Raw genomic sequence first — 142334 nt, forward strand, 5'->3', positions numbered from 1 at the left:
GCTCAGTAGCCTTTCTCCCCCAAACAGGCTGTGATATTTATAATATTAAATATGTATTTGGTCTCATCCCTATTTCTGGCACAGAGCTCCTAAAATCCTTGGAATTTCCTGTGCTGAGAGGGATGAAGGTGACTTTTGTTATATAAACGAGGTGGCTTTTAGAGCTGCACCTAAGAATGGGGGCTCCTTGCCAGTCAGAACTTTCATTCCCACCTCCGGACCCCTGGGGAGGGGAGAGGGGCTGGAGGTTGAGATCAGTAGCCAAAGTCCGATGATTTCATTAATCGTGACTGTGATTGAAGCCTCCGTAAAAACCCAGAAGGATGGAAGTCAGAGCTTCAGGGTTGGTGAACACGTGCAACTGTGGGGAGGGTGGTGCACTCCCAGAAGGCTCATATGCTCTGAGCTCTACACTCTCCCCTGACCTTGTACTATGCCTCTTGTCCATCTGGCTGTTCCCGAGTGATATTCTTTTATAATAAACCACTGATCTAGTGAGTGAAATGTTTCATGAGTTCTGTGAGCAGCTCTAGCAAATTCGAACACAAGAAGCAAGTCATTGGAACCTTCAGTCTACAACCAGTTGGTCAGAAGCACAGGTGACGTGGACTTGCAACGGCCTCTGAAGGGGGTGGAGGAAGTGCAGACTAAACCTTTCACCTGTGACCTGATGCTACCTTGAGTTGAATTTTAGGCCATCCAACTGGTACCAGAGAATTGTTTGGTGGTTTGAGAGATGGAACCCACCCCTCCCAACACATATCCACAGTTTGGAAACTGGAAAAGGTAGCTCAGACAGCAAAGAATCTGCCTGCAATGCAGGAGACCCAGGTTTCATCCCTGGGTCGGGAAGATTCCCTGGAGAAGGGAATGGCAACCCGCTCCAGTGTTCTCGCCTGGAGAATTCCATGGACAGAGGAGCCTGGCAGGCTGTAGTTCATGGGGTTGCAAAGAGTCGAACACGGCTGAGCGAATAACATTTTCGTACTTTCGAAGAATCTCTAAGGCGTCAAACAGCTTCACTGGTGCATCGCAAGGTAAGATCTTTATTCTTGGTTAATGGCTGAGGAAACTGAGACTTTGAGGGCCTAGGACTTGAAGCAGCTCCCCTGGGGCCAAGGCCAGGCCCCCTGTCTGTAAGAACCTCTCTTGAATTCTAGGATCTCCACTGCTCAGGTTCAGACCTTCCTTACCCCCAGGTTCCTCATGGCATCCTTTCCACATCATGTCTGATTCACCCCTCCAAGGCACTGTCTGGCTTATTCCTTCATTCAGCAAACTTAAATGACATTGAAAACAAACACTTTTTTTAATTATAGAAACTTTTAAAGAAATATAGAACACCCTTCCCCCAACTGCTAACTCCTCACATCCTTTCATCTTCACCCCAACCACTGCTCCCACCCCTCCATATTTTGGAGAGCAAACCTCAAATTTCATATCATTTAATCTGTAAACATTTCTGTATTTGTCTTTAAAAGATAAGGACTTTTAAAAAGTATCTACAATAAACATTATCATCTTTAACAAGATAAAACAATAATTCCTTAAGATGAACAAAAGCCCAGAGTTCAAATTTCCCCCAAAGTCTCTTAAACGTTCATGGAACAACGGACTGGTTCCACATTGAGAAACAGTATGACAAGTCTGTATATTGCCACTCTGCTTATTTAACTTATATGCAGAGTACATTATGAGAAACGCTGGGCTGGATGAAGCACAAGCTGGAATCAAGATTGCCAGGAGAAATATCAACAACCTCAGATAGGCAGATTATACCACTCTAATGGCAGAAAGTGAAGAGGAACTAAAGAGCCTCTTGATGAAGGTGAAAGAGGAGAGTGAAAAAGCTGGCTTAAAACTCAACGTTCAAAAAACTAAGATCATGGCATCCGGTCCCATCACTTCATAGCAGATAGAAGGGGGAAAAGTGGAAGCAGTGACAGATTTTATTTTCACTGTGGATAGTGACTGTAGCCATGAAATCAGAAGGCACTTGCTCCTTGGAAGAAAAGCTATGACAAACCTAGACAGTGTATTAGAAGGCAGAGACATCACTTTGCTGACAAAGGTCCATCAAAGCTATGACTTTTTCAGTATTTATGTATGTGAGAGTTGGACCATAAAGAAGGCCGAGTGCTGAAAAGTGATGCTTTCTAATTGTGGTATTGGAGAAGACTCTTAAGAGTCCCTTGGTCTGTAAGGAAATCAAACCTATCAATCATAAAGAAAATCAACCCTAAATATTTTTTGGAAGGACTGATGCTGAAGCCGAAGCTCCAATACTTTGGCCACCAGATGTGAAGAGACAACTCACTGGAAAAGATCCTGATGTTGGGAAAGATTAAAGGCAGGAGGAGAAGGGGGCGGCATAAGATGAGATAGTTAGATAGCATCAATGACTCAGTGAACATAAATTTGAGCAAACGCCGAGAGATAGTGAAGGACAGTGCTGTAGTTCATGAGGTCGCAAAGAATTGGACACATTAGCAACTGAACAACAAAAACAAAATAATTCATTTGTTTGGATCAGGATCAAAATAATGCCCAATTATTGTAATGGGTTAACCAATCTCTTAAGTTTCTTTAAACCTCTAGATTCCCCTTCTGCTTGTTTTTTCTTTTCCTTGTAATTTATTTGTTTAAAGAAAATTGATCATCATGTCCTGTAGAGTTAGTGTCACGCACTAAATGAATTTTGCTGTTTGTATCCCCTACAGTGTTGTTTAACGTGGTTCTATGTTCTTTATATGTTAAAGAAAAAAAGTCTAATAGGAAAAGTAATGATCTAATGCCATTGCCCTCATAAAACTATTTTTATTCCTGTCTGTTCTCCTTTGGTCCCTGTTTATATGCATATAACCTTTGGTGTATTTTTTTTTTCTGTTTAACACCACACTGTAAATATTTTCCATGTTTCTATGTAAAATTTTCATAATTAACATTCTTACTAGCTACTTACTATTCCAGAGTGGTGTCAAGCCGTAATCATTTTCTTACTGTTGAACTTTAGGTTTTGTGTACTTTTGTTAGTCTGATTGATAATAGTAAATCTTTTATGTCTCTGGTATAATTACTTTAGGGTAGATAGATGCCCAGGAGTGAGACAAGGGCTCAAAATGGATGAATAGTTTCATGTATTATGTACCTACAACAAGGTGCCTTCTCCAAACGTCCCCGTTCACATCATCACCAGCAACGTACACATGAAACTCTGCCCCAGGTCTTTACACTCTGCTTCCCCCTGTGGTTTCCCCCAGATCCATGTGTGTCAAATGAAACTGTCGTACATCAGAGTTGACCACAACTTTTTGCTATTTCTCCCATTTTGAGGTGGAATCTTATTCTACCCCACCTTGAACCTGGGCTAGACTTACTGATTATCTGACCCATAGTATGTGACTGAAGTGATGTTCTAGAATTTCCAGCTAGTGTGCAAGAAGTCTAGGTCTCTGAATGCTTGCTCTGGGCAATGCCAGCTACCATGTTAGAGCTCTAACTTGCTGAGGGGACTGCGGGGCTAGAGAGGCCTGGTGGAGCAGCTGTGGTCAAGAGACCCAACCCAGTCCAGCCTGCCAGCCTCCCCAGGCGTCAAGCATGGGAGGGAACTTCTGAATCCTCTAGACTCATTTGCCAGCTGTGTACCACAGATGCCCTCAGATGCCATGAAGAGCCTTGCCTGAATTCCCGACTCAAAACCGTGAAATACAATAAAGCAGTTCTTATTTTAAGCTGCTAAATGTTAGGGTAGTTTGTTATGCAACAATAGAGACTGGAACAGGTGCCTTTTTGCCCTCCCCAGTATTTTTCTTGTGTTAAGAACTATGTTCCTTAGGTTTAAATTTCCAGTTTGCATTTTCCCAGCGATTTGGATTTGTGGGGTTTTATTCACCTTTGTGGAGAAGGAAATGGCAGCCCACTCCAGTGTTCTTGCCTGGAGAATCCCAGGGATGGGGGAGCTGCCGTCTATGGGGTCCCTGGCGGGCTGCCGTCTATGGGGTCGCACAGAGTCGGACACGACTGATGCGACTTAGCAGCAGCAGCCGCAGCATTCACCTTTGTGGGCTTCCCAGGTGGCTCAGTGGGTAAAGAATCCACCTGCAATGCAGGAAATGCAGGAGTTTGACCCCTGGGTCGGGAAGATCCCCTTGAGGAGGGAATGGCAACCCACTCCAGTATTCTTGCCTGGAGAATCCCATGGACGGAAGAGCCTGGTGGGTAAAAGTCCACAGGGTCGCACAGAGTCAGACACGACTGAAGCGACTGAGCTCACACACACGTTCACTTTTGTAAATTGACCTTGTTTTGCCCCCGAGTAGAACTTTGACTCTGGATTCACATTTATATATTGTGTCTGGGACCCTGCATGTCCCAGCCCCCTGCCCCCCAGCTCACTGGGACATGAGTGGCTCCTGCCAAGGAGATTTCTACCTGAATGACCTGGATGACCCGGAGTTTCCTTCCAATTCTTCCATGATTCTAAGTGTCCTGGATGGTGGAGGGAGAAAATGAGATTTGTTTTCTAAACCCAACACCCATATCCACTGGATCATGGCATATCAAGTGCTGCAGATGACACAAGAACTGTAGTTAGACATACGCATCATTTCAGTGTTCCTTTACAAGAAGGAACTTGTAAGCTTACAAGCTTACAAGAAGCCCCTTGTAAGTGGATCCATAACAACCTGAAAACATAGAAATAGAACTTTTAAACCCTGAACAGTTTCTGCAGTAATGTAATTTGGACTCTTTTGTGTCTTAAACAAGACTATATTTTTACATATGCTTTTTGCATATATTTTATATTTATTTCATAAAACATGAAGCTATTATAACACAGTATTTGGGCAATAAGATGGGTGGTTTCTCAAATTACCCCCCAGTCTCTACTAATGATATTTCTTCCTACTTAAAGCATTAATAATAGCATTGATTGCCTTCTTTTTTTTTTTTTAGGGATTGAACTCCTTTTTTTTTTTTAAAGAAGAGATATAATACTAACAGAGAAATTTGAAAACAAGGTAAAAAAAATCCATTAGGCTACCATACTGACACAGTGACAAGTACATTTTTTATGCTCCCTGCTTGTTTTTATAAATCGTGTGTGCAAGTACTTTCCAGACCATGTTTTAACTTAATACTTTATCATAAGTATTTTCTTTGATCCTTCATAAACTTCATACCATCATATTTAATGGTTATAGAATATTTCTTCAAGGCTTATACCCTAATTTATTTTACCATCCTCTCTCCCCTTTTTGAATATTTGGGCTGCTTCCAGTTTTTCACTAAGCAACTCTTTGATGAGTATTTTTCTGTATATGGCTTTTTCCATATTTCAGGGTATTTTCTTAGGCTAGATTCCCAGAAGGGGATTATGGAGTCAGAGTGTATGAACATTTTTTATGGCTTCAAAGCATCTTTTGAAGAAGGTAGGTGTTCTATTTCATGAGGTTCACAAACATAAAAGAGGAAACTTGGCTTCAAAAAAATCCCTTGTAACACACGTATGTAAAAATTTGGGCAAAGAGCTGTTTTAATAGTTTTTTAAGTTATTAAAGCTTGCCCTTTTAAATTTAAAAAAGTTACTTTTGATTCTATTTGTTTTTGATGACAGTCTTTGCTAAGATGTTTTACACTTCTGAGCTTTTCTGAAAAGACCCCACAGAGCACAATTTAACCTTTTCTTGATGACTCACGTGGTCAGTATCACCATCAGCTGTTTCCCTGGGCTGAACACCCGAGGACTTTCAGGAATTTTTCAGGTGGAGAGGCTACTGCTCTCCTTCACAAAACAGCCAGAGACCAGGAAAGCTTCTGGAAATCTACCCCCATCTCTAGTTTCACAGCTCTGCGTCTGAGCTGCTGGCTACTTGCAGTGAGCTGCCTTCTCAAACACAGACTTGTCTGGCCAAAGATGCCAATGGCTGCTCTGATCTCTCCTCTTCACTCACAGGCCACAGGCAGTCATTGGGATTGGTCTGAAGGATCTGCTCCCATCAGACAGCAAGCTACCCACATCAGCAATTGTCCCTCTTGGCAAATACTATTTATGAAGCGCAAATACTGAGGTGGTGAAAACTGCAGGTTAGGATTTCCCTGGACTCACTGTTGGAAACTTCCATCTCCCACTGAAGTCCCGTGAGACTCCTGCAACTCCCCACGTGAAGGTGAAAAACTGCCAGTTGTCTTTCTGTGTCTCTTCTGGATAACGAGGTAGGTGAGCGGAGTTCTGAATAAAGCCTGGGTGCTTTACTGAGGTGGTAGAGACCGTGAAACGTGAATGGAATATTCATGGGAGGCCACAAGACTCAAGTTCAAGTTCCAGCTCTGCCCTTCACTAGCCTACTGGCCCTGAGAGAGTCAGTTACTTAACCCTTCTGAGCTTCAGTTTTCTCATCTCTGAACGGGATAATAAGATGTGCCCTGTCACCTCCAGGCTTATTGTGATGATAACATGAGATAAGTGGTAAGAAGTTATGAAGGCCCCTACCTATGTGGGTCATCATAACCTTGTTCAGATTGTAAGAATACAGACTACTCAGGCCAATGCAAGCGAACATTTCACTTTGTCAGCTTTCTGGTAGGGAAACGTATGACATTTCATGTGTCATTAAGAATATGGGCCCGGGTGCTCACTTCGGCAGCACATATACTAAAATTGGAAGGATACGGAGAAGATTAGCATGGCCCCTCTGCAAGGATGACACGCAAATTCGTGAAGCGTTCCATATTTTTTACAATATTGTAAAGTAATTAGCCTCCAACTAATAAAAATAAATAAAAAAAAGAAAAGAAGAAAGTTGATCAGTAATTCATGGCTACTTTAGCAATAAAGTCTCCTAAATTAAAAAAATAAATAAATAAAAAGTATTTAAATTAAAAAAAAAAAAAAAGAAGGTAAGCCCGGGCAGTGCTGGCATCCCCAGAGCATGCAGTGGGTGAGGTGAGGGTTTGAGGAGTTGTCTGAATCCTTGCTGGCACTGGGTGCCACAGAGAGACTGTGATACTCTTCTCAAGGTTCTGCACGTGAGAACACCAAGTCGCAAAACCCAGGAAGCAGGAAAAGTATAAACCAATATAGGAAGGGACTGTCCATGGAGAAGAAAGGGGAGGGCCACATTTTCTGAAAATGGTACCATTTAAAGTAATATGTTAATATGATGGTTGTTACGAGTGCAGTAAAATATTAGAGGAAGCAGCTGGAAGAGGTGCTCAGCCTACGATTGACTTCAGTGGTTAGCAGATGTCAACGGGGAGCCGAGGGTCCCACTGTCAGCGTCACAGCCCCACCCCTTGAGCCTGACCTTGCCCTGGGCTGCCCAGGTGGCATCTACGCTTGTACTTTTCCTTCCATTTTAGAGCCTGGCCTTCTTGCACACCGTGGCAGGGCAGGCTGGCATCGAGTTGGAGAACCAGGTTGACCTCTGCCATAGGCGCCAGGTTGTAGTTCAGAGAAGGGGAGAAGAACTGTCTTAAAGCCTTTCAGCTGAATTCAGGGTCCTCAGCCCTACAGCCAACTCCTCCCTCCGTGGCTAGTTCCACTGTCCACTGTGATGCAAGAGCCTTTTCATTGTTGGACCCATTTGCTCCCACTGTGGGAAAATGCAAAACACATGGGCCTCTTAGCTCACAGCAGGGTCCTGTGAAAACCACAGGCCTCAACGATGGACAATTGTCTGTCTCTCTTTAGGCATCTCTTCGGGAGACAAAGCACGACAAGCTGAGCCCATCAGAAGTCACTGGGGATTTCACTTTAGCTCTGAAATTTCCCATGTCAAGTAGTGTGGGTGGAGCAAGCAAATGATTCTTACAGTGAGAGTCATTCCATATTCTACTGCTGCTGCTGATCACAGTTTTGACAGGTCACATCCTAAAATGAGTTTTGGCCCATTTGGAGGTCATGAAATCTATGTGGTAAGGTGTTTTTTGGTTTTTTGGGGGTTTTTTTTTTGGTAGGTTTTGACCAGCCTCTCTCTGTCTTTTTAATTCAATGGAATAGTACAGAACAGAGTAGAAAATACCCAAGTTCATACATGTAATAAGGGCAAATACTGTGCCCTGAAACTTTAGTTTCAGAAGGGTGTGTTTATGGGACTGTGAGACCAAGTGTCTTGATCAAAAAAATTTGGAAGTCACGATCTACTAGCATTTCACAGTCAGTAATTTTGCAGGGCTATTTTTCGCTGGTGTTATATAGATTGTCTCTGGTATTGTAGAACTCAGCATCCCTGGCCCCTGCCTGCCAAATGCCAGCGGCATCCTCATTCAATGACAAAAGAAACTTCCCTATTTGGACGTTTCCAAACACTAGGTGCAACTGACCAAATACTTGAACCTGTAGAGTTGTGGAAAGAGGGAGACACAACCTACTGCTGATTTAAGACCTCTCCTGCAGATCTGCAGTCAAGGCCAGCAGAGCCAGGGTGGGAGGGACATAAAGGAGGAGAGACAGAAGCTGGGGATTTTGGAAGCCGCACCACTTACTGGCCACTCTCAAAAGGAAAGTGTGGTCTTGCCATCTGGGTTCATCAGTCTTCAGTCAGTGATAAAACCCTGTTACTTTCGACGGATTTCAAGTCCTGCCCTCTCTGACTTATCACAGAGACCTATTTATCAACGCTCATCCTCCTTCAGATAAAAATAGCAGGTAACTTGAATGATTCCATATTCATGACACCCTTCTTTACAGATACTGGGGAAAGGACAGTTATTATCTGGTGTTTGGGGTTGGGTGGAAAATAGGTAGCCCCCAGGGGAGAGATGTGCCAACACATCCTCTCCAACAGGTTTCCTTCTCCAGCCAAATGGCAGGCAGGGGACCCCCTGGTTCCATTATTTCTTTAAATTTGCACAGCAGAGATGGATTTGATAGGACTTGGGATCAGGTGCAAGGCCCCTTCCATTCTGGGCTGCTTTGTTTCCAAAGCCTTGGCCTTAACAATGCAGGACCTCTTGCTCTATCAAGGGCGTGGCAAGCGGGGAAACTCTTCCAAGAGAGGCTGTGGCAGCCTGTCTGAGCTGGAAACTGCAAACGCATCATTGTAGGGGGTTATATTCTTGCTTGTCTTAAAGCAAGAAATGTCAAGATAGAGGTCAGAAACCAGGTGTTATAAGAAATAAAAAAAAAAAAAAAGAAATGTAGATGCGAATTTTAGGCCAATGGATATGAAATCTCAGTATGCATAAGATGGACCAGAGGAGCTTCTGAAAATTCAAATCCCTGGTTCTACCTACAGACATTTTGATTTGGTAGGTGTTGAGTAGAGACTCAGAAGCTATACTTTTAATATTTTCTCCACGAAATGATTCTGATGCACGTGGGTCACAGGTTAGGAAACACTGGTCTAGACTGAGGCTGACTGATGCTGATTGGCAGAATGACTAACTTTTATCCTTTAAGGGTCTGCCCTATCTTGATTATCTCATTTGCTCACTTACCATCATTATGGAATGTGGAACCACCAAGAAATCTCCCCCAAATTACCTGAGTTTCTCTCTGTCCCCAATAAGGTAGTCACTGGTAATACTTCTCATGGTAAGCAGGGTTCTTATCCCCACAAATACAGCCACACTTCTCTTTGTCTGCTGGCTCTCTGGCGAGAACAACTTAAAATGGCCAGGTGGTACTCTCAGCTTCAAGTGGCCTTACTATATTTCTTGGAAGAATTCTTCCCCTGAAAATCAGCACCTTTACCTCAAAAGAGTCTAGGGTTTCAGTGGATCACTGGAAGAGGTAAAGGGCTCAATCCTAGTACTATCTCTTGATTCCCAGACCCAAGTATTCTAGCTCCTGGGGACACAGGCCCAATCAGTGACCATGAGTTCCATGTTCTGGAGCAGAGTGCCATAACACTGCACTCTATCACACCTAAGCTGATGCCTTAGCTGAGCTTTAATAGGCCCGTCCACCATTGTGTTAAGTTAGCTGCTTCTTGTGATGTGGTGAAGCTAAAACCAATGGATCCCTTGGTCATTCATCCATTTTCACACCTCTCTTGCCATAAAACGGGTCCCTTAATTTGAGACAGTGTTATATGAGACACCACATTGATATATCAAGCATTCTGCTACTCTGAGTGATGGTGCTGGCAAAGGTACTTGGTCAGGGAAGGCAAACCCATATCCAGAAAGGTATCAAGAAGCTTGCACAAGCCTCTTAGCCTCATCTACCAGAGGACAGAAAGAAGAAGGAAGAAGAATTGCAATTCTGTAGCCCACAGAATGAAAACCACAATCATAAAAGTTAATCAAAGTGAAAAGGCAGAGGATTATATTCCAGATGAAGGAACAAGATAAAACCCCCAGAAAAACAAATAAATGAAGTGGAGACAGGCAACCTTCCAGAAATAGAAGTCAGAAAATGACAGTGAAGATGACCAGGATCTTGGAAAAAGAATGGAGAAGATGCAAGAAATGTTTACTGAAGACTTAGAAGAACCAAAGAACAAACAGAGACGGATGAACAAGACACTGGAAGGAATCAACGGCAGAAAAACTGAGGCAGAGGGATGGATATGTGACAAAACCGTGGAAATCACTGCTGCAAAACAGAATATAGAAAAAAGAATGAAAAGAAATGAAGACAGCCTAAGAGACATCTGAGACAACCATTAAAGACACCAACATTTGCATTATAGGGGTCCCAGAAGGAGAAGCGAGAGAGAGGAAGGACTGAGAGAATATTAGAAGAGATAATAGCTGAAAACTTCCCTAACATGGAAAGGAAATAGTCAACCAAGTCCAAGAAGCTCAGAGAGTCCCAGGCATGATAAACCCAAGGAAGGACACATGGAGACACATGGTCATCAAACTGACAAAAATTAAAGACAAAAATAAAATATTAAAAGCAGCAAGGGAAAATGACAAATAGCATACAAGGGCTCCCATAAGGTTATCAGATTGCTCAACAGAAACTCTACAAACCCGAACGGAATGGCATCATATATTTAAAGTGATGAAAGGAAAGAACCCACAACCAAGAATACTCTACCTAGCAGAAAGGTATTGATTCTGGTGAGGAGGAACTGCTCAGAAGGGGTCTGAAGAAACCCCCCTGTCACCAAGTGGCCAGGCAGTCTCTCTGAGGAACGGTACCATATTGAGGATTCAGCGTCAGTCTCTGTAGCTGGCGGGCTGGCCATCCCACAAAGTCGGGAGGTAGATCAGCTCCAGAAGGATGGGGCCCATGTTGCTGGGTCTTTACCTCCCATCTGCCCCTGCCATCACGTGACTCTTCCCAAGGCCCCACCATGTCAGGCCTGGGACGGCCACGGTGAGAGGCCCGCTGACGCCCACAGGGTGAGTCCCCGTCCACCTGGCCATTGCACGTCTCCTCTGTGCGGGGTGCTCTCTGCTGAGCACCATGAGATCCAAAGACCAACACATTTTGTGCCCATCCCTAGACATATTCGCATAATACTGAGCTTCCAGCAGAACCCTTATATTAGCTACCTGACTTACAAAAAGGTTAAGTGGAAGTCCTTGAAACTATCTCCCTTTTTCCACCTCCAAGAGTAAATCAGAAGCAGTACCACATCCCAGGACGTACTGCAGAATTTAGAGCTACTGCATGAATGCTAAGTCACTTCAGTCGTGTCCAGCTCTTTGCTACCCTGTGGACTGGAGCCCACCAGGCTTCTCTGTCCATGGGATTTCCCAGGCAAGAATACTGGAGTGAGTGGCCATTTCCTTCCTCAGGGGCTCTTCCTGACCCAGGGTTCGAACCCGCATCTCCTCTGTCTCCTGCATTGGCTGGCAGGTTCTTTACCACTAGTGCCGCCTGCGAAGCCCTTAGAGCTATTATTAACACTGAAATGGTATAGGGGCAATAGGTCCCATTATATTTCCACTAATTCACTAGTGTGGTCCTTGCAAAAGCCAAATGGATTATGGTGGATAGTAGTGGATTGCTATAAACTTGGCCAGATGGTAGCCTCAGTTGCAGCTGCCGGGCCAGATGTGGTAGCTACTGGAATATATCAACATTTGACATATGGACGCACCATGATTTGGCAAATGCAGTCACAGTCTCCATGGAGGGGGAAATCAAAAGCAGTCTGCTTTCATATGGTAAGGAGAATAGTCCATATTCACTTTTTGTTCCCAGAAATATGTTAACTCTCCTGTTCTCTGTTATAATATAGTCCATAGGAACCTTGTCATCCTAATGCTCACCCCCTATTTGGTAACATCACGCTAATTGGACCTGGTAAGATGGAAGTGACAACCCGTTTAGAAATGCCATTATTATCATGAATATGAAAGATAAATTCCACCATCTAGCTTATTCTGGCTCACACACTGAGGTGTTACTCAGTCTTAGGTGCCTCTTTGGTATTAGGGAGTAAAATCCTAGGGAGCAGAAGTACAGAAAAGGGAAATGAGTCAGGGAAGAAGAAACTGCTGATGAAAGAGATTATATGATTGATCCCTTAGTCTTGTGAGAGTGTCTCTCAGATGCCTTATAAATGACCATCTCAGGACAGTGCATCTGGGAGAAATAGGGATAGAAAGGTATTTTCTGGCTTCCGTTGGCTAAATATTTGCTTCCCGGGGTGTTATTTCTACTGCACTTCCGGGTTGCTCAGAGTGGACTGTACAGTGGGTCACAGGTCAGCATCCACAGGATGGCCCCGAGTAGGAAGGGACAAGTGCTCCGTGTGGAAAAAGGGCAAGGGGCTAGGACACGGACAGGGACTCTGGGTGCCTAGAAATTCCCACCCACCGGGAAAGGGAGCCGAGGTTTTTATCCACGAGCTCCTGCAGGCCTCTGGGTGAGAGCAGCTGGGAGGTCAGCGTTCGTTCCCCAGCACCTCCAGCCTGCTTCAGCAGCCAGAGAAAGCGCTCAGGTGACGGGCCACAGTCGATGATGGCGGGGTGGCCTTGTCTACGCTGCACGTGAGTGGGGGAAGGCGGAGAGCAGGCACTGGTAGTGGCGCCTGAGGTGTTTTACACACTCGTCCCTTCTTTTGCTTTTGTCCCCTTCCCAGTAAGATTGTCAGATTTTCAAATTCATCTCACTTATGAAGAACAGATCGACTCGTCTCAGCCCATGGTCCCCTCTGGCATATCCAAACACATCAGGGTGCTCTTCAGAACTAAAGCATCCTCCGTGGAAGGCCCTTTGGGGATTTTACTGTCATTGTTTTCTCTTGATTACCCAAAAGGCAGTGCTTTTCTCTGAGTAGTTAATTCTTCTCTGGTCTACTAGCTAGGTCTCTTCTCTTTCTGCTCTTGAAACCAGAGGAGGGTGCAAGCTTTGAGTGTCTCTTGTGAACGTTCTCACCATGACTCCCCAAGAGAGGTGTTATCCCCATGTTCTGAGGAAACAGGTTCAGAAAGAGGTGTGCTGTGTGCTTATATGGGCATGCGTGCAGTCGCTAAGTCATGTCCGACTCTCGGTGACCTCATGGACTGTAGCCTGCCAGGCTCCTCTGTCCGTGGATTTCCAAGGGAAGCATACTGGAGTGGGTTGTCATTTCCTCCTCCAGGGGACCTTCCTGACCCAGGGATCGAACCCGCGTCTCGGGCAGCTCTAGCATTGGCAGGTGGCGTCTTTACCACGGAGCCACCTGGGAAGCCCCACTTTGTCCCAAACCACAACCCAGAATCCTTCTGATTTTTGTACCCTTTCTAACTGCTTGAAACAGTCAGGAGGATGCTTTTGGAGACTGAGTTTACTGGGACACTTGAGTGGCACATAGGAAAATCAACAGCCCGTTAATTTAATTGATTCCTGGAAGAGCTGGGACATAGATCCACCATCTCCACACATCTTGATCTTGTGGATTGTACTGAAGCCACGGTAAACAATTTAGACCAGTTCCAGCATGACACAAAGCTTCCTCTTGGCTATTTCTACAACTTCATATTGAATAGAAGGAAATCGCTTAAACCCTCAAAACACAGTCTGGCAGGAGGCGAATGCCTTGCTTGGCATCCTGCCCTCATGCCTCCCACACCAGCAGCTGGGACCATTTGGTCCCCTTCAACTCCCAGGCCGGACACCCTCTCTGCCCTCCACCATCAGTCAGTTCACGGTTCCCACCTCCAGGCCCAGCTTTAAAATGAGAGCCCTGATTGCTGACAAACATGGTCTGACTTCCCAGGTGAAATAAGTACAAAATTAGAAATATTAACATGCATCTATCTCATCATTTACAGGAAAGAAATGTGCTCTTGGGATGTTTAGATTCTAGTGAACTGGAAATTATCAGATACCAACAAACTATAAAATGTGTACACAGGACTTCGCTGCCACAGTAGTAAAGGAAACTGCTGCCTTATGCATATGTACCTTGGACTGATAAACTGCGCCACAATCAAGCCCACCAATCAAAATGCATCTGTTCATTCATGCATCAGGTAACATGCATAACTGAGGGCAACCAGGTGTGTTTCATCATGGCATTTTAGTTTTCATTCTTTCAATGTAGATATACTTAATCTGTGTATTAAACATGAAGAAATATGTTCTTTCACATCTTTCTTGAAACATGCCCACCTTCTCTATCCACATATCTTTCCCCCCTATTTTTTAATAGAGACATGAGCACTCAATCTATCCCACTTTTCTCTTTCTTATAAAAGGCAGAGTGCATATGTGATGATAAATGGCAAATGATTCTTAGTTTTGGTGTTGGGGAACAATAGGGATGGTAGTGAAACTGAAAGTTACTCAGTCAGGTCTGACTCTGCGACCCCATGAACTATACAGTCCATGGAATTCTCCAGGCCAGAATACTGGAGTGGGTAGCATTTCCCTTCTCCAGGGGATCGTCCCAACCCAGGGATCGAACCCAGGTCTCCCTCATAGAAGGCGGATTCTTTACCAGCTGAGCCACAAGGGAAGCCCAAGAATACTGGAGTGGGTAGGCTATCCCTTCCCAGCAGATCTTCCCAATCCAGGAATCTAACCAGGGTCTCCTGCATTGCAGGTGGATTCTTTGCCAACTGAGCTGTCAGGAAAGCCAGGGATGGTAGGGACCGTGATAAACTGGAGAAATTGGCCTTGACTGAAGGTATGAACCCCTTTCAATGCAAATCAATCACTGGCACAAGGAACACAAGTCCCATGTTACCAGGTTTTCCAAAAATTTAAAAAGAAGCCAGAAATCTGGATTTTAATATAAACCAACTAATTATCAAATATAATGCTAACTAATTTAATTTGGAGATTGACACCAGACACCTGAACAATACCTATCTATGGGCCAAACTGAGCCAACAGTTCACAGCTTTCAGTTTTAAGTGTGAAACAGAACAATAGAACTATTATATAATCATAGTTGATGTGACTCTTTCGAAGCAATATAGAATTATAGTTCTAAGAAAGTCAATTACATTCCCAGTCAATATGGTACTTTATAAACAATAAAAAATATAGAACTAAGAAGGCACATTCCTTATGGTTAGTAAATCATAATAAAATGATATGTCCAGCACATTGTGACTGCAAGTGGGAAAGAATTCATACTCACAGAGAATATGAAGAGCTAAGAAAGAAGCCTGACCCGCACTGGATCTGGTGGATTAGTTTCACATGGGCCACCCTAGCTCCAGCGCTGCCTTGGCTGTTTTACCCCTCGCTCCTGCTTGCACCCGCAGACCCCCAGTCTGGGTTAACTTTACTACTCTGTTGAAGCCTCTGCCGCCTTCTCCTGGCCATGCTGAATTTTCTTTCTGTTTTGAAGACTGTGTGCATCAACCCCAGCCCCGACCCCTCACATCTGCACAGCACTTTACAGCGGACAGAGCGCGGCTGCATGCACGTGATCTCGCCGAGCACAGCAAGATCGTTACATCCATTTTATAGATGATGAAATAAAAAGTCAAGTGAGGACAGGATCTGCCCAATGTGGGCCAGAACTGGACGGGAACCCAGGCTCCTGACTCCAGGCCCGAGCTCCCTGTGGAGCCCTTACTGCTTCGGGTATTAACCCCTTCATGCCCGAGTGCCCCGTAACCCCAGTGCGATTTTGCTCTTGAGGGTGGGAAAGTGGGTCTCATCTTGTTGTTAGGCAGGCAGCGTGACTGGTGAAGAGCATGGGTGTTGGCCAATGTCACGCACTAGCTTGGGTACCTTTTAGACATGAGCTTCCTCATCTATGAATTGAGGACCAATGAAGGACCACCTATCCAGGACTGTTGCATGGATGGACCGTTGTCAGCAAAGCATTTAGCACCGGGCGGGGGACACAGTCAGCATGCAATACCTGTTAGCTACTATGTCCACCATCATCCCATCTCCGCAGGGCCAGCTCATGTTACTGTCTCACTTGGCAGGTGGTGACTTGTCATCTAGAGATGAAAACCAGGAACTGACCACAGAGCCACAGCCCAGTGTGGCTACTTGGCACATGAGGGAGAGAGGACCCTGCGCCTGCCTGGCTTCAGAACTGTCCAAGTCTCAGCTGCCCTCAGCTGCGCCTCCTCTCCCCCAGATATCTCACACTACTGGGCCGGGCGGTAATCACAATAAAGAGCCACCATCTGAGGGTTCAGCCAGGGCCAGGCCCTGCGCTAAGTTCAGTGCAGGTGGAACAGTCTACCCCCGCTCCTCCTCCCCCTGTGAGCTCTCCCGATGGCTTCTGGAGACTGAGACTGGTTTATCTTTCCCCAGTCATCACCCTGCCTGGAGTGGTATCTCACCTAAAAATTGTGTTCCTTCCCCTGTTTATTGGCATCTCCTACCGCCAGGTACTACTTTAGACAGAGAACAGAACAGATGTAAATTCTTGCTCTCCTGGAGCTTATGTTCTGGTGGCGGAGATGGTGGTGCAGGCAAGGCACAAAGAGGAGAAGCTTGGAATATTAGATATATTTACATTTTAAATTAGGATTCTCTTTATTGCATTTATTTATATGGATCACATATTCCCCCTACCCCCACACCCACCAAATGGGCCATTCCTGGGCGTTCAAGGGGGTTGCGAGTCAGGGGTGCAGGGCAGGGTCCAATCCAGCTGTGAAACCTGGGGAGATTCCCTGCATCTCTCTGAGCCTCCAGGTTCTTCGTTGTCATTTAGGGAAATCACAGCGATTCCAGCCTCCCTTGGCTGGTGAGAAGATTCCATTGGCCCTTGAAAAGGGAGTGTTTTGTCGGCCGGGCAGCCCGGACACCGATAGACTAGAGGGCGGGAGGGAGCTGCCCGCTGACCCAGACGAGCGCGGGCGCGGGGCTTTTCTTGGTTACCCAAGGCCGCCCGGGTGGAAGCTGCGGCTGGGGGCGCGCATCCGTCGAGGGGGAAAGGGGCGTGGGCAGGCGGTAGTTGCCAGGAGTCCCGGGGCTTGAGTGCGCCGCTGCAGCACTGCCCGAGGTGGGGCGCGGCTCTGCCCGAGGTGGGGCGCGGCGCGCGCGGGAGCGCTGGGTGCGGCGGAGTCGGGTTTCAGAGCGCGGGTGACTCAGGACGCGGGCAGTGCTGGGATCCTGCCCGCCGCTGCCGCTGCTGCTACCCCTGCCCAGCGCCGCCTTTGTTCCCGGCGGAAGAACGAGCGGCCCGCGCGCAAAGTCCTTTGGAGCTCGGCTGCCCGGTGCCCACGGGGGCCCGCGAAACTGCGGGATGGCGCCCAGGTATGACCCGCTGCCCCGCGCCCCAGCCCCCCGGCCCCTACCGCCCGCCTCACCTTTTCTCCCTCGACCACTTCTTGCAGGAGGGACGCACAGTACTGGCGCCTGCTTCTGCTGCTTTCCACCTCCGCGCTTCTCCCCGGGGTCACTCGGACCCGCTCCGCGACAGGTAAGCAGCCGGGCCCGAGCGCTGCACCGGCAACCTCCGCGCCCCAGAATAGCTGGTCTTGGCGGCGGGAGCGGCTGCGGTGCGCGCCTCATTCCTGGACATAAAAGGGAGTCCTCGCCGCTCGGGGCGCACTGGCCGTTCGGCTGCGGCTTCCCCAGGCGGTGCAGGGGGTTCGAGGGGTGGAAAAGTCCCCGGGCGGCCGAAGAGGGTGGAGCAGCATCCTGGAACCCGAGGTGTCTGAGCTAGGCGCAGCCCTGTCAGTCTTGGGCACAGAGGGACTTTGGAAGCCCAGTAAGAGTGCCAGCGGCCTCCGCTGGAACACTTCGCTCCAGCTCGCCCCGCGCCCGCGCTCAGGTGGTGCGTGCCGGTTGGCTCATTGCAGGGCAGATGTGATGACCCGTCTGAACACAGGTGCGGAAGCAGGCCGCCACCACCTGGCGCTTGGCCGCGCAAGAAATAACGGGACCGAATTGCTCTGATACCTAACTTAGCCCTGAGTTACCTGGAGAGCCCCATCCATCGTGGGCAGTGACTCTGTGGATGATGGGGAGAGCTATAGACTGGGAACCAGGGGATCTGGTACCTTCTGTTCCTGGGCCTCTCTTTCCCCACCAGGACCGGAAGTCGGTTGTATGAAAAGTAAGAGTCTGAGTTAAAATAGTTTTGGCCTAAGGTGTGTGGCTGGGTTAGGTGCCATTGGACAATGAATTTCACTACTCTGTGCCTCACTTTCCACATCTGAAAAAGGGGAGTACTTAGACCACCTTTCCTGCTAGGGATGCTGTGAAGATTAAAAGAGATATTAGAAATAATATGCTTTCCACACCATGGCACGAAATAAGTGATGGAAACTACAAGCTGATCCTTGCAGTAGCTGCGTTGGAAAGCATTGCAGACATTTTGACAGCAGAGGATACTCAGGGTGAGACAGGCTTTCGGAACTGTTCTTGGGCCCAGGTCTCTAGGCTTTTTCTTTCCCTGCTCAGCCCTTTCTCCATGCAGTTTTGCAGGAGACTCCTGCTCTCCAAATAGTAGCCTCTGCCTGCTTTGGGATTTAGGAGATTAGTGCACAGTCTCAACAGGAGTAACTGTGCAGTGTGCAGGGAGACTGTGGGGGGAGACAACCTCTGTCCCTTGAAGGAAACAGAACTGCCTCGCAGGCTGTGGTTAACTCTCTGTGTGCCAGGGGAAAGCTGGGACAGCCCAGGCTGTGTCTCCTTGGGAGCAAGACTCAAAGGCCATGGCAGCTTTTCCTGCCAGAGCGTCCAGCCTGGCATTTCTTACAGGTCAGAGGGCAGCTGGAGCCCAGGTTTGGCTTCTCAGCACTGTGGCCCATGTCAGAACGTTGCAATTTTGCATGTGATGTAGGGTACTGCCAACTCAGTGGCAGAGGGCATCTTCAGATTCTGTAGTCTTTTGTGAACTTTGCTGTAACCCCATCCCCCAAATGGAGAAGGTTCTGGAGAAACTGGTGTTTCTTTCTCCTCCTGCATTTGTAGGCTGGCTCCCTCAATGCCGGGTCAGGGCTGTTTTTCTAACACAGAGGAATTCCCGTAAATATCCATAATGTAAAAAGGGACTGCCAGGAAGCCCTCAGGAGATGAAAAGGGCCTGGAGAGGGCTATTTGTAATTGATGGGTAATTGAGGAATATTCAATGTCCCTCTGGGATTCTGGAGAGAATCTTCCCAGATGTGGAATATCCTCTGCAGGTCAAATCTTGCATGAAGTTTATTGAGGCTAATGCTTGTAAACCACTTCATAGGTGTGTATGATACGTTCATACTTCATTCACCCAGTCCTCACAATCACTCCAGGAGCTGGGTACTGGGACTGTGCTCAGATGAGGAAACAAGGTCCAAAGTCCCAAGGCTTCTCAGCTTCCGAGGGTTTCTTGGCCCACCCTGTTTAAAGAGACCCTTGTCATGGGCCCCTTGTCCCCCACACATGGACCTTTTGTGTCTGATTTCTTTCACTCAGCATGTTTTTGAGGTTCATTGATGTTGTAGCATGTATAGTACTTCATTTTTTTCTGACCAAATAATGTTCCATTGTATGGATATAGTGCAGTTTGTTTATCCATTCTTCCATTGATGGAGCCACTTCTGTTGTTTCAGCCTTTTGGCTGTTATGATTAGTGGTTTTGCGACATTTGGGTACAAGGACTTGAGTACTTGTTTTCAATTATTTTCGTTGTATACCCAACAGTGAGATTGCTGGGTTATATCATAATTCCATGCTTAAATTTTAGGGAACTCTTAAACTGCTGTCCATAGTAGCCGAACCACTTCACATTCCCACCAGCAGTGTACAAGGGTTCCAAGTTTTTCGTATCCTTTCCAACACTTGTTACTTTCTGCTTTTTAGGCTACAGCCATCTTAGTGGTACCTTTCTGTGGTTTTGATTTGCGTTTCCCTAGTGACTGATGATGTTGAGCATCTCTTTGTGTGCTTCTTGGCCATTTGTGGGTCTTTTCTGGGAGAAACTCTGAGTGCTAATCAGGGCAGGTTCAGGATTTCCCGCTAATCCTCTCACTCTTGCTGGTGGCCAGCTGATGTGCTTTCCTGAGTGAGGGACAAGGGGATAAAAGTCGCACCTAGGATTTTACATCCCTGGCCTCCTGGCTTACCTGTGCTCTAGCCTGTAATGAGTTTCTGTTGTCTACATGCCATTAGAAGTTGTGATGAATATGAGTGATTGTCGTATTTTAACTGCTGGCTAAATTTTTGGTTTTCTCTAAAGTGTGGAATGCCTGTGGTGGCATAAGGTCCTCCTTATGTGTTTTACAGCAGATTGAAAACTTTTTTAAAGCAGGTTGAGGCTGCAAACCCCCGGCACCCTGAACCACTCACAGCTCCCCATGTGTATTTGGGATTTTGTAGTCTCCTTGACTGAGCACAAGATGTGAATGAATCTCCCTGTCTAGAGTACACTTCCTGACCCTGTTTCTCTTTAGGGTCTAATTCTACCTCCCAGCTTAAACAGCACGTCTCCCAGGGAGCCTTCCCTGGGTCTCCCCAGCTGATCTTTCTCATCGCTAAGCCACCACAGCCCTCCGTCTGTCTTTCCAGCACCAGCCACTGTCTCACCCTGCTGACAATATATTTATTTCACTCTTTTTTCTATGAGAGCACCTTGAGGGTGTGGATTATGCCTTATTCATCCAGAGTCTGCTACTTGGACTTTGGCCATTTCATCATTATGATAAATAGTGCTATTGGGAACATCTTCAGACAAATGCCCTTTGTTTTCTTTTGGGATTATTTCCTTTAACTAGATTTCCCCAAACAGATTTGCCCATCAAATAACAGACTAGTTGGATAGTTCTTAATGCATATTTCGATGGGTCTTTCTGAGATACAGATTGAATCATGTTGCTCCTTGGTTTAATTGCTCTTGCTGGCTTCTCCGTGCACCGAGGATGGAGTAATGCTTCTTGCCTCCAAGTCCCCCTTGTGTCCCACTTCTGTGTCTTTGCATGGGCCAGTGCCTTTTTGAGAATGCCTTTCCCCTTGTTCACCTAGCACCCCCTCATTCATCCTTTAGGACTCCTCTCTGGGAAGCCCTCCTATTCTACCAGGCGTGTTGAGTCTCTCTGCTCTGGGCTAACACTATGCATCACCACCTCTCAGTCACAGGGCTTCCCAGGCTGGACCATGACCACTGGTTACTCATCTGCCTCCCCTCCTACATGGGGATTCTGTGAGCCAGGGACTGGCCTTGCCCAGATTCTGAATCTCAGAACCTAGCACTGGGCCTGGCACAGAGTAGGTGCTCAGTGACTCAAACAGCGGAGGAATGGGCAGGTCCAGCCTGTGGTCTGGGGAGAATGCACCCGTTTGCCACGTCCTCTAGTGTCTAAGTCCTCCCCATTTTCCCACGGCTCTGCCAACTGTGTGTGGAGTGGCCATGGCCGAGTAATCAGGGCGCGTTATAGGGCTTTTAGTTTAATTTAATGACTTTAACAACTAGTTAGGCTGGAATTTACCCTAATGTTACTTTGCTCTTTATCTTTTTTTCCATTACATATATTTGTGTAAACAATGTATTTTCTAGCTTATCCCTCTCATACCTGAAAGTCTATTTTGTCAAAAGCTGTGCATTTACCTTTCTCTGCTAGCTTAATATATGAGCTTATTTTCAAGTTTTCCTTGAATGGCCACAGCTTGATCCATTTAAAATGGACCATTGATTAAATAGATTACATAGAGTGTATGCTGAGGTTAGTTCTCTTTCAAAGTGGTACCCAGGAGTCCCTGAAATACTAATTAAAATGTAAGCTATTTTTCCATCATAGCATTGCTTCTGGTTGTCTTATAAAATTTTCCTTTACATGATAGAATTTTTTGTGTAATCTTTATACTATTCTTATGCATATGTGTTATTTTTTTTAAAAATTCCACGTGGTCCTGATAATTATTGTTTTGTAATATGTCTTAAAATCTGGCAAGGGAAGTTACCCCTTCCTCCTTCATTAAGTCATAAATCCTTAGCATAGACTGATTTATCACATAATTTGCTCATGATATGATTGGATACTGGGAGTGTTGTAGTGGTGGTGGGTGGGTGAGTGTTATTAAAAGTGAGGTAATCTTACAATAAGATTCAGTTTAAGACCTTAATATGTGGTAAGGAGAACAGATAAGCAACTCAGACTTCACAGTCAGAGGAGCAGGTTGTGGGGCCTGAGTTATTGCTGTTGATATAGCATGCAGTTTGCTGAGACGGGTCAGAGGTGTTGGGAGGGGCCCAGTTTGCTCACTGACCTCCTTCTTCCTCTCCTTTACAAGAGAAAAAAAAAAGTATAGGGTTAGAGCAGACCCTGGAGAAGGCCCAGACCTCTTTCTGGGCAAGATCTAATGAGGCAACACGTGAGGCTTAGGTCACCCAGTGAGTACAACCCACTCCTTACCTCCAATCAGAATCAACTCAACTCAGCCCAACCTGATCCCAGTGCAATCCATCCCAACCCAACTTTATGCAGTCCAGTTCATCTCACACTTGTTACCTGCCTTGTTACATGGATGACTTAAAGAACTGGACAGGGCAGAAAATTGTTCTGAGGGCCTTCACATCTCTCTTGAGTGAGCAGGACTCTTGATTTCAGGTGTTGGGGGAGCCCTTTTTCAGTTCGGAGAGCTTGGCTAGAATCTGGGCTGCAGAAAGCAGTGCTGCCTCGGTCTTTCCCGGAGTCGCCCCTCCTGTCACTGAGTGCCTCACATAGGGCCCAGCTTAAAAGCCTGCTTCACCGCTGGGAGGTCTTTGCAACTAATCTCCTCCCAAAGTAAATGTCTGCTGAGGTCCTCGAAACTGTCACTCTGTTCTGTGTTCAAGCTGCTACTGTCGATTTCTGTCTTTCTCCTGTATTTCCTGGCCGCCTGCCCTCTCCAAGGCCCACTGGGGTGGGTGGCGAGGTGACTAAAGAGCCACGTGGGACCCTGTGCCCTTTCTGGAGGGCTCATAATCTAGTAGGAGAGACCGGGGTGCAGCCGCTGGCTGGAATGCTATGGAGCTTGTCCTGAGTGTCCTAGTGGGGATGCAAGCAAGCCGCTGCACCACTGAAGTGGGGGTGTCCATTTACACCAGAAGGTGGGGGAGGCGGAGGGAGGTAAGCAAGCTTTGAAAGAAGAGATTTGTATTTTTCAATAACATTAAAATATTTTGATAATAAAAATAATAGTCACTGTACAAATCTAGGTTGAAAAAAAAGGAGTTTTAAAAGGTCACATGTTATCTCGTGACTTAGAGATAAACTCTGCTAACATTTGTGGACTGTTTTTCAAGTTTATTTTCCGTGCCTAAATATGCACATATGTTATAACATGAATAGATCATTCTGTACATTGTATTTTGTTGCTTGACGTTTTTTCCCCTTAACTATTATCTAGACACTTCCTCTGGAACATTGAATATTCTTCCCTAAATCCTTTGTAATTGACATAGTATTTCATTATGTGGATTTCCCGTAATTAACCTAGGTCTCTTTTAATCTTTTAGGCTGTTTCCAGTTGTTCTTTCCATAAACATTGTTGTGATAACCCTATTCTTTTTTAAAAATTTCATTTATTTTTTATATTAATTTTTATCCATTTATTTTGGCTGTACTGGGTCATCATTCTGCGTGGGCGTCTCTCTAGCTGTGGAGAGTGGGGGCTACTCTCTAGATGCGGTGCTCAGACTTCTCATTGCAGTGACTTCTCTTGTTGCAAAACACAGGCTCTGGACGCACAGGTTTCAGCCGTTGGGGTTCCTGGGCTCTAGAGCACAGACTCAGTAGCTATGGCACACAGAATTAGTTGCTCCACAGCATGTGGGACCTTCCTGGACCAGAGATCGAACCTGTGTCTCCTGCATTGGCAGGCAGATTCTTTACCACTGAGCCACCAGGAAGCCCAGTGATGACCCTATTCTTTTTTTTTTTTTTTTTTAATATACATTTATTTATTTATTTGACTGCATGAGGTCTTAGTTACAGCACATGGGATCTTGTTCCCTGACCAGGGTTTGAACCCGGGCCCCCTGCATTGGGAGCACAGAGTCTTAGCCACTGAACCACCAGGGAAGTCCCCTGATGACCCTATTCTTGTGTCTCTGTATTTGACCTTTTCTGTAATTATTTCTTAGCACAAACTCCTAAAACTGTTGGGTCTGGTGCTTGCCCAATTTTTTTCAAAGTCTTTCATTGTGTTTTTTTTTTTTTTAAAGGTATAGTGACTTATATTCCCTGCAATGGTGTAGGAGAATACCTGCCTAGCTTACTCCATGTTGCCCACTGCTGCTGTTTTTCTCACTGAAAGGAGAGTATGACAACAGGGCAATGGACAATGCCCAGCATCGCTGCTCCAAGTTGTCCTTAGTTGAACGGTGTTGGGGATTTCCTCCTCCTCCCTACCATTTGTTCATCAGTTTGGCATGGGCCTTCTGGCAGGGCTGGAGGAGAAGAGGGTTATTCAGGAAATTAGAATGTAGGAGCTCAGGTCACAAGGACTTTGGTGGTTCTCAACCCTGGCTGTACCTTGGACCCTGATGCGCAGTCTTCCCCACGTCCAGGGTTCTTAATTTGTCTGGGGTCTGGTCTTCTGCAGGTTTTAAAAGTTGTTGGTGTGATTCTAAAGTGAGGCCAGAGTTGAGAACCAGCAATGCAGTCCAGTGACTTCCTTCCAAAGGTGGCAGTCCTGAGTCCTGGAAAGGAAGGGTCTGACCCGTGGGTGTCACACACCCGAGAGGCAGAGCTGCCCTGGGCTCAGGTCTCGGCTCCCTACCCCCTGCTGAGTGCCCGCCCTTACCCTCATGTTCCGGGTCTGTCCGTTGGGACAGTAATTCCCACTGTGAGGAATGATGAGGGAAGCACGGGGCCTGTGATTGGTTCGGTTCAGTACCCCTTTCCTTCCTGCTCCCACATCGCTGTGAGTCCCTGGAGGGCAGGAAGCATTATTTATCCATGTTTCCTCAGCGTCTGACATGGCACCAAATGGACACAATGAGCATTTGAACACGTTTATGAAAGAATCATTCAAAGCCTGGGACTGTGGAGATCTGAGTGAAAACCCAGCATTAGGAACCCTGGACCATAGCAGAGTCTCTGTGAACCTCCAGCTGGGCTGGAAGACCACCCACAGCCACCCACTGTGATGAGGCTGCTGCTGACGGTGTGGTGCTGGAGGGGCCGACGCGGGGTGGGCTCAAGGGCTGTGTCCAACAGATGCGCCAGGGATGGAGTACCTGCCGTGAAGGAGGATTGGAGGGGTGCTTTTCCAGTCCTAAAAAGTTATAACCGTTGCATTCTGTAGAACAGGGCCCAAGAGCGGGTGACAAACTCAGGCTAAATCCTTGCAGTTGCAGCAGTGCCCCGCACTGTTGGGTCAGCCAGCTGCTTCTCCCCTTCCCCCTGTAGAGTCTTACTGCCAGCTTGTCCCGTCTGTTTTAGGCAAGCAAGTGTGTCTCCTGGCCTCCACGGTCTCCACCTCCCCCCGTATTGCAGCCTTAGGAGTCTTCTAGCTTCTTTCCACTTAGGTGTGACCCACCAGCCCCGCCGTATCTGCATCACCTGGGGACTTTGTCGAGCTGCAGACTCTCCAGTCCCACTCACAGACCCAATGTATTAGAATCTGCATTTTAACAGGATCGCAACCTTTGAGCAGCAGTGTAAAACCAGCTCTTACTATGTCATCCCCTGCTTTAGAACCTTTTGTCATCTTCCCAAGCTAACCAGCTGTGATAGGCAAAGTACTGGCCCTCCAAATATGCTCATGTCTTAATCCCCAGAAACTGTGAATATGTTAGGGTACCAGACAAAGGGGAATTAGAGTGCGTATGGAGTTAATATTGATAATCATCTAACCTTCAAAAAAGGAGCGGACCCTGGGTTACCCAGGTGGGCCCAATGTCATGACAAGTGTCCTTGAAAGTAGAAGAGGGAGGTGATGTGAGAAGGACTTGACCTTCAGCAAATCAGTTGTATTTGCTGATGTTGAAGATGGAGGAAGGGTCCCTGAGCCAAGGAATACATGTAACCTCTAGAACCTGGAAAAATCAAAAGAAAAAAAGAAGATTTTTTTTTTCTTTAAAGCTTCCAGAAAGGAGCATGATCTGCTTAATTTTGATCTAAGATCTGTGTTGGACTTCTGACCTACAAAACAGGAAGGTATTGGTCAATTCCATAACATCGTATGGAAAAATCCAAACAAACTTTTTGGCCAACCCAATAATACATTTATGTTGATTTAAGTCACGTAATTTGCAGTAACTTGTTCCAGCAGCCATAAAAAATGATTTTCACTCTCCCTAGCATGGCCTTTGAGGCCCTCTGAAGTCCTCCCAGTATGCTGTTTTAGCTGCATCTCCTGGAGTGTCCCTCCTCATAGCCTTATCTCAAACTGCGCAGTCCCCAGGGTGGCTGGAATGCTGGGAGGCATCCTGAGAGTCTGGACTAACGTCATTCTCCCTTGTGCCTCCCGCACCTAGCCCCATGCCTGGCTCTGGCAGGTACTTGGTCAATGCTTGTTAAATGAAGACCCCAATGGAAGCCTGCTGTATTCTTCCAGATCGCCACCAGCCACACAGGGTCCCTAGGAGGCTGGAGGCAGATATGGCAACAGAGGGGCTCTGCTCCTTTGTTTTAGGCAAATGGTTGGTCCTCTAAGAGCCTCAGCTTCCATATCCTGGAAATGAAAGAGTTGGACCAGATGAACCCTAAATGCACTGTTAGCTGGAACTTTCTAGGATATCTGAGTTCACTTGGCCCAAACTTTTGCGGTGGCTGGGGGAGGTGATTCAACTCAGCAGCTCTTAGTCCGGTTCCCACCCTTCCCTGACATCCTTTTCCATGGATCACGGTACAGAACAGTGCCCGATGGCTATGTGTATTTGGTACAAAACGGCGACCACAGATTTTCTCCTTCCATCTCGAGTTAAAATGTCAGATTACTCACTCTCTCACAGGATGAAAAAGGGAGGGAAAAAGAAACCATTTCTCACTGCAGAGTTTTTCCATGTGACACATTTTCTAATTTTATTTCAAGTTTAACTGTCTAGAGTAGGTGGTGCCATTTCAGCGCCTCCCCCTCCCCTTTTAGAATATGAGCTTCCAGTTGAAGAAGTGGAATGGTTTTGCTTGTTTAACATTTGCAAGTGTGGGCTGCTATCAAGCTGCAGCTGAATGTCTTCATTTTCTCTGCTGGAGGAAGTGCTCTTAGGCACACAGTGCTAAGCTAATAGTAGGATTCCTGGGGTCTGGACCCTCTGTAGGGAGCTTGACCGAGTCACTTCCACTCCTGGACTCAGACACTTAATCTGCAAAGAGAGGGAAAGGCTGGGTCACCATAGAGAGACTGCATGGCCCATTTGAAGGACTATTTGGTGGGCCCCGTTTCTTTTCTTTTTTTGGTGGGGGGCCTGTTTCTAAGAGTAGTTTTCTTTGAAACTTTGTTGGAATCATGTGCACCTAAGCTCATATTTGCCATCAGCTTTGTCATCTCTGCCCTGTCCCTGGAAGTGCATGGGATGGCTGAGAAGTTCTCAGTGCCTGGGAAGAGTGTTGTGACTTTGTTCCAGAGAAACTGATTCTGCCCCTGCAAGGTCGGTTTCATCCAGTCTCACCCTTTCATTCCTTCACGCCGCTGGGCTCAGGCCTGTGTCATGCTCAGTAAGGGGCTGTCACAGCAGCCCCTGGCCAATGAGACCCCCCATCTCTCTCACCTCTAGTGCATCTTCTCACTGCAACCCGAGTGGCCGGGGCCATCATGTCACATCCCATTAGAACTCTTCCCTGCTTTCCATTACGGCACCTGAAATTCCACCCCAAAGCTCTTCGTAGAGTGCCTGGAACACCATGAACCCTCAGTGAAGGGTGATGGCCATGGTGATGAGGTTCAAGCTCAATGCTAACTGATGCGTGAAACTAACTGACGACCCCCAAGCCTTCCTGTGGCCTCTTTCAGCATAGCTTGTACCTGATTTCTTCCATCAGAATCACTTGCAAGTCCATCTCTCGAAGGACGGGGAGAGCCAGGGCAATGCCATTCATCTTTGGAGTTCAGAGTCATTGACCCTGAAGTGGAGGGAGATAAACAGACACAATCCGATGTGGGAAAAATGAGATATAGTTAAGCAAGGACTTTGCAAGTGTGGTTGAGTGAGTTGGATAGATTTTTATTTTTATTTTTTTGGATAGATTTAATGCCAACATTTCTTGATATGAATGGTCATCCTGCCTGTCGCAGCCTGGTAGGTTTTTTAGCCACTCATGTGTTCCCTCGCTTTTATTTAATAAATATTTATTAGCTGCTTACTGTGTGCAAGGCAGTGTGGTACATCCTGGGTGTAAAATGATGAACAACGTAGGCATGGCTCCCCACCTTGTGGAGCCTAGACTCTAATGCGGGACGTAGACACTAAACAAGGGGTTGTACAAAAAGCCCTAAATACATATGAAGAGTAAAAGGCGTATGGAGAAGTAGGGAGCTACGAGAGGCTTCCCGGGCGGCTCTAGTGGTCAAGAACTCACCTGCCAATGCAGGTTAGACATTAGAGATGCGGGCTCGATCCCTGGGTCAGAAAGATCCCCTGGAGGAGGGTATGGGAACTTTCCAACCCACTCCAGTATTCTTGCCTGGGGAATCCCTTGTTCAGAGGAGCCTGGCAGTCTGCAGTCCATGGGGTTGCAGAGTCGAACGCGACTGACACGACTTAGCACACACGTACGCAGGGAGCTGTGAGTGTGCACTCATGGCCACTCTGATCTGTCTGTGGTGTCAGGAAACGCTCCCCAAGTTATGACAAGTAAGATAAGATCTGAGGTGTGACGAGATTTAGCCCGGAAAGGGGTGGGGCTGGTGGATTCAAAGAGAAGGCGAGTGTTCTAGGTAGAGGCAAATGAATGAGGAGAGGATGGAAGCAGCCTCCTGGTGTGTGGCCTGAGCAGTTAACGCTCCAAGCCTAGTCAGGAGGGAGGCTGGGATGGGATGGGACAGGACGGGATGGGATGGGGCTGGAGTGTGTGTGTCGGGGGGGCGGTCTCCAGTCTCCAGCATGAAAGCAGAACCTCCGTCCAGTAGCCGCTTTCCTGACCCTGGCTCTGGGCGAGCCTCTGGGCTTCCACCATGCCTTGGGTCCCGCCCAGTGCTCATGGCCCTGGGTGAGGGCCTCTGGATGCTCCTTCCTGCCCAGCTCTTGCCTCTACTTACCCAAGAGCTAATGGCTTCAGCGAGGGGCACAGGGTCTCCATCTTTGTGTTGCCCAGGAGACATGTTTGTGAGAGACTTGCAGTAAAGTGATAGGGAAGCAGGGGTGAAAGAGAGCCCAGAGCAGAGTCTCTGGTCCCCCCTCGGCCGCCCAGCGCCTCGTAGGCCGCCCCAGCTGCCCAGCTGAGAGGTCGGGAAGGGCATGGGGAAAGGATTCTAAGAATTGCCCTCTGCAGTTAGTCTTGGCTCTGAAAAGCTTCTTCCTGTCTGAAATGAAGGGTTGGGCCCGCCCTGAGGCTCATCCAGATAGTATCTCTTCCGATTTCTCTCTCTGGGTGTCTGTGTTCAGAATGTGTATCCACAAACACAATGCAGAATTCTCTTGCCAGGGAATGGAGACGTCTCGGGAATAACTCAGGTGGGAAGTTTTTAGATGTTTTCACTTGGGGACCAAGTCCTTTAGAGATGGTGGCAGAAGACCGATGCATTGCCCACTTCTGTCCCGGCCGTTCTCAGACTTGCTTCTCAAACAGGGTGTGCTCGTGGTTCCTGGCTGTGTGACAGTGGTGTGCAAAGCCACACTGTTTATTTCCCGCATCCATTTTACCCAGCGGTTGGTAACCTGGGGAGTCCAGTGACAACTGGGAAGTAATTTAGAACATTTTTATACTAAACAGCCCACAGTTATTATGGAGTGGAGTGCAAAACTTAAGTGCTTTTAACAATAGAGCAGGAGACTTTAATTAAACTTCCAAGCTCTGAACGGGGGTGGGAAGGGTGGTTCTTTGGGTAGACCCAGGCCCCGAGGTATAGGGTCCCCTCTCTCTGCTGGTAGGATGCTTTAGTGGAGATAATGTTATATATAGATTTGAGATTCCCAACTGGTGGGAGGCTTGGAATTTTTGTAGGGGCTGCCAGAATCCATTCTTGTACAAACATTTCCTCCGTCGATAGTTACCTAATGCACTTGTGTGTGGAAAAGGCTATGGAAGTGTTTTTAGCTATTGACAAGATGGAAGTCGCTATTCTCCGTAGCTCTTGTACGAGAACTTTCAGCTCCATGAGGGAAGAAACTTGTCTGTCACTGCTGGATCCCCAGTGGTTGGAAGAGAGCTACCATCCAGTAGGTGCTCAATAAATGCGAGTTGAATGAATAGATGTATGTGTGTTGGTGGCTATAAAAAGCTTCCCTCTCTCAGTCAGGAATTACCTTCCCAGGAATAAGTGTGTAGGGTGCGTGAGCATGGGGAGGTTGGGTGGAATGTGAAAAATGCCGTTCATGCATATGCATGCAGGCGGCTGGCCAGTCCTACTCAAGTTCAAGGTTTCTAAGAATCCTTTTGAAGGCAGCCTCCTACCCAGTGTGGTCCGGGACCGTAGCAGCTCCTCGTGGGAGGAGGCACAGATCTCCATTCGTGCGCCTGGGGTAGCCGGGCCTCCTAAGCTCCCTTCTTAGGGTCCGTGTGTCCCTCAAACACCTCAGTCCCACCAAAACCCACTGGGGACCTTGAGGACCCAGAAAATGTTGGGCTTTCAGGGTCGGCTGTCTGGCTCTCCTAGGTTACAGAGGCGGGCGGAGGCTCAGAGAGAACGGGGACATGGTGAGTCACACAGTTCAGATGTGAGGAGCTGGATCCAGAACTGGCTCTTCTGACGTCCAGGTGGCTGGCGTCTCACCACCCTCAACGTCCCAGGTTTTGCTGCTCTTTCACCATGGACGCGTTGTCCCACCCTCCTCAGGGATGTGGGAGGAAAGCTGGGGACAGGACTTGGCAGATGCTGAGGGTCTCCTCTGTGCCTGGCAACCTGTGGTTACAACGAAGCCTTGGAAACATCATGTGGACTGTAGCCCGCCAGGCTCCTCTGTCCATGGAATTCTCCAGGCAGGAATACTGGGGTGGGTAGCCATTCCCTTCTCCAGGGGGTCTTCCCGACCCAGGAATTGAACCCGGGTCTCCTGCATTGCAGGCAGATACTTTATCACCTGAGCCACCAGGGAAGCCCTTGGAAACATCACATGGATTTCAAATCCCAGTTCTTCCATGGATCAGCTGAGTGACTTGGAAAGATTGCTCAGAAGGAAGGTTGGTTCCCTCATCTGGACAGGGGTTAGTCAAGGTCTTGCCTCCCGGACTGTGTGAGGCACTCAGCGTAGAGCCTGAGATGGCAGGGCCTTGGTGGGTGAGGGCTATCCCTGGAACCATGAACCTCACCCTGTACATATAACAGCGTCACTGGGGAGCTCTTAAGACATACTGAGGCCTGGGCCTTACCCCCAGAGATCCTGACTGGGATGGAGCTGGGTCTCAGTCTCCTAAAGCCCTCGAGTTCTTCTAAAGCCCAGCTAGGAGCTCAGTGCTAGAGCGTACATGCCGTGAGGGCAGGGGACACGTCTGTCCTGTTCACTCGACAGTAGCGGTGCCAGGCATGTGGTGGTTGGTGCTTGAGAATATTTGTTTATGAATGAATGAACAGACAGATCAACAAGGCTAGCTTCCGCCTCTCAATCCACACTTACCTTTTCAGGAATAAGTATGTAGGCCTGTGAGCTCAGCATGTGGCATTACCCTGTCCGCCACCCTGGGAACCGGCACTGGCATCTCTACGTCCAGGAAATGAAACTAAGGCTCAGAGGAGTAAACGAACTGGCCCAAGGTCCCCAGCTAGTAAGCGATGAGTTCTCCCTGGAATGGAATTCCATGTCCTTCCCTGTATGCACTGGGTGAGGCTCAAGGCTCAAACTCCTGGGGTCCTCTGCCCAAGGTCACCCTCAGTTTTGGGTCTCCAGTCAGGGGCGTCTCCTGGGAACCCAGCTTGGAAGGCCTCGTTCCCTCTCCCGTTACTCCAGAAGCGCACAGGCTCTTCCTCCAGCTAACATTTGGAGGCCATCAAGCTGTACTTTCATCTAGATTGAACAAGAGTCAGCCTGTTTCAAAATATGACTTCAGGGTCACCATCTGTTCTGGCTGTTCTCTTAAACTCTAGTCCCATTTCGGAGCCAAACAGGGCTCCGGCCGCCTGCAGGGAGCACGTCCCGGCACGGTGGAGCAGGAGGCCCTGTATGAAGCGGCGGCGTGCTTGCTAACAGCTATAGGACAGAGTCCTCACTTCGTTCATTTCCCCTGCGCAGTGGCATCGAGTCATTACATGTGTGGACCACAAACCCCCGCCACTATGCATCCATCCCCATATTGGGCACCTACTGTGTACCATCACTTCCCCATGCCTCACCTTCTTAGGAAATGGGTGGGAGTAGCCTGGATGGTGGGGACACGATACGCTGGGCAAGGCTCATTGTCAGTCTGGGCCTCAGTTTTCTCATCTCGGGGACACGGGACTGAAGTCCTTCCCAGCTCTGGAGGTCACCCCAACTCTCCAGGCCGCCATCAGCCTCGTCAGTGTAGGCAAGACTGCGCAGTGCCTGCTGATGCCATGAGCTCATTCTGCTGGCTTCCTCCCTGCTCTGGCTAAATTCACACAAGCTCATCTGTGGACGCCCTGGGCCATTCCCAGGGCAGCTTGATTTTGCCCAGGGCGTAACATGCCAAGTGTTGAGAGGCTGGAGGAAAGTATGTCTCCTGCTGTTGCCAGAAGACCGCCTTCGCTCCGCATTCCAAATCGCCCAGTCCACCCTCGCCTTGGCAAGGGAGAGGGAGGGGCCCGACTGCCGGGGGCAGCAGCTCGAGGTGAAGTGGTGATGGCTCCTAAAATGGTCAGCGGCAGCCTTCCTCAGAAACCTTTCAAGGCACCCCGTAGCCTGCAGCATAAATTTTAGTCTCCTCAGCTTGACATTCAAGGCTCTCCCGAATCTGTTTCCAATCTCCCAAGTGAAAAAGCGATTAAGAGTAGAGAGAGCTAGGAAGGACCTCAGATGACCCACACGTGGGCTGCAACCACCCCATCCCAGCTCTGTGGTCTCGATCTCCTTCAGCCTTGATCTGTTCATCTGCAAAATGGGAGAGCAACAGTCCCCACTGCATCAAATTATCCTGAGAGTGAATAAGCTGGTGTTGGCTTCGCACTTCTGAATCTGGCTTCGTAATTCTCTCCTTGCTGCTCTGATGGTGGAGGTTACCCGAGCGTCCCCTTGCTCCCATCCCCCAGGACCACTCACAGACCCCTCAGTTTCCTGACTCCGTGGCTTGGCCTGTGCCCTGCTTGTCCCACTGTGCAGGGTCCTCCGGTTCAGACTCCTGTATCAGGGCTCTGGGTGTTGATGTCTTGCCCCCTTTTCTAGGCTGAGAGCTTTTCGGGACCAGAGTCTGAGTTTTCGTGATCTCTCAAAGTCCAGCCCAGGCCTGAGTCCATAAGAGGGTGGCCACTGGGTCCTGGTTGTGCACAACGCCAGAACCCTCGGCTGGGGCCAGGATAGAGGGAAAGACAGAGAGGTCTGCTCCTGCCTTCCCTCCCAAGACCCATCCTCCCCTGGCAGCTGCACTCTCAGGGCGGCGCAATGTAAGTTGTGACTAAATTGCATGTGGTTAGCAACTCTGTAGGAGAGTTTATGGACCATGTGGTGTCTACCGTGGGAGAAGAACTCAAGTACCTAAGGACATGCCTCACGTAGAGACTTAGAAAGCTCCAGAATTACTCTTTCAAGCTGCTCCCATTCCAGTGATGCCCCTCCCACCCCAGTACCTTACATCAAGAGGCAGGGGTGGGGGGAGGGTGGGACATGGCAGCGAGGAGCAGGAGTCTTACCCTTCTTCCAGGACCACGAGGGCTGGCCTGTCCCATCCCATCTTGCCCAGTGGCCCCAGCTCATGCCCTAGCCCCCAGATAGGCCAGGAGCAGCCTTCCGGAGGTCTCCAGCCAAACCTCAAGAACCTTACGGTATATAACGAAGGGGAAGCATATGTGGTTCACAGTCCCTACCCAGACGCTTGTTTCAGAGAGGGAGGAGGTGGAGGCAGCTGGAATTCAGTCTGAAGTCTGAGAGGCCAGTGTGTTTTAGAGCAGCACTCCCAGCTCAGTCGGTGGGTGAGAGCCAAGGCAGGCATTTTTCAGAAGACTGGTCATTCTGTGCCCTCCTGCTTAAGGGTCAGCCAGAAGGATGGAAAATCGCAACACTCAGAAAAGTTAACATCGGGTCTCTGTGTGGCTATTAAGATTACCTTATACTTCAACAGTGGGATCAGCTGAGAGCTAGACTGTTAGGTGCATATTGAGCTAAATGGTGCTGGTGGGGTGACTGCGACAACAGCTGGTGTTCATTAGAGTTCTTGGTAATTGATGACAAAGACTATTGATTTTATCTATTGGTGAAAATAAATGTGACATGGCAGGACAGATCTATGGTCACTCTGGTCCAGAATCCGCCAAGCTCGTTTATTCACTTACATGTGCATTATTCATTCATTGATTCCTCCATTAGTGCTCAATTCTTGCCTAACTCCGGCAAGCCCTGTGCTTGAGGGGTGGGGGTGAAGTTGGGAGATACAAACATGAAACAGATGATGTCTGCCTGCCCAAGGGTCACAGACTGGTGGGAAACAGAGGCAAATAAACAGATAATAACAGAGTATTGAGGAATCGGACCTTCCTGGGAAATTTACCAAGGGAGGGTTTCTTGGCAAGATTGGGTGATTCATTTGTAGGCATTTAGAAAAAGTCAGCTCTGAGGCCCGACTTCCCGTGTAGCTGGAGAGGAGTTCCCCAGAGTCTTCAGGCCCCTTAAGCCCCGGGCAGGGCAAGGGGACAATGGGGAGGCAAGGGAAACAGCTGTTGCTACCCCTCCTGGAAGGCGTGGGCTCCTCCTGCTTGGGACAGGCTTCCTCTGGGGGAGCAGCCCCCTTGGAGTCGCAAGTTTCCTCTTGGCTGCAGAACCCTCGCCAACACACCCAGGTCCCCTGGGCTGACCTCCCAAGCCTCTCTGCATCCTCAGACCACCAGCCTCCTTCCCCCAGCTGGGTTCTCCTGGCTGCCCCTCTCTTAGTGGGATCTAGTCACTCAGGGGACTCAGCCTCCCGTCAGCCTGTCTGGGAAGCAGTCCATTCGCCGTGGCTGTGCTGGGGTCCGAGGGAAGCCCCGCCCAGCCCCGTGCCCGGGTCTTCGCCCCTACGTGGGCTTCTCTGCTGCTGGCTGCCTGCTCGCGTCTCCTGCTCCGTGGTCCTCCCGCTGCGGGCCTCCGTGCAGGTCTGGGCCTCCAGCTTCTACTCAGCAGCTCAGTGTAGGGCAGTGGGTCTCAAACCCGAGTGTGTGTCGTTACCTGGGGGCTGGGTAAAACCCCGGGTGCTGCTGCCCTCTCCCCTGCAAAAGCTCTGATTCGGTAGGTCTGCAGAAGAGCCAGAGCACTGGGATCTCTAGTACGTTCCCAGGTGAGGCTGAGGCTGCTGGTCCGGGAACCGCACCTTGAGAACCATCGTTGTGGTTAAGCAGGTGGGCTATGGAACACGGACCCAGGCTGGGCCCTCGTCTTGTCTCTGCCACTTTCTAGCTGTGTGACCTCCTCTCTCTGCATCTCGGTCTCTTCATGAAGAATATACAGGTAGTAACACCCTCCTCCCTGACTCAGTCCAGGCCCTGCACTCAGAATAAGACTGGGCATACCGTTCAGTCCAGTGGCTCAGTCATGTCCGACTCTGCGACCCCATGAATCGCAGCACGCCAGGCCTCCCTGTCCATCACCAACTCCCAGAGCTTGCTCAAACTCATGTCCATCGAGTCGGTGATGCCATCCAGCCATCTCATCCTCTGTCGTCCCCTCCTCCTTCAGTCTTTCCCAGCATCAGGGTCTTTTCCAATGAGTCAGTTCTTCGCATCAGGTGGCCAAAGTATTGGAGTTTCAGCTTCAGCATCAGTCCTGCCAATGAACACCCAGGACTGATCTCCTTTAGGATACTTGGCACACAGTAAGTAGTCAATGAATGCTTTAGGTTCCTGGTCTGCTGTAACAAACTACCACAAACTGGTAAAATTCTAGAGGCCAGAAGTCCAAAATCAAGGCATCAGCAGGGCTGCAATGCCTATGAAGGCTCTGGAGAACGTTTCTTTGCCTCTTCCAGCTCTGAGGGCTGTCCACAATCCTTGACTGCATCACTATCACTCCGGTCTCTGCCTCTGTCTTCTCTGTCAGATCTCCCCTTTGTCTTATAAGGACGTGGGTTATTGGATTTAAGGTCCACTTGGGTAATCCAGGATCGTCTCTTCATCTCAGGATCCTTAATTATATCTTCAAAAGACTTTTGTTCCAAATAAAGCCACATTCACATTTCCAGGTACCCATCATTTTGGAGGCCATCATTTCAGTCCTCTGCAGTGAACACAGGCCATTATTATTGTTTAGTTACTATTTCTTCCAGCTGCTGCAGTTAGCCTGCCTTGGGGTCAGGAGGGGATGGGGTGGGAATGTTATACCAATTTCTAAGTTCCAGGTCCCCTTGGTCAGCCCCATTTTATTCAAGCCATCTCCAGGCTGGGGCAGGAAATTCTGTTTTTGAAGTTACACTGGCCACATTATAGCATTTCAGAATGTTCAGATTTCACTAATCTGAGAACAATAGCACTCTCCTCCCCCAGACACCAGTTTAGAGTCGTCTGTCCCTTTTAGTTGCTCCTCACACCGGAGCCGGCTACACTTAACAAAGCATTTTCACATGCAGACCCACATTTGACCCTCACTGCAACTAAGCTGAAGGAGCTCATATCACCCCATATGGCAAGTGAGAAAACTGAGGCCCGGGGGGAAAATTGCACAAAGCTACCTTTCCTGGCAGTTATAGACAATGGTTCAGCGGGGAGAAGAGAAGGCTAATATCACTGACGATGACTGCAGTGACAACAGCCACGGTGCGGTGGAGAACATATGCTTTGCTAGGCCCCCGGCTTGGTGTTTTATGTCTCCTATTGCAAGTCATTCTCAAAACTCTCTGCTGAAGCAGGTGGCATTACTTCTGTGTTACGGGTGTTGGCTCCAAGGCTCAGAGAGATGAAGTGCCATGTCCAAAGATGCACAGCTTTTAAATGATGAACTGGGACTTGAAGCCAGAGCTGGCTGAGACTTTCTCCCCATTACTGTGCTGCTTGGAGGTCCTTTTCCGGTTTGGCCCCATCTCAGAGCGGCCAAGATGGGAGAAGTGTCTCTCCAGGTCCCTCCCTGATCTGCTCAGGAGATGAAGCTCGTGAGAGACCGTCTCCCTCTCGTGGGGAGCGCTGATGCTCAGAGCAGTGGGCGGGGGAGGGGGGCAGCAGGGAAGGGAATAGAGAGGCAGGTGGGCCCAGGGTCCCTGAGCGCTGGGACAGTCAGGGTGTGCTCCCTGGAGTGGGCCACCCTTGGCTTGAAGTGACGTTCCTGGGCAGCAGAGGGAGACTCAGCTCCTTGCCTCAGGCAGATGGGAGTTTAGAATCGCTAGTTCTGGGACCTGATAACTGTGTGCCCTGGGGCAAGTTATGGAACTTCTGTGTGCCTCTGTGACCTCACCTGCTGACTGAGAACGTGAGAGTGGAGTCGTCGTAGAGAACTGGGTGGGGGGTGGGGGTGGGCTGTGAATCAGCCTGGACCAACTGAATCCACACCTCCGGGGGTGGGCCGCTGGCATCCGCGTTTTCAAAAAATCTCCCCACCCAGTGATTCTGTGCAGCCAGGGTTAAGGACCCCCGCTCAGCAGCTGAAGTACACGGCCCCCAAGACACCGTAAGGGCTCTATACACGTGGTCCATCATTTACGTCCCTCAGACAGTCGTGAAATTCACACTTATCGGGGTCCTCCCTGTGCCAGGCTCAACCCGGTACCCTCTCTGACCTGCATTCTTGCTCAGCCGTTTCTAGCCCTAATTCCGAGAGCATGAGTTAATTGGGTTCGATGCTGTAGGAAGACATGGTCCAAATCTAATATTCTAAAAAGAAAGTTTTACTGACAAGGGGGAGAATCTGGAAAATGTGCCCACATCAGAGAAACAGAAACCCAGTGTGTAGGAAGTGCAAAGATCTCCAGCCCTTTACAGAGGCAGCTGGAGAAGAAAGAGTGGGCTGCAGGCTCTCTGTGGGTCCCCTGCTGAATACCTGCCCCTACAGTGCCCTCACCTCAGCATCTATAATGTGGAAAGGTTTCTGTTGGGTGACTCTGTATTGGGGGGTTAGTTTTTAGCTGCAAAATTCTTTCCAAATGAGACCATAATTGGAACCCAGTAAATTAAGCAAGAACTTCCCTGCCACGCAAATCCCCGGGGGCGTGGTAAAGAATCTGCCCGCAGTGTAGGAGCCGCAGGAGATGCGGGTTTGATCCCTGGGTCAGGAAGATCCCCTGGAGGAGGAAATGGCAACCCACTCCATTATTCTTGCCTGGAAAATTCCATGGACAGAGGGGCCTGGTGGCCTATAGTCCATGCGGTTGCAAAGAGTTGGACATGACTTAGCAACTAAACACAGCATATTAAGCAAATCAGATCTGAGTTGCTTTGGTGTGAGTGTGTGGATCAGGGTAGTGAGTGAGCATGTGTGAGAGTCTCCATGAACAACTTGCAGGTGGATGTGTGTGTGAGTGTGTGAAGGCGTCCCATGTGAGCATGGGATGAATGCAGGTGAAGGTTTGTGTCTATGTGAATGTGTGTGTGTGGGTAACTGTAGCAGTGTGTGAGTGTTTTCATGGGACTGTTGTGAACAGGTGAGAATGTGTGTACGAGTGTGATTTTTGAGTGTGAACCTGTATGAGTGTGTGGGATGCATGTATGACTGTCCGCATGTGTTAGGGGGCTGGGGGGCAGGCCTCCTCCTTAGCCTCTCCCTCCTGCTGCTGGCCTCCTCCACATCCTGCCCCGCAGTCCTGCCTCCCGTGCCCCCGGGGAAAAGTTAGGAACCATCTGGTCCACACATCTGCCCTGACCCCGCCACCCCGCCACCCTTGGTGCTAACATAGAACCCCTTGCAGTGCTGAGCCAAGCATTGTCAGGAGCTCCTGAAATTGCCCGCTCCCGCAGGTCCCCACCTGTTCCTCTCTGGTCCCCCTCCTGTGCCCGGGGCAGGCCCCTTCTCCTCCAGGCCAGTGAGGTTTCCTTGCAGAGCCGGGGGCCAAGTCCTCCGGAGCTGCTGCCCGGAGTGATGACTCACCGCAGCTGATGTCATCCTCAGGAGCCCAGGCCTCCATCACACTCAAAGAGGCTTTGTTCCCCACGTGGAAAAGGGCGGGCCATAAACTGAGAGAAGTCACGGCAAGGCTCTCCCCCAATGCCCACGGCCCTCACGCCCGCCCACACCTGCCAGCCTTTGCTGTAACACGTGATGCATGTGGGCCCTGCGGTGGCTCTGAACCCGGTCAGGGAAGGCCTCACTGCAGGAGGAGAGCAGACACACTGCCTGCGCCCTGGGGCTCAAGTGTGGCTCTTACCCTGGGGCCAGTTCCGCCAGGCTCACGGTGCGTGTGTGTGTGTGTGTGTTCATGTGTCTGTGTGTGTGTGTGTAGCGGGACGGGCAGGCCCTGGCCACAGGAGGAGAGCCATCCCACTGTCCAGGCTCAGCTGGTCGGCTCCCTGGTCTCTGGGCCTGCTCATCCGACTCTCTTCTTCATTCTGTGACAGCTGAGAGCTGGGGGCTGGTGTGCGGGGAGCTGCAGAGGCCACAGGGGTGCCTGGCTCAGGGCCAGTCCATGCGCTGGGCCCTGAGGGCTCCTGACGCGCTGCGCTGAGCACGGCCCTCGTCGGGCCGTCCGTTCTCTCCAGTCTCTTCTATTGCTGCCCTGCCCTGCAGATTCGTCCACAGCTCAGAGAAGCCAGTTGGCTTGGCCACCCCAGTTAGTGGTGGACCTAGGGCTCACGCCCAGGTTGTTCTGCTCCCAAAGCCCAGGTGGTTAACCCTTACCTGTGTCTGCCAGCCAGGTGAGGACATCAGACTCACCCAGGCCAGACTCTGGAAGACTCTGATTTGATAGGGCCGGGCAGGAAGGGTAGGCCCCTGTCTTTTCAGAAGCTCCTTGGGTGACTGATGAGTGGTTAGGGCTGGGACCTTCATGCCACGTCACACTACATACATAATCAGATTTGAATTCTGGCTCCAGTTGCTCGTTATCTTCATGGCCTTGGGGGCAGTAGTTGACTTTTCCAAGCCTCAGTTTTCTGTCTTGGAAAATGAGGTTAATAATATTATCTACTTCATAAAGAATCAAGGGTGAAGAAATGATGGAAAGCTCTTTGAATAGTGCCTGTCATGCCGCCCGCCCACAGTAAATCTTAGCCACAGATCTTATTGTTTCTTTTCATCCCTTTATGGGTCACCTTTGCCGGACTGTGCTGGTAATGGGGACCGAGAGATGGGTCTGCATGATCCATGCCCAGGAGCCCATGTCTATGCGTATCAGGGAAGGAAGGGAACCAACCACCAGAATGCAGAGAGGAGTGTGTTGAGGTGGAGGGATGGTCAGGGACTGTGGGGACACAGACGGAGGGCCGTGGGGGAAGCCAGGAGGCCGTGGGCTATAATAGTTGGCTCCTGCTCTGGGGCTTCGGGCGAGTTACTTCCCCTCTTTGGGGCTTGATTCCTTCCTTTGCCAAATGGGAGATTGACCCCCATCTTGCCTTCCTTCTGGCAGAGGGAACAGATGAGAGGATGCTTCAGAAACCACAGGGGATGCTGCTGGGTACAGACTGGCTCCTGCCGGGGCTCCCAGCTGGACCGAGCTCCTTCCAGCTGCCGGGCAGGGCAGCCAGGCTGCAGAGCCCACACCCTGCCAGGCCTCTGACCACCTCCAGGCCCCTTCAAAATCATCCTTTTCTCAGTTGAGGTCAGAGGCCTGAAAGAAAGAGAGACAGAGCGAAAGAGAGAGAAAGGAAAGCTCATACAGTAACTTCATTGAGCAGGAAAATTCTTGCACTATATATGAAAACCGGAAAAGGGAAAGAGGCGTTCTAAGTTTACATGTAGAAAAATGCTCTTCTGTAATTCAGAAAAATGAGGTCTTTGATTGTTGGCAAGCCCAGGTCTCCCTTCTAAGTTGATCCAGGATTTTTTTCCCTGGCAGGGAAACAGTTCTTTTTTCTAAGAAATGCATTGGGTGGTAGGTTTTTCTAAGAACCTCTTGAATCTTTGCTGGGTGCAGAGAGAGCCCCTGCAGCAGGAATTCTGTTGCACTCATTTTCCTTGGGAAGGGAGTCAGGTAGAGCTGGGCGCCTTGGGGACTCCAGGCTGGGTGGGGTGGTGCTTCCTCCCAGGCAGAGCCATGACATTTTCCTGGGCACAGTGCTCATCGCCTCCGGCCAGGTTGCGCTGCCCAAAGGAAAGGACATCTGTGAGGGGAGGGCTGGATTTGTGCTGGTCCCTTTTGGAGTCATTCCTTCCAGGCCTGAAGGCTGTGGGCTGAAGGAACCGGCAGTTAAGAGTGGTTAGAGAAACTGGAAAACAGATGGGAGATGAGGATGCAAAATTGGAGACATTCAGACCTGGCAAGGGCCTTTGGAAGCCATCTGATGCAAGCCTCTCATTTCACAGATGAGGAACCTGAGGCTCAGAGAGAAAGGAGACCGCCACATTGGGCTAGTGGCAGAGTCTGCCTTCCAGGCCAGGGTCCCACCCTGTATAATGTCTGAGAGGCCGTGGTGTGGAAGTCCAGGCTGACTCGTGTGTGGTCCAGAGGGCAGAGTTAGGCCCAGCCAGGCGGGTGGGGGCTACAGGCGGACACGCCTCAGCTTGCTGACTTCGATTTGCCCAGCAGTGGCCAGGGTTGCCCTGGGGTGGGGGATGAGCTCCTGGACAGTGGACATAGGCAAGCAGTAACCAGATGGACTTTCGTTGTGGGAAGGGGATGTGGCGGAGGGAGCTCCTTCTCCAGATGGTGAGCTGCACATTTTCTGCATCACGTCTGTGGCTTGGTGAACTCGCAGCGGGCAGCATAGGAGGCTTCGGGGATCTCCCCTCCGAGTGCAGGGAAACCCAGGAGAGAGATGCCCTGCTGGGGCCCGCAGGGCCCTCACGCGCTCTTTACCTGTACATACTTGGCCTGCCAGCTCCAGTGACCTGGGGCCATCTGGACCCCCGTGCCTGCCCTAGTGGGAGCAGGAGGAGTCAGTGAGTTGCTGTTTAAGCTGACTGAAGAGTTCTGTAGTCTTCTCAGCGGCAGGTGGAAATGGGATGTAGGGAGGGGAACACCCTTTGCCTCCCCAGACGCCCGGGGTAGGAAAGGAGCAGAGGATGGAAGGGAGGCACTGGGTTCTAGTCCTGGCTTGTCCACACTTCCCCACTGACCTCAGGCCTGCTCTCTTGGGGCACTTCCAGACCTGACTCTGAGTCTACCGCTGGGGCCGCATTCTCCCAGATTCCCCGGGCTCAGGCCGCGTCCCTCTCAGCCGCAGCCCAGGAAGCCGTTCTTGCGGTTCATGGGCGCAGTTCTCCATATGGCCACCAGGGGCCGCTGCCGCGCGCGCTCCTGCCGTGTCCTCAGCCTGCCCGTCTGGCTTCTCTGCAGCCCTCTTTGACCCAGAGGCAGAGGAACGCTCCTCGGTCCCTTGGGGCTGACAAGCACGAACTCTGGGCTCAGGTCCCAGATCCTCATCTGTGAGATGAAGATGGAGCTGTGCAAAGCCAGATCCGGTTCCCTAAGGAGGCAAAGCTCCGTAGCCCAGGCTCACCCCAGGCACTGCCTCAGGACCCCACAGATGGAAGGGCGGAACCAGCCCATTACACAGAGGGAGAAACTGAGGCCCGCTGGGGAAGGGCGGTGTTGGCTCTCCTGGGGAGGAGGAGAGGGACGGGCTCCAGCTCTTCACCTCCGCGGGCCTCTGGTCACTGTCGTCTCTGTGGAAAGAAAGCCTGAACCCTGCCCTGTTGGTTTCTTCATCACTAGGATTCTGTCCAGTTTCCATGGAAACCAGCTTTGGGCCCCGGGAGGAGAGTTGCAGCGTGTGGGGACTGTTCAGATTTTCCTCTGCCCAGCCCGCCTCTGAAGCCGTCTGGTTCCTCCTCCCGGTGCCCTCGGGAGGGGCTGCCGCAGAGCTGTGCTCCGGTGCCCAAACCACAGACTTGGGGAGAGTGGGGCCCAGTGGCATCCGTCTGTCCCCTTTCCTCAGGCCTGCTCTCTGCCAAGCTCTCAAGTGGGTATTTGAACGGGGGAGTCATGCCTGTGGCTCTGTGTGTAGGGTAGGAGGGAAGCCCCGGGGTCTTGGGGTGCAGTTGAGCGAGCTTAGAAAGATTCAGCTGTGAGAAGATAGGGGACGGTGTTACCAATAGAAGGAGCAGAGCGAGCCAAGACCAGAACAGGAAAAGGGGCGGAATGAAGAGATGAATCAGAAAGTGTCTTGAGTGGAATTTTGACTTGATTCTGAAGGTGCTGGGGAGCCACTGAAGGCTCTGGAGTTTGTGAGTAGCATCAATGGATGACTGCTAACAGAGACATCTGGATCAGGAGCTCCTTGAGAGCCTGCATTCTGGTTTCAGTTCCACATCCCCAGCTGCACACAAGGCATGATGTGCGGTCTTCACAAATGTTATCAAATTCACGAATGGAAAGGTGGGTTGGAGAACCCCCATTGAAATGAAGCCCTGTGTGCGCGCTAAGTCGCTTCAGTCGTGTCTGACTCTCTGCACCCCTGTGGACCGTTGCCCACCAGGCTCCTCTGTCCATGGGATTCTCCAGCCAAGAACACTGGAGTGGGTTACCATGCCCTCCTCCAGGGCATCTTCCCAACCCAGGGATCGAACCCACATCTCCTGCATCTCCTGCATTGGCGGGTGAGTTCTTCACCACTAGTGCTGCCTGGGAAGCCCAGAAATGAAGCTGTCCCTATGCATTAATGAAGTGAGATTAAGGCTGAGGTCAGATGTCCTGTGAGACAGGCAGTTATCTGTGAAGTGTGGCACCCTCCCACAAAGGGCCCAAGGTTCCCGAGGCTGGAGAGTTCTGTGATCAGTCCCCTGTTAGCACCGCCCCCTCCAGTCTTGCCCCTCAAGGATGGTGGAACATCCCCACCAGCTGTGATCTCCATCCCCCCACTTCCCACCCAGCACAGAGCCATCCCAGGACAAGCCCATGGACCTAGCTGCCGGGCCTGTTTGTCTCAGCTTTCTGGCTTCTCTCCCCTCCCTGGTGGCTGCCTGAGCAGGTGGCCCTCCCGCCAGAGGCCAAGGGGAAGTGAGCCAGCAGGCCCAGGCGCAGCCCTGAGCTTGGGTCACCCCAGGCCAGGGGCCACTCCCTGCCCTATCACAGCGTGCCGTGGGACAGATGTGTGTGGGGGGGTGTTGCTGAGAGCACAGCAGGGGCTGGCTTGGGCTTCCTTTAGGCTGTGGCTTGGCTCCCCCTGCGGCTGACCCGGTGGAAGCAAGGCCTGCTGCCTGCTGCTTGCATGCTGGTTCTGCCTCACAGCTGAGGTCTGGGCAGCAGGGGGCCGGTAGGAGTAGGAGAGGATCTCTTTGCAGACTTTGGTTTTTACTAAGCTCATACCTTTGGATCAAGCAGAAGACCAGTTTCTACTATGTGTTGACACTTGTACTTTTCCTCCATTATCTCATTTGGTCCCCGTGTGTGAGACGGGTGGGACAGTCATACATCACCAGCAAGTTATCCGCCCAAAAGCTGCCCACTTGGTAACTGGCACAGGCTGGATCTGAACCCAGCTCTGCCCAGGGCCAAGGCAGGTCTCTACAGCTGCCTCTTCCGTCCACTCTCAAGCTGGCCCACTGGTGGCCTGTGCCGCGCGTGGCTCGGGCAGCCCAGGGGGTGTGGGGGGCACCAGCTGCAGACACCTGCCGCTCCAGGTCACCCCCAGGCAGAATCACATCTCCCCTCTGCTGTTCTCGCTTCTCTGCTCCATCTGTCACTTCCTGGATGTGAGTCCTGGTCATGAAACTCTCTCCTTGGCCGTTATGTCCCTGTCTATACAATAATGAGGTTGGCTAGATGAGGGATTTTTTAATTTTTTTCCTGAAGCAGAATCCTCCTGGAACTAAGAATTCCCAAAATGGCTGTGTGGAAGCCTGGGCTTTACGGCTTTACATGGCAGCACTGGGCTGGCTTAAGCAGGCTTCTGGGTGAGAAGCTCTCAGCCCCTGTCCCGGAGTCCCCGGAACCCTCACCTGTCCCTTGAGCCCTTGGGACACCACTTAGAAACAAGCCTCTGGATGAGAGGCCTGGGTCAGATGCCCCCTGTGGGACCACACGTTCTGCAAACCACACGTCCCACCGGAAAGGGGCTTCCTCTCCTCTTCTCAGCAGGAGAGAGAGACGAGCTGGAGGGAAAGCGTTCCCTGGATCAGATGGAGAAGAAAGCAAAGCTGTCAGCAGGGTACTCATGCTTTTATTTGGTTTTTATCTTTAAACCGTGGAGGGGAGAAAAGAAGTCTCCATGGGGTGCTTGCTCTTATTTCTATTTCTTTTCTTTTCACTCTTTTCCCCTTTCTATACAGAAATGGGCTCTCTTTGAGTGAGTGAAAACATGAAGAAAAGATTTTGTACTTTCTAAAAGAGGATGTTAATATCTTTAAAAATATGTAAATGTCTATTTTTCACATCTTGTACTTGAGGTAAAATTCAAAAAGTAGAAAAGAGTATCCAGTGAGAAGAAAGTCTCCTGTTGTCAGCCAGCCACCAGCTTCCTTCCCTGGAGACAGTCTCTGGCCTCAGCTTCTCGTGTATCTTTCTAGAGATATTCTAATACATGTTTTATGCCTTTAATATGTGTTCATATAGGTACTTCCAGTGGACAGCAGTTCTGTTCTGCACCTTGTTTTTCTGTTTGTTTCTAGTTAATACATCTTGATGTTGTTCAGTCGCTCAGCTGTGTCCGGCTCTTTGTGACCCGTGGACTGCAGCTTGCCAAGCTTCCCTGTCTTTCTCTGTTTCCCGGAGTTTGCTCAGGTTCATGTCCATTGAGTCAATGATGCCATCTTCCATCACTCCCTACTCCTCCTGCCCTCCATCTTTCCCAGCATCAGAGTCTTTCCCAATGAGTCAGCTCTTCTTGTTTCATATTAATACCTAAGGAATCACACCTTTTTAAGGGCTTCACAAGCGGACTTCCCTGGGGGTCCAGTGGTTAAGGATCTGCCTTGCGGTGCAGGGATTGTGGGTTTGGCCCCTAATTAGGGAACCGAGGTCCCGCATGGCACAGCACCACTAAGCGTGATCAACTAAGACTTGAGGGAGCCGAATAAATAAATATGTTTTAAAAATAAATAAAGGCTGCATTGGATTTCATTGTGGAATATAACAAAAGTGAGGATTTATTTAACCATTCCCCAAGAATTCCAAGATGGAATGGTTTAGATATGTTCAGATACATTTTAAATAACGCTGCAATGGATATTCTTGTAAGTTCTCTATATGTCACATATATAACTTTATCTGTTTTAAAAATTCATAGAAGTATAACCGCTGCGTCAAAGAGTGCATATGCACTTTTAATTTTGATAAATATAGTGAAAGTGCTCCTCCCACAGATGTTATCCACTTTACACTTCTCCCAGCAGTGAATGCACTAGCCTGTTCCCGCAAACCCTTGCTAAACAGAATGTTACGCAACGTTTTGATCTTTGCCAGTCTGATAGGGAAAATGCTGTCTCTTCATAATCTTGCCTTGTATCTTTCTTGTTCTGAATGAGGCTGAGTATCTGTTCATATGTTTAATAGCCATTTTTTTTTCTTTTACTGTGGAAAGCATTTCCTATTCTTTGCCTGTTTTTTCTTTTGGATTATTTTGTTGCTGTTCAGTCGCTCAGTCATGTCCCACTCTTTGCGACGCCATGGACGGCAGCTCACCAGGCTTCCCTGTCCTTCACCGCCTCCTGGAGCTTGCTCAAACTCCTGTCCATTGAATCAGTGATGCTGTCCCACGGGCTCATCCTCTGTCGTCCCCTTCTCCCTCCTTCAGTCTTTCCCGGTATCTTTGGATTATTGACCTCCTGCTTATTCATTTGTTTAGTGTATTAAGGTAATTTATTTGTTGTCTGTGATATATGCAGCAAATGTTTTTGTCCAGGCTGGGATTTTATTTGACACTATGGGAATTTATAATTTGTGTGTCATTAAATTTAACCAAATTTATGAATCTTCTTATTTTTGCCTTCTTGGGTCTGCTATACTTTACTTTCTGTTTTAGTGCAAATTGCAAGGTGGACAGAAAAAGCATTGGATTGAGACTCAGGTCTGTTTATAATTGCCAAACCCCTTCCCTCTTTTAACCTTAGTTTTGCCTTCTTTCTGTAGACTGAAGAGGTTGAATTTCATTTATTTGTTCTTTTTTTTTTTTTTCATTCATTCATTTCTCAGCACTGAGCTGGGTGCGGGAACATAGAGATGAATGGTGTGGTCCAGTGGGGAGAGAGACCAGTGACCCAACGGGGCTGAGAGCGGGGGACCCTGGTGTGTTTCGAAGGAGGAGGATGTAGGTCAGGAGGTGAAACAAGGGATTTCGGGGCGGGGGTGAAGAATGAGGAGTTATTCTGGTAGAAATAGCCAGTGGGATGAGGCGGCGGAGGGGAGGGGCCTGCGATGGCCCGGGGGACTGGAGGGACATCGTCGGGCGTCCCGGCCAGTCACTGCTGCTGGGCCTGGACCGCAGAGGCCTCTCCAGACAGCTGCCCAGGCCGCTGGGGACACAGAGAGCACAAATGACCAGAGAAGCCTTCTCATCAAGGCCTCAGCGTGATCAGACTGGCCCTTTTGCCGAAGATGCAATAATCATTTTCTTCAGTGTTGTGACATATTTACCATGACAGTTTTTAACAGAGAATACTACAAGGAATACTTTCGAATATCACCTAGTTTAAGAAATAACATCATCGCTGTAGTGGAAAAGCCCCACGGCCTGCTCCCCAAATCTCGTCTCTGTACTTCCCCTAGATGTTGGCAGGGACATGCTTCTGGTGGGCGTGTAAAATAGCACAGTTGCATCTTAATGATAATTAAGATGATAATTGCATCAAAAAAGAAATGATAATTATGGCATGTGATGTGGGCGTTAACTAATGCTAGAGTGGTAATCATATTGCAATATATAAGTGTATCAGATCAACACTTTGTTCACCTTAAGCTTATACGATGTTATTTGTTGGCTATATATCAGTTTTTTTAAATGGCACAGTTGCTTAAGAGAGCAATTTAGCCATACTCAGTGAAGTTACAGCTGCAAATGTCCATGTCATTGAATAATTCCACCCCTAAGTGGTGGACTCATTTGCACAGGTGAGTGCGAGGAGATGTGAATAAGAAAGTCCATAGCAGCAGGGGTTAATAGTGATGGGAAGCCTCACTTTCCATCAGCAGAAAGGTGAAGTAATCCACAGCGACTTAGTTATACGTAGAATACTGCTGTCAGTGGATGAACGTATAGACAAAATGTGGCCTATTCATGCGATGGAATATTATTCAGCCATAACAAGGAGCGAAGTGCTGACATGCTCAGGGAAAGAAGCCAGACACGAGAGGCCACATGTTATGTGATTCCTTTCAAACGCAGTATCTGAAATAGGTAAATCTAAAGCGAGAAAGAAATTAGTTATTGCCTAGGACTGGAGGTGGAGTGGTTTAGTAGTGACTGCTAAAGGGGTTCAAGGTATCTTTTGGAGATGATGAAAATGTTTTAAAGTTTGATCATGTGATACTTGCAAAACTGTGAATATATTAAAAGAGTGAATTCTGCATTTTAAATGCATGAAATTTATGATATGTAAATTATGTCTCAATAAAGCTCTTTTAGAAATAATAATAATAAAAAAAGAATACTGCTGTGAAAACATGAGACTTGGAGCCACACTAAACAGGGATAAGTCACAAAAAATACAATGTTGAGTGGGAAAAAGAACACGCAGCCTGCCAACACTCATGAGGTCAGGAGACAGGCACTGCAGTAGTGCATTCTGCTAGAGACATATCCTCATGTGGTAAACACACAAAGGCATGCGTGGGGATGATAAACACCAGACCCCTAGGGTGGCTGCCTCTGGGGCATGGGCAGGGGGAAAGGATCAGAGAGCTCCTGAGAGCTTCGGCTGAGTTGATATTTCCTTTCTTAAGTGGGGTGCTGGGCCCATGCCTATTCCTCATGTTATTCTTGTCTTAAAAATGTTAATAGTATATTTTATATAGCTCAGAGTTTCCCCAAATTATCATCTCAACATGTAATCAATCTAAACAGATTACACAAAACGAGAATCTTACATTCCTTTTTTCAAACATTACTTTTTCAAAATCCAGTTTGTAGCTATTGTCCATCTGCAGGGTTCCCATCCACCTCTCCCTGGGGCCTGCATTCTTATCTCATCACTTTAGGTACATGTGGGTGCAGGCCACTGCAAGCCAGCCTGCAGCCTTCTCCCAGGGAATAGTGGTTGGGTGGCTCAAGGCTCGTGAGCCTAAGTCCTTTCCAGGCCGCCACAAAGGAGCCCTGTGTTTCTCCCGGCAAGGGGTGGTGGTGAAGAGCACAGGCTCTTTAGTCAGATGCTCCGGCTTTGGACTTCTGATGGGCTTACTTTGGGCAAATTTTTTACCTTCTCTAAGTTCTCTCTGGGGCTTCCCAGGTGGCGCTAGTGGTAGAGAATCCAGCTACCACTACAGGTGATGCAGTTTCCATCCCTGGGTTCAGAAGATGCCCTGGAGTAGGAAACGGCAACCCACTCCAGTGTTCTTGCCTGGAGAATCCCGTGGACAGAGGAGCCTGGTGGGCTGCCGTCCATGGGGTCGCAGTGGGCAACTGAACACACACAGGTTCTCTCTGGGATGGAATGGGGATAGTAGTGCCTGGCCTCATAGCGTTGTTGTGAGGAGTAGACGCACTAATGTCTGTGAAGAGCTGAGGCCTGCTAAACACGAGAGCTCAGGGAACGTGGGTGATGCCGTCATCGTGACGACAGGGACAGAGGGAGCTGACCGTGCGTGAGAACGGTGCAGATTTCAGTTGTCCTGAGGTCTGGGAGCACTTCGTTTTGTCCCTGCTTTTCCCCCACATCCTGAGGCACTTGAACAGTAGACCTCATTCAAAACACAACAAAACAAACCTGCCCACTTTTACAGAGAGAAATGGGGGGAAATCCCTATGTTGATGTGGGGGAACATTGTAGAAATATCCTAGGAATATTCTTACATATTTTCCAAACTGCTGATCGTGACTTGTTCGTGGGTAATGAAATCAATTTAGTAGGTTGTTTCCAGCATGTTTTTTAATGAAATAAAAGAGAAAAAGAATTGTTAAATGGAAAGGAAAACACCATAGTGCCTGGTGAGTATTAAAAGCAAATAATGTTTTATGAAACATCTGTTTCAGGGTGACAGATATATATTTGTCTAAACGTGCATATTGGGTGGCCATGTACTTATACTTCTTATTATGGGTCATTGTCAAAGAAGTTTGACAAACAATGATTAAGATGCTGCAGTGGGGTTCTGGAAGGATCCCGTTTCATTTCCTGAGTGTATTTCCTCCTTGTTTCCAAGCAGAGTAGAATGCGTGTGTGAAGCATGGCCTCTTCCCTCCCTCCCCGCAGGGCTGGCTGCCCAGGGCCACCTGGACCTCACGGAGCTCATCGGTGTCCCGCTGCCGTCGTCCGTGTCCTTCGTCACCGGCTATGGTGGCTTCCCAGCCTACAGCTTTGGGCCTGGTGCCAACGTCGGGCGTCCTGCCAGGACCCTCATCCCGTCCACCTTCTTCAGGGACTTCGCCATCAGCGTGAGGGTGAAGCCCAGCAGCCCCCGAGGCGGTGCGCTCTTTGCCATCACGGACGCCTTCCAGAAGGTCATCTATCTGGGCCTGCGGCTCTCGGGCGTGGAGGACGGCCGCCAGCGGGTCATCCTCTACTACACGGAGCCCGGCTCCCAGGTGTCCCGCGAGGCCGCCGCCTTCCTGGTGCCCGTGATGACCCACAGGTGGAGCTACTTTGCTGTGGTCGTCCAGGACGAGGAAGTGACCCTCCTCGTGGACTGTGAGGAGCACGGCCGCGTCCCCTTTCCGAGGTCCTCCCAGGCCTTGACCTTCGAGCCCAGCGCGGGAATCTTTGTGGGCAATGCAGGAGCTACGGGGCTGGAGAGATTCACTGTGAGTCCAAGTCTTGCAGACGAGGAGGCTGCTGGACACTGCAGCAAACACATGCGACTGCTCTTATTATCATTTTATCCTTATGTCCTCAAAGAGGCGTGCATGCTCGTGGGACGAACGCTAGGCTCGAAACTCAGAACTAAGATTCTAGTCCTGAGTTTTCAGTGTAGCCTGATGATTTTAGACAGCAGCTGAATTCTCTGATCCTCTGTGTTTTCTTATCTGTGAGTGGGGATTAGAAAACTTAGGGTTGTAGACTCATGTGAGCTAGCCTGTGTGAAAGCACTTTGTCTGTTTTTAGGCATTATAAAAAGGGTAAGGTTTGTAATATCTTTCAGTGATTTTATCTTTGGAAAAGGTGACGGCTGCATATAATTTCTGCAAAGGTGGAAGAGCTGAGATGAGATAGTGTGAGGTAGTTGCTCTCTCTCCTTTGGGACAATGTGCCTTGAAGAAATATCGGAAGACTGATTTTACTGTCAAAATGGATTTTTATGAATGAGCCATTCTAAAGCAAATCCCAAGTTATTGTAGTCATTCATTTAGTCACCACTATTCTTACTGGGTTGGGAGGATCCCCTAGAGGAGGGAACGGCTACCCAATCCAGTATTCCGGCCTGGAGAATTCCGTGGACTGTATAGTCCATGGGTTCGCAGAGTCGGACAAGACTGAGCAACTTTCACTTTCACTTTGATTCTTACTGATACCTTCCCAATTGATTCAAGACAGGACTGGGCTGGAGTTTGGGTTTATCTGTAATACAGTGGAATATGGATTTTGAGAAGGTGGAATCCAATGAACAGTTCTGAAGCTCTCACTTGGAGATGGGCTTCCCTGCTGGCTCAGATGGTGAAGAATCTGCCCACAATGCAGGAGACCCGAGTTCAATCCCTGGCTCGGGAAGATCCCCTGGAGAAGGGAATGGCAACCCACTCCAGTATTCTTGCCTGGAGAATTCCATGGACAGAGGAGCCTGGCAGGCTACAGTCCATGGGGTCACAAAGAGTTGGACACAGTTGAGCGACCAACACCACCACCACATATGCAGAATGGGCTGTCGGGGGTAGGGAGGGGAGGCAGAGTGGAGGCAGGGAGCCTGGCTGACAGCCACTCTGGGGACAAGTCCTTCCCGCTGGAAGCTTTGAGCCATGGGGCAGAGACTTTCTGGTGGGGGAGGCGCGTACTGTAGGGTTCATTGCTGACAAGTTAGGGACCTGGGGCCCTGTCAGGAGGCTGCTGTTACTCTGCACTTTGAATACTGAGCTCTCCAAGGACCTCTCTGGTTAGTGGGATTCATTTTACGTTGTCCCAGGGAGAGTCCCCCGTGATGAGCGCAGGCCTGGAGATGGCATGGTTTTCTTCTCGTGCCTCGGGCAGCACTTCCCGCTCCTGTCCTTTCACTGGTTCTGCTCCGTATAAAAGCAGCCACGCGTCCCACTGACGCCGGGGCTGTAACATGGCCTCTGACCCCTCTGCTTTCCTCCAGGGCTCCGTGCAGCAGCTCATCATCCACCCTGACCCCAGGACTCCCGAGGAGATGTGTGAAGCTGAAGAATCCTCGGTGAGCCCCCCCACTTCTCCCTGTCACCCCCGCAGTGGGCCCTGAAGCCCCAGCAGCCAGAGAAGGGCCTGGGACCCAGGCAGTTTTTCACCCCAAACGTCATGGAGTCTCTGAAATCCCCTATCCTGGCAAGCGCTGCATCAGGTCCTATTTTGAGCTTTTTGGCTTCGTTATTAGTTTTGAGAACTTCAGCCATGTCTTTGGTGTACGGTGGCGGGTTGGTGGGGGGGAGTTGTGTTTCTTCTAAGGTGTTAGGTTCTTCCATGGCTGTGCCAGTCAATGGTCTGGTTTCCAGACTTCCTGCCAAGAAAGGGTGTCAGGATTCTAAAATAAAAGTTAAAAATTCCAAGACATTCTGAATGTAAATTCTTATAAAAACAAACCTAAATTTAGCTTTTATGCTTGGCAAATGAATCAGTTCCTCAGTTAAAGGGGGTGGTAAGCAGGGAAAAAAAGATGGGTCCTTTTCCGTCTTCCTCCCTCCTCCCCCTCCCTCTAGGACTGACTGAGTACATGCAGGGTGACAGACCTAGGGAGATGCTGGAGGTAAAGAGATGAACTGGGGGTCATCTGCATCCTCACGGTGTTCAGACATACCCAAAAGCAGTGATAGAGCTGAGTGTGATTGGCCCTCAGACCCAAATTCTACAAGTCAGACAGGGCGGGAAGGTGGAAAAGGAAGAATAGGAAGCCGGTCAGGAAGGAGTTGATACCTGATCAGTGACAAGCAAGGGTCAGCCAGATGAAGAAGAAAAGGTACTCCCAGCAGAAGACACCGCACAAAGAAGGAAAGTCATAGGCCAGCAAAGCATGGGGTATTCGTAGACCTTCCGATCCTCTGTCAGCCCCAAAGCTAAGCATAAGCTGCTTTCATTCATTCAGTAAAAAATGCTGCCAGTGTAGTTGGAAAGCCAGCCCCTCAGAGGTAGAACTTGGCCCTGGGAGAATATTTGCTCTCCTCGAGTCCATGATTCCAGCCTGGCATTCCCATGACGCTGAGAGAAGGGAAAACTTGTGTGTGTATATTGCTTAATCTCTATGGTGCTATTAAAATTGAACGAACAGAAACAATCCAAGGGTCCACAAGTAGGTTACAAAATCATGGCACACGGTGTCCTGGCTGCCCTCAGGGGGCTAATTGTGAAGACTAGGTAACAAGGGGAGGATGTTCTTCAAAAGTAATGGTTCCCAGTGAGAAATTCTGGTGACAGTCACCGGAGCGGGAGTGCCTTTCGATCAAGATAGGAGGGCACTTGGGCACAATGTAAGTAGGTTTGTTGGAGAGACTACATTGATTGTATTTTTTGTTTGTTTGTTTGAGCAAGAAAATGTGGAAGGAGACAAAAAGAACAGCTAAATCACATGCTTTCTCCTCCATCCCACTTTCTCTGTACACTTCCATCTACATCTTTCCTTTTACATGCACCCTGTTTCTCCACGGGAGTCTGTTTCCATGACTCCCCAGTTATAAACTTTTCTCCCCCTCTCTGCCCACATGATTTGTCTCCACACAGGCATCTGGAGAGACCAGCGGGCTCCAGGAGACAGATGAAATAGCTGAGATCTTGGAAGCGGTCACCTACACTCAAGCCCCAGTGAGTACTGGGTTCTGTGCGGTGGCATCTTGGTCTGCTTTTAGAGGGCTCGGCATTGTCCAAGAGGACCCAGAGTCTTGGTCTGGAGTCTCTGTCCTCACATCTGTGACTTCGTTCTGCAGCTCACCAAGGGAAGTCAGGAAAATACTGGCCAGTGGGCATTTTGCAAACTCCTCAGTGTAGGGGAACGCCAGTACCCAGCTGCCGCCCTGCGCTGTGACCAGGGGAGGGCTGTCCAAAGGCAAACTCTGCCCCATCACCTCCCAGCGGTGTGAGCTTCGGTGACTTACTCAGCCTCTGTGAGCCTCAGCCTTCCCCCAAACAACAGTCAGAGTGCTATCTTGTGGGGTCCTTGTGAGGTCCGATGAGGCTCTGCAAGGGAGAGGTCTCGGCCCCGTCCCTGGCACATGGGAACTGGCTGCTGTCACACTTGTTCGGGGCTCTGGCTATGAGAGGGAAGTTGGGGTCCTCACTCCTATGAGATGCAGAGCCCTCCCAGGAGCTCCTTTCTGCTCCCGTGGGAAAGGCAGCATCCTCCCAGTGGTGTGGGCCTCCTCCCTCCTGGGAATGTGTCCCGCGGCTGAGACAAGGAAGTGGTTTTGAAAGCACTGAATCAGACTGTGGAGACACCGAGGAGCCTGTTCTAATAAAAACAGCCAGCAGTGTCTGAGTCACTGGACTCGGAAGCCCCAGCCATCTCTGAGCCTGGTCTGGCTCAGACCACGGGCACATCTCTGATGGCAGAAAGTAGGGAGTGGGCAAGAAGTCAGAGGCTGTAAGTCATAGACCTCCAGGGACAGAGGTGTGGGCGGGGCAGAACAGGACCAGAGTTTGTTAGCTGAGAGGGACTTAACGGTCTCCTCTTCCTGTTGAGAGGTGTCCAGAAAGCTGCCCTTGGTACTACGGAACAAACTGAGGTCCAAAGAAGGGAAGAGACTGGGCCCCGGGTGTGCGGCTGAGCTGAGGCTAGGGCCAGGGTTTGGCCGTGACCCTGCGCTGCTGGCCTGGGTGGTGTTGCCGGGGTTCCGCCCCCGCCCCGCAGGACCACAGCCAATCTGGGGGTAGCCGTGATGGAGGAAGCCAGGGGTCCACAGTGCCCGCCTGGGTGGTGACTCGGGGTGTCTGCTGAGCCGAGCTGCATCCCACGGGCCCGTCCTCCCACTGGCGTGTCCGGGACGTCGGGCAGCAGGGCACAGCACCACGGTCCTCCCGGCTCTCTGGTCTGATGCTGCCCCCCAGTGAGCCAGCTCACAGCTCGGAGCGAGGCTGACTCGGGCAGAGAGCCTAACAGCCCAGGTGGCCCTGAGGGACGGACACGATGTGGGGCTTAAGAGCACGGGGCGCCAGGGAGGAGGAGGCGGGTCGGGCACAGCCGTAACCGCATTCGCAGGGCGGTGTTTTCCCGGAGGAGCCACTGAGGCGCGCGGAGTGCAAAGTGTGGCCTGCGGGTGTGCAGCCTGGAGGCGGTAGAGCCGGGCTTCTAGCCTGGTGCGGGCCGCTGGCAGTCACGTCAGCCCCAGACTGGGGACGGCCCCCTCTCCCCCTGCCCTGGAAAACTCCCCTCCCCGGCTCCCCGCCCCAGGACTGGGGAATTTCCCTCTTCAGCTCAGACGTGCCCCTCCCTTCTCTATCTGACTTTTCTCTTGGAATGAATCTCACTTCCCTGTCCTCACCCTTTGCAACCTGCCACCCTCCTAGATACAAGCCATGACCCTCAGACGGAATCATGGACTGCCTGAGCCGTCAGGGACTTGGAAAGCCAGCCTCTCCTTGCCTCCTTCCCCGTTTAGGGCAGAGTCCCTGCTGCCCCATTCATCCTCCTGCTACGTCAGTGTCTGCTGGCACACCTTTCCATTTCTGGAAAGTTCTATCTTTGCTGAGTTAGAATTAATGCCCTCTGGTTCTCAGCCCTGGCTGTGCATCAGAGTCCTGAGTGTGTGTGTATGTATTTATATATAGCGTGTGTATGTATGGGGGGGTGGGCGGAGCTGCGAGACGGTCTTAGAAAAAGCCCCTTGCCTGGGCGCACGCCCAGACATTCAGATGCGTGAATGAGTGGAGTGAGAATTGAGGGTCTGTCTATCACAAAGTTCTGCAGAGGGTTTTTCTCCACATCCAGGCCCTCTCTTCCAGCTGCGCCCGAGGCTCACAGATGCCCAGCACACCCAGCCCTTTCATCCCTTGTCCGTGCCTGGATCCTGCAGTTCCGTTTGCCGGGCGGGCCCTCACCCATCCCATCTCTGCCTGGCCAGTTCCCACGCCTCCAGGGTCCAGTCCGAAGCCCCTCGTTGGAGGCCACGGCCACGCGCCCCTCCTCACGTGTGGGTGTCTGTCCCGTAATCTCGCAGCGAGTAGTGTCTGGGTCTGTGTCTCCCCAGTCGTCCAACAGTTCAAGGACAGACGCCCTTCTTATTAGTTCATTTCCATATCCCAGGGATCAGCCAAGCCATGGAACATAGTAGGGCCTCAAGAGATATGTGTTGAAGGTGGGCCAGCAAATTACCAGATTTTAATTTAAAATTAAAGACTCAACATTCCCATTTTGTCGCAGGCCACACTGGTTCTCCATCTACACTAACCCCTGAAAGCCAGCAGCAGCCTGTGGGAGGCAGGAGCCCTGACCCTGACCACCCGGGGTCAGCTCACCAGCTCTGCCGTGAGCCCAGGCTTCATGGCTGCGTGGGTGGGGTTTGTCTAAAGAGGTTTTTAGCTGACAGGCTGGAGGCAGTGACTCCCTGTCACTCAGCATTTGCCACATGGAGTTACTAAGCTGAGCCCACCCTGCCCTGCCCTACCGGCCTCACCTCAAATCCCACGTCCCTTATGAAGCCACTTGGCTTCCGGCCACCAGCAGCCTTGCTCCAGGGTAGACACGGGCTTTCTTGGCCCCATCAGGGGAGCGTGTGAAGTGGCTTCCCCTGGACCCTTGGCAGGGAGAGGAGAGGAGAGGGTCTGCTTGGGGCAGAGGTCCTTACTGCTCTGCTAGACCGCCATGCAGCTGGGAATGCGGAGTTCTTCCTCGGGGCTCTTCCCAGCCTCTCCTTGGGCGGGAGCGTGCCTGCGTCCTGCTCCCACTCCTGGTTCCTGCCTCACCAGGCTTCTTCAGTGCCTCCTCCTGGCCTCCCGGCCGAAACCTCAGCCCCCCAGGTCCACGCTCTCATTAACACCAGGGTGAACTCCCTAAAGTACACACCTGCCCGATTCCCCCATCCTGATCCCCAAGGGAGGCTGTTTGTTGCTCCTGGGACAAGCCCAGACTTCTCACCTAAGAGCCAGTGCCATCCCTCTGGCTGCCTCCCCCAGCTTCCTCCCCCTGCCCATCCTCCGACCCGCTCCAAGGCTCCAAGCGCTTGTCCCTTCTTCCCTCAGCGCCTTCCTCCGTTCCTGCTTTTCTGAAACAGTTTATTCTTCAAGGCTCCACTTCTCGAAGCCTTCCATCCTTGCTCTCACCTTGGAAACTTTGTAGTGCAGTAAACTGCATCTTTCTTTTTTTACTACAGAAATATTCCATATTCATTATTGAAAAAACAAGTGCAGATGAGCAAAAACATAATTATTACCTTTAATATCAATACCCAGAGAAATCACATCTAGTGATGTGGATGATGGTTACCATTTATGGGCTCATACTCTGGACCTGGCCCTGTACCAAGCACCTCCGTGCATTTTATACCTTTTCGGTAGTTATTATTGGCCCCATTTTATAGGGGAGGAAGCTGAGGCTCAGTGAGGTTATATGACTTACTCAACATAACATAGCTAATAAGAGGGAAGTTGGGATTTGACCTGAGTTTGATTATGAGAACTGAACCATTAAATCCTAAGTTGCGGGGCCCATAAGAATCTCCCTTGTTCTGATGGACTAGAGACTCATCATTTATATCCTAGGTTCTGACCTTAAGGAAATAACCTTCTGTTATTAGTCACGATAGGTAAGTGATGGTTGTGGTAAGAAATTTACCCTGAAACCTTAATGTCTTAGTTATGTCCTGTTCATACCACAGATCCAACACTGGTCAGCGAATCCTTCTGTTCACCCCAGTCCCTTGAGCTCAGAAAATGATGAGACTGTTTGACCACCGATGAGCCCTGGGTCACAGGAACTGCTATTTGATTCTAGGTCTGGGGATGACCTTTGCTACCCTTTATCAGGATTTCTACCTAGGTCTCTGAACCAACTGCTGGTGGTTTTGTTTGTTGTTTTCTAGTTGGCAAAGGTGGTTAAGATATAGGTTGGCTTTGGAAAAGCTGCATAGAAACTGAAGTTTCCTAGGAAGGAAACCATACGTGTGTGTTTTATTTTCATAGGCCTGCATGATTAGTATACATCTGGGGTTGGATTTATCCAGCTTTCACTGAACACAGCCCTCCTCCCCATTGCTCCCTCTCTTCCTTCCTTCTTCCCACCCTCCTTCCCTCCCTTCCTCCCTCTTTCCCTTTTTTCTTCCTTCCTTCCGTCCTTCCCCCCTCCCTCCCTCCCTCCCTGTGTCTCCTCCCTCTAACACATCTTCACTGAGCACCTTCTCCGTGCTGGCCTGGGCTGCAGGGGTCACAGGCATGCAACCTCTTCTCCAAGAGCTTCATCTGAGAGTCGCAGAGTCTCGCTGTAAACTGAACAAAATTTAATTACCTCCACATGCACATGTTTCAGGGGCTGGGGGAGATCCGTGATGACCCAGGTACACAATAGGCAGGATAAGGCTTCCTGGATTTGCTCAGCTTTTGTGGAGATACTGTTTTCTCCAGTGATATTCATCGCCATCTTTTCTGCTCTCATGCCAAGTAAATCCTTCTGGGTCTCATTTTTCCCCCCTGCAGCCTAAAGAAGCAAAAGTTGAACCCATACACACACCTCCAACTCCATCCCCTGCCTCTGAGGATGCAGAGCTTTCCGGTGAGCCTGTACCTGGAGGGACCACGGAAGCCAGCGACTTGACTGCTGCCCCGCACAGCAGCTCTGAGCAAGGCGAGTCCCCGGAGCGCCTTCACGCTCAGTGGGATATGTTGAGTGACGACTGGGTGATGTGTTTATGTACAGATGATGTATGTGTGGAGCATCTCACTTCACTTTCCCCTCAGCCTTGAGTAAGGGGCGGCAGTCATCCTCATCTTACAAATAAGATGGAGAAGTCAAGTCATGGAGAAGTGATATCACCCCGCTGAGACTGTACAGCTCATAAATGGCAGAGCTGGCATTTAATCTTGATGCCAAGAACTTTTAACCCCCAGACTCCACCCCTCTAGGAGGGCCTGGGGTGTGAAAAGCTTGTGATCATTGTAACTGTTTACTCAATACCTACTGTGTGCCAAGTGTTATATACTTCCTCTCCAATCCCCACAACACATCTCCTAGTTGGTAGTATTAGCCAGGATTTTACAGATGGAAAAACCGATGCTTGGAAAGGTGAGCAACGTGTCCACAGTCACACAGCTAGTGAGTGGTAGAACTGAGCCAGCACTCAGGCCTGACTCCAGAATCCCCACTCTTCCCAGCCTTAGCCACAAACTCACCAACTCTCAGAGGATCAGGCCATGTAAACTCCTGTTGGCACTTGTCAGAAACTAACTGATGGCCAGAGAATGGCAGACACCCAGGAGGTTATCAGCAGGCCCTGGCCTCCCGGTTCCCCACCCAAGGCTCTCAGCATGGATCAGCCATACAGAGGAGCCCCGGCAGAAGGCCACGGTCTGACAGATCCCCCAGGCAGCAGTTGGACATGTGCCCACAGCCTGAGATCAACCTGTGTTTTCTGCCCTTTATCAGAGGGGTAGCTATTCAAATTGAAGTAAGTTATAGCTAACACCAGAGCACCGAGATTTAGGTATAAGACACCCCACATTCACACGTGCAGCCCTGGAACTGGTGACACAGAAGAGTTAATTACCCAGGGACATGGTCGTGGTGAGCTCTGTAGGAAAAGCAGCTTTCAAAACTATATGTGTGCTATGACCCTAAATATGAATATATGTTGCTGCTGCTAAGTCACTTCAGTCGTGTCCGACTCTGTGCGACCCCATAGAAGGCAGCCCACCAGGCTCCCCGTCCCTGGGATTCTCCAGGCAAGAACACTGGAGTGAGTTGCCATTTCCTTCACCAATGCATGAAAGTGAAAAGTGAAAGTGAAGTTGCTCAGTCGTGCCTGACCCTCAGCGACCCCATGGACCCCAGCTTTCCAGGCTCCTCCGTCTATGGGATTCTCCAGGCAAGAGTACTGGAGTGGGGTGCCATTGCCTTCGCCGTTGAATATATGTTACTTATATCTATTTATATATTGCCACGTAGAGCTGTGTGTGTGTGTTTGTATGTGTGTGTGTGTGTTAGAATGATATAGAACAAAATGTTGTGAGTAGTTATCTCTGGGTGGCATGATTATAGGTGGTTTTCATTTTCTTTTTTCTTCCGTATTTTATAAGTCTAAAAAGATGACTTAGATGGTGAAGAATCTGCCTGCAATGCAGGAGACCCAGGTTCGACCCCTGAGTCAGGAAGATCCCCTGGAGAAGGAAATGGCTAACGACTCCAGTATTCTTGCCTGGAGAATCCGCTGGACAGAAGAGCTGGTGGGCTGTAGTCCATGGGGTTGCAAAGAGCCAGACAAGCCTGACACTTTTACTGTCATCAGTAAATGAATGTTATTTTAGCAAGTAAACTTGGGAAGTCTGTTCATGAGAGAAGGTATACAGGACTGAATAAAAAAATTGTGTAATAATTTAATAATGTCACAATACCAGCAAGGAGTCAGGGCGTAGCTGTGGAAAGACTGCGGGCTGAGAGAAGACCCTTGGACCGAAGCCCTGCTCAGCCACCTATTTGCTGTCTGGGAAGGCTGCTCAACGTTTACAAGCTTTGGATTCCTCCTCAGTCCTCCGGGAGCATTCACAAGCCCTGCCTCCCGGGTGGATGAGAGGGTTGAGTGTTGCCGCTGCGGGTATGGAGGTGGTTTGTGAGCTGCGCCTGCTGCTCCCCGGGGGGTGATTAGGATTGCAGAGAGAGGAGCAAGGAGCGGGCAGAGACTGCGGGGTCGGGGGCGAGGCCTCTGCTGGAAGTGAGTGCGTAGGAGGGGGGCCCGGTCTGAGCGCAGCTCGCCTGTTCCCAGCGTCTGCCAGATTCCTCCTGTGGCGGACAGACGCCGGGCGGAGACAGCAGAGCTGGCTAGAGATCTCTAGAGGAAGGAGCTGGACCCCGAGCCCCAACCCTGGAAAGCCTCCCAAGGCTTGTATTCCAAGGGTCGCTGACACCATCCCGGCACAGGGCCTGGGAGCCACCCGCAGCCTCACTCTTCAAGGGGTGGGGAAGCAGAGGCCTGGGGTCCCCCGGCTGCTTGCGCGGCGCCCCCTGGTGGCCAGAGTGGGCAGAATGCGAGAGTGAGTGGCGAGGGGCTGGTGACTCCGGGACGTTCAGTTTTTTAAAGTGCACATGGGCACAGCTTCCTTGAATATTCAGCACCTCCCTTCGACCCCGTCCTTACCGCGGGGTGTGGCTGAGCACAGCGTGTGTGTAAATGGCTGGCTCGGGGCCCCTCCCAGCCTCTTGTGTGGGACCTTGTTCTTCCTCTGCAAAATGGGACTAATAATCATAGGGTGCTAATATGCAGATCCCACGCCATGGGGTGGCAGTGGGGAGACTGAAGACGTGCGACTCCTACCTCGGCTCTGCCCACCGACTGTGCGGTGGTGGGAGGCCCTTGCCAGCCGGAGGATTCCGGGAGGGAGTGCAAGCCCCGAGTTAGCCTGGGACCGAGCCCATAACAGGAAGGCAGTCGTGTTCGTTTAATGTCTTTTTCTTTGCTTTCGGATTCCATTTGTTTCTTAAACTGCAAAAGAAATATGTGCTTGCGGTAACAGTTCAATCAATGCAGAGTCGTACGAACCAAAAAAGTGGTAGTTTCCTCTCCTGTCCTCTGGAGGAAACCAATATTAAGTACTGTGGTTTAGCCTAGTGTGTGTGGTTTATCTGCACACACACGTATATGTATGTATCTATATATGTTATATGTTATGTATAATAATATATTAATTATATATTGGTGATAATATATCTAAAGATAATGAAGCATGTATTCTCATACAAATACTTTTTTCCTTTTACAAATACAGAACCACACTGACAATGAACATTTACCCATTGCTAACTGTGTGTCAGGCACTGTCCTCAATGCTGTGCTTGCGTTAGTTTAATTAACCTTTGTAACACATAATCTTCAAAATGACCCGATGAGATAGGAATTACAATCCCTTCTTTATAGGCAAGCAACCTAAGCCACAAGTTAAATGACTTGCCACAGGCCACATTCCTAGTAGACGGCCAGAGCTGGGTTCTGACCCTACAGCTGATGCTGGAGCCTGTGATTGAAACCACCTTGCAACACTGCCTTTCAGAGTCTTTCTGCAACACTTTTTCCCTCTTAATTCCTGTGTTACGAACATCTTTTCAAGTCATAGATGAAAAGAAACCTCATTCTTTTTCACTTGCAAAGTGCAGTTATTCATTGAAAACTGCCTGTTTCCTGTAGGGTCTGGTGAGATCCTGAATGGCACAGTGGAGACAGTTGAGACTGTGGAAGGTTCCCCGGCTACAGACACTGGCTCAGGGGATGGGGCCTTCCTGCATGTCACTGAAGAGGTGAGTGAATGGTAAATTTCATGTAAGTCAGTAGTACATTTGCTTGCTTCTTTCAGACTTGATGGCGACTTGTCTTGGGCACTGCAGAAGGCTGCAAGAGTTTTAGATGAGCACCATGGAGACTGCCTCCCTCTTTCTGGTACAGAGGAGGTGGGAGTCCCAGGGCCCAAGATGCTCCCCAAGGATGTGCCAGGACAGGGGAGGAGACACAGCTCAGGCTGGTCCTCAGACCTCCCCAGAGGTGAACACTGGGTTCTCAACACAGAACCTGACTCCCTCATATTGTGAAGATGCACAGCCTCTTCCACCCTTTGAGCCCCTTCAGGATAGAATCAGATTTGTTGCAGGTGTGTCTGCTGTATTGTTTGGAAATTGGCTTTTACACGTGCAAAGCCAGTTGTTTAAAATACTGGACATGAGAGGGTGCCAGATTAAAACATGTTTCTCACCTCTGTTAGTTGCTCAGTCGTGTCCGTCTCTGAGACCCCATGGACTGTAGCCTGCCAGGCTCCTCTGTTCTTGGAATTCTCCAGGCAAGAATACTGGAGTGGGTTGCCATTTCCTTCTCCAACTCAGAACCTTCTCACCTCTGGCCTTTGCTAAGAAGTGTGTGTCAGCTCATTCCTTCCCCTCTCCTGGGACGAAAATTCAAGATGCTTCTCTCCCAGTCACTGTCTGGTAAACAGCCTATTTTCACAGGTATTTCCAAAATCCAGTCCAGCGAAATATCAAAAATCTAATAAAAATACAGATACAACCAGGAGCCAGGCAGGGAAGGAAGCACGGGAACTTCCTGTCTATTTTCTTACTTCTTTCTCCTCTCTCTCATCACCACCCACCCCCCAGCAGCTGTTTTCAGCATCTGCAGAGCCTGGCCCATCTGGAGAAAACGGCAGTTTTATGTGGCTGGTCAAGGCTATGATCTGGGCCTTTTGTGGGGAAGCTGCCTTATTGTTGGAATATTCTCTCATGGGGGCTTTTGTGATTCCCCAGAGGTCCTCCTGCAAGGGATCTAGGACCCCAGTCCATTTTTGACCTTTTAACTTCCTCCTGGGCTTCCACCCTCCGGTCACCCTGAACCTCTAGGGGGCCCTGTGGGTTGAGTTCATCTCAGGATGGCTTTAATGGCTCTTTTTGGAGTGGTGGGTATCATTCTATCTCCAGGAAAGCAACAGCAGGACAGTTCTCTCTCTGTCTCTCTCTCTTCACTCTGCATCTAGATGGCTCCCTGCTTTTGCCTTTGGTATTTCCCCGAAGGAACCAAACACCAGTCCCTCTGTCTCCCAAAGTCCAAAGACTGTGTATTTTGTGAAACAAGTGGTGGAGGGTGGGGGGAGCCACAGCACACAGAAAGTTGTCTCCAGAGGAAGCTTTTTTGAATAATTTTTTAAAATGTATTTATTTATTTTTGGCTGTGCTGGATATTTGTTGCTTTCACTAGTCATGATGAGCCAGTGTTTCCTCATTGCAGTGCGTTGGCTTCTCACTGTGGCGGCTTCCCTTTTTGTCGAGCACAGTCTCTAGGGCAAGTGGGCTTCAGGAGTTGAATTCCCAGGCTCTAGAGCGCAGGCTGAGCCGTCGTGGTGCACAGGCTTAGCTGCCCAGCAGCACGTGGAATCTTCTTGGACCAGGGATCAAACCTGCGTCCTCCGTTGGCAGGCTGATTCCCGTCCACTACCACTAGGAAATTGCCGAAAGGAATTCTTACTCTCTAATTGCTTAGCCCCTAAATGAATTCTTTCCCTTTTCTTACATAGCCCGGCCAATAGGATAGGATAGAGCTGATTCCGTTTCCTTTCATTGTCTCTATGCATGTCCCACATAAGTAGTCTGGCTCTTTTTTTTTTAGAGTTTAACAGAGGTTATCTGAAGCCTGTTGAATTATACTTGCCCTTTGGAACTTTAGCTGACACTGAGTCAGAATAAAATCTCATTTTAACAACTTATTGACCAGAGATGTATTAATGCGTCTTTTGCTACTCAAACATTATTGACTGGAGTGTTTCAATATTCATTTATATAACAAATCGCCAACCAAAGGCTTTAGTTTCTGCAAAAATCCCCTGGTCAATAATATGTTAAAATCCTATAACATCATCTTTTCTGTTTTTTTTTTTTTGGGACAATAATTCTATAAGGATTGAATGTTATATGGGAAAAGAGTTCTGTAGCCCAGTGAGTTTGGGAAATGGTCCTCTCTGTATTCTGGTTATAGGCTCTAAGTCCTTCAGGAAAGAAATCTAACTGATCAGCTTAGTGTTTTTAGTATCAAAAGAACTATTTTCTGCAATGAAACAGCAAAACCCCACCCCAGATTTTTTTTCAAAAACCAAACCTTTGTGAAACCGAGATAAAGCACAGTTGGTTTGGTGACACCAGCAGCCAAAGCCGCTCTTTCTCATCATATCCTGCATCTGCTGTGTAACCTTCAGAGAATCTGCCTGTGAATTTTCTAAGGAAACGGAGTCACAGGGAAAGGGAGTGGTGTCCAGTCTTGAGAAGGCTGAGGAGGACAGGGTTTCTGCCTACATATCTCTGGAGCACTGTCGTGGGGGAGGACACTCACCCTTTTCCTGTGCTCCGGATGGGCTCACAGGAGCGGTCACGGGGAGGCAGACGGGGCTAGACTGAAGTGTCCAGTCCTCGGGCAGATGTCTCAGGAGGCAGCGATCTCCCAGCCACTGGTGTGGCAAACAGATGCTTGGAATCAGACGGAAGGCACAGAGGCCTTGCAGTCTCTCCCGCCACAGGGATTCTGGGGCTTTTGTGGAGCTGGGGCAACGTCATAGATAGGAAAGTACTTTGAGGAAAGAAGCTACAGAGATGCAAATTGCCAGCCACAGCCATCTTGATCAGGGCCGGTCCCTAGTGATGTCTTTGTTCCCAGGGTCCATACACAGAAGATTTGGCAGCCACAGCAGCAGCAGGGGAGGCCAAGGTGCCCGTCAGCACTGCTGGGGAAGCAGAGGCCAGCGGTGTGCCCACCGGGGAACTGACCCTCTCCATGTCCATCGAGGACCCCGGGGAGGACGTCACTCTCGTAAGCAGCTCAGCGTGCATGCTCTACTTCACTTGTTTCTGGAGTTCGGTGGCATCTCGAGTGGGAGCAGTCACTGGTCTTCCTCACCTGCTTGCAAAGTACAGGGTGGCAGCCTTGTGGGGCCAAGTCCAAGTAGACTCGGATCTGGAGGCCCGGGCCTCCGTTGACTGATTCAGCAGCTGTTTGTGGAGTAGTGTGCTATCCTGGGCCCCAGGTGAAAAGGACAGACCCAGCCCCGGGGGACCGCGAGGGATGAGGTGAGATAGGAGGAGCACAGGGGAGCCCCCAAAAGGGGGCCCAGAACCCAGAGCTGGGGGTCCAGGAGGCCTTTCTGGGTTAGGGGTGCTGAAGGGGAGACCAGGGGGATGCTTAGAAGTAGCCTCATGATGGGAGTGAGACAGGTGTTCCAGGAGGCAGGCCAGTAGGAGCAGAAGCCGGAGGCATCAAGATGAACACGAAAGACCTACAGAAGTGCAGCGTGCCTGCGGCCAGGCGCACGCAGTGGGGAGGGAAACGGCTGGACAGGCCTCCGAGACCACAGACGCTGGGAACGCTCAGCGGAAGTGGGGAGTCCCTGAAGGGTATTTCGGAGGAAGTGACATAGTCACAGCAGGATCTTAGATCCCTTGACTCCTGAGCAGGGAAAGAAGGAAGTAAGCAAGCCGGGAGGTGGGCAGGTGGGTTTGGGGGCTACGTCTGGGTCTGCACCAGGGGTGTTGCCTTGCTGCAGGAGAGGTCAGTGATGCCAACTCCTGCCGAGAATCCCAGTGAGTAAAGGCCTGGAGAACATCCGTCGGATCTGTCACAGGGACGGTTGGTGGCCTCAGGGAGGGCAGTTTCCGTTCCCTCCAGCCATAGCGCAGCAGGTCAGTGACGATGGCCCTGCTGATGTCTTGCTACTCAGGGTCCAGAAAACGAAGAAGGCTCGGCAGCAGCAGCAGCCGGGGAGGCCGAGGAGCCCGTCAGCATTGCCAGGGGAGCAGAAGCCGGCAGCGTGCCCACCGGGGGACTCACCCTCCCTGTGCCCACCCAGGACCCTGGAGAAGCGGTCACTCTGGTAAAGAGTGTAACGTGCTGGAAGGCTGCAGGTCACAGCTGGGAGCAGATCCCAGCCTTCTGAGTGGGCTGGTCTCCATTCTGTCCAGCAAATCCAGAAGAACCTGAATGGGGAGGGGGCACCTCTCTGACAAACACTCCCTCAGAGGTGGGGTCTGCCGGTGCCCGTGGGTGTGCTGGGCCCCGGCGGCCCGGGGACAGCGCAGGGCTGATGCAGGCCTCGGGCGCGGGAGTGGAGGCATGCTGGGTGTGAGTGGGGGCGGTGATGGCAGCCACAGCCATGCCCACTTCTGGGCGAAGCACAGGTGGTGAGAGCGCAGTGGGGGGTCCAGGTTCAAGCAGGCCCTGGCAGGGTCCAGTGGCCTGGCCAGGCCTTTTCAACCCTCCTCTCAGGCATCATGGAGAGGCCGCTCCCGTCTCCTGAAGGCAGGATGCAAGGATCCGAGGACACGGCCAGTCTGTCCAGTGACACTCTCATAATGCCTATCCTGCACGTCCTTCAGACGCCACAGATTCAAACCTAGGCTCCTTATTTCCACCCCTGGGTTCCCGTCTCAGATGACGGAGTCCTCATCCACCAGCTGCCAAATCCAGAATTCTCTTCCGTACTTCCCACGTTCTGTCACACTGCGTCAAGTCTTGATTTTTCTGCCTCACCGTGTCACACTTCTGTCTCTCTACCTTTCTCCAGCGCCAGGCCCCTGGATCGAGCCACCGCATCCCCAGCCCAGACGATGGCTAAGGCCTCTCCTGGCCTCTCCACCCTCTCTCCCAGCTCCTCCTGGTGGGGGCAGCTGTCTGTGGGAGACTTCCCGCCGCCCTCCTTGCAGCCCCTGCTCCCCCACCTGGCCGCCGCGGCCGGCAGGGTTCAGCCTCACCAGCCCCGGGGCCGCGTCTTGGGCCACTGTCCCGCTCTGGGTGCTCCAGCCTCACTGGCCTTCTTTCACTGGAACGTGCCTCACTCCTGCTTGCCTTAGAATCCTCCCACCCCCTCTCCTGTCTGCCTGGACCTTTTCCTCCTCCGCCTTCCCTCCTTTAATTCCTGCTTATCCTTAGAGTTCAGCTCAAACATCACTTTATTAGGAAGGTGCTTCCCAGGCTGTGACGTCTGCCTGTCAGACACGTTCACAGCAGCCCCGAATGTCTCCTTGGGAAGCCTCATCACAATCGTAATTAAGAGTAGACTTGGTAAATTGCTCATTTCTGGCTCTCAGCTGGGCTGTGGGCTCTGTGAGTCTGGGGAGCACACACATCTTGCTCATAGATCTGTCTGCATCCCTAAGGATGCTGGGGACTCAGCAGATGCTTGCTGGGTGTGTGAAAGCAGGGGGTCGTCAGGCCGTCACACACCAACACTGGTCTTTGAGATCCTTCCACACATTTGTTCTCGACCTTTCACCTCTGGTACTGATGTCCAGACAAGGACACTTTACAGTGGGGAGGGTGTGCACGTGCCAGGTGATGGGGCTCCCCAGGCCACTTGGTGGTTACATGGATTATTTTAATTAACTAATCGTCACTACCACCTGCTCTTCCTTTTTCTTCCTCTTCTTCACCTTGCTTCCCTCCCCCCCTTACCTTCCCTTCTTTAAAGGCAAATCCCTTGTCACAGGGTGAGAAAACTGGGGATCAGGTTCCCGTCTTTACTGAAAAGAAACTAAACTAGCAGGGCGGTCTGGAGATAGAAGGGCTTCCTGTGCAGGCGGGGAGTTCCCGCCACTGAAGATGTGCTTCCAGCAGAGATGTCTTGGAGGGGACTCTGGGGCAGGGAGGGGGTGACCTGAGGGGTGCATTCTAAGCCTGGAGTTCTGGGGGGTCTGTGGGCTAAGGCTGGTCCCAGATGAGCTATGGCCATGCTTTTGTCTGATGACCTCAGTCGTTTCCTCCCTGTGGTCACACACCCAGCAACCCAGGGTATGGATGAGGTGGACGATCCCTTGCACCAATTTCCTTTCAGAGTCCAATCAGTGAAGAAGGCTCTACAACAACAGCATCTGTGCCGCTCGGCACTTTTGAGGAAGAAGAGGCCAGCGGGGTCCCCACCGATGACCTGGCTTTCGTCACACCCACAGCGGCCCCCGAGCGAGGGGTCACTTCTGTAGGTGTCTCCTAGCATCCTCTCCAGCTCACAGTGGGGAGGAAGGTCAGGGTCATGAGACAGGAGCAGTTGCTGGCCTTCCCGGAGCCAAATGCACAGGCGACTTCGTTAGGGCGTGGATTTAGGTGGGCACCAACAGGGGGAGGCAGGATGTAACTGAGGAGCATGGCAGAGGGGGTCAGGGGAGCAGGCTTGGTCCTGACCCTCCTACGCCCAGCTTTGTCCGAGGAGAACTTTCTCAGAGCGTGGTCCAAAGTTAGTTAGACCGCGTTGCTGGGGTGGGGGGAGGCAGTGAGCACTGCTGGGGAGGAGGGCTTAGAGGAGATGCACGTTTCAGAAGAGGGTCATGAGCCTGTGCTTCAGCGAGTGTGTCGGGGGTAATGACAGTTGTAAGTAGGCAAGTGCTCTGAAACTGGGCTAGCACCCCTCAAAGGACCATCGACAAAACGCCCCAGCAGCGGTGGGCACACGGCCTTGTGGGTGAGGCGACACGAGTCCTCACGTTGCTTTGGCTTCTCAGGGTCCTGGTGACGAAGACATCGCAGCAGCCACGACAGAGGAGCCCCTTACAGCGGCTGCGGCAGACGCGCTGGGCAGCGGCCCCCCTGAGGGGCCCCCGCTCCCCTCACCCTCGGTAGCCGCTGAAGGAGGGGCCCCTCCGGTAAGTGAGGATTTCACTTCACGTAGAGGTGTGAAGATTTGACTTGGCCGGTCTGACAGAGGACGGAGAGAAAGGCTAGAGTCGTGGGAAGGGCCTGGGTTTTCATCTTGGTTTGCAACATGCAGAACTGGGGCTTTTGAGCAAACACACCTTAGTTTGTAGAGATAAAGCAAGAGGAAAGAACCTCGGGCAGCTGGCTTTGTGTCCCAAGTTGCCCACATCTTTAATTGAAGTGAGTCTAACAGGCAGACCTGCCGAAAGGTACAAAGGCCCATTTAAAATGTCATGAGATTCCCATTCTGAAGGTGAGAAAGCTTATAAGATGTGGCAGAGACTGCAAAGGAAATAGAAGCATCAAAGGTGTGTGTGTGTTGGGTGGGGAGAGGGTCGCATTACCTTCAGCGCCTTGTAACACAAGTTCCTGTAATTCTGGGTCACAACTATATGACCTCAGGCAAATCCTTTTCTTTGGGCCTCAGTTTCCTCATCCGTAAAAGAGGGAGGCTGTGATGTCAGGTCAGAAATGCAGGTCAGCGAATGTTTGGAAAGTTCTGTGCGCAGGTGTGAGGTTGTCACTACTTAAGGGCTGTGACTTTGTCTTTTGGAAGTGGGAAACCCAGAGCCAGTCCTCAGCATGGGCTTGTGTGAACTGGGGAATTAAATTGCCCTTTAAGTGTCAATATTTTTAAAGGAAAGTATTCCATTGGTGACCAGCGTGGGCTTGCCGGCTTCGCGAGTAGCACTTGGTCACACATGCTTTCAGAGCCTTGAGTCAACCTCCAGGCACGGGTCCCTCAGCCGCAGTGCTCCAGGGCTGACCCGGGACTGGAGGGCCTATGGGCTGGTGCATCCGAGAGCCAGCTGCAGGTCCCAAGCGCCCACTGCACAGCATCTGGTGCTTATCAAGCTCTGCGGTGTCGCTTTATTTTTCGTTCATTCACTTGTTGATGTTCTCATGACTCAATGCACAGCAACTCAGGGCCTCAGTCTATACACTGTGAAACTGAGATGAATATGACCTCGTTCCTATCCCCAGGGAACTCACAGTGAAGGGGCAAGAAATAAGCCTTTTGCATGGACATTGATTAAGCACTCTGGGTTCCAGGTTGATCTGATTCTCCTTGCACTCTCTGGTGCAAGGAGCGTCATCTCTTTCCCAGGCAAGGGGAGCGACACTTAGGTAGAGGGACCTGCCTGCTCTGGCATGCCCCTAAGACCAGGGCCAGGATTTGAGCCCGGGCACGCTGGCCTGCAAAGCTCATGCCCTGGAGCATCCCCGAGAGTGTGGTGTAGTGAGGAGGCCCGAGGCTGGGAGCCGGGAGGCTGAGGTTCTGACTTGTGGTGAGTCTTGGTGTTGCTTTCTGTAAAAGGAGGAGGTGAGCAAGAGCTCTGGTTTTTAAACGTTTCTGCATCTTGGAGACACCTGGGATGCTGAGGTTGCTGCAGGCGTCTGAGTCCACGCCAGTGGAGGAGCTCCTGGTGCCAGGGTTCACGCTCCCAGGAGACTCGACTAGACAATGAACGTGGAACCCACCGGGCTGGCTGTGATGCCTGTGGCCCCCAGCTCCTGTGCTGTGAATCCCTAAGTGAAGTCCCCCTGCTCCTCTGCTCCTCACCCCAAGGAACACACGAAACCCCAAGACTGCATCTCCCCACAGAGATGCCACATCAGGGGCAGCTATGCTGGCTGGCCATGCGCCCTCACACAGAGCCAGTTCTCCTTCTTCTTTTTGTAAAACTTCTTAATTATGGCAACTCTAAAAAGTCCCGAAAGGACTTACAATAGTATAATAAACCCCCTCATATACATCAGTCAGCAGCATTATGTATCTTCCTTTTATCTGTTCCACCTCCCACAGCTATCTTTTTGGAATGGAGGGAAGGAGAAGGCTGGAGTGTTTTAAAGCAAATCCCAAGCATCATATCATTTAACTCAAAAACACATTAATATGTATTGTTAAAAGGTTGACCTGGGACGTTTTTCCCCTTTGCCACGGTATCACCCATCAGTGGGTGATAATGGATGTCATTATCCATCTGAGCCGACAATGGTTCCTTCACATCATCTAATACCCTGGCCATTTAAAAATGCCTTTTTATGGTTAGTTTGGTTCTGAATCCAAACAGGGCCTACACTGTTTGGTTGATGTGTCTCTTAAGTCTCTTTTAGTCTATGATTGTCTCCCACCTACTTTGTTCTTTTTGCCGTTGATTTGTTGGGAACCCTGGTTCAGTTGTCCTTAGAGCCTTTATATTTTGTGCTTTGAGAAGCTGGTGTTTGGAGGACCTGGTGAGACCACGATGCTGGAGGCAGTGTCAGTGGCTGACTGCTTCTGAGAAGTTCTGGGTCAACACATATAAGCACCATCAATTGCGTTTTGTTGACCCAGGCACTTCTGTTCTAGGAATCAATGCTAAAACAAGTAGTCTTATATTAAAAAAGCTTTCTGTACATGGATGTTAATCTCGGTATTGCCCCTAATGGAAAAAGAAAACTGGATACAGTTTAGCCAACAATAGGGGAGTTAACTGAATTCAAGGATGTTCAAATAATGGGACGTTATGCAGCTATTAAAATTAAACTTACTAGGAGTATTTAAGAACAGAGGAAAATACTTACTGTATAATGCTAAGTGAAAAAAGCCAGTTATGAAATTCAGTATACTGTGTGGTCTTAACTATTTAAAAATAGACACATGCAAAAGCCTGGGAAGGAAATGCCCTTTCTAAATGTCAGCAAGTATGGCCTTCAAGTAGCAGAACGGTGGTGGTTGATAAGTTCTTAATATATGGTGGTATTTCCACCAAGGGTGCTTCTGACTTTTCCAATGAAATTTTTTAAAATTTCTGAGAAGAGAGGTTGGGGCTTCTCTGGTGGCTCAGTGGTAAAGAGTCTGCCTGCCAGCACAGGGGACACGCTATCCGTCCCGGGGTCGGGAAGATCCCCTAGAAGAGGAACCGGCCACCCACTCCAGTATCCTTGCGTGGGAAATCCCCTGGACAGAAGAGCCTTGCGTGTGGTCCTAAAACAGATACGACTTAGTATCTAAGCAACAACAAAAAAGAGGAGAGATGGGGAGGGGGGAGAAAGGAGAAAGGGAGAGACGAGTGTGCAGCATTCCACCCTGCACATAACCTGCGGAGATACATCACCCTGAGTGCCCGTGTCTGGAATCTGTGACGAGCTGAAATAGGTACCCTGATGCCTCAGCAAATGGTTTAAAAGCACAACAAAGACAGTGACAGGAGCACCCACTCTGAAGTATCTTTTGGATGATTTTGAATCTTAGACTCACCCAAGGTAGTGGGTGAGAGGGACACCCAGGCCTGGCCCTGCCACACCCCTCTGTCTGTCTGTTCGTGTGTATAATGGGGACGTAGACCTTCTCCCTGGGCGTGGTGAGAATCAGATGAGCTAATACCTGGAAAATTTTACCTGGCGTGTGGTACATGCTCAACAAATTAGGTTTATAAAGCTCCTGCATAAGCCTCCTCTGAAGATGAGCATCGTTTTTGCAGAGAGACGGGGACAGGAGGAGGGGTGCCCAGTGCTCCACTGACATCTTGTTCTCTTTAGGGTGAAGCTGAGGAGTGGTTTCCTGGCCCCACTGGACCTGCTGGGCCTACTGAACCCACGGTGAGGTTCCTACCCATGCTTGTCGCGTGCGCAAAGTGCTGGGGCCAGGGATGCACGAAACAGCCCCAGAGGATTCTCCTCCAAAGTGCCCTCCAGGCAGAGCTCGGCGCTCACTCCTGGACCAGGACTCTCTCCTGGAGCCCAGGAGTTTTATATTTATAAAGCGCCTTTCTATCCTGTGCCTGGAAAGGCCCCTGGGTCCCTCGCATCCCAAGCGGAACTTGTCACCATGCTCCTAGGCCTGCTGTCCCTGCAGGGTTCCCCCGTTCTGGGAGTGGTACCCCATCTTCCTGATCACCAAGAGAGAAGCCAGGAAATGTCCTCAAGTGCCTCCCCCGCCTCCCTGATCCAGTCAGTCCCCAAGACCCTCAGTCTGGTTGTGCAGCGCCTCCTCACCCCTCGGACAGTGACATCAGCCTCCTCACTGTCTCCCCACCTCCACGTCATCACCTCTCTTCTCCCACCCCCACACACACCACCGCAACCTGCCCAGACTCAGCTCTAACCCCTGTCCCAGATCCTCCTTGATGATTGAAGGAGGCTTTGCCTGGTTCCCAGCCTCAGGAGTTAAGTACCAGAAAGGTGTTTTGGAAGTTTCCTTTTGTTCTTTGGAGGAATTTGATGACATTCAACAAGTAGACACTGAGTGCCTTCTTGGTGCCAGATCTCTTGATGGACCCTGGGCACCCAGAGGTGTCTCAGGACTGGGCCAATTCTGGAGTCCCAGCCCAGCGGGGCCGACAGACACACACAGCTGAGCTTCAAAGCCAGGTGGCCCTACGGCCAAATCCAGACCTCCACAGAGGCTGGTGGGACACAGAGCAGGAGAGGCGAATTCTGTCTGAAAACGGGGTTGGCAGGGCTTCCTGGAGGAGGTGACCACGGAACTGGACCTTGAAGGATGAGTAGGGATTGGAAACGTAGGAAAAGAGAGGATGAGAGGCTGTGAAAGTGTCCTGTGTGTGAGCACCGGCCGTGTGTTGGCTGCACAGCGGAAGGGAGAGGAGGAGGAGGGCAGCGTAGAGGGGACCGGGCGTAAGAGCCAGAAGGGAAGTCCGCAGCAGCCGTCACAGGGGCCCAGAATGCTGGAAAACCTTCAGGGACATGCCTGTCCTTGGAGCGTGATGGTGAAACCAAGCCGGGGAACCTTTTCTCTCTGCAGGTGGGAGCAGAGGCTGAGGGCTCCGGCCTGGGCTGGGGCCTGGATGTCGGCTCTGGCTCTGGTGACCTGGTGCACAGTGAGGAGCTGCTAAGAGTGAGTGTGAAGGGTTCAAAGGCCTGGTGGCGGGTGGCGAGAGGAGGGCAGCCTTCGTGAGGATCCGGGAGGGGGGACACAGGGACTGATAACAGATGAAACCAGCTTGGCCTCTGCAGATGACTGCTGAGGCTGGCGGTGGGCTCCTGGGACTCACTATACTTCCCATCTACATTTACGTATGCTCGGCATTTCCATCTTTGGTTAGTTTTAAGTGAGTCTGACCTTAGTTTATCGTCAGGAGCCCCACTTTACACTTGCCTCCTTCCCCTGGCAGCCTTCTCCAGCAGCTCTTCCACAGCAGGTATGCCCATGACCTTCACCTCTACCACCGGCTCTGCCCCCCACCCCCTTACCCATTACAGAGACCTGCTGGCCTCTTCTCTACATAGCATTTCACACTTTGACTTCCAGACTCTTCTCAAAACCCTCCCTACCCCGGGGCAGCCCCCTCTCTATCTCTCCAGACCACTCTTTCTGCCTCCTTGGCAACTTGCTCCCCCAGCCTCTTGCCCAAGGCCGGGCCCCCACTGGTCCCTCTAGATTTCCCCCTGGGAGCACCTCTCCTCTCAGCTGAATCTCATGCATCTGTCCTCAGAGCCCCAGCCTCGTTCCATCCCTTCCTCTGAGCCCCTGTCAAGAATCCCCATCTAGAGGGCTCTGCTCAGCTGCCTTTCTGCCCACTCATCATCCCAGGGCTGGAAGCCTTCAGGACCTGCTGGATGAGTGGGACAGGACCCACTTAGAACGTCCGAGCTGGTGGCATCAGCAAACCCAGCCCCAGGCTAAAAAGACCAGTACATTGCAGGGGTGTTTTAATAAGGCTTAACACTAGGCCTTAACTCAGACAGTAAAGAATCTGCCTGCAATGCAGGAGACCTAGGTTCGGTTCCTGGGTCAGGAAGATCCCTGGGAGAAGGGAATGGCTACTAACTTCATTATTCTTGCCTGGGAAATCCCATAAATAGAGGAGCCTGGCAAGCTATATAGTCCATGGGGTCACGAAGAATTGGATACAACTGAGTGACTAACCCTTTCACTTTCTAACAATAGGCAGTTTTGGACTAACCGCTCAGGTAATCAGAAAACTAAAGTAGAGCACCTCTGAGAATTCCGGCAAATTGCATCTTTGTTGTATAATACATCTGGGGAGAAAACATTAGATAAGGGCTTAAAAAGACTTGGGTCCAAATCTCAGCTCTTCTCCTAATTAGCTGTGTGTGTGAGCTCTTAAGCAAGTCACGTCATTTCACTGAGCCTCACTCTCCCCACCTTCTAAGGAGCAACACCAGTTTCTACCTTAGGGTTGTTGTCAACAATGGAGTGAATGGAACATATTCATTTGTCCCCTCCTGCGCTGTTTTTTAACCAGGTGTCTTTTTTTAGGGTCCTCCAGGTCCCCCAGGCCCACCTGGCTTACCTGGGATCCCAGGAAAACCAGGAACTGATGTTTTCATGGGACCCCCTGGATCTCCTGGAGAAGATGGACCCACTGGTGAACCTGGTCCCCCGGTGAGCTACTGAAGTCATCGCCCCCTCTCTGGACCCAGCAGCCTTCCTTTAGCCAGGGAGGGGGTACAGGCTGCAGACCCCAGTGCTAAGGCTTATGGCTAGGAGTGAGCAGCTAGCTGGCATTTGTAAACAAAATCCTCCTCGGCCAAGACATTACTAAGACTCCAGATAAGAAGCAACAGCCAAGGAAAATATCATCCTACATGTTGTTTCACTGCTTCATCTTAGTCTGTGTAGGAAATACAGGCTCATGTAAAATCTTGGAATCATAGTCCATCAGTGCTTGGCCTGGGGTGGGAGGCTCCAGAGACCATCTAGTCCAGCCCTGCCCCCGACTCCCCCCCAGAAGAGAAAACTCAGCCCAGAGAGTGAAGGACACGCGTCTGCTAGCGCACAGCCAGCAGTGGCCAGGCTGTGGGCGGGACAGTTGTTCCGCTACAGACTGACACGGGGCTTTAGACCCACCAGCTTCACCCGCTGGGCCTTCTCAGCTCTGGCCTCCTTTTCCAAAGAGGGTCTGTAATTGATACTTATCAAAGATATTGCAGGCTGATTGTCCTTGATGTTCTTCAGGGCCCTGAGGGAAAGCCTGGACTTGATGGAGCCTCTGGCCTTCCTGGAATGAAAGGGGAGAAGGTACGGGGAGAGGGGGAGGGGCGTTGTCACAGCGGGAACCCCCAGGCCCATCCTGCCTGTCTGTCCTCTGAGGCGGACCTGGCCTCTGATCCCGTCCTGTTCCTCCCTGCTGGATGTCTCTCCCTGGGGCTCTCTATGCCCAAACCTGCACTCAGCATCTTCTCCCGTCTACTCCTGCACGTTCCCAGCTTCCAGGAATGTCCCCGTCATCCTCCCAGTCACCTGGACTCAGAAATAGAGTCTTCTCTACTCCTCCCCTCTCCCTTTCCTGCCGCCATCCGTCCATGGCCAATCTTAAGTCCACATCTCTCACCTCTGTCTCTGCCCTGACCTGACATTCATTCTTCCTTGCCTCCAGGGTGGCATCAGGCCCCCACTGATGCCCCTTCTCCCCACTCACAGCCCAGCCTCCACCCACCTGCCAGTCCATCTTCCGAGAGCAAGCTCACTGTCACTCACTGTCTTCCCACCGAGAAAGCACCGCTGACTCCCTCATGCCTGCAGGGTGGGGCCTTCACCGTGTGCAGACCTTCAAGTCCCTTCCTCACCTACCTCTTAGCTCCCTACCACCGCTCCCTCACACACCCGCCTCCGGGCCAGCCAGCCCTCCTGAAAGGCCCCAGGCCTGCACAACCTCCTGGCCTCTGCCTCCAGGCCAGCCAGCCCTCCTGAAAGGCCCCAGGCCTGCACAACCTCCTGGCCTCTGCCTCCAGGCCAGCCAGCCCTCCTGAAAGGCCCCAGGCCTGCACAACCTCCTGGCCTCTGCCTCCAGGCCAGCCAGCCCTTCTGAAAGGCCCCAGGCCTGCACAACCTCCTGGCCTCTGCACGGGGCTTCCTCTCCTTTCTCTTTCCTCATCCTCCTCGGCCCAGTTCAGATCTATCCTCTGGGAGGTTCTCCTGGACTGTTTACGAGTAGAAAGCACCCCTCCTTCCTCCACTTCCCTTTAGCTCAGTATTGCTCCTGCTGGGACCCCTCCAGCCAGGGACACTGTAGCTGTTAGTTCACCAGTCTGCTCCCCACCCCACTCTGACGGGCAGAGCAGAAGCACTGTCTGTGTCTCCTTAGAGTCTAGCACAGGCTTCTGTGAGCAGCTTGATGACGCCTCCATTTCCGAGTCTCACACGCCTTCATCCTCCTCCTCCTCCATAAACCCATGTGATCTTCTGTCTGCTAAGCCCCCTTGGTGCTGGGGGGTGGGGCTCCTGCCTGTCGTGTTCCTGGCCTGGTTGATGAGATAAGCTGTGTTCTGCAGAGGCAGACAATCAAGATAAGGTGAGCGTCCTTCTAGAGATGTAGTCCTGAGCTTCACTGGGGTTCAGAGGAGGGAGGGTTCATCCACACGGCTAGGGGAGTGGAGACCCACTGTGTACCCCACCTGGACAACGCTGTGGGAAACGCTGACTCCCTAGACACCCCCATCGTCACTGAACTGAATTTCTGTTTTCAGTCAGCTCTCAAGTGTGTTTAATTGAAACAGTAACTCGATTTTCATGGAAAGCTCATTTCTCAGAAAAAGAAGAAACAATTGTCGCGTTTTGCAGAACTCATTTTACATGGACCAGCTCTTTCATAAGAAATTAAAATTTGCAGAAAACATTACAAGACTTACTCTCATCTTCCCTCCTCTTCTTACCAGCTCCCCTGCCCCTTCCCCTCACACTTCTACCCTCTCCACACGCCTCGCTGTTCTGGTCTCAGACTGAAAACTGCCCAAGCTCACGCCCACATCCGCCCACAAACACCCGTGCAGGCTCACCCTGTAGCCGCTCAGACACTCGGTCATGCACAACAGCGGCAGGCTTGCTCAGAATAATTGTGGCAGATAAATCACTTTTTTCTTCCTGGAACTTGCTATGAGATCTGATTTGTTGCCCTAATTTGTGTGTCTGTGATGGTTTCTGGTCAAGGAAAAGCAGACTCTAGAAACACCTGGAAATTTGCTTCAGGAGAGCTGAAGGGAGACCTTGTACATGACACTTTACGGCCCCCCGCCCCCCGCCCCGCTGCGAAGTAAACCAAGGAGAATAGTCTGACGGTGAAATAACAACAAAAACATGCTAAAGAAAGTGAATAATCTCAGGGATGTAACACCACATAAAATCCAGTGATGCGTGTGATCCTTGACTCTCCTCCGATCTCTGCTTCAGTTTGCATGCCTCCAATGCCAGAGGACTCATTTCCTGCCCAGGTGGTGCCTTCCACGGCTAGGTGGACACTTGTAGGGAGGTCTTTCCTCACTGTCACCCGGACATCAGCCTCTCCTCACCTGCAAGACACACGGACCAGTCTAGATAGTTGAAAACCCCGAAGAATAAGATTTGGTCTACTTGGCTGGAAATAATATTGTTATAGGTAATCATTTTCAAATGTGAGATTGTCATCAAAATGTGGATGTCATTAAGAATTCATCAAATAGATTATTCTGTGTTGAGTTTGATCATAGGAATATTCCATAATTTATTTTCCCCAAATTAAGATGAGCAGCCACTCTGAGATCTTTAGCCCATGAAGGGATGGGCAGGGGATGGCTTGCTTTCTCATCCATAGAATGGTTCTGGAAAGGCTGCTGAAAAACTGGAAATGGCTCTCTGAAAAGTTTCTTTCTGCTTTTGCACTGTAGATTCTGCTGTCTTCAGCATGGACCTAGGACTAATGGTTGTCATTCTTTTCCTTCTTTCATAATCTGACTAATACATGTTATTCTTCAGTCTCAAAAGGCACTGGGATGCCCAGGAAAAAGAGAGTTAATGTTTTGAAATTTTCTTCAGTGCCCAGCATTGCTGAAGACTGTTAAGCTCCCAGTAACTGGCTGTGAGGGATCTCACTGAGCTCCTGAAATGTCATTGCTGGGCACTGTAAAACCAGCTCTTGCATGAGATGTGTGAGGAATGCAAGTAAATGACGATCGCCTTCCCTTTCTCCAACCAGCCCCAAACTGGCTTCGATCAATTCTCTAAGTCTTGTGTAGTAAGGAACAGTGTACCCCTTCCCAAGAACCTGAGTGGCGGTGAGCTGAGTTGCTCTTAAGTAGAATCTAGGAATGGCTTTAGAGCTTGTAACAGCTTGTTTCAATTAAACGCTACGATATTGGCTGGATTTCCTATTTTATATCTTCTTTAATCATCAAATGTATTTGGTACAAAATCTGAATTGTACATGAGTTTGAGTAAACTCCGGGAGTTGGTGATGGACAGGGAGGCCTGGCATGCTGCGATTCATGGGGTCGCAAAGAGTCGGACATGACGGAGCGACTGAACTGAACTAAACTGAACTGAATTGTAGGCCTCCATGAAACCATATAGAGCATAGCTGATTTTAATTGTGACAAATTGAAGTTATCAGTGTAACACAAAACCAGCAGACATTGACAAGGCAGTAAGTAAGAAACCACAACTGCAAAGGTCTTTGATGTCGTATGATGAAGTCTAACATTGTTCTTAGCAAACTCAGCTACCATAATGAGCCAGAATTTTTAAAAGTATTTATTTATTTGGCTATGCCAGCAGTGTGGAATCTTCAGTTAGTTATGGCATGCAGGATCTTTTAGTTGTGGCATTCAAACCCTTAGTTGCAGCACATGGGATCTAGTTCCCTGACCAGGGATTGAACCTCGGCTGCCTGCCTTGGGAGCATGGAGTCTTAGCCACTGGACCACCAGGGAAGTCCCCAGAATTTCTCATAAATTCTAAACCATCATTTTGCAACATGCTGCACGCCCACACCTGGTTCTTTCACAGTATTTCTGCTGTAGAACAGGTCTCTCCATACCCCATCATCATATTCAGACTTGCAACCCTGCTGGTTGCAATTCCAAGACAGCTCATAGCCTCACCACACAGTTCTCTCACCGAGGAGTGAAGTATAGGTCTGCCTTCACCATCCTAGCTATGGGGTCTTTGCTGATCCTTTAAAATGGAGCTACCACTTTGACTCTGCCTATTCATGTACGTTACAATAACATAAGCTCTTCCATCCCCAAACTGATCTACTCATGTTCCAAAATGGTGGTCACCAAATGTGTGAGCCATTGAAATGAGTCCAGGTACTATCTCTTCATACCTACAAGCTGGATAAAATCATCTGTTTCTGAGACAGATAAATCAAGGTCTAACATATCTTCTGGAACTTCCTTTGAAAGTGCTACAAGATGTACTCTTGATTTGAAAAGTCAGAAAGAGAATTGAAAAAGTACAGGTTTTCACTTTATGAGCATCCTTTTCTTGAATGGAGTCAACAGTAATAATGTTTTCAGAGCACAGAGTCCAAAAATCAAGAGACTGGGCTAAGTTAACTTCTATTTCACAATATCTCTGACCGAGATTTGACTTATTACTGGGAAAATGCATAAGGATGGTACTTCCTTTAAGGACAGATTGCATTGGATAGCAGGCGATGGTGGCTGGTCACACCCAAGAAAAACAGACGCATGAACTGTACCCTGCAGCTTGGGCAGCAACACTGGAACCCAGGTCTTTCTGTTTCTGCTCTGGATGTAAGGCCACGCTTAGTTTTTCCCAGGTCAGGTTGGCAGGCAGGGAAGCAGCAGGACCCCAGTTACCTCTGCTTCCTTCTGTAAGCCCTCCTCTCCTCCCGCCACCCCATAGAGAAGCCGGGTTCTCTCTGAAGTTCTCTCTTTAAGTATGTCTGTTCCGGTATTCAACCTTTGTATAGAGTATTACCTCTCAGCAGTTACATATCTTTGTCTCTAAGATCTCTAACTGATTTTTTTCTGTAACCACTGTTCTTATTTCATAGTAGTTTGTCCTTGTTTCTTGGCTGCGATCATATCCTCCGTTTTCTCCCCGAGAGTATGTAGTATTTACTTAGAGTCCCGTTGGTCCGTGTTAGCTCCGTTTCCTCAGGAGTCTTTGCGTGGTTGGTGCTTTTCTCTTTCAGAGGGTTTGCTTTTGCTCAGATGTGTAGGGTTTCTTGCTTGTGTGTTGATGCTCTAGAAATTGGAATCCCTCTGTAATCTGTTTTCTGCTTCTGTTTATACACAGTACTGGCGAGTCGGGTGGTCGCTACCTCTGCAGGTTTTAGGACAGGAGGATTGGGATGTGCCTCAGCAGCTGAGCTTAGGTGTGTGGGGTATCCTTGGACCTCCCAGAGTCTGCTAGCGTCCTGGGGCTCTGCCATATCCCTTCGCTTCACCGAACAACTCTTACTGTTCTTGTAGTGAAAATGGAAGGTGAGGGCAGAGGGGCAGGGCTCCATGGCTGTCTAGCTCCGGAATGTCAGCTTCTCTCTATCAGAGCCAGAGTCTGCTCTTGGCTTCCACTCCTCCCCTACCTGACATTTCTCTGCCTGTGGTTTGTCTCCGTGGCTGAAGCCTCTGGCTTCAGCTTCCCGTGTTTTCTCGTCGGCATTCCTCACGAGTTCAGGCTCAGCGTCGCTCCCCGTCTTATTTTTGAGCAGGAGTGTCTGGAGCCGTCCACGCGTCACTTCTGTGGGTTTGACATAGGAAGGGGAGGAGGGGCTTGGGAGAAGGCGCAGCCTTGGACTGTGGCTTCGTCGTGGTGTCGAGAGCCTTCTTTGTGGCCTCGCGGTTTCTGGCTTCTTCCCTCGAGGGCGCTTGGGCGGTCTCCTTGCAGGTTCCCCAGCTGGGGGCCCCTGGCTGCAGTCCTCTGGTGTGGGGCAGTGTGTCCTGGGCCGGCCCCTCCTGACCGGCAGCTCCCGTTGGTCCTCCCCCCTGCTTTGAGCTCAGAGCTGGCTCTTTACCTTGGGGTCTGCATCTAACCCCCTAGAAAACCTCTACCGTGGCCCCCACTGGTGGTGGCCACATAAGCTGTTTTAGAGACCCTCCCCCTCAATTCTGGGGCTATTCCAGCCAGCTTTCGGTCTTTAGATTTTTCCAGAAGAGAGTCAACCATTATATACATATCTCCAAAAGCCTAGGGAATACACATCAAATTCTTGAAGCCCCTTTTCTTGGCTTCAAGGAGGAAAGGCACCCCTTTCCTTCCATCCTGGGGAGGTGGGGAGAGGGCCCACTCAGTACACGGACAGCTCTCCAGGGAAATCCTTCCTTGACAATCTTTCCCTGGTTCATCTTCATCTTCTGCTTTTCGGTAGGTAATGAAAACTTCTGCTTGAGGTAGGTAATGAACTAATGGTTGAAAAATGGGTTTCACAAGCTTTCAGCATGACCTGCCTAGCAAACTCACAATTACTGTAATGGGCTCAGGTTTGAGACATCAGTCAAAACTGCACAGGAAGAGTCCCATTTTAATGTCCTGTTACTTAAGTGTCTGTAATCCTGCATTTTCTTCTAAATGTACCTAATGGAAGATATGTTATTATACTATGTATAATCGGCCATCGTTTTTTTTTTTTTTTTTTTTTTTCAGGGAGCTAGAGGACCTAATGGCTCAGTTGGTGAAAAGGTAAAAAATGAAAAAGAAAAAATTTCTCCTCCTTCTTCCTGTCTCTCTGGGTTTAGTATCATTGAACTGTTGGGCTGAAGTGCTAAAGATGTAAATGTCATGGATCAGAGAAAAACGTCTGGACGGAACTGCTTGGGGAAGGCAGAACAGCTGGGGCTGGAGGAGAGTGAATGACCTGCAGGTTTTCTCCTGTCACTCCCTCCACCCAAATGCTTTCAACAAGCGCCATCAGCTTATCTCCAAGGGAAATGTCAATTGGCAAGACAGCTGTTTCTGTGCCATTAAGCGGCACCAATCACAGAATCCGTCCATCTAACGAAGTTCAAAGAACAGTTTTCTGACGCAGGTGTGAATGTTGTTCCTTCCATGAATGAACCCAAGACTAGTCAGCCTGTCCCCTTCCTCACAGGGTGATCCCGGCAACAGAGGCTTACCAGGACCCCCAGGGAAAAATGGACAAGTTGGTGCTCCTGGGGTCATGGGACCCCCAGGGCCTCCTGGACCCCCTGGGCCCCCAGGCCCTGGATGCACAACAGGACTTGGATTTGAGGTATTTTCCTTCATCCCTGTGGTTAAAGAGCAACGTGTATTAAGGATGACTGGAAGGGCCAGCTGACGATGCCATGGCGCTGCTGGTTCCCCGGAGCCCCAGCTCCCAGCACCGTGCCTGGCCCAGGGAGGGGTCTGGGAGTCAGATCTGAAATTCTTCTTCTTCTTCCTCCCCAGGACACCGAGGGCTCAGGCAGCATCAGGCACTTACATGAGCCCCTCTCTGGGCCGAGGGCTTCACGTGTAGGTTGACTTTTGAAACCTTCACTTTGTGGACTGTCATGCTATCACGCTGGAGTGGGGAAGCTGTGGGGTGCCAGCCTGCTCTGTGACTTGCAATAATTCACTCTCTCTGAGCCTCCAGCTTCCAGCTGTGCGGTGGGGAGACCAGGTGCTGGTTATAGCTTGTTTCTTTGAGGAACAGCATAGAGGTTTTGCACAAGATATAATATGGGAAAACTTGAAAATCATCTTTCTCTCTTTCTCCCCAGTCCCTAACCATCAAGCATCTCAGCTTCATTGCCTCCTTTCTGCTGCCCTTTCAAGACTCGCACTTCGCCCCATTTCAGAATCCTATGCTCCTAGCGGGTGCCCCTGCCCGCTACATCTTCCCCCAGGGAGGTGTGGTCCATCCTCTGCTATGATGCTTCTCTCAAGAAGACCAGTCCCCAGGATCTCATTATGTTTGTCAAGTGGTACCCAGAGCTGGGCACGCCAGTGCAGGAGGAGTTGAGCCTCGCAGAGGAGAGCATCGCTGCCCCTCCATGATCGAATAGGAAGACCTCCCCCACCCCAGATGCAGAGGGCTCTGAGGGTCACGGTCAAAGGACACTCGGCCAGTGCTGGGAGGGGACCTCTGCTCCTCCTGCTGTCTGAGATGTTCCTTCCTTCTGACTCCGTAAGGGGAATTTGCCCTTCATCTTTTGCTCCCACTTTCAAGGATAAAATCCTTGTGAGAGCTTAGGGAGAGATGGCAAGATGGAAGATAGATGGAAAGTGGGCCAAGTGAACAGAAAAAAATTCAAAGAATGTTTGTTTGTTTGTTTGTTTTGCCAGGGTCCCAAAGGAGAAAAAGGAGACCAGGGACCTAAGGTGAGGTCATCGATCTGGAGTAGGGGTGAGAGAAGTGTTCATCCCGGGTCTGGGAGCATCCATATACAGTGAACTTTTTCCCACCCTCACTGCTATATCCAGGGTGCCAGAGGGATGGACGGAGCCAGCATTGTGGGGCCCCCCGGGCCCAGGGGGCCGCCGGGGCGCATCGAGGTCCTGTCTAGTGTGAGTATCCCCAGGTCAGAGCATGGCTGGTGTTTCAGACTTTGCTGAAGGGGAGGGAGGGTTGTCCACAACTTCAGCGCCTGCAGGGCGGCTAGTTCTGCAGGGGGCATGCAGCTGGCCTCTGGTGTTGGAGTTTCTACCTGCCAGCACGGGCCGTCCGTCTATGCCTACTATGATACCTCTATTGTCTCCCATAGTGTGTCCCCAACCCTCTCTTCTGGTTGGCAGCGTTTGCAGTCAGAAAAATAAGTATAACAGAGCTGTAACCGACAGACAAGGAACGTAAGTGGGGGAGCCAGGGAGGAAAGATGCTTTAGGATATGAGAAATCAAGACAGATTTTCTGGAAGCAGTCTCTTTGAAGAGGGACTTGAAAGCTAAGCAGGATTTACCAGGTAGGCGTGGAGGACAGGACTTCCAGAATTCAGGGGGTCGGGACTCTCAGAGCTGAAGCACAGAATAGAAAAACATGGGTGTATCCAAGGCCCAGGGAGCTGATGGGCATGGGGTTGTGTGGAGATTGATGGAAATTTGTAGAGAAGAGTGGGATGTGCTGGGACCTGATCGCAGCCCACTGGACATTAGAAAATCACATTTGTGAAAAATCGTGGCCCTTAGGAGAGAATTAATGTCGTACTGGTACATGACAGAAAGACAAAAAGTCCCAAATAACTGAAAAAAAACAATGACTAGAGATTTTTAAGTATAATTCAAAAATATCAAATGTAGATAAATAAGGATGTAGTGAAATAGAAAAATCTCTTTGTTGGAAGTATAAATTGTACAGTTCCTTTAAACAGCTCTTTGGCGACCTGCTAATATGTTCACACTGAAAATTTCCACATGGAAAGACCTCCATGTCATATGATTGAGTTAAAAAAAAGCAAGCTGAAGAATAATACATATAGCCTGGTACCATTTATATAAAATAACCACTTAGACAGATATATATAAAACACACACATACACCCCAACAACACTACTTTCTGTGGGTATTAATATTATTATTAATTTATAATTATATATTAATGACATAAATATAGTATTAATTGTTTCAGTCACTCATTTTTGTGTCCAACTCTTTGAGAGCCCATGGACTGCAGCATGCCAGGCTTCCCCGTCCTTCACTATCTTCTTCACCATGTATATATTTTAAATTATAAAAATGTATAAAATTTTAATATTTAAAATTATACAAGAAAGAAGACATTCATATACTGTGCAATTTTAAGATTAATCAGAAGAGAAAAGTGACGATGTGGCTCAGGGCCGCCTTAAGAAGCGGGTGGCGTGTGTGTGTCAGCAGGGGGCGGGTGCTGTCACTGTCTGCCTGCATCTGCCATGTGCTGGGTGACTTCGGTTCAAGCCTCACTGCCGGGAACAAGGTGGAATATGTGCCACCCTCTGTCTCTTTGTCTGATTTTTCTCTTTTCAGTCTTTGACCAACATCACCCAAGGATTCATGAATCTCTCGGACATTCCTGAGCTCATCGGGCCTCCGGTGTGTATCCACAGCTGCCCGGGAATGAGGGTCCTACCCAGATGCCCCAGTTGAACCTAAGTTGGGTGGGTTTGGAATCTTTGGGCTCCTGAAGCGCAGAGCGCACGTGTCTCAAAGTGGAATGGAAAGAGAGCTTTGCATCTCTGAGAAGTTGCTGCAGCATTAATTTGATTGTGCTGGGAGTTTTGTCCAAAGCGGTGGAAGCTTCCAGTCCCTTGCATCAGAAATGTGTGTAATGGAAATCAGAGAGTCAGACGTAACAAGTTAATTGACGTCTGAGCAATGCTTTGGGCCTGCTTTTGTTTACGTGGTCTCATTTCCCAGAAGGGGAGGAGCCTACTGCTAATGGGGAAACTGGCACACGAGGAGGGAATGTGCCTGGCTTCAGTCTTCCTGGCCCCGTTTAGAGATCAGGAACACACAAAGAAGCTCCCTCGTTTCTTCAAGTCCACAGAGTCGGTTTGTGTCTCACCGGGACCTCAGAGGAAGGAAGCTTCCTCCTGCAGCCCGTGTGGTGGATTCCCATTGCATCTTCCGTATCTGCTGGTGACAGCTGGGGCGAGAGCGAAGAGCTCTGGCCTTGAAAGCTTTGGGTTCCCAGTCCCCAGTGGGGTTGGCCTGAGCCCCTGCCAGCCACATCCTGGGGAAAACTCAGCTCTCTCCCCAAGGCTCTTGCAATATATATCCTGAAACTAAATATCTGAGAGATTCCTTTCGAGCCAGTGTCTCCCGCCGTGAGCCTCTGTTCATGGGTCATTTCACTCTCTTCCCCGCATCTAAGGGGGCTCCCTTTCCTTGATTTCTGCTAGAATCACCCAAAACACCCCAATAAGCAAACCCTAAAACAAAGAAGCAAAAGTCATTTCACAAAGTTTTCTTTTAATTATTGGAAGCTTAGAGCATTAGGTGGCTTAATTCTAAAGCAAAACACAGCCTAAGATCTAAGAATTGGCATCTCTTTTCTGAGTCCTTGGGCCTTGTCTGCCCGCACCCCAAGAGTCTTCTTTCTGTCTCAACCCCTGTCCTTCTCTTTGGCAAGTCCAGGCCTTCAAGGGTATCTCTACGGGAGGATCAAGGTTTTCCTGTTCAGATAATTCCCTCCCAGTTGCACCTTTATGCTTTTCCACTCCACTATATCCATCCCTGGGTTGGGAAGATCTCCTGGAGAAGGGAACAGCTACCCACTCCAGTATTCTGGCCTGGAGAATTCCATGGACTGTACAGTCCATGGGGTCGCAAAAAGTCGGACATGACTGAACGACTTTCACTTTCATCACTTTTCGTATGTACACTATATATATATATTAGTATATAGTCCTTTGTACCTGTTGCTTCTGCATCTACATATTCAACCAACCTTGGATTAAAAAAAAAGACTGAAAAAATATCCAAAAGTTTTAAAAAGCAAAACTTGACTTTGCTGCATGCTGGCAACTATTTACATAGCTTTTACATTGTATTAGGTATTATAAGTAATCTAGAGATGATTTAAAGTATATGGAGTATGTATATTGGTTATATGCTTACATATATGCTTACATATATGGTTACATAAAATGGTAAGGGGCTTGAGCATCTGAGGATTTCGGTATCTGCAGGGGATCCTGACACCCATGCCCCTCAGATACCCGGGGATGACTGTTCATTGGGGAAGTTGTTGTTCAGTTATATCTCTGTATGTATCTTCTGCCAAGCTCTGTGCCTTTAATAGGTGTGTGGGAGCTGGGCTTGGAGGAAGAAGTGTCCTGGCACCATGTGGAGTGAACCACAAATTTTCTGTTTTCTGGAGCCTTTAAAGCGGCTGGCCATTTAAAATTCTCCCTCTCACTGAGGGAAGAGAACTGAGTCTCACCAACTGCCCCCACTTCTAACCCCAAATACCCCAGCACACCCTTGGGGCCCACTCCTCAGAGTTTGGGAAGTTCTGAGAATACTTGTGAAGGTGAAGCTCTGCGTTCATTGCCCCAGGGATTTCTGAGGTCGAGAAGGAGGAGGAGTGTTTGGGGGTGGGGGAGGCTGGGACTTGCGGAGCCCAGAGTCCTGACGGGGCTGCAGAGGCTCCAGGCTTCTGGGCATTTCCTGGTTCTGTGCTAACTAGCTGTGTGACTGCATGGTCCCTCTCCCTGTGGAATGGATCATGAGCCCCGCTGGGTGGGGACATGCGTGGGCCTTTGGGAGGCGCCAGAGGCAGTGAGCCCCTGGGTGCAGGTTCCTGCTGGCCTGGAAGTGCTGCTGCTGAGCTGCCTCTTTGTCCTTCTGTGTTACAGGGCCCCGAGGGCATGCCTGGGCTGCCAGGATTCCCGGTGAGCACCACGCTAGCCATCCTCCTCTGTGCCCTGTGGTGTGCACGTTCTGTTCCTCCCACCTGGAGTGCTGTTCCTCTCCATCTGCACGGCTGAGCCCTAGTAGTCCTTGCTCATCTAGCCTTTCCTGCTTGCCCCACCCAGAGGGATCGTTCCCACCTTTGAGTCTACAAGGGCTTTATTTTCACCTCTTTTCTGCCTTCAGTAACAGTTATTTATGCCCCTATTCTTTTTTCCTCAACTGTACCATGATCAGCTTGTAGAGGATCGGGTCTTGTTCATCTCTTTCTAGCCTAGGGCCAGCCAGAGCCAGAACTGGATCCCACGGTTGGCTTCCTATAAGTGCGAGTAGATGAATCAGTCATTTCAGGTAGCTAGAGTCAGAGTGGCAAATAGATGGGGAAACAGTGGAAACAGTGGCTGACTTTATTTTTCTGGGCTCCAAAATCACTGCAGATGGTGATTGCAGCCAAGAAATTAAAAGACGCTCACTCCTTGGAAGGAAAGTTATGACCAACCTAGACAGCCTATTAAAAAAGCAGAGATATCACTTTGTCAACAAAGGTCCGTCTAGTCAAGGCTATGGTTTTTCCAGTGGTCATGTATGGATGTGAGAGTTGGACTGTGAAGAAAGCTGAGCGCCAAAGAATTGATGCTTTTGAACTGTGGTGTTGGAGAAGGCTCTTGAGAGTCCCTTGAACTGCAAGGAGATCCAACCAGTCCATCCTAAAGGAGATCAGTCCTGGGTGTTCATTGGAAGGACTGATGCTGAAGCTAAAACTCTAGTAGTTTGGCCACCTGATGCGAAGAGCTGACTCATTGGAAAAGACCCTCATGCTGGGAGGGATTGGGGGCAGGAGGAGAAGGGGACGACAGAGGATGAGATGGCTGGATGGCATCACCGACTCAATGGACATGGGTTTGGGTGGACTCTGGGAGTTGGTGATGGACAGGGAGGCCTGGCGTGCTGCGGTTCATGGGGTCACAGAGTCAGACATGACTGAGTGACTGAACTGAACTGAACTGAGAGTCAGAGTAGATAAAATTCCTAGAGAGAGAGGATGGTGGTGATGGGGGGACCAAAAGGGGGAATCAGAGCCTGGAAGCCCAGTAATTAGTAGTCTGTGTGCACCATGCTATGGGGCTTCCACCATGGAAGGTGAAAGTGCGTTTCTGTGTAGGAAGTGATCGGTTGAGTCTAAATGTCTGCGCCTGCTCTGAAGCCCACGGCTCCAGAGTGAGACCTGCACCAGAGTGAAATCTCTGTACGTACAGTCCTGAAAAGGCCTCAGTGCCACTGGTGACAGGTGCTGCTCCCGGGATAGATGAGGGAAATTTATCAAAAAATGTAATAGAAATTTGTCGTTGATGGTAGAATTATAGGTGGTTTCTTTTTCTACTTTTTTATATTTTCTGAGGTTTTCTATTTTTTTAAAGGAGCATATGGTATGCTGACACTAAAAATATGGGAGAACTTGACATTAAAACACAGGAGAGAGTGACAGCCACAGGGAAGACCTCTCGGTTAGGAAGAGGGAGCGAGACCTCTGAACTCCAGGCCCAGCTTGGCTGCTCCAAAACCAGAGCGTGTTCCAGACACAGTTGCCTCTGAATGACTGGTTCTGTGTTCCCGAGGGAGCCTTGGGCTTCTCAGAGGAGCCTTTGGGACCACTTGAAGAGTAAGGAGGGGGCCAAATAAGCAGGATCCAGGGCACTGACAAGGCTCCATTTGATATATTTTGTATATTGGGCTTTTGTTTAAGACTTTACTTGAAAAAAGGAATGAAAAGAGTTTCACTGCTAAAAAATAATAACAAATATTTGAGGGCCACTGCATTAACCCAGAAGAAAGGGACTTGTGAAAAGCTAAATTACGCTAAATTTCAACACTAAAAAGTGTTGAAACCCTTTTTGGGGGGCAGACGTCTGGCCGTGTGAGTCATCGTCACAGATCTTAAGTGTCTGTCGGAGTTGAGACGAGGTCACCTCTGACCGGGTGTGCAGAATTGGTTCTGCAGGGGGAATAGTGGAGGCAGCGGTGGGGGTTGGGGTGGGTGCAGAGAGGCTCAGGGGACAGGCTCACCCCTGCTGGGGTGACGGGAGTGGACGACGACGTGCCAAGACCAGGTGGGGTCACTTTGAGTGTCAGACTAGGGTGTCTGGATCCCATTCCTTAGGGAGTGGGGAGCCAGAGCAGGAGTGGGAATCATGGAGGATGGGTGATGGGGGAAGTGGGCTGCAGGACGGCCCCTAGGACCCGCGGGTGAGCAGAGGCAACAGGCAAGGCTGTTTTAGTGATGCCTGTTGGAGGCAACCATAGTTCAAAGAGAAATGGGGCCTCTAGGGCTCCTAACCCTCTGTGCTGTCTTCCGTCCCCCAGACCACTTAAAATGAGGAAAAACACCGTGACTGTGACTTCCACTGGCACTCTGTTCTTTTACTTTTGGGGGAAAAAGAAAGAAACCTTCGTTTAGTTAAAGCATTTTAATTTTGACAAACAACCAAACACTCTCCAATAACTCTTCTAGGGCCCGAGAGGTCCAAAAGGTGACACTGGCGTCCCTGGATTTCCAGGACTAAAAGGAGAACAGGTAAGAAGGGCCAGGTATCTGGGTGGGAGAATTTGCTAAATATTTCAAATGGGTTGAAAGTAGCTGTTCACTTTTTTAAAGCTTGAGATATAACTCACATACCATCAAATGCACCCCTTTCAACTGTGAAATTCGGTGATTTTTAGTATAGTTGCAAGGTCCTGCAGCCACCCCCACTACCTAATTATAGAACATTTTCCTCATGTTGCAAGAAGCACTGTGTCTCGTGGCAGTCTCTCCCCAGCTGTTCATGTTCATGATGTCAAGGTTCCTCCAGGGTGCAGGTGCGGTGCATAGGAGAACTCAGCCAACACTCCCCTGAATGCGCTTCCCACGAGTTCTGTGCTGGTCTAATTGCCTCCGCCAGGCTCTCCGGTTAGAATGTGCACTCCCTGAGGGCAGGCACATCCACTTCTCTTTCTGTGGCTCCAGTACCTAGCACTGTGCCTGATACATGAACGGCACTCAAAATATTTACTGGGTGAAAGGATGTTTGAGTAATGAGTGCAAGAAATTCTTGTTATGTTATTAAATCTTTATGATTATTATAAGCTGGGGCATTCTGCAGTTGGTTAGCAGTCTTGGTTCAGAAGTTTTGGAATAAATATTTAGCATGCAGAGCACTTCCTGAGATTCCTCGGACATTGAAAATGGCCTTTGTACCCATCCACATTTGTGTCTTAGAATTGATTTCCCAGTTGGTTTTTATAGGTAAGGGGAGAGTAACATTTTCATAAACACTGCAGTGACTCTGAGTTGGATTCATTTGTTCATCCATCCATTTATATACTCATCCTGCTTACATCCATTCCCTTTGATGCACCAGCCATGTTTCTATGCTAGGCGCTAGGAACAGTGAGATAAGATGTGAGGAACAGACATGCAGAGAGCCACAGAGAGACTGGTTATTGCTGTAATGGGGAGTCTGTACAAAGCCAGCAGGAGCAACCCTGAGCCTGCGGGGTCAGGGAAGGTGGGTGCATCTCTAAGAGAAAGGACCATTAACTACTCTCTTTCCTTCCTTCCCGAACCATTTCACACTAGCCCCAAGGAAGCAGAGAGAGTCTCTAGCATCTGTTGGACCACAGTCCAGGGGGCAGAGGGCTCAGTGTTCTGGCTCTGAGTTAACACTACGTGAGACCTTGTCTTGGGGTGCCTTTTGCTGCCTTGGGCCTGCAGAGAGGGTGTGGGGCCAGGGCAGCTCTGGCTTGCCAGGAGGCCTGGTCAAATCAGATCAGCTCTTGCCTTAAACATTCTGTTTTCCATGTGGCAAGGTCAGGTGGATCTAGAAGGACCTAGTTGCTATCCCTGCCCCAATCCCCTGCCACCTTGAAAAGTGGGAAGGCACCCAGACAGCTCTGCTCTGACCCCTGCGGCAAATGCACTTTCTCTGGCTTTACCTCTAATGCTTTTGTGCTTGCTTCTTCTTGCTGCTGGCGTGCTCAGGACCGCTTTTCCTCACCAGTTGAGTGGTAAGATCCGAATATCAGGTGTGGGCATGGGGGCCAGAGAGGAGAGGCTGCTGGGATTGTTTTGGCGCCACTGCCCTGGCTGCTTCCAGCCCTGTTGAAGGGAGACTTTCGTGTGGTCCAGTCCAGCTCTTCAGGGGCCAGCACTGAAGTTCGGAGCCAGAGCCTTGAGTGGCTCCTCTCCCTGGCCTTTTCTCTGGACACATGTCTTCTTGGAAGCCTCCTGGGATGGTAGGTAGCCCTGCAGAGTGCAGGATTGGGGGCAGGATTCTGTGTCCTTGCCACCAGTTTCCCCATCTCCCCTGTGTCCCAGCAACTGAGGTAACTTTGCCTGATCAGATGAGTGTTTGTACAGGAGCCTGGAGCTTGGAGGCAAAATTCCACATAGAGACTCAGGGCCCTTGTGTTGAGAGAGGCCTCCACTGATCATGCTCTCACGGCTGTCCCAATTTTAGATATTTTAACAAGAATAAGGATTTTAGGGGAGAGCAGATCTCAAGTTGAGCTGTTAGGAACACAAGCCACCAAATATATGAATGTTAGGAGCCAGAGGTTCTCAGCGGGGAGCATACAGCCAGAGGTGGGGGGGACCTAGCGGATTAAGGTTCCTGGAGAATTAAGGTGGGGATGCTGAGCAGAGGCAGCAGCTGGAGCCCTGGAGGGGCTTGCAGGACCCCATCTGTGCTTTCAGACGGTAATGAAGCACACGGAGGCAACAGGTAGACAGTATTTAACCACTCGGGAGGCTGCGCAGTATCGCAGCAAGAGGTCATGTCGGGGCAGGGGGGTTGGAGAGGCAGTTTGAAAGCCAACGAAATCATGGCGGCGAGCTTCTGGATACGGTGGCGAGGCGAGGCCCAGCTTCATCGAACGGTTCTCTGGATTGCAGGGTGAGAAGGGAGAGCCGGGTGCCATCCTGACAGGGGATGTTCCTCTGGAAAGGCTGAGGGGCCAAAAGGTAACTATTCCACCAGACCCTGAAAGAACGTGTCTGCTTCAAATCCCATCTTTGTTTCTGCTGCTGACTGTGTTCCTCTGAGTGACAGGTCTTTGTCTCCCTGTTTTAGGGTGAACCTGGAGAGCATGGAACCCCGGGACCAATGGTAAGCTGGAGCATGTTGCCCCTAAACTGGGGTTTGAAGCATTTGTCATACTTTGGCTCAACTAGATTGAGTTGTGAAAATAAAAATGATATGGCAATGTGTGTGTGTATCAATGTATCAAGGGTAGGCTGACTGCGATTAAATAAAATCTCAGTGGTTTAGCATAGTCATGGCTTAGTTCTGACTTTTACAAAATCCACGGTGGTGGTTGCCAGTTGGGCATCTCCCCTCCAAGCAGTGACTCGGGAGCCCATGATGCTTGGGTCCTGTGACTTCACTGTCTGGTGGATTCAGGTTCACACTGGCATCTTCCAGCTGGCAGGCCTCGCTTGGGGAGGGGCAGACCATGGAAGATGATGAGCCCCACCTCTGGCCTCCACTGATGCAGGAGGCAGTGGGGTGGGTGGTGGGGGACCTTGGTCTAGCTGTGAGTCCAGAAGGAAACAGTGAAGAAGATGGTGGTGTGCCCCACAGTTGTACCATGGGTCTTGCCAGCCACAGATTACCATTGCCCAAGCAACCTGGGCCTTTTGGCTTCTGGTCTTAGATCTGCTGCTCATTTGCTATGTGACCTCAGACAAGTCCACTTCTCTCTCTGGCCTTCTGTTTTCCCATCTGTGAGTGAGTGCTAAATGACATGACTGGGCGTTTCTTGCTTAACTGCTCCAGGAACCTATAACTCATTCAGGCTTCTGAGCAGTTTTAAACTACCAGTTCTCTCCAGATGAACCCTAAACTTCCCTGTCATATATTTCTCCTCAAAGAACAAAGAGAACTCATGCAACATCCACTATGGGTTGGACAGTGATGCTTCAACACAGATCATCTCATTTAATTTTCACCACCCTGAGCAGTGAATGTCAGAATGCCCATTTTATAGACCAGGAAACTGAGGTCAAAGCAGTTAAGTAGCTTGCCCACTGCTACACAGCTTGTTAATAACAAGTGGGGATTTGAACCGAACTTGTCAGAGTCTGTGTCCTGGTTTTTCCCAGCACACCTCACTGCCTCCAGTGAACATCTTCATTCTTCTGAAACATTTGGGGCTGGGGAATTGCACACTGGGATTTGAATGTGGGATTTGTTTGAAGCTGGATCTCTGGACTGGGGAGAAAGGACCTCACATTGCTCTAACAGGCACATGTCCTTGAATGGTGCGTAACCTCCAAGGTGCATCCTTCAGATGACTTTCTAAGGCCTTTGGTCCCTTCAGTTCAGTTGCTTCGTCGTGTCCGACTCTTTGCGACCCCACGGACTGCAGCACACCAGGCCTCCCTGTCCATCACCAACTCCCAAAGTTTGTGCAAACTCATGTCCATCAAGTCAGTGATGCCATCCAACCATCTCATCCTCTGTCATCCTCTTCTCCTCCTGCCTTCAGTCTTTCCCAGCATCAGGGTCTTTTCCAGTGAGTCAATTCTTCGCATCAGGAATTTTAGCATCAGTCCTTCCAGTGAATATTCAGGACTGATTTCCTTTAGGATGGACTGATTGGATCTCCTTGCAGTCCAAGGGACTCTCAAGAGTCTTCTCCAACACCACAGTTCAAAAGCATCAATTCTTCGGCGCTCAGCTTTCTTTATAGTCCAACTCACATCCATACATGACTACTGGAAAAACCATAGCTTTGCCTAGACAGACTTCTGTTGGCAAAGTAATGTCTCTGCTTTTTAATATGCTGTCTAGGTTGGTCATAGTTTTTCTTCCAAGGAGCAAGCATCTTTTGATTTCATGGCTGCAGTCACCATCTGCAGTGATTTTGGAGCCTCAAAAAATTAAGTCTGTCACTATTTCCATTGTTTCCCCATCTATTTGCCATGATGTGATGGGACCAGATGCCATGATCTTAGTTTTCTGAATGTTGAGTTTTAAACCAACTTTTTCACTCACCTCTTTCACTTTCATCAAGAGGCTCTTTAGTTCTTCTTCACTTTCTGCCATAAGGGTGGTGTCATCTGCATATCTGAGGTTATTGATATTTCTCCCAGCAATCTTGATTCCAGCTTGTGCTTCCTCCAGCCCAGTGTTTCTCATGATGTACTCTGCATTTAAGTTAAATAAGAAGGGTGACAATATACAGCCTTTACGTACTCCTTTCCCTATTTGGAACCAGTCTGTTGTTCCATGTCCAGTTCTAACTGTTGCTTCTTGACTTGCATATAGATTTCTCAGGAGGCAGGTAAGGTAGTCTGGTATTCCCATCTCTTGAAGAATTTTCCACAGTTTGTTGTGATCCACACAGTCAAAGGCTTTGGCGTAGTCAAAAAGCAGAAGTAGATGTTTCTCTGGAACTCTTGATTTTTCGATGATCCAATGGATGTTGGCAATTTGATCTCTGGTTCCTCTGCCTTTTCTAAATCCAGCTTGAATATCTGGAAGTTTGGTCCCTTAAGTCAGGCAGAATGGATGCCCTGGAGAGGTGTCCTTGGTCCTAGCTGCAGGCTAGGGCAGACTGGGAGAGTTTTGTGTTAACCACTGGTTAACCACTTACTAGGGCTTCCCAAATGGTGCTAGTGGTAAAGAACCCACCTGCCAATGCAGGAGACATAGGAGACTTGCATTCCATCCTTGGGTCAAGAAGATCCTCTGGAGGGGGCATGGCAACCCACTCCAGTATTCTTGCCTGGAGAATCCCATGGACAGAGGAGCCTGGCGGGCTACAGTCCATAGGGTTGCAAAGAGTCATACACAACTGAGTACTTTGCATCCATAGCCTGTCTCAGCACAGTCTATTTGGTATTTTTTCAGGGCACGGATGAACATGTTATTAGAGCAGAAAGTAGTGGCTTGATAGGTCCCAGGGTTAAACCAGTCATTCCCTGGGAGGCAGGAGAGACCCAGCTGTGTCCACTGGACATAGAGCCTGTCCTAGGAGGAGATCTTGCGTTGTATGCGTCCAGGCGCTGGAAGGCAGGAAGGCTCCTGCAGGAGGGTGGAGCAGTGTCTCTGGGAGCAAGCGGACTCGGAAAGCCGGCACTGGAATGGGGTCCATGGGCAGGGGCTCATCTGGAGAGCTGGGATGCCAGGCCAAGACTCTGGTCATTAGGGACAGGTGGGAGCAAGGCAGGAACCAAATCCTGGAGCAGATTATTGGACTTGGCTGACGTAAGGTGTGGGGCTGGGCTGGATTATTCCAGCAAGGGGGTATGGAGAGCCCTGGGACGTAAGACTGAAAGCAAAGGTCCATGTTCTGAGCTGGTCCAGCACACAGCTCCCTGGGAGCTGAGGCCTGAGGCTCCTGACCTCTTGTTTCCTTGTTATTCCTGCCTGGCTTGAGAGGGTTGGGTCCCGTGTCTGCGATGGAGGAGAGCCTGTAGGAGGGATGGAGCAAGTGGGTCCAGCTGAACTCAGAGAGACCAGTGGCCAAGGAGCCAGGCAGGTGGACACCTTGTAGGTTCTTGTCCTCCATCCTCCTAGCAGTGGTTCATTGTTACCACTGCCCACAGAGGTAGGCTGGACACCGCCCATCTCCCTGGCCTTTCAGTTTCTGTTCACTTGTTCCTTTTTTAATTGAAATATATGTGACATACAGCACTGTGCACATTTAAGGTGTGCCTGTTGATTTGATACGTCTGTATATTGTAATGTGATTGCCATTATAGAGACAGCCGCTCTCTCACATCACGTAATTATCATTTCTGTTTGTGGCTGGAGTAAAGATCTCGTCTCTTAGCGAGTCTGAGGATTATAATACAGTGTCGTATTCCCTGTATTGTGCGTTGTTAGCTCTCCAGGACCTAGCTGTACTAGTCGCAAGTTTGTACCTTAAGCCAGACCTCTCCTGTTCCCCCACCCTCCTGCCCCGTAACCACCTTTTTACACTGTTGTTTTTTACCATTTTGGCTCTTTTAGATTCCACATATAAGTGACATCATACAGTATTTTTCTCTTTCTAATCTGGCATTTACGTTGCCTCCAGGGACCCAAAGGACCACCAGGACACAAAGGAGAATTTGGCCTCCCTGGGCGACCTGTAGGTATCCGAGCTCCTCAAACTGCAGGTGGGAGAAGGACATGTGAGCCAGGCCGGCCTGTGGGTTTACTGAGGCCTCTCTCCTGGGTTTCAGGGTCGCCCAGGACTGAATGGCCTCAAAGGCGCCAAAGGAGATCAAGGGGTCATGATCCCGGTGAGTGCCACACCAGAGGCCCAGCCCCACAACACCCAGGGGCGCGGCCCCAGGGCCAGGGTCAGGAGCGGGACTGGCCGGGTGCCAGGTCCCAGCGAGCGGACAGAGCGCTCAGGAGCGTTCCTCTTCCCCTGCCGCCCCTTCCAAAGATCCGAAGCCCAGCCCTGTCCTCAGGCTCATTCTCGGGAGGTCCTGCACCAGATCCACCACAATGGAGCATAACTTCCTCATCCAGACCCAGGGGAGGGTGGGAGAACACGGTCTGGGAATCCTCAAGAAGTCTGGCTTCAAATCCCAGGTGTTCTGACTCGAGTTATATCATGTCTTTCCTGGATTACACATTCCTGGGGATTTCACAGGTCACTGGTGTAGCTGGGGAAGGGCTGGTGAGCGTTGAGAGAACACAGAAGCTCAGTCGGCTGCGTACGCAGAGCCTCACAAGATGGCAGACCCTGGGACATCCGCAGTGTCCCGCATCTGTGTACGGAAGCCAGTGTTTACTGGTGCTTTTGAGGACAGGATCTCAGTCTTCATAATAGCTCTCCTGAGAGACACTCTGCAGAGCCCTTGTTTTACGCAAAAGGAAACTAGGGCCCGTAGAAGTTAGTCACCGCTGGAGGCCCCCCCATTTTGCTACATGCAAGTGCAGCTTGAAGTATGTTGTTGATTCTGTCTGGTCTCCAGGAGGTCTCCAATTGGTCTCCAATTTGGTATGCCCAGAATTGCAGAAATGAGGTGACGCTGAATCAGCGGGCAGACTCAATCACCAGTGCTCCCAGTCTAGTGGTCACGTGGAGCCTGCTCCTGGGCCGGGCGCCCCTCACCTGCGGTCAGAGCCTCCCCTCCCCCATGTCTGCTGAAGCTGCAGCTTGGGCTCCAGGACTGGCAGAGAAAGCATTGCATGCTCTCACGGCCAGGCCGACCTGGCTCTGCCATGGACTCTGCCATCTAACAGGAACTGGTGTTTATCGTTACATTTATGCGGGGCCCTTTCAGGCCCCGTATCCCAGCCAGGCCCCACCCCACCACCCCCTCCCTCTGGGGGATGCGTTGGTAGAGGTGGTGGGTTCTGTGCCCACTGAGCACTGCTCTGCGGGTCGGAATCTGGCTTCCAGTCTCCATCCTTCTGTGAATTGCTGCGTGACCGTTAGCAGGTCACTTCCCCTCTCTGGCCCTCGTTGCCTCCCATTGTAAACCAGCAATGATACTTGCTCTGCTGTTGTGAAGATGCAGTGAGGACACAGAGGCAGACTGCTTCAGGAAGATGCTGGCCTCCCCGTGGGAAGAGTTAGTTGGCTTTAGAAGACCCTCCTCTCCTCGTCTCCAAACCCTGGGGGAGTACCCTGCAGCTGCCTCTGTGCTTACAACAACCCGAACTCAGGAATGGCCTTTCTTGCCCCCTTCAGGGTCCACCTGGCCTACCTGGTCCTCCAGGCCCCGCAGGACCACCGGGAGCTGTGATTAACATCAAAGGAGTAAGTTGGGGTGGGAAGGGAGAGAGACCTCCTGGGAAAGCGGACACGGTCCCCTACTGGCCTGAGCTGGAGTTGGGTGTCCTCAACCCCCCTCTCATTCTTGTTTCCAACAGGCTGTCTTCCCGATTCCAGTCCGGCCACACTGCAAAACCCCTGTAAGTAGCAAACAGTCATGGCCTTAAAGAGCAGGCTTTGGCGTAGAAAGCAACTCAGAGAAGATAAGTTTTTAGCTTTTGTTTTGAGCCACTCTGTCAGTGTTCTCTCTGATGTCTTCAAGTGAGCAGGTGGCTCTGAATCGTATTAGGGCTTCTAAGGGCACACATGTGGACAATGTTTCTTTGCGATCAAAAAGCAGGGTCTTTTGTTATCTTCATGCGGACTCGTTAGCTTCGTGCTTGGAGCAGTATAAAAAAGGGGGAATAGATACTTTAAAACACAGAGGAGAATAAAAAGGCAATTCTGACTAGTGATCTTCACATTGGGAGCTTCAGGCTAAAATGTGTAACTATCCTTTCTTAACTGTCCTGTTTCTGCCCAGTACACAACGCTGAGAGGAGGGACTTCCTCTCGCTCTTTGTAATGACAAGACCAACTGTGACTCAGACAAACTCGCCAACTTGTCCAAGGTCACAGGAAGGACACAGCTGGGCCATCGCTCGGGCCCCCTGGCACCCCTTGGCACCCCAAGGGGTCAGGCACATGCCTGTTCACCCCTCTGGTCAGCGCACTGTCCCTAGACCCGTATGAGGAGGGTCTAGATTTTGTGGGGACACGCCGGGAGGGTGGGCCTCTCCCCAGGCACAGGCATTAGTCACTGAACATAATAGTTCACTCAGCAAGTATTTATCAAAGATTTACGAATGCCAAGTACATGTGAAGCCCTAGAACTGCAGTGGTGAACTAGACAGGCGTGGCCTCTGTTCTCGGGAGCCTGCAAGTTACAATTTAGAAAGGTTTTTTGAAGCGGGTTCTTAATTCATGTCTGTAGGGGTGGTGATGAGACTTGGGTCAAGGGCTTTAAAATGACACAGTTTGAGTGTTTGCCCAGACATCTGTCCACCTCTAAACTTTGAAACAATCATTTCTGCAATCCAGAGCCTGGGAACTCTGGTCCTGAAGGCAGAGGCCTGTATAGGGGCCTACCTGGGTAAGGTGACCTGAGAGATGGCTGCCTCCCACCACAGACAAGGAATCGTAGCCTGGAGAGGCAAGGTCTCTCTATGAGTTGGTGCCCAAAGCCCCTCCCAACAAACATGATATCAGGCTTCAAATGGACTGACCGTGGGACAGAACTTGGAAAACTCAAGAGTATTGTATAATGCTACCACAATTACTGTGACCTATGCTTGGATCCTTTGCAGTGACCATGGCCACTGGGGGTCATGATGTTACTTTAAAAATGCCAGAGATGAGCTAAGAGCATTTGTTTTTGATTTCATGTTGCCTGGCTGGACACCATGCAGGCTTGAGTGTGGATGTTTCTTGACCAGCTCTCAAAACAGACAGTTAAATAAGAAATGCTTCCTCTAACATCCAGCATTTCACAGGCTGCTTCTCATTTCATCCCCTTTCTAATACCGTAACAAGTAACAGCTCACCCCTGCAGTGGAAGAACTTTATCAGCACAGCTGTAAGATACTTGCTTGGCACGGCTGCCTTTGTCCTTAACTTAGAAATGTTTTTCCTGGAAGATTTCTGTCCCCTCTGCACATCTTCTGTTGGTGACAACCTGAGCTTGCGACCTTCTACCCAAAAGTATGGGAGGATCTGGGATCAGAGGGATCATTTTGATTCACATATTAGCTGGGGAAAAGCTGGAGGTGGGCTTATAAAAGGAAGGTGGCAGATAGCTCTGTTATTGAAAAAAAGAAAGAATATTATCTTGAATAATATCTTGAAGGAGTATTATCTTGAAAAGCTTGGACTCCAGACCCCTGGCACATAATGGGAAGTCCAGAATAGCGCCCCAGGGTCTTTATAGCTCCTCTTTATTAATTATCACCACCATCAACTCCTGTTCTGGGTGCTCATCTTTGATTACACTTGGTAGCATAGCTAACGGCTGGCCCAGGTTCATGACTTAAGTACATCACTTACCATCACTTGACCTCTCATATGAGTCAGTCCTACCTGATCAGAAAGGAGGCCAAGAGTGCTCATGGTTGTCCAGACCAACATTGCCATGACTTATCTTTCCCTTTGCAGAGTCGTTTAGCCCATAGATCTCACCCTGGCTCAGCTACAGGCTGCACCCCCCACCCCTACACTTGCCAGTTGAAGGCCTGAGATGCTTTGCATTAAGGGGCACTGGGGAGCTCAGGGCTTTGGGGGGCTCCAATATCCAGGGCAGGCCTAACTCCATGACCTTGCCCCTTGCCCCTAGGACAGGGGACTAGCTCCCTGTGCATACAAAAACCAGAACAGGGTTTATAGTGTATGACCTTGGCTTTCTCTCTCTCTTTCTAGGTTGGTACCACATATTCTGGGAATTCAGAACTCATCACTTTTCATGGTACACACTCCTGTCTTCACCTTACGTTTCTCTGGGATGTTTGCTGACCCTCCTATCTCTGCAGAGGTGGTTTCCATTTGCCCAGTTCTGGGCGTAAACTAGGTGCTCTGGAAAGTCTGACTGCATCGTGGGAGGGGTGGTCGTTGAACCAAGGCTGAACCAAGGGCACCTCTGTTTGCTTGTGTATTTGCGTGTGAAGCACCTCTGTTCGCTTCAGCTGCCTATTTTATGCATCTTGTCTGAGCATATTCCTCCTAGCTAGTAGCCAGCACTCCATTTTTCCATTCGTGTGTTAGTTTTTCATGACGCATCCACCGATGGCTTCTCCTCGCCCGGGGCTGTCCCATTCACTGGGGTGAGACAGATGGTCCCAGGCTCTTCTCGCCACCCAGGCCCTTAGCCTCTGCTGGGCGAAACCATTTAAGAAGCCATCACAGTGCAGAGCACCGAGAGCTAAGGCAGGGAGGCCCTGGCGGCTCAGAAGGCCTTTGCCTGAGAGCGTTTCTGGACCAGCAGCATCAGCGCTCCTGGAGCTTGTTAGGAATGGAGACCCCTGGGCCTCATCACAGACCTGCCGGGTCAGAAGCTGCATTTTCACAAGCTCCCTCTGAGGTGTGTTTACACACAGTGCGTTGTGAGACACGCTGGCTCTGAGTGGTGCGTAAACATGAGCATGTTTGCGGCCGGTGGGAGCTCATCAGACAGGAGACAGGCCAGGAGACGGGCGCCTGCAGGCGAGCAGTGACCCTGGTCCTCTGTCCCCACACGCTGTCACACCACCGGTGCCTGTTTCGATTGAGGAGTCTGGACACTTGCGGTTTAAACAGGGAAAGGCGCATTTTCCCCTGATCCTGACCTCTGGCTCGGCTCTGTCGCCCTGGCCTGCAGGCGGTGGTCCCCCTGGTGGGGTCTAGCGTCACGGGGTTTTGTCACATTTGGTCACAAAATCCAGGATGTTTGAGGCTTCTTGTTCAGATCCAGTTCAAGGTTCTCCCTTCCTCTGGTGGCAGGTTGACCTTGGGGAGGAGCGGGTGGCGCTGGGCTTGTTTTTGTCGGATCCCCCGTGTGTGGGCGCACGCTGGTCATTTTCTCTCGGGAACCAGCTCAGAGCTCTGGTGTCCACCCACTCATCCAGGTGGGGAAACGGCACGGCCTCCTTTTCCCAACGCTGCACTCCCAGGAGGCTCCCTCGGAGCCCGTCTTCAAGATAAAGAGCTGGGGAGGGGGGAAGGCTCTCAGGCTGGTTCTGCAGAAATAGTGCTTCTCACAAGCCCTATGGGAAGTGGGATACCGCACTGTTGGCATTCTTCCAGCTGTGAGCGGAATCCTTAGCACCCTTAACTGTCCTCTGCGGCACTCCTGGGACCTGCCTCCCTCCCCCTTACACCGCTGTGCTGCCCAGGCTTCGGCGATGTGGGGCCGAGCGCTTGACTGGGTATCGAGGCTCAGTCCGCGTGCATGAGGCCATCCGCGGGAGCCCACCGTGGCCTCTGCTGTGCTCCCATGATGCAGTGCTGGCACCTTGAGGATGGTACGTATCGCGTCCTGCCTGGTGCTACCCTGACCGTGTCTGTCTCCCTGAGAGCGTCCCAAGGTCAGGAATTGTGTCTACTGCACCTACCTCTGCCTCTCCATCCTACAGCAAAGGATTTTATGCCCTCAATAAGCTTTTGTTTGTTGATTGGACTTAAGAGGCTCCATTTCAAAACCTGTCTCAAAAATGTCTTATATAGAAAGAAGGTGTTTTTCCACTGTCTTTTTTTTTTTTTTTTTAATATGTGTGTATTTGGTGGCAGGTGTTAAAGGAGAAAAAGGATCCTGGGGCCTTCCTGGCTCCAAAGGAGAAAAAGGCGACCCGGGGCCCCAGGGACCACCAGGTATCCCAACTCTCGTTCTGGCTATTGCCCTTGATTTTCATTCTTGAGAAAGCCAACAGAGCCAGTGAGTGAGGCTAATTACATTACCACCCTGCCTGCAAGCTCCGTGACATTCCAGAGAAACCCAGTCATGGGTGATGCGTGTTCAAGATGGAACATTGTCAGGAGAAACCAGAAGTTCCCATCATTCCAGCTTCATATGCAGAACAAGCCCCAGAGAGGACCAGGGAAGAGCCTAGGATCCCACAGGGTCACAGATCCTGAACTGGGGCTCATTTCCAAGCTGTGTCCCCTCTACCAGCTAAACCAATATGAGGTCATTTCGGCTAGGTACTCATCGTGTTCCTAGACACTTTGGTGTTTGAATCTCTGAGACTGACTGCGAATTTTAGGAAGCATTTCTCTTTCAGGCCCTCCTGTGGATCCAGCTTACCTGAGGCACTTTCTGAGCAGCTGGAAGGTGAGCTTTCTGAACCTTCGGCCTCCGTTCCCAAGTTCTCAGGCTTAAGTCAGAGACTGGCTCATCCGACTCTTTCTGAGTGTTCTCTGAACGATCTTCCAGGGGGAAAATGGCGACAGGGGACTCAAAGGAGAAAAGGGAGACTCCAACAGCGGCTTCCCTGGCTTCCCTGTGTCGGGGCCACCGGGCCTGCCAGGCAGCCCAGGTCTGGTGGTGAGTAGTGACCCCTCTGCGTCCCCTTCCTCAGTGAATCCTGGAGTCACACCTCCTAGTGTGACTAGGCAGCTGGGAAGCAAGGCCCAGTCACAGGCTAGAGGCAGGCCTCGGGTGTCAGCCTCTCTCGCCGACACTTGCTAACCGGTGGGGAGCCTGGTCGAGGCCACGGAGGAAAGGGAGCTAGCTGGCCAAGGCCTTGTGTATGCAGGTAGCTTCCATGTCACCCGCTGCATCGCCTTATTCACACCAGTGGTGGAAAATCTGCTCAAGGCAAAGAGTTGTTAATGGTAGACACGTCAGATGATAGAGGCAGAAGCAAAGGTGAGGAAGATATTTTTAGAGTGGCTATATGATTCTTCTGAAATTTCATCAGACAAGGAGCCCCTAAGTCAGCTTGGTCTTCTTAGGATAAGAAGCTCCTCCAGGTCACAAGAAAGAAATTCAGTTTATGTCTCCAATGAGATTATGACGAGATCATTGACCGTCAGGGGCCTGGAACTTGCCATGAGCAAGACAAAGCAAGCCAGGAGGCCAGGATTCTCCTCCCAGCTCTGCTGCCGATTTGCTCTGAGACCTTGGCCAAGCCCTACCCCTCTCTGGGCCTCTGTTTCTCCATCTGTGAAATGCCAAGGCTGAACTAGATGACCTCCATCGGACCTTGTAAGTCCAGGGCTCCCTGGGCTTCTCTCCTGTCATTCAACAAAACGACTAGGCCACTCTCTTTAAGTCTCCCACCACCCAGCTTGTGCCCGGGATTGAGGACGAAGATAACAGTAGCGGGAGTTTACGGACTTCTTACCAAGGTCCTGCCAAAAAGACCAGGCTTCTCGTGACTGATAGTGCTTCCTCTCTTCTGTTACCGTGCAGGGCCAGAAAGGGGAAGCCGTTGTCGGGCCACAGGGACCCCCAGGTGCTCCTGGCCTGCCTGGGCCACCCGGCTTTGGGACACCTGGTTCCCCTGGGCCACCAGGACCCCCGGGACCACCAGGACCTCCAGCTATCCTAGGAGCAGGTCAGTACGTGAGTGACCACTTCTGGGTGGCATGTCGGAGCCACACTGTCTGACAGAGGCTGTTTCCTGGATTGAGCCTTCTTTCTTTTCTTTTGTTTTAAACTGAGATATCATTTGCATGCCAAAGAATTCCCTCACTGAAGTGGACGACTGAATGGTTTTTAATATATTCACAAGGCTGTGCCGCTTCACCTCTCCCTAACGCAGGACATTTTCATCTTCTCAAATAGAAATCCTATCAATTAGTAGTCACTCCTGTTTTCAAACCTTGATCTTTCCCTGATCTTGGAAACCACTGATCTACTTTCTGTCTCTATGGGTTTGCCTATTCTGGACATTTCATACCAGAGGAGTCCCACAGAATGTGACCTTGGGCTTCTTTCACTTACCACAATGTTTTTAGAGTTCCCCATGTGTAGCGTGTATCATTTTGTTTGTTCATTCATCAGCTGATGGACATTTATTCCCACTTTTCTGGCTACTATGTGTAATGCTGCAGTGAACATTTATATACAGGTTTTTATGTGAACATGTGCCTTCAGTTCTCTTGGGTTTAGACCTAGGAGTAGAATTGCTGGGTCATACATGTGATTGAAGGTGAAGGCGAAGTCGCTCAGTCGTGTCCGACTCTTTGCGACCCCCTGGACTGTAGCCCACCAGGCTCCTCCATCCATGGAATTTTCCAGGCAAGAGTACTGGAGTGGGTTGCCATTTCCTTCTCCAGGGGATCTTCCCAACTCAGGGATCGAACCTGGGTCTCCCGCATTGCGGGCAGACGCTTTACTGTCTGAGCCACCAGGGAACCCCAATATATGTGATTACTCTATATTTAACCCTTGGAGGAACTGCCAGACTGTTTTCAAAAGTGACTATAACATTTTGCATTCCCACTAGCAGTGTACAAAGGTTACAATTTCTCCTTGTTGTCATCATCATTTGTTATTATTATATCTTTTTTATTCTAGCCATCATTCATTCTTGTGAAGTGATATCTCATCGTGGTTTTGCTTTGCATTTCCCTGAAGACTGATAATGTTGGACATCTTTTCATGTGTGGGTGGAAACTTCTTGGCTGCTTTGTCAATGCCTGGGCCTAAAGGGACTTGAGGACCAGCACTGATTCTAACCCTCTATGTAAAAAATTTTTTTACCCCTTGGTACCTCACTTCCTCAAATGAAAAATGTGTGAAATAGAAGAAAATCTCCATTTATTGAATACTTACCAAGTGCCAGGCTATCTGCTAGTCACTCTCCTACATTATTTTATGGATTCCTACAAAGCCTTTCAAGGAAAGTATTAGCATCCCCATTTTATAGATGAAGAAAGTGAGGCCCAGAGATGTTTAGGAACCTTTCTAAGGTCACAGAGCCAATAAGTGGCACCAGATCAGGACCCAGGTCAGAGTCACTCTGAAGCCTACATTCTTTCCACTGTGCTTATGGTGGAAGACGGCAGTAATAGCATGAATACCTCGTTTTTTGTTGCTTGGGTCGGCATGAGCCAGGCGTGGCGGAAGCACAGCTGGGAAGAGCCTGCAGTGTCTGGGGCATCTGGGAGAACTTTACACAGGATTGGCTGGGGCAAGCGACAGAAATGGAACTCAAACTAGTTCAAGTAACAGGGAAGCTTACTGCATGTGAAGGAGGGGTGAACAATCCGTTTGCTGGAGGGGAAGGCATGCAGTGAGACTTCAGATACAGCCAGGACCAGGGATTCAGTCGCTATGAGGATTCTCTGTCTGTTGCTAAGCTTCTCTCTGAGCACAGCTTCATGCTTCTTCACCACAGACCACATCCTCTGCATGGTGGGAAATACCGACAACCTACAACTTCCACTGTCATCTACAGATCTTGGCCTTCTTTCTCAGCTTTCATTTGAAAAGCCTTGGCATGGGGATGTTGTGGGGACAGATGCTGACTGACCTGTCCTGGGCCAGATGCCCAACCTTGGACCAGTCCCCTGTGGCCAGGAGGTGGGATCACATGAGAACATGGCAGCTCCTTCTGGGCCTGAACGGTCCTAGAGGTGAAGGGGAAGATCTCGGGAGCAGGCGGGGGTGCTGGTCCCATAGGTGCCCAGACAACCTTGAGGGATAGACGGGAATTGCAAGAGGTGGCAGGACATCGCAGGGTGAGTGCAGGATGCAGAGACTCTTGTCCACAGTAGCCCTAAACTCGGGGCCCCAGGACTCCTTGCTCCATTGGAAAGAGTTACCCTTCACACAGTATGTGACGGTTCACAGTTTACAAAACACTCCCGTATCCATTATCCCATTTCGTCTTCACAGCAACCAGGAGGAAGGTGAAATGGATAAGATTATAAAACTCATCTTATGGATGAAGGCACCAAAGCTCACAGAGGTTGAGAGACTAACTCAAGGTCACAGGTGCTAGGAAGAGGCATGGCTGGGGTCCAGATCAAGTCCTCAGGCCCTCTTTCCACTAGAGACATTCACCACCTGTGTGTGAATGTCCAGGTCCTATGTCAGAATTGCAGGCTGGTGTGCACAACCTGAAAAATCGCATGCAGTAGTTTTACTTTGCTGTATTAAGTCGCTTCAGTCCTGTCTGACTTTACGACCCCATGGACTGTAACCCGCCAGGCTCCCCTGTCCATACGGATTCTCCAGGCAAGAATACTGGAGTGGGTTGCCATGCCCTCCTCCAGGGGATCTTCCCGACCCAGGGATGAACTGAACCTGCATCTCTTAACTTCTGCATTGGCAAGCAGGTTCTTTACCACTAGCACCACCTGGGAAGCCCCAAGTTTTACTGGGACTTGTACAAATATCCTTAACCCTGCCAAGCGTTTTGCAGATTTTGAGAGGCGACAAGAGGTTAGAAAGATAGAAGGAGAACAGCAAAATAGCTGTAAAGATATTTGTGCTTGCCTAAAGTAAGAGCTATTCATTTGGGAACCGTAAACTCCTAGGAAATTCAAGGATGTGCCTCAGGGAGCTATCATCCCACTAGCATTCTAAGTAGAAAGGTGTGTGTGTGTGTATCTCTGTTGGGCCATGATCTGTATCTTGTATCACAGAGGGCCTTGATCTGATTTTTAAGGGCACTTTGACTTTTCAAAAGCTAAGAATCTCTGGTTGGATACTATACAGTTTGCAAAGCACATTCCTAGTTTGTATTTTTCTCAGTTCTCAACATAGGCTAGTGAAGAAGAAATATCTGTTTATATTTCACTGATGAAGCTGGGGTTCAGAGAGCTTGTTACTTCCCCAAGCTCACGCAGCTCAGAATCAACAAATCAGGGTCTTCAGTCTCCTGGCTGGAAGGCAAGGGCCCTGTCACTGCCCTACCCTGCCCTCCTCTAGCTTGGCACCTTCTCTTTTTTCTGAGTCTTCTTCCTCTGTTCAGTAATTACCTGTTTGTTTCTTGGGACAAGTAAGTTGTATGAATCAGGGCATTTGGGGATGCAAGTGACAGAAAACTCAACTCAGACTGACTTATACAAACAACAGAAACAGAAGACATGTATTCACTCACAAAACTGGGAAGTCTTAGGCGTGACCTCATTCAGGGCTGCAGTTAAGAGTCTCAGCTCTGCCCTGAGCGAGCCACATGTGGCTGAGTCACAGCTGGGCACCGAGCTCCTAAGATTCAGTTACAAGGTGCTGTGTTTGCAGCGTTGTGAGCAGGGTGCTGAACACTGTCTCAGTAATTGGCTAACATCAGAGGCATTTTGCAGACAGTATGCTCTTCTGTAACTTCTCTTTCCTGCTTTATCTTAGCTGTGGCCCTTCCAGGCCCACCTGGCCCTCCAGGACAACCAGGGCTTCCCGGATCCAGAAACCTGGTCAGTATTATCATCGGGGAGTCTTCATCCTTCTGCTTTGGATGAGTTTGTTTAGAACTGTGGCCGCAATGTTTAGGGGCTGGCGCACCTTCTCTGGTGGAGTTGGGCCTCCATGACAACAGAATTGGTATAATTCCACAAACAGGATATTGTCTCTTTGGGTGACTTAGTAAGTAAAAAGATGCAGACGATAAAATCACTTATGATTTAGGTTCCACAAGAGCCAATTGTATTACATCAAAAAACACAAGCACAAGAGTGTAAACAGCATTACGGGAGACCCTGTGCTGGTCACATTTCCCCTGGGTGACGCAGCATTCTCCATTTTACCGAAGAATGTCTCTCGTACCTTCGTTGCCCTGCGGATCGCCTCACTCTGTATGACACACGGGGACTACTGTGAGGCACAGAAAGGGGAACAAATGCCTCATTAGGGTGTCAGAAGTCCTGGCAATGTACATTGGTCTCTGATAGATTTTAGCTGGAAATTTGGGCTGCCAGATGAAAAACTGTCCAACAGTTGATGAAATTTTGATATTTGGTGCCTTTGGGGGATGTCTGGGTCATTTTAATGCACAAAGTCATTATCTTCAAAGCTAGGCAAAAATTAAGTTTTTATATTCTTTCTCAGTTGAAAAGAATAATAAGAGTTTCCTTGTCTGGTATTTCTCTGAGACTTGATACTTCTTGATAGATTTCTCCTGCTTTTATGTCTGTGCCTAGAGAGGCCAAGATGATTTTCTAACCTTTGGCAATTGTCTAGACAGAGAAGTTATAGACCCCTATTTTCTTCTATTTATTTATTATTGGAACTACTCAGCCAGGCAAAAAAAAAAAAGGTTCAGGACCTAGGTAGAGTCACTGTCTTGTGTATATTTCTTAATCCAAATGAAAACACTTTTGAAACCCTGTAAGGGGCAGCGTGAGCTAACGTAACACATGTAACAATGCTGCAGCTCACGCCAATGGAAGCGGCAGAACCTACCCATGATTTTACGGATACCAATGCCCAGCAGAGCCAGCTCCACTGACAGTTTTTAAATGTCTTCAAGCTCACAGGATATTATCTTCTCTGTTTAATTTTCTAATTGTAAATGAGATTTACGTTTCAAGGTAATGAATGTTTTTGTTTGATCAAAAGGAAAGTCCTTTGGTCATTGATGAAGTTATATATCTCTGTGGCACAATAACCTTTTCATTGACTGGGAGGGGATGGCTCCTATGTGACTTTACAAAGAGGCTGGGCTTCCAAATCGCACCATTGCTCTAATGGTAACCGCAGTGTTTGGTATTTAAAATACCTAACAGGTTACAACGTTTAGCAACATGGATGACATGTTACAGAAAGCACATTTGGTCATAGAAGGGACTTTCATCTACCTGAAGGACAGCACCGACTTTTTCATTCGGGTCAGAGATGGTTGGAAAAAATTACAGGTAATTCTTAAACCCCTTTTTTAACTGACTGTCTCCAAGTACCCTCTAAAAATCACAGTCTACTCCTGTAAATGCCATTTTTCTGATTTGAAAATGCACAAACAGTTTCCAGTTGATGTTTCATTTTCAACATCCTCTTTTCCTTAAAGCTGGGAGAACTGATTCCCATTCCGGACGACAGCCCTCCTCCCCCTGCGCTTTCCAGCAATGTGAGTGCTCTCCCCGCCTGCTTCTGGCTCCTGCAGTCACCAACACTGACTGCGTCCCCTTGGCATCCAGCATCCAGCTCTCTGACTCCCGACAGCCAGCCCTGCAGGGTTCACTATCTGGCAGAAGCCCAGAAATTACCAAGTGCCAAAAGAACGTTCTCACAGTGGACGGCGGGGGCGGGGGGCGGGTAGGGGTGGAGGAGGTGGCGCTGGACCCAGAGGCTGGAGACCTGCCATTCCTGTGTCACAGATGAATCCTCTTGGGCAAGGGACTCCCCTTCTCTTGGCATCAGTTTACTGATCTGTGAAGACATGGTTGGCATAAGCAATCTAGAAGAACCCTTTAATATTTGATGCTGAGACTTCCTTACCTGATTAGAACATTAACAACTTGCATTGTCCACTGTTTTAACCTTACAGCTACCCTTTCAGGTGGGTACTATCATTCCCACTTTGCATGTGAGGGAACTGAGGCTCTGAAGAGGTGCCTTGCTCTATGAAGTGAATGAGTTTTTTGTAAAACATGGGAATTCTGCTTTTTGGTTCAGTGCTCTTTCTAAAAGTCTTGAGAATATTGCTCCCTTTCTGAGGATCATTTTTCATTCATGCATGAAATTCTTCAGTTAAGTGTGGTCCAAAGACCATGACAAACTGTTTAAGACAGCTTTTGAGGAAACAGTGCACTTGTACCTTGATGTACAGTGAAGAACAGCATGAATGCATGTTCAGGATGTTTGTTTTCTCTTTTTACCCGACAGCCTCATCAGCCTCAACTTTCGCTGGCATCTATTTCAAATGTCAATTACGGCAGACCTGCAGTAAGTACCGTTCATGAGTTCACTCTACAAACGCCAGAAGTATGTCTGCCATGGGCCAGGCCCCATGCTTGGTATGCAGTTTGTTTAGATAATTGCCGGAACCTCAGTTGCAGGAAACACAACAAGGCCTGGGGACTCTTGTCCCTGTTGAGTCTGTCCCACCGTCTCTACAGACCAGCCTCTGCAAACATCTTTCCTCCTGCCTCCTCTCCACCCCACCCAAGGACACAGACATAGGTTACCTCTGCAAGACTTGCACACAGCTTAGGGTTGCCATGGCGCTGATCCTGGCCCCAGCTCTATGTGATCTTCAGCTGCAGGGCCCAGTACTACCTGGCTCCATTCAGAGTCTTGGGAGAGGCAGTCCACAGGGCTCAGACTCCCTCCTAGCCAAATCGAGAGCAGCCAAGAGAATGAAATGGAATGGCCTAAGGCCACTCTTTACCAAATATTGTGGGGACACTCTTCAGAGCACAAGGCGTGAACTTGGAGGGCACTGGGCACATTCCCTCTGCCCAGCAGGGGATCCTGTGGGGCGTGGTGAGTCTGCAGGCCCTGTAGGATACCTGAGTGGAGACCCCCAGAAGGAAGCAGCATCGGAAAGTCTGCAGCCCTGCAGTGGGTCTAAGACTTGGGAGTCTTCAGTAAAGCCATGGCTGCTGTCTTGGGGACGGAAGGATTCCTAAAAGAGAATCTATATGGTGAGGAGAGACTGGACTGTGAGGGGCAAAATGCACTGACCGGAGAAATATGAGAAGGAAACTGAGACGCTATTGCCAGAGAGGAAAGAATGCCAAGCAAGGTAGAAGCCGACAATGTCAAATGCTGCCAGGAGGCCCATGGAAAGAGCTAAAAGGTGTTGTTCAAATTGAAAAACTAGGGAAAAGCATTTCTGCAGCATGGAGGGACGCCAACAAGATTCTAGGTGGTGGCAGAGTAGGTGAGGGGTGAGGAAACAGAGAAGCAAGTATAGGTAACCCTTCAAAAAGCTTAGCTATGCAGGGAGACATAAGGGCAGTAGCTACAAAAAGTTTTTAAATAGTGTGTTATAAATTCTGAAGTAATACATATCCATTTTAGAAAGTCTAGACAATGAATAAAAAGAATGGAGAAGAAAATAATCACATAATTTTACAAAACTATCCACAAAATAACTATTTTAACATTTGATTGTTGAAATGTCATTGTCTTCATAAAAATGATAGCTATTCATTATAGAAGTGGTCCAGCAGTTAAAGATACAGGAACGTGAGAACACAAAAGCCCCCCATCCCACCATTCAGAAGCAGCCATGGCTCCAGACCTCCTTCTGCGTCTCCTTAACGAGGGGACGTGGTAGTGATGGGGTCAGAGGTGTGGCAGGGAAGCCCCTCTTACCGCTGCTCCTTGCCTGGGTGTCCGCTAGGAAAGCGCCTTCGCGTGGAGCCTCTTGTGACCGCCCTTGGGTATAGTCCCCAGAGGCACAGCGGCCGGAGGGTGATGAGACCAGAGGGCCTCTTCCCTCACGTGCCATGGCCTTCAGACATATAAGAAGAGGAAGATGGGTTTAAGATATTGTTCTTTCCTGGGGACTTGGGCCCAGGTCCTGCACCAGCTCTGTGCTTCCCCAGCTCTATGCTAGTGAGATAAAAGTTGCTTCTGACATGAGGTTGAGGAGGGGGATGACTGCTTCTTGATTATGAAATGTAATTCAGAGGCTACAGCAGAAAGGGCTGGGGAAGAAGGCTGGGTTTGGGGAGAGAAAGTGTGGAGGAAGAAGATAACAGAATGGCTTTTATCTGGGCTACTGACCAAGGTGTCAGGAAGGTGAAGCTAGAATTATTGTGTGATCCCTGGTTTCTAAGAGTCTGTCCCAACAGTCTTCATAATAAATGTCACGGCCTTCTCCTTTCAATGACTTTTTCCTCTGGTCCCCCAGGATCAGCCCCAGACCTACTCAGGAGGTGGGAGAAAGGGCAGGAGGCAGATAGTTTGACGCACCTCTGAGATCTAGGACCAAAGCCAGCTTAAAAAGCTCCTAGAAACTCAATGACGGGCAGACCCAGAAGTCTCCAACAGATGGCCTGCCTGCAGGCTGAATTCAGATCTCTGAAGTGCTTTAGTTTGTTTTTCTCATACATTTAATAAGAAATGTCTACTAGTTAGAGCGGTTCAGATTGCTGAACCAGAGTGCTTTGGGAGACCTGGACTCTCCTTCACTGGAGATGGTCACACCTGGGCTGGGAACCCAGTGTCAGGTAGAGGATGAACAAGGTGACCTCCAGCGTGCCTTCCAATGCAGCGAGTCTGGGATCTTATTAGCAACATGTGATGGTTATGGGAGTTGGAGTTTGCTATCAATTCTCCAACTGCACTGTCTTTTCTCTCACTTTTTGCAGCTACACTTGGTTGCTCTGAACACGCCGTTTTCTGGGGACATTCGAGCTGATTTCCAGTGCTTCCAGCAGGCCAGGGCTGCAGGACTGTTGTCCACCTACCGAGCATTCTTATCCTCCCATTTGCAAGATCTCTCCACAGTTGTAAGGAAAGCAGAGAGATATAGCCTTCCAATAGTGAACCTCAAGGTAAAACTAAATATGGTTCCCATCTCCACAGGGACTATAAGGCAGTTGCCACTCCTAACACCTTCAGAAGTGTGCTATTTCGAGGCCCTGATTAGTTGTGTGACTTTGGGTGGGTTACCTTCCCTCTCTGGGCCTCAGTCCCCTTATATTTGCAATAGCCCTTCCTGCTTAGATAGTTTGTGACCCTTGGAGCAAACAGGAGGAATAGTAATAACCTCTTTCATTCATATAGCTTTCCTGTTTGTTTATAAAGCACTTCATATCTGTTCTAATAGATACTTCCAATAAAAATGGGAGTTATTCTTTTCTCAGTTTGTTGGGAGACCGAGGCTTACAGGGAGAAACGGTTCACTCAGAGTAACTATAAACTGGAATTGGTGTCCTTGATCCGCACGTCCAGGGCTCTTGTTCCACCCAAGGGTGCCTTCTGGAGAGAACTGCCTGAGTGGCACCAAACCACGGTCCTGCACCCTGGCTTGCTTCCCTCGGGTATTTCTGTGCCCGTGTTCACTGGCAAGGCGGGGCCTCCCTGCACCCTCCATTGCACAGTGGAAATAGCCTACTCCTTTAAGGCTACAGAAGAGCAGCTCTAATGCTGCTCACACACATCCTGGGTCTTGACTCCTAGCCAAATCTTAAAGGTACTTTGAGACCCTTTGATCCCTGTGATCCCAGTACTCCAACCTGGAAGCTTGAGCCTGGCAAGTTCATCCTGACCCCACACACAGCACTTCCTATCCCCTCTTCCAAGGGTCTGTTCTACCATTTCAGCCACTCAGATTGTCTGTATTCTTAGGCTATAAATAACTGAAGGAAGAGGAGTGAGAGATTCGTCTCCACATCACCCACTGTGCTGTGCATAGTCGTGTCCAGCTCTTTGTGACCCCGTGGACTGTAGCCTGCAGGCTTCTCTGCCCACGGGGATTCTGCAGGCAAGAATACTGGAGTGTGTTGCCATGCCCAACCCAGAGACTGAACCCAGGTCTCCCACATTGCAAGCAGATTCTTTACCATCTAAGGCACCAAGGAAGCCTCACCCATGTGTATATTAGCACAAATTTGAAGCTCAGTATATAATTATAAAGGCTTCCTTGGTAATTCAGATGGTAAAGTATCTGCCTGCAATGCAGGAGACCTGGGTTTGAGGCCCTAGTCAGGAAGATCCCTGGAGAAGGGAATGGCAACCCACTCCAGTATTCTTGCCTCAAGAATTCCATGAACAGACTGTGGGGTCGCAAAGAGTTGGACACGACTAAGCGACTAACACTTTCATTTTCATATAGTTATACAATGTTTAAAATAGCAATAATAAAGACCTAAAACACGTTTTTGATGGGGAAGAGACATTATGCACATATAGTAAAAGAAATTACCTCAAGAAATAAGGCCATAAAGCTGAAAGGGTTCCAAGGATAGATTATAAAATCAAACCAAAGTATTTCCCAAGTTCTCACTCTGTCCAGGATATGGGATTAGAGTTGGGGGCTTCCAAGCTTTGAAGAATGGATAAATACTTGTAAGCTGTTTGTATAATGATTCTAATGTAGCATTTTTGTCTCCACAGGGTCAAGTACTTTTTAATAATTGGGACTCAATTTTTTCTGGCCACGGAGGTCAGTTCAATACACACGTTCCAATATATTCCTTTGATGGCCGAGATGTAATGACAGATCCTTCCTGGTAAGTAGAGGTTGAAGCCTTTGAAGTATATCATATGATAGATAGCTTTAGGAAACAGTCTAACAATGGACTGCCCTTATCAGCTACTCCTCTGAGGTGTTGCCAGGATAAAACCCCAGTGAGGCAGCCAGAGGCCTTGGAGAGAGCTTGGCCTTGAAGTTAGGAGACCTGGGTCCAGTAAGTTCATATGGGACCTTGGGTAAGGCACTTCCACTCTTTGAGCTTCAGTTGCCTCACTTGTCAAATGGGCAGAATAATCATATCCATACCATAATAATGCTGTGAGAATAAAAAGGTAAGTGTGAGAATATCTAGTATACAGTAGGCACTTAATTAGTGGTAAGTAATGCTATTGTTGGTGATTCTTTAACCCTCTCCTGTGAGTTGCACTCTAATTCTTTGAAAATTATGTATGCTTTTAAGAATACAACAACTCAGTAAATCTTTCCTCATTGTCTACTGTATGCCAGGCCTGATGTCAGGCCTGGAAGGCACAGTAATAAACCTACATACACAGCTCCTCCCTTTTCAAAGCTTATAGTCTGTGGGAAGACAGACACAGACTAGCTACCATTCTAGACATGATATTGTCATTGGAAAATGAAGAAACAGCTAAGATGGTAGGAGCACAGAGGAAATAGTCATCATTCCTTAGCAGTGAGAAGAAGGAAGGCTTCCTGTAAGTTGGGTCATTTAATGGACTTTGAAAGATGACAAGGAATCGCTGAAAGTGGAAGTGAGGCCATTCTAGACTAAGGGGACTCATCAAAGGCTCAAATTCACAGAAGCAGAGAGTATGATCTTGGAGCAGGTAGAAACTGGATATGGTCGGAATGCAGTGTGTTCAGAAAGTTGGAAACAGTGATAGACAGACAGAAAAGTGATGAGCGGAGATTTCAGGAGTTTGACTTAACTCGCTAGACTTAGGCTGATTTCCTTGCCAAGATATGCCACAAAGAAGGGTCATTTCAAAAAGTAACACAACAAACTTCCTCTGTAGGCCCCAGAAGGTCGTCTGGCACGGCTCCAGCACCTACGGAGTCCGTCTTGTGGACCAGTACTGTGAAGCGTGGAGAACCGCCGACACGGCAGTCATGGGCTTGGCCTCCCCACTGAACACGGGGAAGATTCTGGACCAGAAAGCATACAGCTGTGCTAACCGGCTAATTGTGCTGTGTATCGAAAACAGTTTCATGACAGATGCGAGGAAGTAACAACCCTCCCATGCTTCTTAAGAGTTTTCCAATTTTTTTATGTGAAGAGTTGACACTGAAATCTAAAATGTTTAAGCGTTGTAAATATTAGTTTTTTATTACACATCCGTCACAACAGCAACCAAAGAAAACATACCTCAATACACTCAAAACTGAAGACATAAAGGACTCAGATCAAAGACAAAATCTGATCCATCTATTGGTGCTAGATTCTGCAGGAAACCCCATGCAGTGTAAACACATCCCAACACGGTTAAGAGCAAGTTAAAAAAAAGAGCAGGTTTAAAACAAAGGCCTTGGCATTCCTCCCACTGCATCCTTCAGAAAGTGATTTCCTCCTTTTAACCATTGTTGAGTATAAGATGTCCTTCATGTTTTCTTACGAAGTCAGTGTTCAGAAATGTTACCCCTTTCTAAGTTATGTGCAGACCAAACACTTTGTTCTTTAGTATACATCCATTGTTTGCAACTGCTGTTTATATAGACAGAACTGCTCAAAATGATCCTATTTGTATTTTCTGATATTACAGACTTTAATGTTTTCTTCTGAAAATATTATTGCCATCATACTTTAGGAGTTTTATATTTTTACACAATCATATTTCAGTATGGCATCTGTTTATATGAATGACTTGCTGGAAAAGTTTAAGTTCCCAATGATCTGAAACTAGAGAAGAAATACCACATAATTACTTCCTTTCCCTTGGTGGCCCTTTTCCCTACCCCCATCCCGATTTTATGACTTCCATTTGGCAATTCTTGAATTATAACTCCCTTCGAACAAACAGGTTCATGAGGATAAATTTTCTGAGACACATATATCTTCATGCTGTATACGTTGGCTCTTTTTTTTTCCATGTAATAAGTGAACATAAAAACATCTTTTCCGGGACCTCCCTGGCGGTCCAGAGGTTAAGACTTCACCTTCCAGTGCAGGGGGTGCAGGTTCGGTCCCTGGTCAGGGAGCTAAGATCCCACATGCCTCTTGGCCAAAAAAACCAAAGCATAAAACAGAAGCATTATTGTAACAAATTCAATAAAGGCTGAAAAAAATGGTCCACATTTAAAAAAAAAACATCTTTTCCAGGCGCTTTCTTCTGTTTGACTTTTCCCCCTCCGCTCCTTTATTCCTCATCACTGATGTGGAAGTGGCCCTCAGGCAGGATTGCTAACCCTGTCACTGCCACTTGTGTGTCCCCTCAGGAGATGATCAGAAAATGGGAAGATTTTCCCATCATCCTCTTCTGCTCCTGTGTGTTGTCTTCCACTCGGCGAGGGCAGCATGGGGCACGCAGAAGAGGCCCAGTGCTGTATCTCAACACATGATGTGGGCAGATCTGCCTTTTTCTCTCAAGGAGGTTGAGGTCAAATAAGTAATATCAGCTCTCGGTTCTAAATATCAGACTTACATAAGTCCCACTTATCTTTCCCAATAACCTGCAAGGTAAGTATTTTTATCTCTGCCTTACAAATGAAAACAAAATTAAGAAGCTGAGGCTCAGGAAGCCACTTGTTCCAGGTCACAAGGCTGCTGAGTGGTCGGGCTGGTTTCACACCCAGGGTCCGTCTCACTCCAGTGCCCAGGATCGTTTCAAGGAGCAGCTACACGAGGCTGCCTTTTCGCTCCCTCTCAGCTCCCAGGCTGTGACTCTCTGGCTCTTGGCTTGATGCTGCAGGAGACACAGGATCGCCAGGCAAGCAGCATGCCAGGATATTTCCTCCCATTCAGCCAGGCTGTCCCAGAAACTCAACAAAGTGAATCCATCCTAATGGTCCTTGAGGTAGGAAGGAGGTGGAGGACCAACAAGAAAAAAGCAGATAGCCGAGGACCTCCACTTAGGGGCTTCCTACATGGAAGAGTGGTGGGAGTCTGAGTCGTGGGCTGAAGACACATGTAGGTTGGAAAGACCCGGAGGGGGGCCGCTGAGGACTCACACCCCCACCAGGGACGGGTGGGCACAGCACCTGAGGGAGGAGGGCAGTGGGAGGTGCTGAGGTCGTGAGGTGAAGGTGCTGTCCCCCCCCCCCACTTGAGCCGGAGCCCGCCGAGGTCCTGGGCCACAGACGGGACAGGGTGGGCTCAGGGTGTGCTGACCCCAGGAAGGAGGTTGACATTCATGCCCTGGCTCCTCAGTCCTCTTTGGGTACTGAAGGAGGGTGTGACCAGCTGTCCTCCCAGCAGAGGCCTTGAATGAACCCCAGCCCTGGTTAGACTCAGAGTGACAGTCAAAAGCCTGGGTCTAGCATTCAAGGCCCTTCACTGAACATCGGGTCTCTCGTCATTTGCCAAAGGCCACCAGCCTGAGGCCCTCATGATTCCTTATGTGAGCCGTGTAGACCCCTGTGTGGGGCTGCTGTCCATGCCCTGCCTCATCTTGGGAAAGCCTAAGGTGCTCTAGGTCTAACCTGGCCCTCTAGCCAACAACCAGTGCGGATTCTGCTTCCTCTGTGATATCCCTTGCTCCTCTGAACCTGCCAGCCTTTTATCATGCTTCCTCTTCTGAACACCTAGTGTTTTAACACCTGGATCTTGTCACACAAGTAAAACGCAAAGATTGAAAGGTCTCCAGCCTTCACTTTACCCCTGAGTGTCCTTCAAGTCTGGGGAGCAGGCTAGCATTCTCTGACATAATACGGCATGGAATACACTCCTCAGTTGTTGGACTTGACGGTGTGAGAGGTCTTGGGGTACTTTCTCTGAACTTTCTCTGAACCCATATTGTGGACTCTCAAAGTCTGAAGCCAACAGCATCCACAGTCCCCTGTCCAGAAGCAGAAGGGCAGAAACAGCTGTCCCATATCCACCCACAGCGAGTCCCATGGGAAGGCAGACTCACAAAAGCAGCCGGGAGACTGGCGAGGACCGGGAGGTACGGGAGACGGAGCACGAAGCGGGAAGTGCGGGGCGAGCTCTTGGCCCCCGCGCGTGGCCACGTGGTGCCTGCAGAAGAACCGAGGGAGTGAGGACAATGGAACACAAGAGTCACGCTCAGATTTCCTGCACCCTTGCAGTTAGACGGCTCGGACTGTGTTGCTTGAACCTGTAGGGAGGGAAGGAGACGGCATGGACCCCAGGCAGTGTCAGCAGTCCAGTACAGCTGAATATTGATCAGTGAAGGAAATACAAGTCAAATGCATAAACCGAAAAATGAACAACCAACAAAATGGAATGTGTTGGCTTGTGAAACCAGGAAGAAGGACAGGGAATCCAAGAGACTCGCACAACGTAGTCACTTAGTCTGTTTTTTTCTTCTGTGTGTGTATGTCTGTCTGTTTTGCTTTTGCTTTTCTCTGTATGTGGCTTCCTTCTTATGGTGAGAACAAGATTCCTTCATGTGGCAGGGATTGTTCCCAGCTCAAGGCTTATGTTATCCCAGCACCCCAGGGAGTGGCCTCAGAGGAAAGAGAAGACTCTCTCTCCCATCTGGAATTATATTAGTCCCCAGAAAGAATTCTGTTGAGTCCCACTCATGTTGTGTGCCTATGATTGTGATTGGCAGCTCCACCCAAGATGAGTTGTGCAGAAGAAACGATTCCTCCACGCAAAAGGTGAAGGAGGTTTGCAGTGACCAGAAGCCAGAGCCCAGGAGGTTAAGAAAACCAAAAAGAGAGAGAGACAGATCCCAACACCCAACCACAGGAAAGGACTGAGCGTGGGGCATGTGGTGGTAAATGGCACCCTGGCCTTGAATTCTAGGGTGAGGTGTGTGGACTTCATCCTGCTACTGATAGAGCACCTTCAGAAGACTTAAGAGATTTGGGATTAGTTTTATGTTTGAGAAAGATCCAACAGGCCTTTTGTTTGTTCATTTATCCATCCAGAGATATTTTTCAGTAATGCTTTTTTACCCAGAGTCATGTTTAAATTTGGAGATGCTAAGATAAATTTGGCTTCCCCAGTAGTTCAAACAGTAAAGAATCTTGTTGCAATGTGGGAGACCTGGGTTCAATCCCTGGGTCAGGAAGATCCCTTGAAAAAGGACATGACAACCCACTCCAGCATTCTTGCCTGGAGAATCCCATGGACAGAGGAGCCTGGTGGGCTACCGTCCATGGGGTTGCAAATAGTCAGACATGACTGAGTGACTAACTCACTTTCAAGATAAATGGTGCCCCCACTTTTCAAATCCACTAAGCTCATTCTGCCACAGATTGTTTCGAATTCCATGTCTTCCTCCAAATCCTCAAAGACCTTGCCAAGTGGATGTGTGCAATTCTTACCTAACCCATCGATGGAGGAGTACCTCTCTGGTCATTCCTTGAGCTTCTGAGTCACCAAGACACTGCTGAACCTCCTCGGAGCTCTTTGATCTCCGTTGGCTGATTTCCCCCTTTACCTTCCATCTGTACTCTAACTTACAGGGCAGATGAATGTAGACAGGCCTTCGTCTGGGTTTGAATTTGTCTCTGCCACCTACCAGCCATGTAATCACAGGCAAGTTACTGAAAATCACACCCTACACTCAACACTTCCCTGCAGTTCAGTTTCTTCATCTGTAACACAGAGGTAGTAAATGAAACAACTCTCCATTGAGTTACCTTGTTGGAAGCTCTAGGAATGGGGTTGTGACCCTGAGTAAGAAACCAGTAAGTAGTGACTGTCCTTATGACCTGCCCCAGACGTCTCTCAAGATGAGCTGGGGGCCCTTTCTCTAGGCTTGCAGGGTGGCGTCTTCCAACCTGGTTTCTCTGCCTTCAAGCCCAGGGCTCTGACTCAAGCCGTATACCCTAGTGCAGCTGTTACCTGCCGATGAATGTCCACTGGCCCAGCCCCTGGTGTCCTGGCTCCCCTTCCCCGCTGCTCATTCTCCCCCTAAATCTGCAACTAAAATGTTATCATCTGTCCCAGTAGGGGCTCCACGGTTCCACTCTGGCACTGGGGCTAGATTCCTTCAGATTGACAGGAGCATGTGCCATAATGACTGTGAGATAATCTGATTATTCCCCTGCCTAAGCCTGCCCAGCACCCTTAGTTGCAAGCAGGACCCAGAATGCCCTGTTACCTGATATTCTCATAGAGGAGATGCCCCACCCCTTCCTCCAGACTTGCTCCTTCTCCTCTGGTCCTTCTCTCGGGGAATGGTGCCACCAGCCAACCAGCAGCCTGAGAGTCACTTGCTTGTTCACTAATCAGGATATTTTCTGAGTGCTTTCTTAGTAATAACAGCAACAATAATATTACAACGTAAAGTAGGTATGAGGAACTTCAGCAAAGTCTGACTCGTTCCATGACGGCTACTTCTTCTCAACGTCAAAGTATTTTTAAAAAGATATCTCCAGGGAGTCTTGCTTTGCTGCACATGTTGGTCCTCCTTTGAGACAGAGCTGTCTCTGCTCTTACTTCTGTAGGACTGTATCTCCCATCTTGCTGATCTCCTGGCCCACAGCGTCTCCCTTCCAGCTCATTCTCTACACCAGGAGAGACATCTTTCTCAAAAACCTGCCGCACTGTCAGTGTTCGGAATTGGCATCCTTCCTAGATGAGGATTCGTTTTCCAGGAGTTTATGTGGGAGGTGATCCCAGGACCCCTGGTAGGGGAATGCGAATGTGAGACTGGGAGGGGAAGGCAGACTTTCAAGGGGGCATCTGGTCTCTGCTGTGAGTGACCCGATAATCCTCTGCTTTTAGGAACTCTAGGGTTCAGTGTAGGACAGGCACCTCAGAGTTTCCCACCCAAGGGCCAGGGAGCTGTGCTATTTAAACACCAACCCACAGCAGTCACTGAAGGGCGGAGCGCATTACCTTCCCGTATCTGACCTGCTGAGCTCACTCACGGTGGGCTCTGACCGCCAGAGAAAGCTCTCAGGCGAAGAGACGCAGATGCTGGCCGTCAGAGGTCTGTGGGCCGGCGCCACAGAGCCTGTTTCATCAGGCTCATTCAACGGGAAGCCGTGCAGCTTTTATTTCACAATAATAATTTGAACTTACAATAAGTTCCCCAGACCTCATTGAAGTGATAAAAATAATAAAAATAAGAGGAGGTAAAAAGTTCTGAAATACCACTGTTGCAAAGGAAGAGCAACATCAACCAGGCAGAAGCCTCGAGGACTTCCTGGAAGAGGTGAACCTGGTGTGATTGGGTATCTTACAACCGCAGCAAGGACGAGGCCTGCACGAGTCTGCCCTGGGATGCTGGTTTGCACAGCACTGCGCCAGCCGGGGCTGGAGGCCAAGAGACTGGGACCTGTGAAGGGAAGCTCACGGTGACCGGGGCGGTTGCTGCCAACACTCAGAAGAGCTATCCATCCTTTTCAGTACAGGCTTTCATACTTATAAATAGCAACATATATTTGATTTGACAAATCTCCAGTCATCTGAGAAGATTAAGCAGTCTCGAAAAGGGAACCAGCAGATCAATCAGAGCCAATGGCTTTTATTAAAAAGAATTATTACAGAAAACTGGAGCAAATGTTTGAAAAATTCAAATTTGCTTTTCAGTGAAATGTCAGAGGATAAAAGAAGCATAAGATAGGATACTAGGAGAACAAGAAACAGTTCTTGAAAATAAAATACATGATTGTATAAGCCCAAAATAAGACAGGACTGCAATGTATATATCATTGAAAACTTAGTGAATTAGTCACTAAAGTGATTTAGTGAATTATCAGTAAACTTGTAGGAATTAATACAGTCCTCTCAGAACACAGACAAGAAGATAAATTCATGAGATAAAAATAGAGTGATAGATATAATGTCCCGATATTCATATAGCAGGAGTCATAGAATAAGAGAGAAGAATGGATAGAAGTGAAATATTAGTTAACAAAATAATGAAAGGAGATTTCCTGAGCTGAAAGAGTTTTAGTTACGGGTTAAAGAGATTCACTCAGTTCAGTTCAGTTCAGTCGCTCAGTTGTGTCCGACTCTGTGACCCCGTGAATCGCAGCAGGCCAGGCCTCCCTGTCCATCACCAACTCCTGGAGTTTACTCAAACTCATGCCCATCAAGTCGGTGATGCCATCCAGCCATCTCATCCTCTGTCGTCCCCTTCTCCTCCTGCCCCCAACCCCTCCCATCATTAGGGTCTTTTCAAATGAGTCAACTCTTCGCAAGAGGTAGCCAAAGTATTGGAGTTTCAGCTTCAGCATCAGTCCTTCCAATGTACAACCAGGACTTATCTCCTTCAGGATGGACTGGTTGGATCTCCTTGCTGTCCAAGGGATCTCAAGAGTCTTCTCCAACACCACAGTTCAAAAGCATCAATTTTTCGGCGCTCAGCTTTCTTCACAGTCCAACTCTCACATCCATACATGACCACTGGAAAAACCATAGCCTTGGCCAGACGGACCTTTGTTGGCAAAGTAATGTCTCTACTTTTTAATATGCTATCTAGGTTGGTCATAACTTTCCTTCCAAAGAGTAAGCGTCTTTTAATTTCATGGCTGCAGTCACCATCGGCAGTGATCTTGGAGCCCAAAAAATAAAGTCTGACACTGTTTCCACTGTCTCCCCATCTATTTCCCATGAGGTGATGGGACCAGATGCCATGATCTTAGTTTTCTGAATGTTAAGCTTTAAGCCAACTTTTTCACTCTCCTCTTTCACTTTCATCAAGAGGCTTTTTAGTTCCTCTTCACTCTCTGCCCTAAGGGTGGTGTTATCTGCATATCTAAGATTATTGATATTTCTCCTGGCAATCTTAATTCCAGCTTGTGCTTCTTCCAGCCCTGCATTTCTCATGATGTACTCTGCATATAAGTTAAATAAGCAGGGTGACAATATACAGCCTTGACGTACTCCTTTTCCTATGTGGAACCAGTCTGTTGTTCCATGTCCAGTTCTTTTTTTTTTCCCATGTCCAGTTCTAACTGTTGCTTCCTGACCTGCATACAGGTTTTTCAAGAGGCAGGTCAGGTGGTCTGGTATGCCCATCTCTTTCAGAATTTTCCACAGCTTATTGTGATCCACACAGTCGAAGGCTTTGGCATAGTCAATAAAGCAGAAATAGATGTTTTTCTGGAACTCTCTTGCTTTTTCGATGATCCAGCGGATATTGGCAACTTGATCTCTGGTTCCTCTGCCTTTTCTAAAACCAGCCTGAACATCTGGAAGTTCTCAGTTCACGTATTGCTGAAGCCTGGCTTGGAGAATTTTGAGCATTACTTTACTAGCGTGTGAGATGAGTGCAATTGTGTGGTAGTTTGAGCATTCTTTGGGATTGCCTTTCTTGGGGATTGGAATGAAAATAGACCTTTTCCTGTCCTCTGACCACTGCTGAGTTTTCCAAATTTTCTGGCATATTGAGTGCAGCACTTTCACAGCATCATCTTTCAGGATTTGAAATAGCTCAACTGGAATTCCATCACATCCAATTGTTTAGTTCGTAGTGATGCTTTCTAAGGCCCACTTGACTTCACATTCCAGGATGCCTGGCTCTAGGTGAGTGATCACACCATTGTGATTATCTGGGTCACGAAGATCTTTTTTGTACAGTTCTTCTGTGTATTCTTGCCACCTCTTCTTAATATCTTCTGCTTCTGTTAGGTCCATACCATTTCTGTCCTTTATTGAGCCCATTTTTGCATGAAATGTTCCCTTGGTATCTAATTTTCTTGAAGAAATCGCTAGTCTTTCCCATTCTGTTGTTTTCCTCTATTTCTTTGCATTGATCGCTGAGGAAGACTTTCTTATTTCTCCTGGCTATTCTTTGGAACTCTGCATTCAAATGGGAATATCTTTCCTTTTCTCCTTTATTTTTCGCTTCTCTTCTTTTCACAGCTATCTGTAAGGCCTCCTCAGACAACCATTTTGCCTTTTTGCATTTCTTTTCCATGGGGATGGTCTTGATTCCTGTCTCCTGTACAATGTCACAAACCTCTTTCCATAGTTCATCAGGCTCTCTGTCTATCAGATCTAGTCCCTTATATCTATTTCTCACTTCCACTGTATATTCATAAGGAGCTGTCTGGCTCAGATCATGAACTCCTTATTGCCAAATTCAGACTTAAACTGAAAAGAGTAGGGATAACCACTAGACCATTCAGAGATTCACTAGTCCTAGGCAAAACTGTTGCAAAAAATTCACCCAAGGGCATATCTGGTAAAATTTCAGAATTGCAAGGTTAGTATAAAAATCCTATAAACTTTCATCCAGGAAGAAGTTCAGACCGGCACTGGCGTTCTTGTTTGTGATATTACTGGGGGCTCAGACAGGAAACAACGGAACAATGTATAAATAATCCTGTTGATTAAGAATTATGGCATTAAAATTTTGCAGCCTAACTGAGAACAAAAGAGAGATACTTCCAGAAATGTCAAGACTCGAAATTATAACACCCAGGTACGTCCTGAGAAACAAACTTAGAACAATTATAACCCCATAAAAATGAACAGAGAATTAAGATCTCAGAAAGTAGAGGGCACTGTAATACACTAGAAATCTAAAGAGAAACAAAATAATTTTTAGCTTTACCTAATCAGTGTTTCCCAAGTTGTAACATGTATACCACACCTAGATTGAAGTGATTTTTCCTTTAATAGTTATATACCTATTTTCACATGTGATTGAAACATACAGGGAGCCCCAAATAAAAAACTTCACATTTATTTTTAATTTAATATGAAGTGTTCAGTGGGTAGTTAAGTTTTTAAAAGTTTGTTGATTTAGGACTTTCCTGGTGGTCCAGTGGTTGAGACTTCTTGTTTCCAATGCAGGGGGTGCAGGTATGATCCCTGGTTAGGGAACTGGGATCCCGTATGCCATGAAGCAGTCTTTAAAGTGCATTGGCTTAAAGAAAAATATTAAGTAATTTACAGTACAGAAGGTGTATTTTTAAGATAGTATGAAAATGAGCAAGTTTGGGGAACGGCTGGACTAAACAATTGTTGATATTGTGGTTATAAAATGTGTTCCAGACTTACCAGTTTGTGATGACAGAGTAGGTTCCAGTTTCTTTTAAAACCCAAATTACGAGTCTGATGTCCCAGGTGGGAAACTAACACAAAGTCCAGTCCTTCTCTTCCCCAAATACCCGTCAATAAGTCTACCTTCGAATAATCCACGCTTGCTTGTATTTTCCCCTGGGATCAGGTCTCCTCACCTTTACCTGGGGGTCCCTGCGGGGAGAGAGGCACTCAGGGACGGCCCTCGTGCCAAACTCACTGCCCCGGCGGCAGCGCTCGCTCCGCAGTGCGGGGGGCCCTCCTGGGGCTGCGAACTGTGCTGACGTCCCTTGATGCAGGTGATCTCGGGGAGCAGAAGAGAGACAATGCGGAGCGCGAGACAGAGACGGGGAAAAGCCCATCTACGGGTGCATCATCACGGTCACTGCTGTCAGCAGAGGGGGTTCAGCCCCACCAGCACCTCTGAGAAGTGTACAGAGCGGCTTTTCAAACTACCCATCTGCTGGACGGGAGGCTGGATCCTTTGTCCACTGGCTGCCATTCTGTATTGGTCAAGCGCTGCCCATAGGGTACTAACTGCTTTTCACTTCTAAGCTGAGCTTATAAGCCAGCCCAGAAAGTTCCCTGGCGTTGAGAGAAGGCACTAGCACAGTACGGAGCAGACAAGTGGTGAGTCTGAAGGCAGAACAGCAGCAGCAGAAGGCGAATGGGAACTACCCACTACAGTGAAGGCTGAAATCGAGCCTGGTCTGGAGGGGCGGCTAAAGGTGCAAGCGCAGAGGTGTCTACTACAACCCCTGCAGCAGGTCAGCTCCCCTTCTCCTTAGAGTCAGTTTCAAATCAGGGCCCCAATATCCACACTGTTCTATAAAATATAGATATAATCAATCACGTGCTATGAAAACATAATGATCAAAACTAATGCAAAAATACATAGAAAAGCTGTATATTCCAACCACAAATGTAAAATATTATTAAAAAACTCACTTCCCCATATCCTGCATTCTTAGTTTTATGGCCAGGATAAGAGTGATTCCTCAAAGAAAGGGGATGCTACAGCAGAAAGGAAAAGCGAATTGGCAAATGAGAAAATAAAAGGTGCCTATTACATTCGGCCTCTTGGGTTTCTCTCTTTCTCCCATATCTACAATACAGTTAACTCACACACAGTGAAAATATACTCAGCTCCCCCCTTAAGATTTGACAACCAAAGTGGCATTCAGCTGTCACACCCAGCTGTTGCAAGTTGAGGGTCTCTGGATGATGTACAGTCCATTCCACCGGTCCTTACGCTAGTCACTCAGTTCCTAAGTATTTACTGAGCAAACTGGGATATCGTTGTTGCTGTTGTTTAGTCGCTAAGTTGTGTCTGACTCTTTTGCAGCCCCTGGTTGTAGCCCGCCAGGCTCCTCTGTCCTTGGGATTTCCCAGGCAAGGATACTGGAGTGGGTTTCCATTTTCTTCTCCAGGGGATCTTCCCGACCCAGGGATTGAACCCACGTCTTCTGTATTGGCAGGCGGCTTCTTTGCCACTGTGCCACCTGGGAAACCCAAACTGGGGGTATAGAGGAAGAGTAATCGCCCTCAAAGATCTTATATTCCAGTGTGAGGGGAAATAGATCATAAGCATGAAAACAAACAGATAAGATGAAATCAGGTACTGATAATTGCTAAAAATAGACCAATTAATGAGGTATGATTGGAGGTGGGGAGGATGCTGAGATACCCTTCTGAAGCGATGGCATTTAAGATGAGATGTCAGCAACTGGTGTCTTGAGATATCTTGATTAAGGTGAAAACATGGAACTATTAGACTACAGACCCTCATGAACCTCTGGGGAAGTATATGAGGTAAGGTCCATCCAAACTGACCAAAAGCATTCTTAATATTTGAAACAGAGGGAATCTGATGCAGACAATTAGTTACACAAGTTCTGGGAAAGCCGAGACTGAACAGGACACAGTAAGACTATCCAGATATTACCCAAAGTGGGGCAAATAAAGGAGGATGTGTTACCAGAGCTTAGAGATGAACACCAAACAGCGAAAGCTGGACCGCATTGACCTGGGGTCATAAAGGAAGATGAGCCCACAGCTGGAAACTGCTACAGATGCAGATAACGTGGAAGAAAAATGCCTTGATTCATTCCTTCCTCCTGCTTTCCAACCCCTCACCTATCAAAGGTAGTCATCTAAGCCAACGGCCCGGGCAGCTTGGCCAGGATCAGGTCCCCACCCCAAAACAGGCAGAAGTGGGAGAGAGAAATACTCCTTGAGAGCAAACAGGTCCAGACAGACACAGGAAGATTCCACAACTTCGTGGTTATTGAAAGTTTAATATTTCAGTCGCAAACTATTCCAATCTCTTCTCCCTTTTCCCCTGCCCTCACGCTGAGCATTCTTGAGCTAAGTTCCTGCCTTCTAGGGATGAAGATGGGGAGGAATGAGATTAGGGCCTAAGGTATCTTCTCCTCTTCCTTCATCAAGGCTCAGCCCTTCAGGTGTGTTTGCCATGGAAGGAAGGAGAGGAAACAGGACAAAAGTTTCTTTACTCACCTGACCAGGGCTGTGGTCCTTTCGAGGCTGGATGTTCCTACTTGTCTGGCTGACAGGGGCCACTGACACCCTCTGCGGCAGGCAGTGAACGCTGGTGAATCCTCTGGAGGACCTTCCTATGGGAGATAGGACCGACTGCCTTCTCTGATGTCCGCGTAGCCCAACTGGGAACCTCACCAGGACAACAACAGAATATATACGTAGCTCTACTTCTGCCCCAATTCCCGCCTTGAAGCAAAATTAATCTTCTTCCACTTGACTCAGCTAAGCCCGAGGGCAAATTAGGAAATGATAACCAACGTGGGAGCAGCACATCAATTTCCCCTCCTCTCAGGGGCACCCCCCCATGGCTGCATCTTTGAAGCTGCCCCAATCTTTGGCTTGGGGGAGAATTACCTCTCACCACACACACTGCATTCCCCACAAGGCAGAGGGTACTGACCCTAACTCCCCTCCGTCTTTCCTTCCCTGTCATCTCAGTGAAGATTAGAAAGGATGGATGGTGGGGAGGGACTGTCTGTGTGTCCCAGGAAAGGAACCTGGTGTCATGGCGGGCTGCTGTCTCAAGATAGAGCCGTGCTCTGGTCCTCATCTCTGGGCTTCAGCTGGAAGTCCTGGACGATGGGGAAAGTTCCAGGAGTATCCTGTTACCTTTGAGCGATGGAAGGGAGGCAAGCTTACAGAGACCTAAGGGTAGAGTGTCTCGGGAACAAACAGCAAATTTCGTGAAGGTCTTGAGATGCAAACTCACTTGGTGTGTCCAAGGGACAGAAAGACTCTGGAAGGCGCTGGAGGGGCCGTAAATGGGAGAGAAGACACGGCAAGCCAGGGGAGGCCAGGGGAGGCAGCTGCAGATCACCTTGGCTTTTGTAGGTGAAGGTATAAGGTATGGATTTTATGTCTGGTTGCTCTGAGAAGCTCCTGGAGGCCTTCAAGAGGCAGAGGGACATGAACCGCTTTTTACTTTTATTTTTTGAGGCAGTAATATCATCAAGACATTTTTTATGATCAGAAAATACAAAACCGGCATTGACCCTTTAAATACATAAAGAGAGTCCTCACAAACACATACCTCCTGCAGCTAGTGCTCATTTTATTGTGGAGATAGATACAACTATCTAGGTTTTTGCTGTGAACCAATCTGTTAGGTTTAAAAGTATATGAACTGACTTTTGTTTGGAAAGACCGTCGTGACTTATGTATGCTGAATGGACTCTGGAAGCAAACGGACCAGTTAACGAACTCTTGCCATCATTGCGCTGATTGGTAATGATGTCCTGGGTTAGGGCTGGAGCACTGGAGAGGGTGAGAAGTGGGCAGATTTGGGATGGAATTAGGTGGAGCTTTGCTGAAAGGTCTCAGTTATGAGAGGATGATTCCTGGGATTTGAGCCTGGATGGGTGCCTGGTTGATGGTACTATTCCTGGTCTGGGAAGGAAGATAAGGGCATTTGATTTGGTTTTGGTTGATTTGTTTTCTTCATTATCCTATCCTCAGGGTCTAGAAGAATATCTGTCACTAGTGAGTGCTCAGTCAATATGTGTTGAAGAATTGAAAAAGCAACAGTTTGATCAGGTTCTAGCTGGGAAGCCAAATGGCCACACTCATGCTCTTCCACCTGTAATTAAATGGCACAGTGAACCATTCCATGTATTTTGCAAAATTCTATTTAAAAGACAGAAAGGGGAACAATTCCAATTAGTTGTCATTTGCCAAGGGACAGCACTGGGACAGCAAAAACTCATTTCTCTGGCAGAGGAGCAGATTCCTCCTGTCCTCCCGTAGGTCCTGCTTCTGGGGGGACTTGGGAGAGTTTCATTGAGTGATGGCATCCTGGACCCCAGAGTGGACTAGCCTCTGCTGTTCACCACAGGCCTAGAAGAAGGTCCATTTTCTGGGGAATCGGCCCCTTGGCCTGAGCTTCCTTGGAGCTCCGAGCAATGACGAAGGTCCCCACAGGCCCTGGGCTGTGGTCTAGTCCCTGTGGCTTTGGGATGAGATTCTCCCTCTTACCCCAGCTCCCCCAGGGCATCCCTCTTTCCTGGCCACAGATTCCTGCTGTTGAAATACTTTAAGGAGAAAGATCATCAAACTCTCTGCACCCTGAGAATCTCGCTGCAAGAAGGGCCTCTGTTTTATCTGCCTGCTGTTCCCTTCTGCTTTCCAACAGCCCAGCTTCAAAACAGAAGCATACTTTTGGGTAGCACACAGCCAACCCCCTCTGACATCCTAACATCCTAACATCTTTGGACCTCGACCTCTTGTTAAAAAAAGGTACTTGTTTTGATGTACATATACATAGTAAAATGATTACCCCTCTTGTGGCCAGGAGTCAAGAACCAGTGACTGGCAGCCTCACTAAATCTACCAGCCGGCTGTAGCAGGGGAGGAAGAGATCTGTAAAGAAAGAAGGTGAGTGTGCTGCCCCTTAAGAAAGGAGTTGGTAGACTGGGAAAAACAACAAATCCCTCTTACAGGAAGTCACATTTAATGCCAGGAACCAGAGAAAGAGTACCCGTTGGGACGCTGGTTTTATTTTCTAAGTGAGAGCAGAGAAATGAGCCTTGCGGGCAGGAATTGTGATGAGGAAGTGCTGCAGGGGTCCTACTCGGCTCAGAAAGACGGAGGAGGAAGTGGAGGGGAGGCCGGCCCGCAGCGCGGCTGCCGGGCTCTGGGAGGTGGTGATGATCACCGCGCTGCTGATGACTCAGTGCGGGCCAGCGTGTCTTCCCCCGTTCCGCTTGGTCCGATTCTCCAAAGCCAAACAAATAGGAAGTGTGGTAGACGGGGTTCTTTTTAGCAGCAGTACACTTGGGTTTGCTTTCTTGGGCGTGAATCCAGTGGAAAGCAAGTATTCTCTCTGGCCTCTCTGCTACATCACAGAAATGGAGCAATCGCTGCCTCAGAGGAACAGAGCAGTTTTAAAGACATTTCAAAGAAACAGTCTTGTAACTTACAAAATGGATCACAGTAACCACAGAGTTGGCTGTGCTGACATGTCCCATGACTGCTTCTCCTTTCCATATACATTAAAAAAAAAAAAGAAAATTCTATGTATTTAAAATGTACACGTTTTGGGAGTTCCCTGGTGATCCACTGGTGAGGACTCAGCGCTTTCACTGCTGAGTCCCAGATTCAATCCCTGATTTGGGAACTATTAAGATCCTACATGCCGCACAGAAAAAAAAAAGTACTTGTTTTGATGTACATATACATAGTAAAATGATTACTAGTTAAGCTAATTAACGTATCCATCTCTCCACATGGTTACCGTGTGTGTGTGTGTGTGTGTGTGTGTGTGTGTGGTGGGTACCTGAGATCTATTCTCTTAGTAAGTTTCCAGTATACAAAACAGTACCATAAACGGTAGTCATCCTGAGGTACATTAGATTTCTAGAATGCATTCATTCTATTAACTGTAACTTTGTACCCCTTGACCAACATTCTCCCTCCTTCCTACCCCTGGTAACCACATTCTACTTTCTGCTTCTATGAATTTGACATTTTTAGATTCCACACATGAGTGAGATCATCCTGCATCTGTCTTGCTGTCTCTGGCTTTTTTCACCTAGCATAATGTCAGCTTCCATCTATGTTGTTGTACATAGCAGATTTCCTACTTTTTAAAGACTGGATTATATATATATATATCTTTATCCATTCATTCGTTGAAAGACACAGGTTGTTTCCATATCTTGTCTATTGTGAATAATGCTGCAATGAACATGGAAATGTAGACATCTCTTCAAGGTACTGATTTCATTTCCTTTGGATATATACCCATAAGAGAGATTGCTAAATCATATGGTAATTCTATTTTTAATTTTTTGAGGAATCTCCATGCCATGTTCCATAAAGACCAATTTACATTCCCACCAATGGCATACAAAAGTTCCATTTTCTTTACATCCTCTCCAATACTAATTATCTCTTGTCTTTTTGATGACAGCCTTTCTAACAGGTGTGAGGTCTTACTGTGGTTTTGATTGCGTTTCTCTGATGATTTGTGATGTTGAGCATCTTTTCATGTACCTGTTGGCTGTTTGTACATCTTCTTTGGAAAATTTTCTGTTAAGATTCTTTGCCCATTTTAAAAACCAGATTGTTTTTGATTTGCTATTGAGTTGTGTGAGTTCCTTATATTGTAGGTATTCACCCCTTACCAGATACATCGTTTGCAAATATTTTCTCCTATCACAGAGGTTACTTTTACATTTTGTTGACTGTTTCCTTTGCTGTGCAGAAGCTGTTTAGTTTGAGGTTGTCCCACTTATTTATTTTTGTTCTTGTTGCCTCAGCTTTTGGTTTCCTAACCAAAAAAAAAAAAAATTACTGCCAAGACCAGTGTGTCAAAACTTGTTCTGATCATATAGTTTCTATGAAAATCTTAGCATGCCAGAATCAGAAGGGATCTTAGAAATCATAGCCAACCCTCTCACATTCCAGAGAAGGAAACTGAGGCCCAGAGAGGGGAAGAGGGGGATTTAAAGGTTCCAGTGTGTTAGAGGCAGAGTGAAGCCTCACCCTGAGGTCTTCTGAATCGTTGTACAAAAATCTTTCCATTATGTCACTTAAAGATGCTTATAAGGGAGTGTCTGCTACAAATTTGCTTCTAGATGTCCTTGAAAGCAGTTGATGGGAAATTTCAGCCTGCTGCATCGAGTGAAATTGCTAAATGAATTTGATTCTTGCATGCCAAAAATATCTCTGCGAATATGTGACTTCGGCGTGGTTTAATCACGGGACACTTGAATTCAGCCACCAAGGATGTGCCCTCACCTCCCAATGGCCTTTCTGTCTGAGTGCCCGTGGTCCGAAGGTGGTCTTTCTGAATCACCTCCTTGATTGTGCTTGTCCTCTGACCGCCTCTGGGTTCCCCCACCATGACTGTGGGGCCCTGTTGCTCAAGACTGGCCCCCACTGGGCTGCCCCCCAGTTTCGCAATGAGGCCGTGTGAGCCAGCCGCTCCATCAGACCCGCCTGGCTCTGCGCTGCAGGCTGACCCGCCTGGAACACAGCTTGGGCTTCTCCTGCTCTGTGGGGCCCAGTTAGGTTTGGCCAAGTGGCGATGGGAGGCGGGGAGGAGAGTGAGCTCAGGGCACTGATTCGCCGGGTTCCACGTCTGTGGTTTCTCCAGGTCTGGCTGCCTCCCTCTGTTGAAAAGCTCAGCTCCTGTCACGCAGCGCCCTGCGCATGGCTCTCTGCTCCCCGCCATCCAGCCTGCACTGGTGAGAGCGCCTTCTGCCTCCACGAGCCCCGGGGCTTCTGCGTTCTCCCTCGGGGTTTCTCCATTCCCTGCCATGCCTTTGAAAACCAACCCTTTTTAAAACTCCCCTCAAATGACCCCACTGAGTGTGCCCCTGTCCAGCTGGGACTTGGGCTGATAAACGACCTGATTCTAACCTGGGGTCTCAGCCTTCCCCGAGCCCTGAGATATATTCTATCCCAAGAGAGAACCTTCAGAGCCTCACTTCAGGTATCAGTTTGTCTGTGGGGGTCCTTGAACCCGAACTCCTATGTCTTAATAACAAATTCTAACCTTCTTCTGGAGAACAGGCCTCCGAGACCGTAAGGTGGGAAGGAGACGGCAAGGAGCCGAAGTCGGGGCCGGAAGTCGGAGCCTGCCGGGCGGCGGGGCCAGGCTGGCCGTCGCTGGCGTCAGGTGTGAACGCGACAGAGGACCGGCACTCCGCGAAGAGAGCCCTCTCCGGCAGTGCTGGAAGCCAGAGCGTCCCTGAGCTTTCTGAGGCCGAGGAGAGTCGGGGGAGGGATTTGTGTCCTCGCTCGGGTCAGAGGCCTGGGGAGCAGCAGCACCGGTCAGGGCCCAGTGTGGTCGTGGTGGGGGGAGTCTGGGCCCGAAGAGCCCCAGGGAAGGTGAAGCGCAGCGCTGTCCTCTCAGCTCTGCCCCCTGCCCCCTGCAAGCCTGCGAGTCCTGGGCCTCCGTGGAGCTCTTAAACTGCACGTCCTTGTTCTGATAATGGCAAGCTACTCAGTGGTAGCTGATGTCATCTTTATTTGCTTCTTCATTGTGCTAGACACAAAATATGTTAGATTGAGAATAATTTACAGTTGCTTACAACCTGCTTCCTTCAGACTACCACTCGGGTACAAAACTGTGGGGTAGCGCCTTCACAGAAGAAGAAATAGACAGTTGCAAATATGCCCAAAGTGAAAATATTATCTCACATTTTTTACAGTTTCACAGTTTGTCAGAGATTTTTTTCATGCATCACATATCAATTGACTCTCACAATAAACCTAAAATATATGTGTGTGTATGTATGTGTATATATATATGTATATATACAACAAGACATATATATATAACAAGACATGAATATTTATAACAAGACAAGTGACAGATATATACATCTGTCACTTGTCTTGTTATCTGTTTATCTATCTGGCATCTATTTGTCTATCTGTAAAATGTATCTGAAAAGCCTGAAGCTTCAAGAAATAAAGTAACTTACCCAAATTTATATGGTTAGCCAGAATGGTTCGCTTCTTTATATTTCTTATGATTTCATTGTGATATATATTCGTTGTGATTATGGCTGTCTTCTACTCAAATCTGTGAGGTCATTAAGCAGAGTTCATGGCTTACTATATTTTTTTGTCATGCATACCAATAGGTGTGTGTATGTGTATACAGACAATGTGTCTACATTGCATCATTAATGTTTAATAAATATTAATAACAAAACAGCCAGCCACAAATCCACCACTTAGATTAGGAAATAAAATATGGCTGTAACTGTAGAAAGACCATCTATGTCTCTCCTCTGTAGCTTTCTTTCTCAATCTCAGCTGCTATTCCGAATGTTGTCTTTATCACTATTCTGAAAAAAGTATTGTTTACTTGCATATGTCATTTCACTTTGTATAAATGTGTACGTGGCCTGTTTGTTCTCATTCTTCCCGCGTATCGTCTACACACACAGACACTGCCCAGCACACAGTAGGTGCGCAGACTAGCCTGGCCCTAGCATAACCAAAAAGCATCTGTCTGCTCCCCGTGCTCTCCAAAGGACTGACGAAGTCTAGTCTAGTTGGAGTGGGTTCTGGGTAAGAAAAATCACAGAACCAAACATCTCAGGGCATCCAGCTATATGGCATGAGCATATTGGCACTCCAGGAGAGGCCCTTGTGGCCCAAGTCCAATCTAATCAGGGGAATAGTCCTGGTGGACTGTCTCACTCCTTGAAGCTGGAGTCCCACCTTAGAGCTCGGAAGTGTCTTCTCTCAAGGCCTTTTCACAAGTGGCAAGTACCACCCCCATCCACTTAATGACCTTGTACACTCTATTAACCCAACTTCCACTTCCCTACACATTTCCCTCTTAAATTCCTGGAGAATTTATGACATGTTTAACAACCATTTAAACAATGCAAGCAGTTTCTGCAAGCCTTAAGAGTGGCATTTTTCAAACCGTGGGCCACAAACCATTAGTGAGTAGTGAAGTCAATCTACTGGCTCAGACCAGGATTTTTAAAAATTGAAACAGAATTGAACATTACCTGGTCAAGAAGCTGGTATTACAAAATATGAGTGTGTGTTCCCAGGAGCAAGTGGTAAATACTATCTTGTGAAAGTCTACAGTGGGATTACTTTGTGGTTCGGATGGGCTCTAGGCATTTGTGTGTCCATGACTGACCTTAACAATTACCATAATCCCAGGCAGTTGCCACTCCTTGGCCACACAGTGAGGTGACACATGTCCCAGTTAATCCAAGGCTCTGTCCCTTAGGGAATCCAACCAAGCCCTTTGATGGGCCTGGAAATGTCAAAAATAAATACTTTGGAGATGCCCAATCTGGTCTGAAACACAAAAGGGCTATTCACTGTCCACCCTACCCCCATCCCAGGCCAAAATTTGCTGGGTAGGGAGGAGAGACCAAGAGCAAACAAATAAGACACAGGGTAATTTCCAAGTTGCATCATCAATAACCTACTTATAAAAGTCATGGTTTTGCTGCCTTAAAGAGAGCTTTGTTGGCAACCACAGGTCCATCTCAAGCTCTAGGTTACCCTAAGGAGTAGTTTACATACTAGAAGAACCTGGGCACTTAGGAGGCTGATTTCCTGGGGAAACAGGGCTTTGGGAGTCAGCTGCACATCCATGCCAGGGGTGGGTGGCAGGCGGGAGAGCATTTGAGGTTGTCCAGGAAGAGCTGTAATCTGAGTCAAAGTGAAAAGATGCTGGCTAGACCCCGGCAGGGGGCAGGGTGGGGGGAGGGGAGCAGTGATGCTTGGGGGTGGACAGAGAGAGCCGCGGTCAGACTCCTCTTACACCGCCAGCACGAGTGTCCACCACCACACCTGGTACTGTTGCATCGTGGTAACACAGGAGGGAACGCTCCCGCCTGCAACCTCTGGCAGCCTGCCAAGACCTGGTCCACATTCGCCTGCCAGATTCGCAAGGGTTTTGGGACAGAGATCTGGGTGGCAGGAGGCGTGGAAGGGGACTAACTGGACATAGGTTAGAAGGGATAGAGGACCTCTCAAAAGGAAGGTGGCACATGTACAGATTTCACTGTAATCTTTCTGGCACCATTTAACATTTTTCAACAAAAACTTAAATGGTTTTTCTGTGTTTGAGGGGAAATCAGACCACTGTTTCTTTTGATGAAACATTATGATGAGGGGACTAGGAGGTGGTCAGCTCCAGTGGCGTGATGACACTGTGATAGGTGTTAATTGTGCATCAGTTCAGTTCAGTCGCTCAGTCGTGTCCGACTCTTTGCGACCCCATGAACCGCAGCACGCCAGGCCTCCCTGTCCATCACCAACTCCCGGAGTTCACCCAAACTCATGTCCATCGAGTCGGTGATGCCATCCAACCATCTCATCCTCTGTTGTCCCCTTCTCCTCCTCCCCCAATCCCTCCCAGCATCAGGGTCTTTTCCAGTGAGTCAACTCTTCACATGAGGTGGCCAAAGTATTGGAGTTTCAGCTTCAGCATCAGTCCTTCCAATGAACACCCAGGACTGATCTCCTTTAGGATGGACTGATTGGATCTCCTTGCAGTCCAAGGGACTCTCAAGAGTCTTCTCCAACACCACAGTCCTCACTATACTGTGGGCTTCTAGAAGGAAATAAGAGCTAGACTCAGAGGAGGTGACCTACCTGCGTGATAAAGGAAAGCACAGTTGAGTGGAAAGATCTTACGCTGAAGTCTCACCCCTCCAGGGGTAACTGCCCTTCCTCCACTCAACCCGTCCCATGAGAACCATCCAGGAGGCCTGACCCCACGCTGGCTTTGGTTGGAAGGAAGAAATCCACCTCAGAAATACTAGGGAGTCATGCATAAAAGGAACTCAAATAGAGTGTGGAGCAGAACCTCCCAGAAGCTGAGACACATAGATTTCTATAAGCTTGGTGGATATATGGCATTTTCTTCTTTCATTTCATTTAGCTTCACAGTTAAATTTCTTTGGAAAGTACCACACTGTCTCAACTATCTTACTGGAAATGAGGAAGAAGTTTGAGTTATATTCTGGAGTCTGAAGGAGGAGTCAAGAACTGTCCTCTAGGGTGAAGCCCCGGGGTAGGGGGAGGGAGAGCTAGCGATGCTGGCATGGTCTGCCCTGACCTGAGCAGTGTTCTCTGAAATCTCTCCTAAAAATGTGTCCTGGCCTTTGCTTTTGATTCGTGTGAGATGCTTCTCAGAGTCTGGTTCCTGCAGCCGCATCTCTTATCCCTCAGCCTAGCTGTGGAGCCATGAAGACACGGGGGCTCCTCCTTCCCTCTTTCTCAGAAGTCTGAAGGTGGCCAGGCCCTGGGAACACCACACGGCCCGGTTCTGATAGGCTCACCCAAGGGAAACGGCACTTGCTTGGGTGTGATTAATCCACGGAACCTCCCTCCTGACTTTCCCTCGGTCCAGCATGTTCGGTCCAGCTGACTGTTGGTGCTGACCGGGGACGTAAGGAGCCTTGACCTCTAGGGGCCAAAGTCCAGGGAGCATATGGAGGAGTCAAAAACTCAAGGGACCCGGAAGGCCCCCATGACAGGTGAAGGGGGATCGGTTTTGAGCTGGAGTCCTGAGATTTTAGGATGTGGAGTGGCGGAGGCCTGGCTTGGCAAAAGGGGGCTGATAATTCTTCCCTTTGGGTAGCACTCACGTTTCCCCTGAAAGATGGGGGCAGAGGCCCGCAATCAACAGCAATGGGTCTCTGTCTGCACAGCATCCTTCTGGTAACAGGAACCTGGTGATAATTCCTTTGGGAAATGACTCCTTCCCAGCCACTGGAGCTTTGTGATGGGTCTGGCAGGGTTGCCAAACCCAGTGGCCCGTCCATCCTGCTCTCTACCACAGGAAAGGGCAGGTGGCAAGGGCACCCACCACCAGGCCCTGAGCCCCTGGCTTCAGCAATTGGCCCAGGGCGGTGGTTCTCCACCTAAGGCAGTACCGTACCCCACAGCCCTGGCCTTGGAAGCAGAGGGGTGCAGGTGATTGTTGTCTGGGAATCACTTTGGCATTTAGTGACCAGGGACCCTGAATACTAGAAACGCCCTGAACAGTGCTTCAGAGCAAAGAATTGGCCTATTCAACAGCTTCTCTGTTGAGAAACCCTGACCCAAGTGACTCAAACGATGGGCACCGGACCCCAGCTGGGCCAGCCAGAGTCTACCCCTGAGATTTTGTTTCAGAATGACTCTCAGGTGTCAGGTAGCCACCCCTCTACCCCAACACATGCAAGAATGTGTCTGAAAGAGAGAATGAGGACTAGGCAGAGAAAAGGCAGAGATGGAGAGATGGAGAGATGGAGAAAGAGACCTTGAGAACTAATGACATCATCTGCCCTTATCCTTTTCAGCTATGACGGCCAATTTTTTTCTTTTTGTGCTTAATGCCTTTGAATTTGGTTTCTTTCTCATAACCCTAAGAATCGTCAACCACCATGAGGGTTCAGAAAGCAATGTTCCTCCTTGCTGGGCACAGATATAGGGGATCAAGATTTTAGAAAGCAGCTTTTACTCTTTCTCCAAATATGGAAACAGGTCCAGAGGAGGGTCACACAGCTATTGAACGACAGGGACCAGGCCATATGTCCAGTCTCTTGCTGAAGGGCTCGGAACAGAACAACCTCCTCCTGTCTAATGAGATCAAATCTAAGCTCCTGCCATCTGGATAGGGGTGTGATTATGTCTTTAACATGCCATTTGGCACTCAAGGGAATGCTAAGAGACACCAGGGGGAGGTTCAGGACCTCTGGGAAATTTCAACCTAGTAGGGACCACCATGGCTGCCTGGATCCTATTGGTTTGGCTTAAAAAGTGACATGTTCAGATGGAACTGGAAATACAGGGCATCCAAACTAAAGGGCAGGGAATTTCAAACCGGCTAAGGCTCCCTTTCCTTCATCCTAGTTTTTCCAGTTTAGGTAACTTAATGGCTCTGTATGTTCACCCATTTCCTTTGCAAAACACCATCAGGAGACAGTCAGCATCTCTGTTGGGCCCAGAGAATTTTTAGACGTTGTTTGTGGCCAAGACACTATAATTAGATGAATGAGATCCTTTGCCCTTCCCCTGTAGGTAGGAAGGAGTTATGTAAGGAAGGCTGGTGCTTGCTGACTTGGGTGGGTGGAGGCTGCCTTACAGTCTGCGGGGCACCTGCTTGCCTGTAAGTGCTAACTTGGATCCTGACCTGTCCAGGGACCTGATCCTCTGGAATGTTCACCGTCCACTCTGCCCCTGAACTTCTCACTCCCCACCTCCCTACCCACTGCATAAACTTAAAGTAACTGTCAGTTTTTTCTGGTGCTAAAATCGTTTTCATTGTTATCAGTATTGAAGAGAATTCAAATAAAAGCTATTGACAATACAGTCCAAGAAAAATTCAGCTTCTGGCATTATCTCCCCTTTTCCAACTGTGAGAATGTGTTCACAGGCTGTCTCTCCTCCTCCCGCTTTCAAGCTGATGTCTCCAAATACTTGGGTTACTTAGAAAATTTTTGTATGTGTTTTGAATATTTTGTTTTGCTTTCACTTGAACTTTTGTTACAAATGCCCAACTTTAAACACACCAGAGACACAACGATTTATCCTCTACTGTTTCTGCTTTGAAGGAATTTGTTGAGGTTTCTTAATTTATGATCAATTTTGTAAATGTCTCTTTGATACTGGAAAACAGAAGAAAGTATTCTGCATTTTGTGCTTGTGAACCTGTGTGTGTGTGTGTGTGAGAGAGAGACAGAGAGAGACATAGAGAGCATTAGTGCGTACTTAGTCTTGGAAGTTATCCTTGCTTGTTTCTTGACTGCTTGATCTGCCAAATAGAGTTGTATTAAGCTCTTCCCA

General features: G+C 49.2%; 1 protein-coding gene and 2 non-coding genes across 4 annotated transcripts; 2 read left to right on the top strand and 1 right to left on the bottom strand.

The window, feature by feature from the left end:
- Window positions 1-6631: 6631 nt before the first annotated feature.
- LOC122686335 lies at window positions 6632-6738 on the top strand. The gene has a single exon (XR_006338707.1). It is a non-coding gene; the product is annotated as a U6 spliceosomal RNA (small nuclear RNA).
- A 10380-nt stretch (window positions 6739-17118) lies between these two features.
- On the top strand, window positions 17119-118517 carry COL15A1 (collagen type XV alpha 1 chain). 2 transcript variants are annotated; one of them, XM_043891509.1, is made up of 41 exons: window positions 17119-17575; window positions 17656-17741; window positions 50817-51364; window positions 52852-52926; window positions 54441-54521; window positions 59340-59487; window positions 63035-63144; window positions 66032-66184; window positions 67089-67241; window positions 69198-69338; window positions 69859-69999; window positions 73577-73636; window positions 74799-74891; window positions 76278-76403; window positions 76977-77039; window positions 83388-83423; window positions 83833-83973; window positions 84150-84215; window positions 85029-85064; window positions 85167-85250; window positions 86685-86750; window positions 89018-89053; window positions 91582-91644; window positions 94003-94071; window positions 94181-94216; window positions 98136-98189; window positions 98284-98343; window positions 99750-99818; window positions 99932-99973; window positions 102285-102330; window positions 104127-104207; window positions 104618-104667; window positions 104770-104880; window positions 105751-105895; window positions 109639-109703; window positions 111012-111140; window positions 111290-111349; window positions 112108-112167; window positions 114546-114731; window positions 116296-116411; window positions 117412-118517. In XM_043891509.1, the coding sequence occupies exons 1-41, from the start codon at window positions 17565-17567 to the stop codon at window positions 117623-117625; spliced, it is 4110 nt and encodes a 1369-aa protein (XP_043747444.1). In that variant the 5' UTR covers window positions 17119-17564; the 3' UTR covers window positions 117626-118517. The 2 variants fall into 2 exon arrangements, with proteins under 2 accessions (XP_043747444.1, XP_043747445.1); XM_043891510.1 differs by lacking the exon at window positions 69198-69338.
- Window positions 24231-24303, bottom strand: TRNAG-CCC. The gene has a single exon. It is a non-coding gene; the product is annotated as a tRNA-Gly (tRNA).
- Window positions 118518-142334: the final 23817 nt, after the last annotated feature.

Source organism: Cervus elaphus, chromosome 29, assembly GCF_910594005.1.
Source record: "Cervus elaphus chromosome 29, mCerEla1.1, whole genome shotgun sequence".
NCBI classification, from domain to species: Eukaryota; Metazoa; Chordata; class Mammalia; order Artiodactyla; family Cervidae; genus Cervus; species Cervus elaphus.

Excerpts from the sequence above, each read along its gene's own strand:
- COL15A1 (XM_043891509.1), top strand. Across the intron at positions 77,040-83,387 it reads CTGGAATGAAAGGGGAGAAG|GGAGCTAGAGGACCTAATGG; the intron begins GTACGGGGAGAG and ends TTTTTTTTTCAG. Across the intron at positions 83,974-84,149 it reads CAACAGGACTTGGATTTGAG|GACACCGAGGGCTCAGGCAG; the intron begins GTATTTTCCTTC and ends CTTCCTCCCCAG.